Here is a 144179-nt window from a genome sequence, read left to right on the forward strand (position 1 = left end):
AAATTAAAAAACAAAGTTAAGGAGTTGCAGTACATTATTGTTACACTGAAATCAGGACAGTATGGTATTGTCACAAGCATAGATATTAAATATATAAGTTATTGGAACAGAAAGGAGTGTTTGCATGGGCCCACATGGTGACCCACACATATATGGATTCAATTTGATTTTATTAAAGTGACAAGATAATTCAATGGGAAAAGTACGGTCTTTCCAACAAAAGATACTGAAGTACCTGTATACTCATGTGGAAAAAAAAAAAGTAACCTTCGGGCTTCCCTGGTGGCACAGTGGTTGAGAGTCCGCCTGCCTATGCAGGCGACGCGGGTTCGTGCCCCGGTCCGGGAAGATGGCACATGCCGCGGAGCGGCTGGGCCCGTGAGCCATGGCCGCTGAACCTGCGCGTCCGGAGCCTGTGCTCCGCAACGGGAGAGGCCACAACAGTGAGATGACACAGATAAAAAGTAATTTCAAACGGATTATACAGATTTGTATATAAGAGCTAAAGTCAGAAATATCTAAAAGAAAACTTGGGGAAAAAACGTGACCTTAGGTTAGCAAATATTTCTAACAGAAAATACACAAAACTTAAAGGAAAAAAAAGACAAATTAACCTTTGTCAAAATTAACTTTTGGCCATCTGAAGGCACTATTCAGAAAATGAAGAGAGGGACAGACAAGGGACAGGGATTTCCTTGCCTCTGAGACGTCCGGGTTCTCGGTTCGGCGGCGTGACTCGGCGCTCCGCGAGCTGTAGTTCCGCGGGACGTACTGGGCGCGCTCAGCTTGCGCGACGCGCATGCGCTCAGTGCGCCGGGAAACGGCGGCGCCAGCGCGCTTTTCTGTTTTTCCTAGTGGAGCTCTGGGATCGTGGCTTTCCCGCAAATGCAGTCCCTCACTCCCACCCCGCCCGCGTTTGGCTCCCTGCATGGGGGTCGGGGTTCATCTGTGGCCGCCTCATGAGGAAATGGTGACAGTTGGCACCCCAACAACTTGGAGCTTCGCTGGCCACCGGGCCGTATGACTGGCCTCAGCTGTACACCTGGAGCCAGTCGGCCCAGTGGCCCCTGTTCCTCCTCAGCAGCAGCAGTTTGGCTGGGCTCAGCTGCTCCAGCTGCCGCTGCTTCTCGAAGCGCTCCAGTTCTTCATGACCTTTGGACGAGCGGGTTCAAATGCAACAGCATGAGCATGATGGAGAGCTGAGAAGAAGGTGCAGCAGTGAGGTGCGTCCATTAGGCTGTGGCTTCCTCACCACTGGTTGGGGTCTGTGTCCTGCGACCCCTGGGCACCCCGAATCACGGCTGTCCCAGCACGGAAGAAGTGGCAATGGCTTCAGCTGTCCTGCTGCAACCCCGTGAACCCCATGCCCCAAGCGTAGAACACCTCACCAAAGGGTAACCCAGGCCAGATGAGGCAGGCAAAGGGGAGCACCTACCACCTACCCACCCTTGTTCTGTGGCAGCCCCTCCAATTGACATGACACAGATGCACCCCAAGGGGTAGATGCTGCCAGCCCTTGGGTGGTTAGGGGAGGGTTTGGGACCATGGGGGCCCCAGAAAGACCAGGGGTAGGGTGCCATTTTTCTCTGCTGCTTGGCACCCATCTACATCCCAATCCAAGCTTCCTCCTGCAGAAGGTCACTTTTGTAAGCTCTTCCCATGGTAACTACAGGGCTGGATCCTACCCCTCCTCCAGAAGGGCCTGGGGGTCAGGGATAGCACCCATATACTCCCTTCCCCAGTGAGGCTGGCCTCGTGTTCAGCAGGTCCTGCCAGCTTGTCCCCATGAATCCTGGGAACCATCAACCCACTACTGATACTGTTGCACTGAGTTTTTCTTTGACCACAACCTGTTGGTTTGCTTCTTAAAATCTACAACCATCACTTCTCATGTCTCATCCTGAGCATAGGCAGTACCCTGAGGACATGGCATGATCTTCCCATTGGGAGATGGTACAGGAAAGCATGGTCTGGCTGGGAACCTAAGGACCCACAGGATCTTCCTAGTTAGACCTGAAAGCTCTTCTGTGAAGCTGCCCTGGGCGCGGTACAGCTGTCCCCTAGCCTGTGCTGCCTGGCCTTGCCCTACCAGTGTCAGCATTACTGTCCTTTCCTCTGAGACCAGGGCTACAGAAACAGGTCCTGACCATACCCTATTCCTGGGAGTTGAGTAGCCTGCTGGGACCCCAGTTAAATCTGTCTCCAACATTCCCCACATGTACTTTCCCCCATATGCTCAACTGTAAATATTACTCCCTTTCCAGAAACAAATTCCAAGGAAGCAAGACCTAAGTACTTACCAGGGATCCATCTTGGGTCAGAATGCAAGCCTCAACTCCTTCAGGGAGACACACCATGGTCAGCCTGGCCAGGAACTTGACGAGGCGCAGAGACGCTGGCCCAGCTGGCAAGAAGCTGAGTAAGTACAAGGAGTTTGTTATTCAGCACCTAAAACATGCATCTGCTTACGCCACTGGCACTAGGAGGCAGAGGCAGGGCTCTGCACTTTCCTCTTGTAGCACTGTCCAGTTGCCACACTGATCCACACTTCTCTGTGCAGCAGATATGTGTGGAGCCCTGCTTAGTATCAGGTCCAGGGATTCCTACCTCCAATTCTCCAGCCCTTTCCTCAGCCCCACCCATCTGCCACCCAGCTCAGTGACCCCTCTGTAAACCTGGCAAGTCACTCAATCTCTCAAAGCCTCTAAGCCCAGTTTCTTCATCTGTAAAATGGATAAATGTAGGAAACTCACTGAGGTCAGCCCCTGGCTGTGATCACTGTGGTCTCAATCACCACTGCTTACTACAGGAGCTATAGAATGTTGAGGAGATGCCACTAAAACACAAACAGCACAGGGCTCAACACATGACACATAGTGTGAGGTCTTTAGCTTGACTTGTTAAAACACATTGTCACCATAAACCCTAAGAAATGTACACACTCACAAAGAAAAAAAGAGAGAGAAGGAAATCAAAACAGAATACTACCAGAAAATTAGCATGAAAGCAGTGATGGAGAAAATGAGGGACAAAAAGGTGTAAGACATACAGAAAACAAATAGCAAAATGGCAGAAGTACTTCCTTATCAGTAATTACTTCAAAAGTAGATGGATTAATCTTGCCAGTCAAAAAGCAGAGATTGACAGAATGGATAAAAGACATGATCCAACTACACACTGTCTATAAAAGACTCACTTTGGACTCATACAAGTTGAAGGTGAAAGGATAGAAGAAATAGCCCGTGAAAAATAGTAATCTAAAGAGAGCTGGGGTGGCTATACTAATATCAGACAAAATACACTGTAAATAAAAAGTTATAGGAGGACCTTCGAGATGGCAGAGGAGTAAGATGTGGAGATCACCTTTCTCCCCACAAATGCATCAAAAATGCATCTACATGTGGAACAATTCCTACAGAACACCTACTGAATGCTGGAAGAAGACCTCAGACCTCCCAAAAAGGCAAGAAACTCCCCATGTACCTGGGTAGGGCAAAAGAAAAAAAAAAAAAAAACAGAGACAAAAGAATAGGGATGGGACCTACACCTCTGGGAGGGAGCTGTGAAGGAGGAAAAGTTTCCACACAGTAGGAAGCCCCTTCGCGGGTGGAGACGGGGTGTGGGCGGAGGGAAAGCTTCGGAGCCATAGAGGAGAGCACAGCCACAGGGGTGCGGAGGGCAAAGCGGAGAGATTCCCTCACAGAGGATCAGTGCCAACCAGCACTCACCAGCCCGAGAGGCTTGTCTGCTCACCAGCTGGCCAGAACAGGTTGGGGCTGGGAGCTGAGGCTCCGGCTTTGGAGGTCAGATCCCAGGTAGAGGGCTGGGGTGGACTGCGTGAACACAGCCTGAAGGGGGTTACTGCCACAGCTAGCCGGGAGGGGGTCCAGGAAAATGTCTGGAGCTGCCGAAGAGGCAAGAAACCATTGTTTTGGGACACGAGGAGAGGGGATTCAGAGAACCGCCTAAATGAACTCCAGAGATGGGCACGAGCCGTGGCTATCACCAGGGATATCAGAGACGGGCGGGGCATGAAACGCTAAGGCTGCTGCTGCAGCCACCAAGAAGCCTGTGTGCAAGCACAGGGCACTATCCACACCTTCACTCCCCGGGATCCTGTGCAGCCTGCCAGTGCCAGGGTCCTGTGATCCAGGGACAACTTCCCCAGGAGAACACACAGGGTGCCTCAGGCTGTTGCAACATCACGCTGGCCTCTGCTGCGTCAGGCTCGCCCTGCATTCCGTACCCTCCCCCCCGCCCCCCCCCTCCCCCGACCCCGGCCTGAGTGAGCCAGAGCACCCTAATCAGGCACTCCTTTAACTCCATCCTGTCTAGGCGAAGAACAGACGCCCTCAGGTGACCTACACGCAGAGTCAGGGCCAAATCCAACGCTGAACCCCAGGAGCTGTATGAACAAAGAAGAAACAGGGAAGTTTCTCCTAGCAGCTTCAGGAGCTGCAGATTAAATCTTCACAACCAACTTGATGGACCCTGTACCTGTGTAATACCTGAATAGACAAGGAATCATCCTAAAACTGAGGAAGTGGACTAACAACCTGACTTTACACATAAAGCAATTAGAGAAAGAAGAACAAAACCCCCCAAAGTTAGCAGAAGGAGAGAAATCACAAAGATCAGATCAGAAAGAAATGAAAAAGAAATGAAGGAAACAGTAGTAAAGATCAATAAAACTAAAAGCTTGTTCTTTGAGAAGATAAACAAAATTGATAAACCATTACCCAGACTCATCAAGAATAAAAGGGAGAAGACTCAAATCAACAAAATTAGAAATGAAAAAGGAGAAGTAACAACTGACACTGTAGAAATACAAAGCATCATGAGAGATTACTACAAGCAACTATATGCCAATAAAATGGACAGCCTGGAAGAAATGGACAAATTCTTAGAAAAGCAGAACCTTCCAAGAATGACCCAGGAAGAAATACGAAATATAAACAGACCAATCACGAGCACTGACATTGAAACTGTTATTAAAAATCTTCCAACGAACAAAATCCCAGGACCAGGTGGCTTCACAGGCGAATTCTGTGAAACATTTGGAGAACAGCTAACACCTATCCTTCTCAAACTCTTCCAAAATATAGCAGAGGGAGGAACACTCCCAAACTTATTCTGTGAGGCCACCATCACCCTGATACGAAAACCAGACAAGGATGTTGCAAAACAAGAAAACTACAGGCCAACATCACTGATGAACGTAGATGCAAAAATCCTCAACAAAATACTAACAAACAGAATCCAGTAGCACATTAAAATGATCATACACCGTGATCAAGTGGGGTTTATCCCAGGAATGCAAGGATTCTTCAATATATGCAAATCAATCAACGTGATACACCATATTAACAAATTGAAGGATAAAAACCATAGGATCATCTCAGTAGATGCAGAGAAATCTTTCGACAAAATTCAACACTCATTTATGACAAAAACCCTCCAGAAAGTAGGCATAGAGGAAACTTACCTCAACATAATAAAGGCCATATATGACAAACCCACAGCCAACATCATTCTCAATGGTGAAAAAGTGAAACCATTTCCTCTAAGATCAGGAACAAGACAAGGCTGCCCACTCTCACCACTGTTATTCAAAATAGTTTTGGAAGTTTTAGTCACAGCAGTCAGAGAAGAAAAAGAAAAAAGGAATCCAAATGGAAAAGAAGAAGTAAAACTGTCACTGTTTGCAAATGACATGATACTATACATAGAGAATCCCTTAGATGCTACCAGAAAACTACTAGAGCTAATCAATGAATTTGGTAAAGTAGCAGGATACAAAATTAATGCACAGAAATCTCTTGCATTCCTAAACAATAGTGATGAAAAACCTGAAAGAGAAATGAAGGAAACACTCCCATTTACCATTGCAACCAAAAGAATAAAATACCCAGGAATAAACCTACCTAAGGAGACAAAAGACCTGTATGCAGAAAACTATAAGGCACTGATGAAAGAAATTAAAGATGATACAAACAGATGGAGAGATATACCATGTTCTTGGATTGGAAGAATCAACACTGTGATAATTACTACACTGCCCAAAGCAATCTACATTTTCAATGCAATCCCTAACAAACTACTAGTGATAATATGATAGGAATGATAGGAACTAGGATTTTATAAAACTGTCTAGTAATCTACAAAATATTAAGGTAAAAATAATTAAACCACTGGAGAGCCAAACCACACATCTGGGCACTAACATCATTCACTGGATACCTTGTTCCTGGACTCTGTAAACATGATCACCACCAGCTGTATGACAAGATACCCTCTTCATGAACAGCAGTGTCAGGAGACATACATTCAGGCCCCTTTTGTCACATCTGACTCTGATATTACCCTGCACCCTGAAGAATGTTCCATTGTAAAGAAACTCTTAATCTCTGTTTTAGTTGCTCTATGATCCATAGTGATGTCCTCGACCAAGGTAGTTTTAGTTGCTCATGCCATAACCACGTGCCCCGTTCAGTTATCAGTTGAATTCTGAAGGCTAAAATAAACATTGCCAACATCTATTGAGTACTGAGTGCCAAAGACTGTGCTAAGATTTTTAATTTGTATTAGCTGATTCAACAAAAAAATGAATATATGAACTACACATCATTGTTATCTCCATTTTACAGATGAGAGAATGATGCATAAAATTTAAGATTCTTTATAAAGAAAGTGAAGAGTAGAAGTTATAATTCATAATTCAAATCCAAGCAGTTGAATACTTGATCCAGCAATGCTAAGACTTCATAGGCTTTCAATTAATCCCACGGTAACATGAAATGACAATGTCCCAAAATTTTATCCTCAGTGCACTGAATCCCCAGGTCCATTATGCCAGTTCTAAGTTGACACTTTTAGTAAAATAACACATCTAATTATCAAACTGAGGCTCTCTTACAGAAATAAAGATACACTGAAATGTCCTCAAGGACAGCTTCTTAAACAACATCTACAACTGTATCCTTTAGTTTTATTTATTTTTAAATTATTTATTTGTTATTTTGCTGTAACAAACGGGTCTCCATTTATTGATAAAAATACAAATGCTTCCCACTTCTTTTTCACAATTTGACAGATAAACTTATCTGAATTTATGAATCAAGGCCAAGATCACTCTAATGTTTTTTAAAGTCCAATGGGAGAGCAGAGAATGGGCAAAGCTTACGCCTACCCCTCTCTCTCCATAATACATGGTCTCCTTTGTTTCTCTCATCTGTTCTGCTGTACTGGCCTGGTGTGTAGGGGATAGAATTTTTTGCTACTAAGAAAGGAGAAGGGTCAGGAATGGCTACCAGTGCAATCTATTCTAGAAAATCAGTCTTAGACCTGATAGAGAGGAAGTTCCTCACAAAGCAGTGTCATCGTTGAGATCAAGACTTAGTAAGTAACCATATCCAGAGAAGAAGCAGCCTGAATGAAACAGCAGGAACATGTGTAGAGGACTGTTAGACATCCTGAATTCTATCTGAGTCATAAAAATATTTTGGAAGAATTAAGGCAACAGCTTAAGAAGGGACTTGCTAATTCAGATCCAGGTTGTTAAAACAGTCAAACCATAGAACAGAACAGTGTTATTTTGTTCTGTTTTGTTTAAATTTTCTTGTTTTGGACAAAACATGCAAAACAGCTTTGTTTTCAGCATTTTTATAAACACCATCTACCTTTGTTTTTATATTTCCTATGCTACTTTTACAGGTGTGTGAGAATTCTGTCTTATTTGTTCTTCAGTACATTGCCAATCCTTTCATTATTTGTTTATATAACTTAATCGTGAATTTTCAGGAGAGCCACACAAATTGATACATTGTCTCTCAATCCACCTCTCCATCCATTAATTAAGTTAATTGGTAAAAGTTAGACACTTATGTTTCAGACACCTTGATAGGTAAGCCGAGGTAGTGAATAAAAGAGATTCCATCTTTATGCTTAGGAAGTTTACAGTCGAGGGCATCTGATGTTAAACAAATAATCAAACAATAAATAATTACAATTGTGGTGGAAGAACTATGATGGAAAAATCCACTGAATATGAATGTTTATTAAAGGGTTTCCAAGGAAAATCTGTTAAGGAAAAGATTTGAAAAATTATAAGAAAGCATAAGTTTTGAAGGAGAAAAAAAGTATTTCAGGGGTAACATAAAGACCCTAGAGTAAGAACAGGCATGATATGCTCAATAAACTGAGAGATAAATGTGAATAAAGAGTTCATTATTCTCACTAGCCATGTAAAGACTATCTCCACCTAAACCTGCCAGAAATAGCATACAGCCAGCAGAAGAGTAATAGCTCCCTTATCTAAGATGCTTCTGAAAAGAGTCAATATCTCCACTAAGAGTTATGGTCATGAACATTAGAGAGAGAGAGAGGAAGACAGCGAGACAGAGAGAGAGAGAGAGCTCAACCCTCGAAGAGCTCTTTACTGTTCATTGAGGACTGGCCAGTTTAAACACTTATCATTTATGCCTAAGTCCCCAAGACTTGACTTCTCTGCTAGTTTCCCAGACTTCCCTACATATACCCCTATACTAGAAACAAAAAGAGGTGGGGAAAGAGGAAAACTGGAACCTAGAATTGAAAACGAGGTCTATCACATCAGAGGTTAAAATGCACGTCTATCACATCAAATTTCTACTTACTCAATTCCTAAGACTGTATCTTGCCTCTGGTGATTTTACATTCTTTGCACAGGATTTTCATCAGTGCACATTAAAAACAATTTCTGACTAGCATCTCATAACGCTGCAGTTCACCAAACTTTCCTCCTTGATTTGTTAACCCATTTTCTATCATACCTGCAAACTCATGTTATTCCCTGAATCTGATTTTAATTATCATATAATACTTCTATTCTTCTCTTTCCTTTATTCCTCTCTTCATTCCTGTCTCCTTTCCTCCTCATTATTTCTTCTGTCCTTCACTCCTTTTTAACCATAAACATTTATTACATTAAAAATATGTCAAGTCCTTGTGGTATTGAATGTGTACCACCAATTGTCTTTTCAAACTCTGAAGCAGGTACTCTTCTTACTTAAATATTTCCTTCTCCTTAGCCTCCAAAGGCTAATTTCCCCTTTGATAAGAGTCACCAGCATAGGGGGTCTGGGGTCTGTGCTTATATAGTCACAATTTATTTTAGGTATGGCCATATCAATCTGGGATTTTTATTATTCCTGTTTTCCATGTTTGTTTTACTTGTCAGAATAGGGCCAAGAAAATCTGTACTCCTTAAAATTTTTCTATCTGTCAGAGAATCAAATTCTTAGAAAATCTGTAATTAATTAACAGATATAAACTAGCAGAAACCCTGAATTTCAAAACTTTTTACATATATAAAATATTACTATACTAATTACATAATCTATATCCAGTATTGGATAGGTGGTCTGACATCTATTTGCACTATAATATAATTTATTTCTCTTCCTCTTGTCCGCTATCTCTCCCCCCCTCTCTCATTCTCCCTTTCTCTCTCTTACTGACTTCAAAATGTCCTTTATGTTGCCTCTAAGATCCGTCTCTCTTGCTTCAATTACAAGGCTACTTGGCCTCTTCATCTACCTCTTCTTTTATTTCAAATTATGTCTCTTCTTGGCTCTGTTTCAATTGCTAGGTTTTTTTGTTTGTTTGTTTTTCCGGTACGCGGGCCTCTCACTGTTGTGGCCTCTCCCATCGCGGAGCACAGGCTCCAGACGCGCAGGCTCAGCGACCATGGCTCACCGGCCCAGACGCTCTGCGGCATGTGGGATCTTCCCAGACCAGGGCACAAACCCGTGTCCCCTGCATTGGCAGGTGGACTCTCAACCACTGCACCACCAGGGAAGCCCATTTGTTAGGTTTTTGATAATTTTCAAATCATTGATTTCATGGTTTATAACCTGTGGTTAAAAATCTCATTTTTCAGTGTATAAGCTAAGTATTAGCTCATTTTCCTAGTTTTAGGTTCTCTGAACTAGTGGTAAGCATTTCCATTGTCACTCTTTTGTATAAACTCTAGCAAATATCATTTGAATATTATCTCATAGTTGTATGTGAAAATTCTTTGTCATTCATGTGTAGTTTTAGTTAAAAATATAATTCTATTCTTACTAGTCTTAAATGAATATATATTAATAGTATTTATATGATGGAAATTTGATATATAGATAATAAATTAATATTTGTTAGGTTTTTTGAAATGACTAATCACTTCTCTCTTGAAGGGGAAAAACATGTGTCTATAGTAAATAATACTGAGTAAAAGCAGTGACTTGCACATACATTGAAAGAAGTGGAAAGAATTTGTAATAAGGAGATAAGACTATGAATAAAGTAATATAATAACAAAATAAAGAGATAAAGTAATACATGGGTATATTAATTTCCTACTGTAGCTAAAACAAATTGCCACACATTTCCATAGGGAAACACAAATTTATTACCTTTAGTTCTGGAGGTCAGAAGTCCAAAATCAGTCTTACTAGACTAAAATCAAGGTGTCACTAGAGCTGGTTCTTTCTTGAGGCTCTAGGACATTCCTTTTTCTTTGCTTTTTCAAGATTCTAGAGGCTACCAATTTCACTAGCTAGTGGCCACATCACTCTAACCTCTGCTTCCATCAGATTTACTTTTCTTCACTTTGACCTTCTTATAGGGATCCTGTAATTTTACTGGGTCCATCTACATAAATCAGAATAATCTCCTTGTCTCGAGATGCTTAATTAAATCAGATATGCAAAGTATCTTTCAGTATTTAAGGAAAAATATTTATAGGTTCCAGGGATTAGGACATAGGAACACTTGTGGAGCCATTATTCTACAATAATATATGGGAAATATTTTTAAAAATTAAAAGCAAAATTCAAATGTTAAGTTTTAGTATTTTCATGTCAAGTGACCAAAGAATCACAAGTATGATACAGACCCGAAAGAGTAATTTCCATAGTTTTCTTTAACTTGATATTATGTTCACTTCTATTTGACCTTCACAGAAATTCTAGTAATATGTGTGGCAAATACCATGATTTCCACTCTCTAGAAGAGGAAATAGATATAGTGTATTCTCGTCACTTGCTTAAGTAGCATGTATAATTAGAGACAAATTTAGGGCTAAAATCCAAATTTCTAAAACTTAGTCAAGTGTATTTCCTGTTATTGTCCAATATTTTTTCTTAAAAGAAAAAAAAATCAACCACTGTAAGGATAGAAAGAATGTCTAAAGAGTCTAATCCCAATTGCACTAGTTCTTCAAGTCAGAAAATATGTCATTTTCATCCTTGTAACCACAGGAGTACACACAGTGACTAACACATAGTAGGTGCTTAAAGTATGCTAGGGAATAATAACGGACTGAGAATTTAGATTAATAACATGAGTTTATTTGTAATTTTCCCTATATATTTGATTTATTTAGTACAGATATACAATGTTTAGTGCAACTAAAATATTATTTTTAAAGGGAAATATTAATACGTACTCATGGATATTTTACTTTGCTTTTCTGGTTGGACCCCTTCCTATACATTTATTTCCTGCTGACAGCAAAACATGAAAAATCAAAGTCAGAGTAAAACAAGGCAAAAAGTAAATAAACCCTACTATATACTCCAGGTTTAGCTGAGATTCTGTAACATTAGCTGCACCTTCACCCAGTAGTTATCATGGACAGTTCCTTCAAAGATTCTCTATATTCACCTGGTGTAATTGGTTTGTGTTGAAAATAAAATCAATGCAAATCTTGGACTTTCATCATAGAACAAAATGTTCAGTGAACCATTTTCTTCACTTTGCCTGTGATTTTCACTGCAGGTAACAAAGACCCATTTAAGGGTGTGTTATCTGTTTCCCCCATGAAATTCTGTTCCAATCTATAGTATATTGTATGACTTTGTTTCCTAGAGTCCCTATGTTTTGAATAGGGACTCTAGGAAACGCCTTCAACACCTCCTCTCAGTATAGCATAGTGTACTTTCTTATTTCTCTGATTTGGGCGTTGGCCATGAGACTTGGTTTGGCCAGTGGATTAGGAGTGGTTGTTGTATTTTCAGAAGCTGTAAGTGTGCTTGTGTAGTTTGACCTGGCCCTTGCACTACCACTATTCTAGAAGAGAACATGTCTTGGGTAGCCACTAACCAAGGAAGATAAAAAATACATGACAGACGTGAGCTCCACCCACAGGCTGGATCTAAGCTGAATGTAACCACTGCTTGAGGTAGAACTGTCCATTCAAGCCCAGCTGACATTACCCAAGCTTTCTTCCAATCCACACACCTGTGAACATGAGAATAAATGTTTGCTGTAATAAACCACTGAATTTTGAGTGATTTTTAACAGCATTTTTGTTTCAAAAACTGACTTATAACCTTTCCAAATTAAGCTCGAAGTTCACCCAGGCTGGCTAGTTGATTCCTATCCCCATCCCTCTCCCTCTTTTCATAACCTGTGGCTCTCACTTCTGTTATAGCAAAGCCACATATTTGCTTTTAAGTTTCTTCCTTAAAATGTTTAAGGAAAGAGCTGACATTTAGAGATAATTTGAATGTTAACTGTATTGGAAGATCTATTATTTGCACTCCTTTTCTTTAATGAAAGGCTAAACACTACCTAAATAATGAATTAATTTTCAGGCTATGACTGCGTGGTATGCAACATCTTACTGAATATATTACCTTTTTGCTATTGGTTACAAAGTAGAGTGCACTTTTGATTTAGAATGCCTTTCTTCTCCTTATCTTTTGAACTTTATCTTCCTGCTCCATAAGTGAGCTAATGTAGACAAATGAGAAATATTGGTTGAACGTGAATGTTATACTTTTATTTCACCATCTTCTAGTCCTTGCTCAGACTTTGCACTGTGTAAAATAGCCATAATTAAAAATCTCAATCATTTGAAGTTATACATTATTTTATTACATTGATTATTGCTTTTTAATGATTACTATCAAGTTTCCATTAAATTCCTTTATATTCACTGTTATAAGTCTACTGATTATATGTTGACTTCTTCTGTGAAGAGTTTTCTGTTTACCAGAGCAGAATATGCCCATATTTTGCTGGTGATTCTCTAATGAGGACTAGCAAAGTCATATGCAAACCATTTATTTCTCAGACAGCATTTATATTTTTGTCACAAAAATATTAACCCCCTTTCAATATTATAGCTATTACTTTACTCCTAAAGGGCTCATATCTAATGTCCACAAAATGCTAGTTTTGAGGCCATTAATCCTTAACTGTCTGATTCAGAGATACTAATTCTCTCAAATATGTTTGTTAAATCGCAATAATATAACTTATTCATGCAGTAGGTCCTAATTGTTTCTAGAAGATTCGAGGTAAAGGAAGGATCTTATTGTTCGTGTTTCAATTTCACACATAATCTCTGTGAAATGGTTAGATTATCGTATACTGAAAAATCCTCCCACTAATCAAGCATGAGAAGCCAAAAAATATATACTGCACAGATGGGCAGTTAATTTCTTTCCCATTGAGCTTGCAATGTGCTCCATGATTTTGCAACAGCTGTGATGAGAATGGTGGATATCCCCAATCTATGCTTCATTTAACTTCAGGAACTCTAAGAGAGTGCATTGTGTAGGAAATAAAACTGTATTTTTAAGCAATGGAGCTTGTTGTCCTGAAGGAGCATTTCATTTTTAACAACTGAAGTTTTAGCACAAATGTTGATAATTGTATATTTCTTTCTTCTGACAACTTTATCATCAACTTAGATTGTATTTCATCACTAAACACATACTGTCGACTTAGTCCTAGACACACTAGAAAATCAATGGGATCTTGATGCAATAAATGGAAGAATTGTACAGTAAATATTGTGTTTCAATTGTTTACCACTGAAGTTTAGTTTTCAAAGACATCGATAATGCCATATTACATTTGTATAGCACTTTTTGTATTCAAAAGCATTCTCCTGTCAAATGGGAATAAAAATGCCTATCCTACCCTCTTCACAGAGCTGATGATATGATTACATGACATAAAAGAAATAAAATACTTTCTAAAGTATGAGTTTATCATTGTCCTCATGCCTGAGGAAAATTTTAGTCAGTAAAAAGTGCAGAGGCTTGGAAACAAGAACTGGATTTCACTTCTGGTTCCACTACTTACAATATGTATAAAACTTGGTAATTTCCTTACTTTTACACTGAGCCTCAGTCTTTTTGATGTGTAAAAATTTTGAATAATTATAAATTAACAGATAAGGGGTGTGTGTGTGTGTGTGTATATATATATATATACACGCTTGAAAATTACAGGAGTTTATATATGGAAAATGCATAGTTCAGTGTTGAGTTAATGTATGTCATTTAAAATTTTTAGATACCATAAAAGCCATTATTTTAAAAATATCAACTGTGGATAGACTGGTAGAAGACACAATTTAACAACAGATATTAAGGGCCTACATCAAATCCAAGAAAGAAGAGGAAATATAATTATAATGGCTGAAGGAAATCTTGTGTCCCTTGTCCTCCATTTAGTATGCCTAAGTGGTATATTTAGTATTTCTGCTTAGACAGAGCCATTTGATGGTCATATTTCTGGTGGATCTGTAACTGCTAGATTATATATCATAGATCATAATCCCTTTAGGAACAATCCTTGTTAAATTTCTAGAGGTAACTCAAAACTCCTCCATAGCATCCTCTTCCAGTCTCCAAGAATTGGTCAAGTCACTTCATCCCCAGAGAGTAAAAGTGTTATTCAGGTTTTAGAATAATAAAATGAGTAACCATGACAATGGGTAATATTGGTATACTGAGTTAAAATTTCGAATATACATAGTTATGGTCCCTTTTGAGACTTTCTCCAATATAGCTAAAGTAGTAAAAATTAATGGCTATTTTCTGTGATTTCCTTTTTTTTGAGACTTCTTTTGCTGTTGCATTTTTCTTCCTACATAATGGAGTAGAAATAACAGTAAGGTTAATTTTTCCAAAGAAGGTGCTCATTAATTTATTGTGCTCCCTTAATTGGAATCAGTTTCCTTTCCTGCTTTCTCACTTCCACGAGTCTCAAGGGGACATAAACCCAAGGCTCTTTAGAAAGAAAGCCCCACCATCTTTTCTTTCATGTATTTCTCTCTCTCTCTCCCATTCATATGCCATAATATGGATGCTGTTGTATAGGACATCCTTCTTTACCTGATGCCCCAGGCTCAAAGGCTCACAGTTCTGTGGTTCATGAGCTAAACCATCTTCTACTCTGGTGCAGAGGATATGCTTGAATCAATCATTGTATCCTCTCCCTGTTCCCTATTTAACATTCAAGTTTTAGACTTTACTATTTTCTTTTTTTTTACTTAAATTGACAAAAATTTAATAGAAATATTATTCTGGCTGCCACTCCACCCTTATTACAACTCATTATGGTTAGCAAGTTTAGAGAATAGAGTTATTCTGTACAGTATTTCTAATACAATCCCTGGAGGTATTTAAAACTAGCCTAGATGAAGTATTACAAAGTATATTGAAGAAAATAATTTTGCACAGGCAGGGAGATTTATTTAGATTCAATACATCTTTCTTTTTTCCTATCATTGCTCCTAATTTTTAAAGGACCATTGTGCAAATTATAATGTGCCTATTATTTTCTTTTTCTTTTTTAAAAATTTTTATTGGAGTATGGTAGCTTTACAATGTTGTATTAGTAGACTTTATTATTTTTTTACTACCTGATGTACCTTACCTTTTATTTCTTTACCTGTTTAATGTCTATCTCCTCTTCCTCCACTAGAATATAAACTCCATGTAGGCAGGGGTTTTTATGGGGTTTTTTTCCTGTTGCTTGGAGGAAATGGCAGGTGCAAAATAAATACTTGATGTACAAATAAGTCAGTCCATAAATAGAAAGCCTGTTTTGACTTTAAAGAAAAGACGTATTTCCAGACTTTGGCTTTCCTAGTACAGCAGAAAGGTGCCATGTTCATATTCCAGCTTAGCATGATAGAGCTCTACCATAGGAGTAAGCCAAATCTTAGCTAATAATAAATTATTGCTTTGCTTTCTTTGTGATTGTTTTTCTCAGGATCCTCACAGCTTATGCTACTAAGAACAACTAGGCAAGAGATCAAGATAATACTGCCTTGGTATTACTGCCTAAAAGTACATCAATCCATCATTTTCAAAAATAGCATGGTTTTCCTAATAATAAGAGAAACTATAATAATTCTATAAAACAAAAAATATAAAAGTATAGAAAAAGGACACATACTCCTAAAACAGGGGAAAAATACAATAAAATTATAGTACTTTTTATTTTAGGCATTTTTCCTAGGTGTATTTTTATTTTCTATGTTAAATTAGGTTCATTGTCTTTGTTAATGGAATCATTTCTGCCATGATATCAGGAGTGTTGTCCCCTAGTATATGCTATATAAAACATGAATTCTAATGTTTGCATAGGGCACCAGATTATCAACCATATCGCCACATTTAGCTACTTCCCTAACATTGGGAAATTGTTTTGTTTTGTTTTTCTGTCTTGTGCTCTCATTTCCATAGTTTGCTATCGGTGTTTGATTAGAAATTATTTAGTAAAAACCCTTTGATTTTACAGAGAAGACAAATTAGATCCATGGATGTTTAAGTTAATTACCCAAGCATCATACGTTAAGACTCAGAATTTGAACTCAAGCTCTAAATTCTTATTTCAGTACTCTAAAGAAATGCACATGGTTATTAAAAAATAAGTTGCATTACTTATTTTAAGCCTTAAGTTGTGCTCTGGATTTTTGATGTTAAAGAAACCAGATGGAATTATGGTAGAAACCTGTTATAACTGTTAGAGGAGTTGTGAGTCATAATTTTTTTCACACCAAGATCTTAATTTATTTCAATGAAAATTTACAATGAAACAAGTATTTATAAAATTATATCTAAAGTAAATCAATAATAAAAGACTACCCAAAAGTGGTGAAGGGGATGGCTTAAGCATAGGCAAATGGCCCTGGATGTCTGGGAATGGTAGAAGAAGAGGGAAAGAAAGTCTGTGGACACCATATTCATCCCTTTTTGGTTCCTCAGCCTATTTCCTCCAGCAATGTATTCACTAAGGTATTACCCTGTTATATGAAATAGATCAAAACAAAAGGATGGGGAAAAAATAACCACATTCATTAAAAAATGGCCTCAGTTTTCAAGCTCAATGTCATTTATATTAATAGTGTGTGTTTTGGGGCTTCCCTGGTGGCGCAATGGTTGAGAGTCCGCCTGCCGGTGCAGGGGACACGGGTTCGTGCCCCGGTCTGGGAAGTTGCCACGGAGCGGCTAGGCCTGTGAGCCATGGCTGCCAAGCCTGTGCGTCCGGAGCCTGTGCTCAGCAGTGGGAGAGGCCACAGCGGTGAGAGGCCCGCGTACCAAAAAAAAATGAAAAAAAAAAAAAAAATATATGTGTTTTGTAATAATGCATTATATATATACATATTTATGCATGTATGAATGTGTGTGTATATATTTCACAGTGTTAAACTCACACACATATAAATACGTGTTCCCCAAAACAACTTTCTAGGTTTAAAAATACTGATTTAGATTGAATAAAATTTTTGTTTTAATAGCATTAAAATATTTTAATTCCACTGTATATTACTTGATAAAATTTAATAGGAAGTGCTAATGAAAAGAGGGATTCTAGGTAATGTATTATAAATAATAATTTAAAAACACTAAATACTAAGAACACTAAATACTAAGATGTTCTTGTGTTTATTGTGTTTGAAAATGATTACAGTTTAAACTACTAGTTCTTTTAATTAATTTTAAATTCTTATGAAACCCCATAGATATTCTTATGATATCCTTATTACTATCAAGTGAGTATCTCTAGATGGATATTGTAACAGTATTTACCAAAGGAACTAATGCAAATAACATCTTAATTTTTAAATGCTGCTGGTATATTTTTAATTTTACTTAAACCTAAACAAGCCTAAAATTAAATTGAAAGTGGTCTTCAAAGCCAAGCAGGTGTTCTGGTCAATAGCTCAATTTTATTGAAATTCAGTGAAAACTAATTAAACATTTCAAAAAGAAACACTCCCCTATGAGAGCTTCACTTTTCTGTGAAGCCTTTTTGGAACTCCCATATTCAGAGTTGGAAAAACTAAACACCTGCTTTTAAGGGACTCATGAATGTTTAATCCTGGTGAATAGATTACTCCAGTGAGATCCAGGCAAACAGAGCAGATCAAGTAAACATGAAAACAAAATACTCCCTACTCCAGAGACATTTCCTTATGCTGCCTTCCCTCAGTCATTCTATTTTTCTATTTATTAAAATTTGTATTTTCTATTGCTCTTGATTATATATGTATGTATGTATATTCTTGCAAAATTATGGACATGTATATTAGATATAAATAAGAATATTTGATATGACTTTTGATTACTTTCTTAATCTGTTAATAATTTACATATAACATATTAATAAAAATTGTATCCACAGTTAATTTCAAGTTCTTTTAATACTTGGAGTTAATCCTAGGAAAACCATGTTTTCTAAGTATAACATATATTACTTGCTTTAAATAATGAATTCTTAGAATATATCTGAAGTATGCATAAGTTACCTTTGGAAAGGGTAAGAGTCATACACGCAATGTGTTATTCTGTTTATCTGACCACAGATCCCCTTTGCTTTGAACAGAACTAACATGAATCATGTAAAAATTGTAAAAAGTTAATGTAACTTACAGGTTTGGAGGATAAAGAGAATCTGTATGAAATATTAGATAGATGCATACATACATACATAGATAACCGATAAACATTTTACTTAGATATAAACAGTGCAATTTAAATCAATAATATTATTGTGTGCTGTTTTTAATTTACAACCAGTTCTTCAATCCAATAATTCTATAAGCTGCTAAGTTAGGCAGTGCAAATAAAAATTGAAAACAAAAATACAATTGAACAAATACTTAATTCTTCAGTAGTCTGGTATGACATTTACTCTAAGTGTGCACTTGAAGACATTCTGCCAGTTTTTCAATATCTCTTCTACTGTATTTGAGTATTTGAGTGGATTTTAGGTTCTTCATTGGCAAAAACATAAATAAGACATTTAACATTTTTTCCACACCTTAAATATGGTGTCCTATTTGGGTTGTGTAACCGAATCTAATTATACGGTTACTCTGCTCACTCAGTGGAAAACTAGGGCTAGGGAGAGCAAATATAGGATGGAATAAGGTGGTACAGAGTTGTCTAAACCAGAGAAACCTCAAAGCCAACAGAAATTAAGACAGCAAAAAATAATGCCTGATTTTTTTTTCCCTCACACTGCAAATTCTGTCAATCCCAACCTCCAAATATATATTATATTTGTTTCTTTTCACATCTACCATGAATACCTCCAGAATATGTCACCATTTCTCACATTTGATTATAGCTCTAGCCTCCTTACTGTCCTACCTTTCTTCTTTTTTCTACTCTTGCCTATACTCTACTATGCACAGGAGAGCTAGCGTGAACCCCCCCCACCAAAAAAAATATATATATATATAGGTATAATAATCTCTACTGACAGACTTAGCAACATGGATGAATTCAAAGGCATTATGCTGATTGAGAGAAGTCAGTTTCAAAAGATTATATATTATATGATTCCATTTATGTGACATACTGGAGAAGTCAAAACTACAGTGACAAAAAATATTCAGTGTTTGCCAGAGGTTAGCGGTAGAAAGAGGATACAACTTTAAAGGAGCAGGACAAGAGAGTTTTTGGGGCACTGGGATCATTCTATGTCCTGACTGTAGTGGTAATTACACAAATCTATACATGTGCTAAAGTTGTACACCAAGAAGATTCAAATTTGTTAATTTAAAAAATAAAATTAATTAATTATTAGTTCTAGTTTTTCAGTTGGCCAAATATAATTTGGTATTCCTGAATAAATTATTCAACGTCTCCAGCCAGCGTTTCTTCATAAATGAAAAGAGAACAATACTGTTATTTTTAAAGGACTGCTACCTCTAAAATATAAAATGTTGTCTCACTATCATATCCTTCTGTCTTGTTTAGGGTTATTTATTCAGTAAGTATAGAGAGACGCATTATTTATGTTTCTCAGGAGAGTTCAATTGATCTAGTCATTTCTGTTAATGCAGTCTATGCAGTACCTTGTTTTTGTCAGGGAACCAATTTTGTTGGAATCCCCACAGTTTTATATACCACAGTGGGTGTTCTGCAGATGATACATACAAATTACAAGTTAACATAATTGCTAAATCTCTTTCTATAAAAATATAATGATGACAGACTAAAATAATCTAATTGTATTTTTTAACGTGAAGGTGATATGCTTAAATAAGCAATTACAAAATAAGTCAAGGAGCCCTCCTAAAATGTAATAGGCCATACAGAATCATATTTTCCGAATTCAAGTCAAGTATAATAAAATATCCGGACTTTTAAAACAAATTATTGGCAATGCAGACATAAAATCCCTTTTCAAAATAGTGATCCTCAGGTGTCATACATCTGAATTTAGATAGATACCTGACATGTTTATTCAGTCTTCTTGCAATCAAAAGGAACCATGTGCCTCTTACTGATTTAAAATGAGTGTAGAATATCTCTGCAGTGAAGGGTGATTATTCTATTTCTTTTATGAGTATGAAAGTCTCATAACTCATAGACAACACAAAATGCCTAAGGAGTTTGTGAGTTATTAAGCTCAGCCATGGGAATAAAGAAGATAATCACTTTTTACCAGTGAAATATTCAATTTATTTTATGAGAAAACTTTTTTATTGATTACCACTTCAAGAATGGCAGAAACTAATAAAGAACCCAGAGGACTTTTCTGTCCATCTGTCCATATCATTCCCAGACCTATGGGACTGTGTCCTCGTTGTTTTAGAGATGGTCACACACTGAAACAATAGCAGAGCAGAATAATGATTTCTTTCAGTTAATTTTGTAATTTTTTAAAAAATATTTAAACATAAAATAACTGTTCTCTGCCTTACTTAATAATTTATTTTCAGAGAGTAGGAAAAAAAAATTTTGTTTTGGTATGGCCCCAGTCAGTGTGAAATAGGGATGTAGTTTTTCGGCTTTCTAAAATAAGCTTTCTTTGAAAACCAAAGGCCCTAAAACACAAAAATCAAGGACTACTAAGTAATTTTTGACTCCAGTATCTAAAGTGCATTTTTTAAAATGAGAACTTCATTTTGATAAGATATGTTTGCATATTCGCCAAACAAAATTCTAAAGCTATGAATACAGTAAAAATATTGAGCAGGATGAAAGGATCTTAGACCTCCTGAATAGCAAATGATGTAGTATGTGTGAGAAAATGTGTGTGTATGTTTGTCCTCCACGCACTTATAATGTTGAGTATTTAAACTTTATGACAAGAAAGAATGATATGGGGAAATATTTAGGTAATCTCAAAACTCAGTGTCCTTTGTATCTTATTGCTTATGAGGATGACTGTTTTGTTTTTCTTGTGTTCACTCATTAATTGTTGATTCATTCAACTTTTATTCATTAATTTCTTAGAAAGGTCTCAATTTTATTGAGAAAAACTTCTCTCCTATAAGGTTTTACACCCTGGAAACAGTTATATTCTCTGTCAATATTTCAACAACTCTAATTTTATTTCCTCAAATATTTGAAGACAAATATCATTTCCTCAAATTTATCTATTACATAGTCAAAGCCACAAGGTCAAGATTTCCTTATTTAACTTAGCTTGAAGTTCCTTCATTATTCTACTTACGTTTTTCTTTTTTAATTTAGTTTTTCTTGCAATGATATTTAAAAATTGAAGTTTCTGTGTGACATGGACATACAGTAGGTGTAAAATTCACAAACAAAATGTCAGATGCAACATGCACATTGTCAAAAGAATTGGAGAGAGCTTGTTTTGGGAGTCTTGAAGACTCTTAAATGCCTTCCCTTACTTGAAGAATAATAAGAGAAGGTTGTGAAAACATTCATTTGTTAAGAATTAGCCATAAAAAGAATGAAATTTTTCCATTTGTGACAACATGAATGGACTTGGAGAGTATTATGCTTAGTGAAATAAGTCAGACAGAGAAAGATACTGTATGATATTACTTATATCTGGAATCTAAAAAATAAACCAGTGATATCCTAGAAGACCCCAAGACAGATTTTGAGGGTCCTAGTTCAAACAAGAATTCTGCCCTGTTTCACTCCTCCTTTCCCATATTCCTGCTCCAAAGTGGTGAAGCAATATACTTCATACGTTTCATATATTCCCTACTTGTAACTTTATTTTGATAGTTTTCTTTAATTTCAAATTATATTTCCTTTTATGAAGGGATGACATACTTTCAGAATTCTTGACTATTTGTTTTAGTCATTATTTCATTTGTTTGCCATTATAAGTGTTTCTAAATGTTCTCGTTTGCAAAAATCTGGGGGTTCATTATTTTATCTTCCTCTGTCTTCTGTCTTCTGTCTTCTGAAGTCTAATGTTAAGGAAAATAGACCTAGAAATAGCTTACATTTTCTTTTGGTTATGTTCTAGGTCATCTGTTTGCTTTACTTGGTAAATTTTATGGGACTAAAACACATTGAAATTGCATACACAAGCTCTTTTAGCAAAGTTCACTTCTCTTATGTTTTATTTGTTCTCTTCTTAATGGCAGTCTCTTCCTTTCATGGGTCTATCTTATTAGTATCTCCTTATGAGTCCTAAAACTTATACTATGTTCTTTTTATTACAAATAATGCTAATTATCTGTTTTAGGTGTTAATAATTTATTTTTTAAATTCTATGAAATCATTGTTGTTTTCCCCTTAATGTCTATTCTAGGCATTATCAGATATGCTTTTATTTTATTCTACTATGTTATCTTTCATTTTTTAAGCAACAGATTATTCTTTTTAACCGGTGCAATTATTAAATAGTTTCTGCCTAAAATTAAATATGTTCTTCTATCTGTTGTATCTTTCAGCTGTTCTTTCCTATCTCATCCAAATATTTTTCCAAAATATCTGTGTTGTTTTAAATGTTTTGTTTATTTCCCTGTTTATCTTTTCATGATAGCAGTACTATCATGGATCCTTATAAATAAATGTGTGTACAGGGACTTTCTTTTAAAGATTTGATTGCACTGATTAGGAAAAAATAAATAATAAAAATACCAAATATATTTATTTACTAATAGTGCAATTTTGAAAAAGATAAAGCATCTTTTAAATTATCAGAAAATTTGCAGTAATGTGCTGTTGTCTAATATTAATATCATGTAAAATATATAAGAAAATACGCCAGTAAAACATAACAGCATAGTTTTGACCCCAAAATTCAGGTACATATGTTCCTCTTGGAAGAATCTCCTACTCTTGACAACAGAGTAGGAACTGACTGATCTGGGAGACAGTGGCCCAATTGTTCTGTTCCTTTAGGTGATATCTTGAAAATTAGATAACCCCTCAGTTTATCTGGAGTCATCCATTAAGGTGAGCATTTCCTATTAGTAACATTGAATTCCAAGGGGAATTCTGTCTACAACATTCATCACAAGCCACACTTATTTCTAAGTGATATGGCTGGTGTATAAGTGGTTCTCAGGAATGAGAAAATAAAGTGTATAGCTATAGCTGATAATAAGTGCATATTCTTGGCTACTATGGCCCCAGTTAAAAGGTTTTTCATTAAGTACCTGTGGATTTAGGCTTAAAGTAGTTCTTCTCTTCTCTAAAGGCTCAGAAATTACTTAAAATCTTTAATTAAATAGGGCATTTTGATTATTGATTCAGAAGCAAATCTGATACTTATCCTTTTTACAATATGTTTAGAATGGTGACTTTTGAACCTCTTAACTCTGGCACATTAAAAATACACTTTCTACATCATGACACTACACACACACACACACACACACACACACCTGAAATGCATAAAACCTACTCTGTTATTTCTCTTTTAGTCTGTTTCATTTGGAATAATAATAATGGATCTCACAAACTAAATCTATTTTGTGACCCATAATAAGTGACAAACAACAAATTTAGAACAATACTTCAAAAGGCCCACAACCACAATAATTTGAGTTTGGCCAACATCAACTAATCAAAATAAAAGTCTGTGAAGCCAAAGATTCTTATATTCAAATATAGGTTTCATTACTAGATTGGGACAAGACCTCCTCTAACAGAGATAGAGAATGGGGGAAGTATTCGTAAAAGTCCTTTATTGCCAAATCCTAAAATAATCTATAATTAAAACTCAGAGAACAAACTAGATATTCCCTTCAGGGCTACAATTGCAGAGAGATACTTCAAAGTGAATACTTCAGACTTGGTTTAGACTAAAGTTACATTTAACATTGAATAGTAACACTTAAATCTGGTATCAGAAAGGTAACCAGGTATTTGCCTTTTATAAAACTTTACCCACTAATGTATCAATTACTGAAAAATATATGCAAAATCAGTGTTTATTGATTATTTATATTATGAATTTATTAATGATACATTATAGATTAAATTATGTCTTCCCCAAATTCATATGTTGAAGTTCTAACCCTCAGTACCTCAGACTATGACTGAATTTGAAGAGAAGGTATTTAAAATGGTAATTATGGTTAAATAAGGGTGTTATGGTGGGGCCCTAATCCAATCTGACTGGTGTCCTTATAAGAAGAGAACATTTAGGCAAACAGAGAGACACTATAGCTGCACATTAACAGAGGAAATATCACATGAGGACAGCTGGAAGGTGACCATCTACACACCAAGGAGAAAGGCCTCAGAAGAAACTAAACCTCTCAACACCTTAATCTTGGACTTCTGGCCTTCAGAACTGTGAAAAAATAAATCTCTGTGGTTTAAGCCATCCAGTCTGTGGTATTCTAGCAAACTAATACAATATGTTTTTTGGGGAAAAAAAGCAAAATGAACTGTGCTAAGTGTTTTCTCTCTTTTATTGTTTCACACTAGTAGAAAATCGAACATTAGATCTATAAAACCAAAATCTCAGTCACTTTATTTCATTTGATGTCAGGTGCCTAAAATGTCATAGTGGTGCCTAGAAGATAATCAGAAATAAGTAAGTTATGAATAAGTAGTATTGCTAGACAAACTTAAAATGATAGCAGATTTCACAAAGTGCAGATGGGGAGGAAAATAAAACGAAACCATAAAATAAACAACCCAATATTCTTTGTTTTCTAATGGCTTCACCTCAACAATAACAAAAAAATTTGTCTTGTCATTAAATCTCAGAGGTCTTAAGAAAGCATCTGAGATGTCATACAGATGTGGTTTTAGGTAGGTTATTTGACTGCACCATGACCCATTTTTCTCATGTTCAAAACATTCGTGTAACAGAAATACCTACCTCATAACATTGTCTTGTACATGGAATGTTAGTGCACATAAAGCACTTACGTTTGTGTTTGCCGCAAAGTAAATGACAAAAAATGTTAAATGTTGAATGTTGAAAAATCATAAATATTGGTTCTGATTATAAAAATTGTTATTTTTTACACATGCACATAGCAGAATATTTTTCCACAAACTATAATGTTCCCTGAAATCTAAGTAATGAATAAAATTAATAAAAATAATATTAATAAGACCAATAAAATAAAGTAAAATAAAAGCATCAAGAGAAAATGAATCTAGAAACAAATAAAACAAACAAACAAAAAAGAATTAGCAAAAATCTACATATGAAGAAGAATGGGAGAGAAGAAAATGTTTCTTCCTGTGAATAATCTATAAATAATTTACAAATACACAATAATGATTGCTCACCTTTTAGACAGGCAAAAGAAAAGCCATCTTAGACTTATGAATTTTCCGGTAAGATATATGGTTTCAAATATTCAAATTAATTACCACAATATCAAGCAATAGTCACAGTTTACCAGATAAGGCTTTCTTTGCCAACCATATTGAATATTCAAGCTCAGTTTCACAAACAGCCCACATTCAATTCACATGTACTATGTGTTACGTAGGGCTTGGGGGAGAGGAAAGGCATGCCTAATTAGAATGTCAACATTTGTTTTTGATGAAATGACATATATTTCTTTTCTAACTTAATTTGTATTCTTTGACTTTTAAAATTGTTCTTGGCTATAAAAATGTGGCATTTCAGGGGCTATTCCAATTGACATTACATAAGTTCTTATAATAGACGTTTCATAGGTAATTTAGCTTCTTGATCCACCTTCCCCTCTCTTGAATCTTAATAGTGGTTATTTCCAAAATTCAACTCTTGGAACTTTCTCTTCTCTCCTTGCAGAATTACCCAGGCTCACAATCTGAGCTTTATATGGCTGCCTACATAGTTTAAATCTCTGCCTTTTTTGCCAATTGATTTATAAGCTGCATCACTCAGCTTTCTATGTGGTAGCTAACTAACCATCCCTTAAAACTCAATATGTCACAAGTGAAGAGTATTTCTTTCCTCAATAAACACTTCCCTCCTCTTATTTCAGTTTCTGTTGGCTGCATCCCCAGTCTTCCAATCACCTCAGTTTGAAACCAGAAAGTAATCTTTTAGTCATTGTTTTCCTTCAGGTCCTGTATTTGTCCAACTTCTGAAAATCTACGTCTCAGTTCCTTTCTCCTTTGTCTTCACTACTATGATTCTACCCTGGGATATCACCTCTTTACAGTCCGACTACAGAAAGGGTCACTTCACTGATACCTTAGTTTCTAGGCTTTGATCTTTTCAATACATCCTCCTTGCTATTGCCAGAGTAATTAGACTATTTAGTTATGTCACTTACTTCTTCAAAATTTACAAAGCCTCTCTCTTTCTTCTTTTAAAATGTATTTATGTTTAATAAATAAATGATATATATATATATTTAAGGTATACAACATGATGATTTGATATAAAAATACACAGGGAAATGATTACTACAGTCAAGCTAAGTAACATATCCATCTCAGCACATAGTTACCATTTTTGTGTGGGTTGCGAGCACCTGAAACCTACAGTCTTAACAAATTTCTGGTATTCAACACAGTATTATTAACTATAGTCATTCTGTATATTAGATCTCTAGATTTATTCATCCTATGTGACTTTGTACCCTTTGACCAATATCTCCCCATTTTCTGTACCCTCTGGACCCTTGTAATGACCTTTTTATTTTCTGCTTCAATGTTTTCAACCTTCTAGATTTCACATAGAAGTGAGATAATGCACTATTTTTCTTCCTGTGTCTGGCTTTTCACTTAGGATTATGTCCTCCAAGTTTGTATGTACTTTTAGGAAATGAAATCAGTACCTCAAAGAGATACCGGCACTCCTATGTTCATTGCAGCATTGTTCGTAGTAGCCAAGATGTGGGAATAACATAAGTGCCCCTCCATGGATGAATCGATAAGTAAATTGTGGTATAATATAGATATAGATAGATAAATATAAATATTACTCTACCTTAAAAAGAAGAAAATCCTGCCTTTTATGACAACAAAAATATTTCCTCTCTCTGAATTCTAAAGCCTCAAATCGTCTTGACTATCCCACTTGTATTCTTCTATATGCTCCTACTTGCACTCACTCATTCTTGATTCCAGTCTTACGGCTGGCCTTGGCCTGGAATGATTTCCCATTTTATTCTATCCAAATCCTACTAATCCTTTAAGATCTACTTTCTAATATTTCCCCTTGAGAATGTAACACTTGTTGAGTTTTCTTAACTCTCACTTTCACAACACTTCCTGACTGCATCAAGTGCTTAGGCTCTAACCTCTTGAGTTGTTTGTTGCTACTGGCACACTGAACACAGAATATTAAATTGGGAAGAAACTGTGACAAAGACCAGTCCAGATTTTTTATGTTACAATTAAGAATCCTGGACTTTGCTACATTTAATATTTGAAAACTTCTTGAAGGTAGGATGAATGTTGTATCATTCTTCTGTATTCTAACCCCCTCCATCCATGCACTTAGTCCAGTGCCAAGACTCCATTAGGTACTAATTAATTCTGTCATCCAACTGTATTATGTGACTTCAATTCTGTCTTAGAAGCTGAATTTTAAGCTTTTTGATGTTCTATAATTCTTCTGTATTCTAGGACACATCTATTTAAGGCTATATGAGGTACTAATATTTCTGGACATCATGTAATTTTTCTCTGCTATATGTATATATAAATATAATATATATGAATTTATATTATAGACATACATATTCTCCCATATTACTGATGTGGACACTAGTCATTTACATGGCTGGCATGTGGTGAAGCCATGTTTAAGATAGGTCAGATATCAGAGACTCCCCAGATAACTTCCATGTTATATTTCCTCTTAGGTACTTAAAAACAGTGGCTAAATAAATATATGTACTTCAGTTAGGTTGATTATGTAGCTGGTATTTAAGTTCTTTGTGATACCAAAATAATTTCATTGGATCCATTCTATGATGAAAGCTATTCTAGTGTGAATTCCAATAAATAAGGCATGTATTGAGCAAACATTAATTAAGTACTATTTATGAGCCAGGCACTAAGCTTGTACTAAGAAATAAAATGATTCTCAGATGGTGCTTTTATAGGCATGTGACATCTTCCCTCCTTTGACACAAAGCACACAGGATATGTTTGGTAGTGTGGTGACAGCTCTTTGAAGACAGGTACATTAACCAACTGGATTCTAAGACAAAAGTACCTCGATTTTGTATGACAATATGGACAGAGTCTTGATACAAATAGGTGAGTTGGTATAGTGTCAAAATGATAGGAGAGCTCTCTACTGAAAAGAAAAGAATAAAGAAGAGAAGAGAGAAGCAAAAAGAAAAGAAAAAAAAAGAAAAGAAAACCCTTTATCTGCAACTCTGATGTCCTGAATCCTAGTGAGAGACCCATTGTTTATTTTTATGACTTAGCTTTTAGTGTACAAAATTCCAGTATGACTTGCATGTTAATTTGTATATTTTTGTATAATTTAATTTGTATCAGTCATCACTGTATCATTTGCTGGCTGGTACAGTTCTTCAGTTTCCTTGAATGCCAATCCTGCATCCTCTGATTTATGTAGGCAAAATGACTAGATTGGAGTGAGTGAGAGATTAGAATATGATGTTATTTCTTTCACTTTGCAGTTTTGTTCTTTTACTGAAATCCCATATCAAACGCTAAGTAGTTGCACAGATAATTTATAATAATAGCTGTCACTAACATGATGTTTACTCTGTGCCAGGCACTGTTCTACAAAATTTACACCTGTAATTCTTTCAAATAGCATTAAACCCTATGATATGTGTGCTAATATTATTTTTATTTTTTAGATGAGGTTAATTAGCTGATCCAAGACGACATAACCAGGAAATGGCAGTGCCAATATTTGAATACAGTCAGCCTGGCTTTTACATTTTTGTTCCTAATTACCATGTTTTACCCACTCTTAGGAGTTTGACAGAAAGTGACAATATACATGTTTTTGATTACTTATTTTCTACATCATGACATTTGAATTTAATACTAAATACATTCTGACAGTACGGCTCACTAATATTTTTATTTGAGTGATAGAAAAAAATAAATGATTGGAGAATTCTTTAAAGATAGACCAGCACAAATAAGGAGCTAAACAATCGCCAATAAATGTCACAATTAGGATGTCATGTGAGTAAATTTCTGAAAAATAGATTTGATAACTTTGCTTTATGAGGATGGAAAGGGAGACTGAACACAGCATATCTTTCCATCTGTTTGTGCTATCTTCAACTTCTTTCATCAGTGTCTTATAGTTTTCTGAGTACAGGTCTTTTACCTCCTTAGGTGGGTTTTTTCCTAGGTATCTTATTCTATTCAATTTCCTAGGTATCTTATTCTTTCTGATAATATAAATGGGATTGTTTTCTTTACTTCTCTTTCTGATAGTTTATTTTTAGTGTATAGAAACACAGCAGGTTTCTGTATATTAATTTTGTATCCTGCAACTTTACTGAATTAATTGATGAGCTGTATTGCTTTTAAATTGGACTTCCCTGGTGGTGCAGTGGTTAAGAATCCACCTGCCAGGGCTTCCCTGGTGGCTCAGTGGCTGTGGGTCCACCTGCCGATGCAGGGACACGGGTTCGTGCCCCGGTCTGGGAAGATCCCACATGCCATGGAGCGGCTGGGCCCGTGAGCTATGGCCACTGAGCCTGCACGTTCATGTGCTCTGCAACGGGAGAGGCCACAACAGTGAGAGGCCTGCGTACAGCAAAAAAAAAAACCAACAGAATCCACCTGCCAGTGCAGGGCACATGGGTTCGAGCCCTGGTCCAGGAAGATCCCACATGCTGTGGAGCAACTCAGCCTGTGTGCCACAACTACCAAGCCTGCACTCTAGAGCCAATGAGCCAAAACTACTGAGCCCACATACCACAACTGCTGAAGCCTGTGCACCTAGAGCCCATGCTCCACAACAGGAGAAGCCACCACAATGTGGAGCCCATGCACCGCAACAAGGAGTAGACCCCGCTCACCACAACTAGAGAAAGCCCGTTTGCAGCAATAAAAACCCAATGCAGCCAAAATTAAATAAATAAATAAATAATTTTTAAAAATTTTTGTAGGAATTTTTAACTGGTAAGATAAAAATATAGGCAAGTTTAGATCACTGGAATAATCAAAATTACTCCTTCCAAGAGTGGAGAATGGTAATAAAGCATGTTTAATGTTGAAATATTTGAAAAAAGGGACCCAGAATGAGGTTTAGCATCAGACACAGCATATATCAGAGAAATAAACACGGAGAACAAGGTGGAAAACAAGGTGACCTAAAATGGAGAACAAGGTGACCTAAAATGAGGAAAAATTTTTCATTTGATTTTGAAGTTTGGATTGAAAATCATAAAGACCTCTGCAAGAACCCTCAGGAAGATGTTTCTGATCAGTGAAATGTGAAAGAAAAGGAAATATATATGTATACACACATACACATACCCATACATACACACATTTTATACATTTAAGGTAAGGTGACTGTGTTGGATGATTTGATGTGTCAACTTGGCTAGGCCATCAAACACAGCTTTTGGTCAAACACCAGTCTAGATGTTGCTGTCATGGTATTTTTTTGAGATGTGATTATTTAAATCAGTAGGCTTTGAGTTAAGCAGATTACCCTCCATAGTGTGGGTGGGCCTCATCCAATCAGTTGAAGTCTGAGGTCTCCAAGAAAGAATAATTTCTGCCAGAAGACTGTCTTCAGACTTCAGCTGCAACATTAACTCTTCCCTGAGTCTCCAGTCTACCCTACAGATTTTGGTCTTGCCAGTCCCCATGATGGTTTGTGTCAAAATAAAATAAATCTCTTAATATATTATATTTACCCATTCTATTTCTCTTACTATATTATATTTACACATTCTATTGCTTCTGTTTCTCTGAAGAACCTTGACTAATACAAAGACCACTGTGGGGTTTTTTTTTTATAAGAAGACCACCCAAAATATTTTACTACAGTAGGAAAGGTTAGAGTCTCTACAAAAATCAGTCTATGTATTACTCCAGATTCTGATGTGGCTCTAGCAGAAGTTTGTGGTGTTACCTAACTGCCACTGCTGTTCCTACAGATCCCTAGGCCCCATGGGAAGCACAGACTGACAAAGAGGTACACACTGAAGTATTTATGCATTGGCAGACAGTGCATAGCAGAGGCTGGCTTCTGCATCAGTCACCTGGAGGGGACTGGTGACAGGTACTTGTGGAAGTGCAAGGCAGATAATGGCAAATGTAATCAAATGGGATAGGAAGGGGAAGGGGAAAAGAAAATGCGGTTAGAAACAAGACATATGCTTCTCTACCACTTATAGCCCCCGTGGGATTTTGTCAGGCACAATAGTTCAAGGGGCAGCTATGAAGTTGCCCTATGAAATTGAGCTTGTTTGGAAACTGTAGCTAGCTTAGAAAAACATCTCCTTGTACTTGCTCTCCTTTCTCCCTCATTTTATATCCCTTTTATCCCTCACTTTTGCTTCCTTGCAATTATACTACTCAATTAACTGTTAGCACATACACTTTTGCCTCACATCAATTTATTTTGTATGGGACTCAGGCTAAGATAGGGCCTGTGGGAATTGTACAATATTTTGTCTGAGTAAACTCACAATTCCACACTTTAGTAAGAAATAAAGATGTACCTGTGCTGCATCTGAGGTAAATGCCATAAACATTAAAGTGTTTAAATGTTAATTACAGCAGGTTGGTAGGCTCAAATGAATATAATGAATTCAAGAATAAGATGTGTCATTTATTATTAAGAAAATACAAATAAAATGGTGTTGTTTGAACTACGATTCTTTTGAACCAAAAGTATCAATTAATGTGTATGTCTTAGGTGGTGCATTCTTAAAGCTAATATAATATGCAGTTGTGGAAAAATAAATAGATTTCAAAGGGTTTCTCTTTCATGTTGTTCTTATATTTTGATATTCTAGTTGAGAGTTAAATATAAAAATGCAATTCAAATTCCACTATCTCATTCTCCAGAAAAATTAACAGAACTTTTTGTGTGCCTATCGCTTTATAATCTATAGTGATAATAACCTTTTGTTAGCATTCACTCTACTAGAAAACAAGTTTTTGGCAGATATTAGTGACAATTCCCAGAATAATTAGGTTATCCCTGGTGTTGAATAATTCCAATTTTCAGATCCATGCTCTGAAAAGATTTATAAGGGTTACTTATATTAACATATGAAAATGTAGAGAAAAAATTTGATTTTGATGAATAAAGGCAGTTTCAGAATTAAATCTCTAATAATATATATTAGGGTATCCCTGACCTAACCCATTACTAGGTCTCCTCTTTATCTTCCTATTCTACTCTCTCCATCCTTGCATAATGCTTTTCTGAATCATCTTGAGTCTTTTATAACTTTATTTTTAAAAAGCCTACTCTCTAGGAACCCTTTTTTTCCTACCTTTAATCCAGATTGAGGTTTCCCCATTTAGTTCCTCTGTTCAAGGTAGGTAAGTTCTCTGTATAATAACTAAAAGTTCTCAATTTTAAAATTTACTTTCTGAATAAACAGAGGATCAGAGAGGAGGTTATGCCCTCCTCCTGGGCTTTAACCTACCTGAGTGGTAGGATTAAAAACAAATTTAGAATCTTATTTTGGAATTTGAGGGCCAGGAACTTTTTAGGGACAGAAACAAATCTTAGAGCTGTGAAATATTTTATTCTAACGTAACTATGCATCTGCATTGAAACACAATGTATAATTCTACAGAATCCATGTTTGTTATGAAAAGATCATTTTATAGTAGATATAATTAGAAATCATTCTTCTAGTTGTTCACCATTTCTTATATAATTATTTTTCCTTCCCTTTATTATTTCTCTGAACCATATACCACCTTAGCATGATTAGTTTTTTTCCATCAAACAATTACCTCTAAAGATTCTCTTGAAAATATATTTAAAGAGCATGTTCTTTGAGGCTACAGAAAGACACATAATGATACAAGGTGTAAAGAGAAAAAAAGGCATAGGCAGGGTTAGATTGGGAAAACCTTGACTAGCAGTAAGAAATTTTGATTCTTTTCATATATAATAGAAAGAGGGAAAATTTAGGCTTTTGAGAAGAATGTGATATAATTAGATCTGAACTTGAGAAACTAACCTGGTGTCCATGCAATGGACTAGAATAGAGCATAGCAATGGAAGACTGAATGAGGAACTAAGAAATAGTTCAGATAAGGGACAGGGAGTGTTTGAACTGGAAGCAGGAGATAAAGATTTCCTATAGGATATGACCTCCACACTTCCTCCTCACAGAAAATAATTCAGTGTTTGGAGAACCTCTCTGCTGTCATGGCTGTGTTTATTAAACCAAACTGTGAAATTGGCAACATTTGCTTTTTGAGTTTTCCATATGGCTGCCTATCAATCCTCATCCCCTTGGTGATAAGATCTCTTATTTTTCCACACTATTAAATCCTGATCTCAGAAAGCATATGATAAGCTTAATTCATAAAAAATGGGTGAATAACAAATAATGTTTACTATATCACACTTGCCAGGGCTTTGTGAAATTTAAGAAGGAATATTTATGAACTGTTCATGAACTGTGGGGGTTACAGGCATCATCCAGCGTGAGAGGTGATTTTTGAGGGTATAGGGAGTCTCTAATATTTCCCCATAAGATTGCATCACATAGGTGACAGGTTATTATAGGTATGTATAAGGTGTATCATACCAACACAAAGAATACAAAAAAAATAATAAAATAGGAAATGGAAAGCTGGGTTTTCAAGTCACCTTAGGAGTTCAGAAATTTGGTTAACTTCTTTAGGCCCAAATGGCCCTGATCAGCAAAATGTAATTCCTTAATCCCTTCCTACTTTGGAATTCTATGTTTAGATCTCTTCCTACTTTTAAAATTCTAAGTTTGTGAGCTATGATCCAACTATTAGAGATTTAGACTGAAGAATAAAGACTACTAATATTAAGGACACGAATATAAGTTATATATTAAAACAAAACTTGGTAGTTTACAAAAAAAGAACAGCCAAATTAGTCAACCGATTCCTGGGATGAGGGTAGATATTTACATATAAAATTATTGATAATTTAAAATATTTATGATTAGACAGAAATTCCCAAATTATAAAGAATGTCAACTCCCAAATTCTAGGGGTAATTTTCTAGGGGTATCATGTTACTTTGTATCTTATAATAAAATACCCTACCACTTTCCCTTCCTAACTTTTCTTCAGAACACTTATCACTGTTTTAAAATATGTCTTTTTGTCTCGTTATTACTTGCTTCTCCAGCTCTGCCATGATTTCCACAAAAAGGAGAGGATTAGTCCTTATTCTCCAGTGTATCCCTTATGCCTAAAACAAAGTCTGGCATTAATCAGCATTTGATATTTGTTGGATGAGTGTTACAAAATTGGAAACGTGGGGAAACTATTCAAATAGTTTAATTATTGAAAGCTGAAAACTTTTGGAAATTATTATGACAGATATATCAGAAATTAGTGAATTTAAAATGGAAAGTATATTTTAATTCAACTTTTTAAAATATGAAATCTGCAAACATGACATACTCATTATGAGTTAAAACTACCCAGGAGGAAAAGAAAGGACCCCTGCAGGGTTCACAGAGAGCTAAATTACATTCATAAATGAAATCAGAATGAATTTTTATAATGTAAAGCAAGCTTGGTTAAGTCACTAAGGATAGGAAAATCACATTCCTACTATCTCTGGCAGCTACCTGCTATTTGTACTAAAGTTATAATGTAAGATTCCCTGAGTCTCAATTTCTTTATTCTAAAAATTGGATTGAAAGCCCTGTTTTGCCTAACTCACCAGGATCGAGATATTGCAGTATTCAATACAATAATATATTATAAAGATAAAAGGGCTATACAAAATATGTTTGAAAATTTTCACCTTAGAAAATCTAAAAATTATTTCATTCAAATAACCAAAAACAAATATATAACAAAAGTGTTTGAAATGTTAAGTTTTATGGAGGAGATATCGGTAGGTCGGGACGAGAGGAGACTGAAAACACTTGCCTTTAATGGAAACCTTTATAATATAATTTTGCAACTGGACTTGGAATTTTGTACTTTCAGTCCAGTTTCTCCTTAACTTCGTTGGGGAAATTAGAGAGCATTGTATTTAATCGTATGGGGAAATTAGAGAGCATTGTATTTAATCATATTTATCAATCAAGGCACAATAGATATTTAAACAAAAACTAAAAGGGACATATAAAACAATGTTACTTGTACTGAAATTTTTTAGACTTTTTCTACTTACTGAGAGTTAAACCAGGTACTGGCACATGTGTTCAGAATAATTTCCTAAGTTGATTCCCAGGCTTCTTGTTCTTTAGACTTATGGTGAGTTTGCTACCGACCTCTGAACATACTCCAAAATAATTAAAAATTTTGAAAAAAAAATGACACTGAAGTAGACAAATTTTCAAAATAGTTCTTTTCTCTCTCTTTCCTCTTCTTTCTTCTCCCTTTTCTCCTCCTACTTCTTTCTCTTCTTCTTTTGATAAACTACCAATCCAAATTTTAGGTATGCATATCCATAACATTATGTGTCTTAGAGAAAGTATAATATATTATACATGTAGGACAATTTATGTCATAACATTTTCTTAAAACATTTGTGATGTGCTTAGAGCAAGGTCTTGTTGCTTATCTTGTAGATTTAGAAACCTATGATTCCCCAAATTTGTACCTGAAACTTCCCTAACATCTGATAAAACTGAAAATACGTAAACCATTGCTAGTCTTTAATAGTATCTCTCTTCATTGTTTTTATTTGTTTGTTTTATACTAAGACCCATTCATAGCTAATTATGTGCCAGGCACTATTCTAAGCAGAGTAGGTCTCTTAGTTAATATGTATAACAAGCTGTTTTTTTCCCTGATTTTTTGAGATATAAATGAAATATAATACTGTGTGAATTTAATGTATGCAAGCTGTTGATTTGATACACTTATACATTGCAAAATGATTACTACCATAATGTTAGCTAACACAGGTTTTCCGTGCTTTCTGAAAGTAGAGTATTCCTTTGAAACCTTTCCTAAGCCGAAATGGCCTAAAGCAAAGGGTGTTCCCCTGCTTTCCAAAAGTTCCAGTCATGCCAATTTGCTTGTCCAAAATATCTGTATTAGTACAGTAATGGCTTTTTTCTTAAGTGGAAATCCTCTTCAGGTTTCTTTCAGTTAGTGAAAACAGGTACTGATGTAACTACTCTGCTGGCAACTTGCAAGTGTATAATACATTATTATTGACTATAATCACTATGCTGTACATTAGATTCCCCAGAAATTATTCATTTTATAACTTGACATTTGTTCTCTTTGATTAATGTCTCCCATTTTCTCCACCCTCCAGCCCCTGGTAACCACCATTCTAGTCTCCATATCTGTGAGTTCAGCTATTTTAGATTCCACATATAAGGGATATCATACAGTAGTTGTCTTTCTCTTATTTTACTTTTTGCACAACAGTTCTTGATGTAGATATATTACTATCCCATTTTCACAAAACATAAACTGAGTCACAGAGATATGATTATGAATGATCACAACAAAATTTTATCTTAAAATAATGTTAATAATTTATTAATTTTAATATTATTGTTTTATTCTACAAGCAGAAACTCTCTACTAAACCAAGGATGAAATTAATGACCATGCAAAATGGGTGTCAGGATAAGAACTGGTTGATTCGTGATAATTCCTATCCAGTAATTATAGCATTGAGATTACATATTTATGTCTATGTCTCTATATGTCTATATGTCTTTATATATATCTATTTGTCCTTCCATCTATCTGCTTTGGAGTCAGACTGAGTTTATATATTGAATGGTCCAACGGGAAATGTATCTAACTTTTCTAAGTTTCAATTTCTTCATTTGCAAAGATAAAGAGAAGTAGAGGAAAATAAAGAATCAGGAAGAAGTAGAGGAAGAAAAGAAGATGGAAAAGAAGAAGAAAATTATATGCCTTAAAGTGGTCATTCTCAACTGCAGTTGATTTTTTTTCCCCCTAGAGAACACTTGACAATGACTGGAGACATTTTTGGTTATCACAACTAGTGTGGGGGATGTACTAATGGCATGGAGGTAGAAGCCAGGATGATATTAGACATTCAACAACTTGCAGGACAGCACCCTGCAGCAAACAACTATCTTGTTCAAAATGTGAACAGTATCGAGGTTAAGAAACCCTGACTTAGACAGACATGTCATGAGGATTATAAGTTAACACACGTCGAAAAAATTTTAGTGACATATTGGAGCCAACTCACAGCAGCTTGTGAGAGCAGATTTTTCACATCTCTGACCAACTGCTATTGAGTGATATTTTATTGGTAGCTTGAAGTTGGCCATACTGGGGGTATTTACACCAAAACAATGGACAAACTACAAATCAGGGCCCTCCCCTGACCCAGCCCTGGCTCCAGAGAGCTGGTGGTTAAGCACTTACTAGCCACCATTGCTTAGCTACTGTTTATCATATTGCAACCACAATATAAATGTTAGCTATTGTTACTCTTACTCTTAAGCCCTCTCAATTCATCTGGGAAAAGCACTCTAGATTTTATTCTTCCCTTTCCCCATTGTATATCAATTGTTCAGTTTCCATTTCTCCTTAAGACCTGCCATTGACTTCTAAGTGCCCCTACTTTTAACCACTCCCTCCTCTATCTTTCACTCTTCAGTCATATTAATTATTATATAATGCAAATCTAATCCTACTACTCCCATATTTAATATTTTGCAATGCCTTGTCATTCCTTATGGTATAAATCTGAACTCCTTCATATAGCATATGCCTAGACCTTAGCTTTCAAAATCAAAAGCCAACCATTTCACTGTTTTTGTTCTGAGGAGTCACATTTTTTTATATGAAAGAAGAGAGCATAGAATTTTCCAAATACCTCCTAAATAAAAAGGAAGGTCACAACAGTTAATATGTCAAAATTTGGTTGCCTTGTATATAGCAATTTGAACATCTTTACGTTCTAAATTCTACAATGTGAATTATCTCTACTAAATGCTTTATATAATTTATATTTTTCAAACAGTACATTACAAAAGCCCAATAAATATTAAGTATAATAATTGGCATAGACAGAAAAATATTGGACAATGTGTTCATATGAAGCTCAAAATCATTTGGAACAAATTCTATTTAAACTACAGCATTATTATAAAATCTAAATACTTACAGGCATCAGCTAACATACAATTTATTTTGAGCAACATTCAACAGAAAACAAAGGAAAATATTTCCACTATGACTTTTATAAATGTTATGCCTTATGAATTCCCAGCCATATATTTACAGGTATCAGCTAACATACAATTTATTTTGAGCAACATTAAACAGAAAACAAAGGAAAATATTTCCACTATGACTTTTATAAATGTTATGCCTTATGAATTCCCAGCCATATACTTAAGTCTACAAAAATAAAGACAGACTTTTAAAAAGTATTTTCCACTACAGGATTTCACTACTTAAAATTGCTATAATTAAGCTAAGCAGAGGAAGCCATGTGCAGCATTTCTAATAAATGTATCATTCTTCTCCACTAGAATATTTTTTGAATTAACTTTTTTAACCAAGCACATCGAAATTCAAAGCACAATAGGAAACTGTACCCTGACTGGTAACATAAATGTAAGAAATTATGTAGTGGCTATCACATGAGAAAGATACCAAAAGCCTGCACTAGCCCCTATTGGGAACTTATGATTTTCAATCATCAAACATTTAATTGAGCATCATAAAATGCCAGGGTGGAAAAACGAATAATACATGGCCTCTGCCCTTGAGGCTATCACAGGCTACAGAAAAGATGTCTTGTAAACTGGAAGAGAAAAAAAATGAATGGGCAATTTACAGAAGAGAAAACAGTAAATGACCAAGAAGATATGAAGTTAGTGGAAAATAAATTAAAAGCACAGTTAGATACTATGTCACATCCATTAAATTATGAAAAAATAAAATATCTAGCAACACCGAATGATGGCAAACATATGGAGCCATGGGAACTTTTATGCATTGTTAGTTGGATAAAATTGGAACACCACCTTGGAAAACAATTTGGTTTTCCAAAAATTAAGGTAAAATATGCATGTCCTAGATGCTAACAATTCCACTTCTTAGTGTGAGGCCTAGAGAAAGTAATGCACATATATGTACAAAGATATTAGAGCAACAGATTTTGTAACAGAAAAAGAAATTACAGACATCCAAAATGTCTGTTATCAGGATAACAATTAAATAAGTTACATCTATGCCATGCAAAGGTACCACAAGTTTCCTCATAAATATATACACCACAAATTTATTGAACCTCTTTTCCAAAAAAGTCAGTTGTAGAAGAAAGAGCACACAAACACACATGCATACACATATATTACATATATTAATACATACATATTAATACATAGAGAATATTAATTTAAAACTTTAAGACATGCAAATAATATATGTATTATATATTTGTATATCTCTATATAGTTAAGGATATAAAATGTAATAAACACATAAAATATCTATAAAAACAACAAATACCAATATTAAGATAGTGGTTAACTCTGAGAAGGTGGCTTCTATTTTACTGATAATATTTTGTTTCTTACAATAGCTTGTGTGAGCATGATTCTCTCATATTATTGTTTAAGCTTTTTGAATATCAGAAATATTTAATAGTACATGTTAAGTGTGAGTAATACAGTGGGAGCACAGAGAAGGAAATGACAAATTTGTTTGGAAAAGTTAAAGAGGACTTAACAGAGTGCAATTTTGGGCACTCTGTTAAAGAATAAGCAATGATTTTTCTAGACTGGAAGGAAAGGGTGCTGAAAAATAATTGAAGACAAGGAGAGAGAAGAGAATTAGCTAAGACTAAGAAGCATAAAGAATGAAATGTTTAGGAACCAATGAATACAAACTTCATTGGGTTATTTACCTAGAGGCCCTGGAACAGGAAATAGTGGTTAATGGTGAACCTGGACAATTAAGTAGAAAACATATTGATAGACGTCTGGAATAATATTTGACCAGCTATCTGGGTACCTAGCCAAGCTGATGTAAAAAATTTGTCATCACACCCAATAACTCAGCTTTTGGATTAGTCGTTGCAATTTAAATCATGAAAATTCATTTTAGTACCATATAGGTATAGTTGACTACTCAAAAGTTTTCCAGGAAATAACAATGTAGCACTTATCTGTGATGGACTTTAAACATTAATTTCAAAAAATATATAGATGTTTATTTGGGCGTGTTAATATTTCATGTCTGAAATATCTCATTTTGTCTGTAATTTCTATAAAAATCTAATTCATAAAATGAGATGGTAACTATACATATTTTAATTTGTAGCATTTGGAATGCTGTTAAAATATTCAATCTCTGACTCTTAATATTATCCCAACATATAAATAGTCACAATGTAGTGTACTCTATTATGTTGTCAAATTGAGAAGTTCATTTTTCAGAATGCATAACTTTTGTATTTTTTTCTAATATTTGTGCTCCAGTGTCATTGAAATTTAAAAGAAATGGTTGAAATTTAGAAGAAATGGTATGGCCAATTTTTGTTTGCTTATTTATTTATTATACTGCATCAAATAAGTGATTTATATAGTCAGATTTATAGTAGAAAGAAAAATGAATCAGAAAACTAGGTGTGGATTCTAGGTATGACTAAGCAACCAGTATATGTGTGACTTTAGAAGAGTGGTTTAATTTCTTGGAGCCTAAATATCCTTATTTGTCCAACTGTAGAAAAGATTAGCTTAAATATATTGATAAATATATAAATATCAAAACATTATTTAAAGATATAAATACCTTATTATCAATTAAAATGAGATAATAGAAATCAAAGTATTTATAACCATAGTAGTAAATGATACTTTAGTGTATTAACACAATGTCTTTTATGCTTTTGGTAATTTCCTTTTGCCCCATAGCCTTTTCCCCAGCCAATTTATCACTACATGCAGGATGGAATTCCACCCTAAAAAATCAGAAGAGAAAATGATTCTGTGGGAGGCACCACACCACAGCCAGAGGCAGCTGCAGCTGCTGCCCTCTTCCCTGCTGCCAACTCTCTGGTCCCTTCTGTGATTACCTCTCCAGTTGCTGGGAATGGGCGAGAAGGGGAGGAGGGTGAGAAACTCCCACCGACCCAAAGAGGTCCCCAAACTCCACGAGGACAGGAGCTCCTTTGTTCAGGACCTTGCCTTATGTGTCTCTTCATCTGGCTGTTGGAAAACAGCGTCAGGCAAGGAGTCTCCTCCATTCTGCCTTATTGTAATTAACCAAAAATCTATTTCATGCAAGCCATCTAAAGACCAGAATCAAATTGTTCCTGGACCAGCATTTGTATCCGGAGTTCAATTCAATTGGCACTGCTTTAGTTGTTAATTTCCATCACAGCTCTACATAATTGCCTTTCTCAGACTTCAATTCATGATTCCTGGGAGAGCTGTGAAAAAAAGAGAACCTTGTTTTCATATTTACTGCTAATAAAGAAAATTAAGAATATGAATACTTTCTGGTTGGCCTCTCAATATTTTGAGTTTATGAGTTTGAAAACAGAGTCAGGTTAAAGATGTGTTGGGACTTCAGCAGTGCCCCTTGGGTTATTAAGAATTCATCTGATGGAGCATGATGCAGTGAGGCCGGTTCCACAGAGGCACACAAAGCCAGATCACACAGGCCAGAACACCTGCTTCTCAGATGTTATAGGGAAGGACCTTCAAGATGGTGGAGGAATAAGATGTGGAGATCAACTTCCTCCCCACAAATACATCAAAAATACATATATATGTGGAAAATTACAGAACATCTACTGAACACTGAAAGAAGCCCTGAGACTTCCCAGAAGGCAAGAAACTCCCCACGTACCTGGCCATGTGGCTGACAGGGTCTTGGTGCTCCAGCCAGGGGTCAGGCCTGAGGCTCTGAGGTGGGAGAGCTGAGTTCAAGACATTGGACCACCAGAGACCTCCCGGCCCCATATAATATCAATCAGCGAAAGCTCTCCCAGATATCTCCATCTCAAAGTTAAGACCTAACTCCACTCAACTTTGGAGTTGGAAAGAACCCATAAGGTTAACATCTGATCTTTAAGCAGAAACTCTGTAAGCCAGAGGGGAGTGGCTGGACATATTAAAAGTGATGCAAGGGAAAAACCTACAACCAAGATTACCCAGCAAGGATCTTATTCAGATTTGAAAGATAAATTAAAACATTTACAGACAAGCAAAAGCTAAGAGAATTCGGCACCACCAAACCAGCTTTACAACAAATGCTAAAGGAACTTCTCTAGGTAGGAAACACAAAAGAAGGAAAAGACCTACAAAAACAAACCCAAACAATTAAGAAAATGGTAATAGGAGCATAGATATTGATAATTACCTTAACTGTAGATGGATTAAATACTCCAACCAAAAGACATAGACTGGCTGAATGGATACAAAAACAAGACATATATATATATATGTGCTGTCTACAAGAGAGGCACTTCAGACCTAGGGGCACATACAGACTGAAAGTGAGGGGATGGAAAAAGATATTCCATGCAAATTGAAATCAAAAGAAAGCTGGAGAGCCAGTTCTCATATCAAACAAAATAGACTAAAAGAAAGACTATTACAAGAGGCAAAGAAGGACATTACATAATGATCATGGGATCAATCCAAGAAAATATAACTATTGTAAATATTTATGCATACAACATAGGAGCACCTCAATACATAAGGCAAATGCTAACAGCCATAAAAGGGGAAATCAACAGTAACACAATAATAGTAGGGGATTTTAACACCCCATTTTCACCAATGGAGAGATCATCGAAAATGAAAATACATAAGGAAACACAAGCATTAAATGACACATTAAACAAGATGGACTTAATTGATATTTATAGGACATTCCATACAAAAAAACAGAATACACATCCTTCGCAAGTGCTCATGGAACATTCTCCAGGATAGATCATCTCTTGGGTCACAAATCAAGCCGTGGTAAATTAAAGAAAATTGAAATCATATCAAGTATCATTTCTGACCACAGCGCTACAAGACTAGATATCAATTACAGGAAAAAAAAACTGTAAAAAATACAAACACATGGAGGCTAAACAATACACTATGGAATAACCAAGAGATCACTGAAGAAATCAAAGAGGAAATAAAAAAATACCTAGAAACAAATGACAATGAAAACACAACAACCCAAAACCTATGGGATGCAACAAAAGCAGTTCTAAGAGGGAAGTTTACAGCAATACAATCTTACCTCAAAAAACAAGAAACATCTCAAATAAAAAACCTAACCTTACACCTAAAGCAATTAGAGAAAGTAAGACAAAAACACCCCAAAGTTAGCAGAAGGAAAGAAATCATAAAGATCAGATCAGAAATAAATGAAAAAGAAATGAAGGAAATGATAGCAAAGATCAATAAAACTAAAAGCTTGTTCTTTGAGAAGATAAACAAAATTGATAAACCATTAGCCAGACTTATCAAGCAAAAAGGGAAAAGACTCAAATCAATAGAATTAGAAATGAAAAGGAGAAGTAACAACTGACACTGCAGAAATACAAAGGATCATGAGAGATTACTACAAGCAACTATATGCCAGTAAAATGGACAACCTGGGAGAAATGGACAAATTCTTAGAAAAGCAGAACCATCTGAGACTGAACCAAGAAGAAATAGGAAATATAAACAGACCAATCAGAAGCACTGAAACTGAAACTGTGATTAAAAATCTTCCAACAAAAACTGCCAGGACCAGATGGCTTCACAGGCGATTTCTATCAAACATTAGAGAAGAGCTAACACCTATCTCTCTCAAACTCTTCCAAAATATAGCAGAGGGAGGAACACTCCCAAACTGACTCTATGAGGCCACCATCACCCTGATACAAAAACCAGACAAAGATGTCACAAAAAAAGAAAACTACAGGCCAATATCACTGATGAATATAGATGCAAAAATCCTCAACAAAATACTAGCAAACAGAATCCAACAGCACATTAAAAGGATCATACACCATGATCAAGTGGTGTTTATCCCAGCAATGCAAGGATTCTTAAATATACACAAATCAATCCATGTGATAAACCATATTAAAAAATGAAGGAGAAACACCATATGATCATCTCAATGGATGCAGGAAAAGCTTTTGACAAAATTCAACACAAATTTATGATAAAAACCCTCCAGAAAGTGGGCATAGAGGGAACTTACCTCAACATAATAAAGGCCATATATGACAAACCCACAGCCAACATCGTTCTCAATGGTGAAAACTGAAACCATTTCCACTAAGATCAGGAACAAGACAAGGTTCCCCACTCTCACCACTATTACTCAACATAGTTTTGGAAGTTTTAGCCACAAGTATCAGAGAAGAAAAAGGAATAAAAGGAATCCAAATTGGAAAAGAAGAAGTAAAACTGTCTCTGTTTGCAGATGACATGATACTATACATAGAGAATCCTAAAGATGCTACCAGAAAGCTACTAGAGCTAATCAATGAGTTTGGTAAAGTAGCAGGTTACAAAATTAATGCACAGAAATCTCGTGCAGTTGTATATGATAATGATGAAAATTCTGAAAGAGAAATGAAGGAAACACTCCCATTTACCATTACAACAAAAAGATTAAACACCCAGGAATAAACCTACCTAAGGAGACAAAAGACCTGTATGCAGAAAATTATAAGACACTGATGAAAGAAATTAAAGATGATACAAACAGATGGAGAGATATACCATGTTCTTGGATTGGAAGAATCAACATTGTGAATATGACTATACTGCCCAAAGCAATCTACAATTCCAGTGCAATCCCTGTCAAACTACAAATGGCATTTTTCACACAACTAGAACAAAAAATTTCACAGTTTGTATGGAAACACAAAAGACCCCGAACAGCCAAAGCAATCTTGAGAAAGAAATTGGAGCTATAGGAATCAGACTCCCTGGCTTCAGACTATACTACAAAGCTACAGTAATCAGGACAGTATGGTATTGGCACATAAACAGAACTATAGATCATTGGAACAGGATAGAAAGCCCAGAGTTAAACCCATGCAATATGGTCACCTTATCTTTGATAAAGGATGCAAGAATATACAATGGAGAAAAGACAGCCTCTTCAGTAAGTGGTGCTGGGAAAACTGGACAGCTACATGTAAAAGAATGAAATTAGAACACTCCCTAACACCATACACAATAGTAAACTCAAAATGGATTAAAGACCTAAATGTAAGGCCAGACACTATCAAACTCTTAGAGGAAAACATAGGCAGAACACTCTATGACATAAATCACAGCAAGATCCTTTTTGACCCACCTCCTAGAGAAATGGAAATAAAAACAAAAATAAACAAATGGGACCTAAGGAAACTTAATAGCTTTTGCACAGCAAAGGAAACCATAAACAAGACCAAAAGACAACTCTCAGAATGGGAGAAAATATTTGCAAACGAAGCAACTGACAAAAGGTTAATCTCCAAAATATACAAGTAGCTCATGCAGCTCAATATCAAAAAAACAGACAATCCAATCCAAAAACGTACAGAAGACCTCAATGGACATTTCTCCAAGGAAAATATACAGATTGCCAACAAACACATGAATGGCTGCTCAACATCACTAATCATTAGAGAAATGCAAATCAAAACTCACACTGGTCAGAATGGCCATCATCAAAAAATCTACAAACAATAAATGCTAGAGGAGGTGTGGAGCAAAGGGAGCCCTCTTCCACTGTTCGTGGGAATGTATATTGATACAGCCACTATGGAGAACAGTATGGAGGTTCCTTAAAAAACTGAAAATAGAACTACCATATGACAAAGCAATCCCACTGCTGGGCATATACCCTGAGAAAACCATAATTCAAAATGAGTCATGTACCACAATGTTCATTGCAGCTCTATTTACAATAGCCAGGACAGGGAAGCAACCTAAGTGTCTAGCGACAGACAAATGGATAAAGAAGATGTGGCACATATATACAATGGAATATTACCCAGCCATAAAAAGAAATGAAATTGAGTTATTTGTAGTGAGGTGGATGGACCTAGAGTCTGTCATACAGAATGAAGTAAGTCAGAAAGAGAAAAACAAATACTGTATGCTAACACATATATATGGAATCTAAAAAAAAAAAAAAGAAATGGTTATGAAGAACCTAGGGGCAGGACAGGAATAAAGATGCAAACATGGAGAATGGACTTGAGGACACGGGGTGGGGAAGGGTAAGCTGAGACAGAGTGAGAGAGTGGCAAGAACATATATACACTACCAAATGTAAAATAGATAGGTAGTGGGAAGCAGCCACATACAACAGGGAGTTCAGCTCGGTGCTTTGTGACCACCTAGAGGGGTGGGATAGGGAGTGTGGGAGGTAGATGGAAGAGCCAGGGAATATGGGGATATATGTGTACATATAGCTGATTCACTTTGTTATACAGAAGACTCTAACACAACATTAAAAAGCCATTAAACTCCAATAAAGATGTTGATAATTAATAAATAAATAAAATAAATCTCCCCAATTAAAAGAAAAAAAAATGATTCTGAGTATAAAATGCCTATGCTTTCATGTTGTTTTGTCCTGCAGCGTTACTTTTCAATCCTTGAGGGTAGTCGAGCATAAATTATATTCCATAAAATACTATGGATATTCAAGAATGCACCATGACGTAAGAGCCAGGTTTTTACCTTTCCCTGACACCATGATAGATATTCTCCTCTTGCCTCTCCAGATGCATTCTTCATATTCTCCACGTGCTCTGTGTCTCAGACTCTGCACCATATTGAATGTATCAATGACTTCCCCTGCCCTCTGGAAGAATATCAGAGTCAAGGAAGAGAATACAGCGAGGGTATGTATTCTCCATTCCCTAGAGCCATATTGCTATTGATCAACATTGGTTGGCTGCATCCAGTGTCTGAAGTGCACAGCTCTTGGACCTTCCATCAGTTATCCTTTCCATACAGTTACTTTTTCTTATTTCCAAAAGCTATTATTTCCTTGGCTACTCTGAACTAGGGCTGCTAATATTTTACCATTGTTTTCAGTTCTGGGAATAACAGCATCCTGTATTGGTCAAACCAGCCGCCGTTTGAAAATGTCTCTTTATTGAAGGCTCCTTAATTGCTGTATTTGAATGTGCCTTCTTTTCCTGCCAGAACACTGGTGCAGTTCCAAATGATTTAAATATTTATAGACTGTTGTTGGAGGATAAAAGGAGAGAAATAATCTAGGTGTAAATGTATTTTGGAAGACATTGCTCAAATAAATCCAGGCTCTTCCTTTGTGCTGAGTTTAATTCCACCCTGGAATTGGCCTGCTCTGTTTGCTGAATTACCTGCAGGGCACTGAATGCTAATCGAGGCACGAAACATATTGATTAAATAGTGTTGGTTGGTAGCCATAGGTCTATGGAGTTTGGAGATGGTTTGTATCAGCTTGTCAGCATTCTTCTATTGATAACAGTGAGATTGATGATTTGCACCTGATATCTGTGGGGTTTCTGGGACAATTTGCAGTTGGGTCTGATTAGGTAGAATATGCTTACATGACCATCAGAAACCTCAAGGGTGTCCCCATTTGGGGTTCTGTTTCTGAGGTATTTTGTATACATATAAGTGTCCTGATCTGAGAGGGAAAATCTGTTTGATAAACCCTACAGAAGCAGGGCAATTGTGGCTCCCACCTGGCTTCTTCGGACACTTTCCTATGAGGCATCCTTCATCTGTGATACATATCCTTACTTTAATGCTGTCATCATATTGTATCTTTTCCTGCAATAGACTATGAGTATGTAAGTATTTTTATTTTGGGTCATATGATTCTTCTTTATCAATCAAAACTTTCTAACTGACACTGTTAATGTAACCTTGCTTTCTTCATGTTGCCTGAGAAGTTGGCACACCTCATTGCATTTATGGCATCCAGCATAGTTCAGAAGTCATAGGATAGAAACACTAGCAAGAGCCCTTTAGTCAGAGGGGTCTGAGAAAGTTTTGTTAGGTTTTTATGTACCAGTATGAGTAACATTATGTTTCAGTTGTGCCCAAGAAAGGTGTGGACATGGTGTTGACAACCAGGTTTAGAGAAGTCTTGTGACTGGGAGAAGGAGGCCTCAACAACACTTTATATGGTCTGGCTCTGTGAGACTTGCTGAGGATGGAGATGACTCAACATATGCCAGTGGGGTGAGGTGACTGTACCCAAAGAACTTATAATCTCACCCTCCAAGTAGGTTACTACCTAAGCCCCAGATCATAGAACTCACTATGGGGTGAAAGAGACCTGTTTTGACGGGAAACACATAATGGGTTGAGATTTTCATTACTGATTGAATAATGTTTCTCTATCATGTAATGTAATAAAGCTCATTTATAAATTAAGTTCTTTAATAGAAAAGTGAAGTTACATTTGTAATACCTGAGGTTATAGCCTGAGATTGATATCCGTTTAGAATACTGACTTTTTTCCCCAGGCCACACAGAACACTCATAAATTAACAGCCTCCAGAGAATCTTACCCAGTACACCATATTTAACAAATATTTATTGAATATGTGGTAGGAAATGAATAATATTATGAACAAAATCCAAAAAGAGTCTTGTTGAAAATAACATGACAATCAAATCATTACAAATAAATGTATAATTTATTACTTAATAAATCTTCTGAATTATGAATACAAAGGACATGGTCCTAGGTATCTGTTTAAAGCATGGTCCTAGTATTGGAGGGGTGGGCCAATGAAGCTGTCTCTGCTGAAAAGACATTCGTGTTAAAGTGTGAAAGATCAAAAGAAGATAAATAGGCAAGTTTGAATGTACTAAGACAGGAAGGATATCTGCGAACGAAAAACATTAAATATACAATAAGGTAATAGATGGGTGTTCCCAAATACCTCTGAAAAGAAATCCTGATACTATCTCACCTGCAACTGAGAATCTCTACACTGAGGATGTGTATGGGTGTGTGTGTATGTATTTGTGTGTGTGTAAATGTGTGTTTCAAAAACAACTGCAATTACAATTTAATTTCTTAACAAGAGTGGAAGAGGCTGTTTTTTTTAAACTTTGACTTTAGCCAAATGTTATAACTTAAGTCATACTAGAAAATGGTAAACTGCAGAGCTCATGCTCATCTAGAATGGAGAGTTACTAATAATAGCACTGTTGAATAATCAACCCAGGCTTAGGACGATACCAAGTATGATGTGCTAATAATGGTGCTAAAAACCACAACCGCGCAGGGAGGCGATTAACATCATGTCCCTTCTTTAATGATGAGGAAGCCAAATCTAATAAAGTTAACTCCTTAATATTCATCCAGTTTTTGAAAGTATTGATCTTCCACAATGAAACATATGATACCCATATGCATATTTATATTTATTGTGCTGTGTAAGTCTGAGATAGGAGCATTTATTTACTTTTACTAAACAGGGTAAGGAGTGAGTCTGTGTGGTATCCATGTTGTTTCTTCTCAGTGTGCAAATGCTGCTTTCTCCTTTTGTAAGAGGAACCTGATTGATGCACGTATGCTTCCTCGAGATCTCAACCCATGTGTTTCAAGGGAAACTGATTGATGTGTTCAAAACAGTCTAATCTAATCCTGGTAAATGCATTCCCCCTTGCAAGTATCTGACATACAAAAGGGCAGGCCTAAGCAAATTTGGTCAGTTAACCTGAGAAGAATTTGATACAGGCTTCATGGAAAGAAGCTTCCTTACCATTAAAATGCAACCTGAGGAAGACAGGCTCCCTCGCTCACAACTATGCATGAGCAAGCATAGCCCAAATAGCTGCTGCAGTTATGAAGGGTCCAGTCTTAGGATGTAGCAAACATGTTGGGGGCAGAGCAAAGCCAGGATTTTAGCAAAACAATTTGTCCTTGCTTTAATCATCTACCTGCCTTCTCTTTAAGACTCTGTAAATTAACGAGTGTATATGTGTATGTGTGTGTGTGTGTGTGTGTGTTTTAAGTCAATTTAAGTTTTAATTTACTTCATTTATTTAACTAACTTACTAATAATGCAGGCAATGTCAAAAGTTAAAGAAACAGTATTTGGAAGAGAGTTTTCAAGCACACAGGAAAGGAAAAGGGATTTTAGGAAGATGAAAAGGATGGAAAGGAAAGAAAAGCATGGCAAGTGGCCTGGGACCAAAGGAGTTTCAGTATGATTAAAGCAGAAGTTAAAATTAGGATGGAGATATGTTAAAATTTAGAAAAATAGGAATAAAGTAGAAAAAAATACAAAAATATCAAATTGCTGCTTGGTTAGGGAATTCTAAGGAAAAGCATTTACAAATGCAAATATACATGTACTTTAATAACTATGTACATTTAAAGAGCAAGGAATAGAATAAAATCTAAAGAGTTATAGCAGTTATGAAAATAAAAAGGGAAATATGCATAAATTCCTATAAATAAACACAACACTAAATATTTTATGAGGGTGGATATATACCCAAGGACAGAATTGAAATATATTAGAGTGTGTGCCTTTGGTGAGAGAGGAAAATGACACTGGAGGTCAGGGATAATGTGGAAAAGAATATCTCTTTAGGATAGTGATTTTATTTCATTGGATATATACCCAGAATTGGAATTGTTGAATCATTTGATAGTCCTATCTTTAAATTTTTGAGGAAACTCCATACTGTTTTCCATATGGCTGTACCAACTTACATTGCCACCAATGGAGTACAAAAGTTCCTTTTTTTCACATCATCACCAATACTTTTTTTTTTTTCACTTTTTGAAAATGACTGTCTACCAGGTGTGAGGTGATATCTCAATGTGGTTCTGATTTGCATTTCTCTGAAATACTAGTATGTTGAGCATCTTTTCATATACCTGTTGGCCGTTTGTATGTGTTTTGAAAAATGTCTATTTAGGTTCTTGCTGAATTTTTAAGCAGATTGCATTCTTTTTTTTTTTTTTTTTGCTGTTGAGTAAATGTGTTCCTTATATATTTTGGATATTAACCCCTTATCTGATATATGGTTTGAAAATATTGTCTCCCATACCATAGGTTGCCTCTTCATTTTGTTGATTGCTTCTTTTGCTGTGCAGAAGCTTTATAGTTTGATGCTGTCGCATTTGTCTATTTTCACTTTTGTTGCCTGTGCTTTCAGTATCAAATTTTAAAAAAATTACCAAGACCAATGTCAAGGAGTTTGTCCCCTATGTTTCCTTCTAAAAGTTTTATAGTTTCAGGTCTTACGTTTAAGTCTTTACTTCATTTTAGGTTGGTTTTTGTGTATGATGTAAGATAAGGGTACAATGTAATTCTTTTCCATGTTGATATCCAGTTTTCCCAGCATCATTTTTGAAGATACTATTCTTTCTTCCCTCGGTATTCTTGGTTATCTTTGTTGAAGTTTAGTTGGCTGTATATGTGTGGGTTTATTTCTGGGCTCTCTATTCTGCTCCATTGATCCACGTGTCTGTTTTTCGCCAATACCGTACGCTTTTGATTACTATAGCTTTGTAATATAGTTTGAAATCATGAAGTGTGCTACCTCCAACTTTGTTCATCTTTCTCAAGATTCTCAAGATTAATTCTCAAGATTAATCTGGATATTCAGGGTATTTTGTGATTCTATATGAATTTTAGGATTGTTTTTTGTACTTCTATGAAATATACCATTGGAATATTGATAGGGATTGCTTTGACTTTACAGATCACTTTGGGTAGTATGGGTAATTTCAAATAATTTGTCTTTGAGTTTACAGATTCTTTCTTGTGCTTCATCAAGTCTGCTGTTGACACTCTACATTGCAATTTTAAAAATTTTCATTCATTTTATTCTTCAACCCCATAATTTCTGTTTGGTTCTTTGTTATGGTTTTAATTATACTTCTTTTAACAATTGTAAATGACTTACGTCTCTCCCTCTTTAAAATAGAATTATCTCAATGTTTTTCAATAGGCATTTATCCAGATGAGTTATGCATGTTTATCTACATTAATATACCCCAATTGAAAATATCATTTTTGAAATAATTGTTGAGCTTTCTTAAACTAAAAATAAGATAGTGCTCATAAAATAGATGCATTTGGTTCAGAGTCATACAAGTGCATTTTTTTCTGTAGGAAATATGACAATACTTGTGCTTTCATAGTAAAGGTTATTCTCTGAATTTAACAAGGCATTATTAAATATAAATCAACTTTACACTTTTTCAGAAGATGAAAATATGGCAAAGTATTTTGTCCTATTAATCTAAAGAATGGAAAGATGTGGAACTTCATTCAGAACAGACTGAATTTGGGGGGAGAAACAAACATGTAAAATAAATAATTCAAATACAGTTCTCTAAATGATATATTAAAAGCAGGTACAAAATGCTGAGAGATGATATAGGAGATAAGAGTTAATAAATATGCTCATGTATATACATGTTCTTTCATAGGTTCAATTTCTTTCCAAGTTTAATTCTTCCTTAGAATGTGGTGAGTTGTAATCATCAAATCAGATTATTCCCAGTGTCCAAGCAGTTTCATTCATAACAACTCTCAATAGGTCATAAAGGTAATTTTGAAATTTAGAATTGGCTTACTATTTTATAATAAGATAACCTAAAATGTGTATAAAGCACATTATATATTATAGAATCTATAATTTTAGTCAATTACTATATTTAGTTGTCGACTTTAGTATTTTCAGAAGGAAGGGAAAGAAGTAAAGAAGTTGTAGTGGTGGTGGTAGTGAGGGTATTATCATTGTATCTTACAACAAACACAAATCCTAGACATATACCATCTCGGGAAAGCAAAACTATGTTCTGTCCATGTTTGCAGTTTTCAGTCTAATGTTTCTCAACTTCAGTGCCTTTGCTTAAAATCTTTTATCTCCCCTTTCTTGTCCCCATATCTATGTATTCAAGTTTTACTTATTTGTCAAGGCCTATTTCTCCTACAAGGCTTGCTAGATTGTACAAGTTAAAATTAATTACTCCTTTATAGCATTTTTAAATCCCAAGTGTGTATTAATACTATTAATTATAATCTGCAATGTGTTTTTTAGGGATCTTATCACATTCATCTTTGTAGTGCCCCATGGCCAACATGAGTCACAAATGTTCACTATAAATGGCTGTGACTAGTTTCAAGAATTCATTTTGCCGATGGTAAGAGATAATGACAAATTGTGATTAGATTTCAGATAGATTGCAAAAATATTTAAAAATAGAAATCAAATTAAATCAATCTCAGGTAGCATGATATAATGTGTAAAATAACATGGCTTTGGAACCATAGACCTTTACATTATAGACCTAGCTCACTAACTTATTTCTGTTATATAGGTCAAGCTATTACCCTTGAACTGTAGTGCCCTTCTTATTTGTATAATAGGGATAATATTATACAAATAACATTACGTAATATTACATAACATTCACAGTAGATCTCATAATTATAAATCATAAATGTGAATACCTGGAATAGCATCTCTTACAAATGCTCAAAAATTGGTGGCTAGTACCAGGAGAAGTAATCACAGTCAGTATTATCGGTCATCTAAAGACTGGCTAGACGAAAGCACCAATAAGTCTATCATATTGAAATTAAGATAACTATCAATCTGGTTAAGTCATCAACACAAGATATTTGTGGTAGTGTACTTATAAATCTAAATTAAGTGTCTGATAGAGCTTATGAAAAAGCTGCAAATAATAGACAGGTATAGCTCGATCAGATGTTTTGTGGTTTTAAGGTAATGAAATCGTTAAAATATGTAATCACAGTTGATATGAAGATGTATGCTATTAACTGACAATATGAGCTTGTTTCTCTTAATTGATAGAGCTAAAGTACTTAATTGTTTGGAAGCTACCCATGTTGCTTTGTATAACTGGAAATGCAATTATATAAATATCCCAAATATCAGATACATGAATATATGTATCCACCTCTTTGAGTTCTACCTTATTTCTTTATTTGGGAAAAATTGTTTTATATCTCTGTGGGGGGTGTGTGTGTGTGTGTGTGTGTGTGTGAAAGAGAGAGCGAGAGAAAAGAAAGGAGAGAATGAGAAAGTGTACCAGGTAGAAATAATTTTTTAAAATAATGAAATAAAATAAAATGAATTGCAGAGACTACATCAAAAAGTTATCACTAAGAAATAGAATATAATACTAATGGAAAACAACTGTTGTCTTTCCCTGAGATTTACATTTTGGGGGAACTTTTATAAAATATTCTCATAGGAATAGTTCTCAAAACATAATGTATACTTACTTAAAAACTACATAAGTATACTTAAAAATGCTCTGATTTTCAGAACTCATTTCTAAAGTAGTTGTTTTCTAAAAGCTCCTCTTGTGCTGTCAGAATGGAGTTAGCATTCACACTCTTACATTCAATTCCTCGGAAGCATAAATCCTTCCAAATGCAAGAGGATCCTAAAAATAGTCACTGGCCAGTAAGGATTAATCAGACTCTGCTCACGTTATCGTTATTTATATACCATTTTCCCAACTGAGCATCCCTACTGCCATAATGACCTGAACGCATGCAGTGCTCAGCTGCCAGAGGAGAGCTTACAAGCGGATTTTATTGCTTTAGACACAGTGAACAAAACAAGAGCCCATCAGCACAGGAACATTAGGATGCCAGAAGTCTGTTCCAATCATTTGCAATAGGAAATCACTCTACAGTATGAATATATATCAAACCTTGTGTATCTTTTTTCAAAGTCTATAACACCCAATAAACTATACCTTAGCAGCAGTGATAAATGCATTCTCCTGAATTGCAAATGATATTTCTTTTTTTTAATTGAAGTATAGTTGATGTACAATGTTGTGTTAGTTTTGTAAATGGTATCTTAATTTTATATTTAAGTTAAATTATCATCATTCCCCACAAATGGTTTTATAGTTAACCTCTTTGCCTTTTGGCACCACTGAAATTTGGGGGCATATTGAATTATCTTCTACCAAATAAAAACAATAACCTTCATATCTATGATACAGAATAGTACTTTTATTTTTTGGGTTGGGTTCCAGACCTTGTATAGAGTATTCCTATTCATATACCATAGTAATTTAATTTGTGTTCACTGTGAGTCATTGAATTAGACAGTTATTTATATCTTATTCATCTGTCCTTGAAAAATAAAAGGGTTTTTAAGTATGTATCTGTAGTATATCCATTCTAGAAGTCAAAGTAAAGATGGGATAATTATCTCTACTTCACAGATTTACATCTAAAGATTTTCCTCTTAGAAATTTCACATATGCCAATTTATAGTCAATATGGTTGATGATTTCATATTGTGAGACCCTTATCTTATGTAAAATATAACATATGTTTAATTCCATACCATACTAGGAGGCTGACAGAATTAGAAACTGTCAAAAAAAATGTCATTGTAAGCAATTATTTTGATATCACTATGTATTTTCTTACAACATAAAATCTCAGATTGGCAAAATCTAAAATTCTTATTCATTGTCATAGCTTCATTGTAGATAATGAAACTATAATGAAATTTTAGTTATTTTGAATCAAACAGAACACCTATTGTGTTTAATTTTATGTTGATGACCAGCAAGAATCAAAAGCTTTCAATTTTTTTTTTTTTTTTGCGGTACGCGGTCCTCTCACTGTTGTGGCCTCTCCCATTGCGGAGCACAGGCTGCAGACGCGCAGGCTCAGCGGCCATGGCCCACGGGCCCAGCCGCTCCACGGCATGTAGGATCTTCCCGGACCGGGGCACGAACCCGCATCCCCTGCATCGGCAGGTGGACTCTCAACCACTGCACCACCAGGGAAACCCAAAAGCTTTCAAATATTTGACAAAGCAATTGCAAATGAGTAAATCAAAAAATAAATTTTAAAAAGTCAACTTTCTTCCATTTTTGCATTGTCATGATTATAAACACCTCTATATATTTAATTCATGAAATTTGTCATTGTTCATAGCTTTTTTTTAGATAATAATGTGAAGTTGTTTACGTGAGCCTATTACCATAACTTGATCAATTTACTAATACAAATGCAAATAGTCTCATTTCTATCTTAATTATTTAATATTAAATTGCAAGAAATAACTGATAGAAATAAATATGGTGAATGGTATGGTCTGTTCAAATGCTTGTCTTCCTAATAAGGAGTGCAGCTTAAATAAACACATTGAGCATAAATCTGAGCGGTTGCAAATGATAGAGCAATACCTAATTGAGAAATACTCTGAGTCATGAATTGTCAGAGCATCTAGCAGAGTTCATGGCTTATAGCACGTGCTTAATAAAATATTCTTGCTGAATTAACAGTAAATTATAAACTGATGTTTAGAACACATTAGAGAAAATACTACATAAATACATTTAAGGGTCTTATGGACTTGTTGAATCAATTATAATACTGGAATTCTTTATAATTAATTAACATTTAAATATGTAAGTGTGTTTTGTTTTACCTTGGACTTTTTTTTTTTTTTTTTTTTGCGGTACGTGGGCCTCTCACTGTTGCGGCCTCTCCCACTGCGGAGCACAAGCTCCGGATGCGCAGGCTCAGCGGCCTTGGCTTACGGGCCTAGCTGCTCCGCGGGACGTGGGATCTTCCCGGACCGGGGCACGAACCCGTGTCCCCTGCATTGACAGGCGGACTCTCAACCACTGCATCACCAGGGAAGCCCTTACCTTGGACTTTTAATAGCATTAAACCAATTTAAAACAGTTCAAAATAATTTAGAGTAAAATAATATTTGGAAGTATTCTCTTAGGCAACAAAATTGTACTGTACTAGATGCAGAGATGAAAGTGATGGTGTGATTTAGGGAATGGGCAACGAATGTCAGGCAAAGTGAAGTTTGGGTGGAGGGTGCCCAAATCAATAGAATTAAAGGGCCAAAGAATAAAATCATTTGTAAAACCCAATATGCAATTGATTTTAACATTCAGTTTAGAAGATGGTGTGACCACAGGTAGATGATAGTTAAATACATTTTCTCACTGTGATCTTGTGTCATGTTGACCAGGACTCTTGGGCATTTCTCTTTTAAAAATCTTGGGTGATCCAGGAGAAAGACCTGAATAGCCTATCATTGCAGAAAATATCAGATGTTAATTGGATAAATAACAGAGTAGCTATAGTTTAAAAACAGATTAATGATTTTGTCTAAAAAAATAAGATGAACTATTGTATGCAAAACCCCTAATGGAAAAAAATGGTGAAACGATTATATAATCTGTAGGAACTATAAAACAGAGATATTCTCCTGTGGAAACATTAATGAATGTCATTTTGCCATCAGTGTTTGGTGAGTGATAGGTAAAAGAGATAGAATGAAATTATAAAAAATATTAAATTAATCCAAAGAGGTTAGAAAAAAGAGGAAAAAGGAACTAAAGCATATGGGATTAATACAAAGGAAATGTCAAAAGAACAGACCTAAACTGAAAACTATAACATATACATAATAACGTTAAATATAGAGTATCCAAACACCCCAATAAATGGCAGAAATTGTCAGATTGGAGCAAAAAGGAAGGCACGACTCTATGCTACCTACTAGAAACCTACTTTAAATATAAATAACCAAGTAGATTAAAAGTAAAAGGATACAAAATGACACATGCTCACACTAATTGAAAGAAAAAGTTGGAGTGACTACATTAATATCAAACAAACTAGGTTTCAGATTATAAAATAATGACAAAAGCACTAAAGAATCTTATTTCATAATGTTAAAGTATTCAATTTATCAAAAATTATCTTCCTGAATGTATTCTATATACATAATGGAAATTAACCATAAATAACTTGAATGCATACCTTGCCTCATATATAAATTCAAATGGAAATTCAAAATGGATCATAGACATAAGTCTATACCTAAAAGTATAGAGCTCCAACAATAAAATGAGAAAATATCTATTACTTTCAGTGACCAAGATTTTTTAGTTTCAGTACCAAAAACACAATCCAAAATAGGAAAAAATTATAAATTTTGAATTTCATCATTGAAAGACATTTTTGATTTTAAATGATGTCAAATGAAAGAAAAGACAAATAATATTCATAGAATGATAGAAAATATTCATAGAATGATAGAAAGTATCATTCATAGAATGATAGAAACTTTGATCCATAATATACAAAATTTCTGAAAAAAATCAGTAAAGGAACCAGAAAGCTCAAAAATGAGAAAAGTATTTGATATTTAGATGTCAAATGATATCCTATTTGGATGTCAAGTGATATTTGGGTCTCATAAAAGCTCTTTCAGAGATGCTCTACAAATTCTTGTTAGGATAATGTAAAATAAAGCCACAATAGGATACACAAAAACACCTATTAGAATATTTATAATTAAACGGATTGACCATATTAAGTAATGGTTGAGAATTGGAGAAACTGCTCCAATTGGAGAATAAGCTCCATGCTTATAAAATGGTGGTAGGAAATGTAAAATTACACACTTTGGAAAATAGTTTGTAGTTTCTTTAAAAGTCCATTATTGTCCACACAAAAAACTGCTCAAGGGTGTTTATAGCAGTTTTATTCATAATTGCCCAAACTTGGAAGCAACCAAATGCCATTCAGTAAGTAGGTAAAGAGATAGCCTGTGGAATATCCATAAAATGGAATATTATTAAGCAGTAAAACGGAATGAGCTATAAAGCATGAAATGACGTGGAGGAAATTTAAATGCACACATGCTAAGTAAAATAAGCCCATCTGAATATGCTACATACTGTGTCATTCCAACACTGTGACATTCTGGAAAAGGCAAATCTATGGAGACAGTAAAAAGATCAATGGTTACCAGGGATTAGGGGGAGAGAGAGATGAAGAAGTGGAGCACAGAGGATTTTTAGGGCAGTGAAAATACTCTGTATGATTCTATAATGGTGGGTATATGTCATTATACATTTGTCCAAATCTATAGAATGTGCAACACTAAGAGTGAACCCGAATGTAAACTAAAGGCTTTGGGTGAAAAAGATATGTCAATGTAGATTCGTCAGTTGTAACAAATGTACTGCTTTGGTGGCGACTCTTGATAACAGGAAAGGCTATGTTTGTTTGGGGGCGGGAAGTATACGGGAAATCTCTGTACTTTCTACTCAGTTTTGCTGTGAACGTAAAATTGCTCTAAATATTAAAAAAAAAAAACACTTTTGCATGTTTTCCTGCCTAAAAAGGCTGACTGAAAAAAAATTTAAAGCCAATGTTAGTGGTAAAATAAATAGATCAGCAATTATCTTTGGAAATTGTCCTGCTTCTCTGTAACCTTGGGCAAGTCACTTACTCTTCTCAGATATTGAGGTTTTGTTTTTTTAGTTTTTTTCCCTTTGTAAAATGAGGGCTTAGGAATCTGTGATCATCAAGAGTTGTTCTTGCTTTAAATTCTAGGACCCCATGGTCTTGTCTCTTTTTGTAATGTTTCCCTTGCTCATCTGATTCATAACAGATGATAATTCCTATGAAAGCAAGCAGGCATAAAGCTGACTCCTCATTTTAAATCTAAGATTAAAACACGACTAGACACTGAAAAAGAAAGTCAGTCACTGATCTGCTATTAGACCTAGCCATTCCATTTCTAGATATTTATTTATCTGGAAAAATGAAAGCTTCTATCTACGCAAAGACTTTTGCACAGATGTTTATAGAAGCCTATTTTTCTGTTATAGCCCCAAACTGGAAACAACTCAAATAGCCATAAGTAGTATGACAGATAAACAAATTGTGGCAAATCTGACAGATGAATTATACTGTTTGGCAATATAGAGGAGGAGACTGTTAATACAACAGTATGGATGAAGCTCAAAACAATTACGGTGAGTGAAAGAATCCAGATGAAAAGAATGTATATTATAGGATTGCATTTATATAAAATCTTATACATGCAATCTAATGTATATTAACAGAAAGCAGACCACTGACTACAAGAGGTCAACTGTGGAAAAGGGCAGGAAGGAAGGATTAAAATAAGGCATGAGGAACCTTTTGGGGGTGATGGATATGTTTATTATCTTGATTGAGGTGATAGTTCACAGTTATATGCATATGTCAAAACATCAAATTTTACACTTTTTCCATGTGGACTTTATAGTATGTCAGTTTTACATCAATAAAGCTGTTACAAAGTAAGTGTAATTCATTCCAAAAGAAAGAAAGCTGAGATAATTCATTACAACAAATATATTTCTGAGGGTTGAACTACTGGCTAACGCATGGCATAAAAATGAGTAATTTAAATTGGAAGAATCAGTGAAACTCCTGAATAATAAATTATGAGAAGATATAAAAGTCAAAGAAATGTGCTACTGATAAAAAATAGAGCCAACAACTTAGTGGAATTCATAGCCCCAAATAATCCTTAATATACTTACTATGCATATAAACTTAATTTATGACAAGATGATTTACAAATCAATGAAGAAAGGAAGAATTATCCAACAAATGATGTTCAGATAAGATGCTAACACTTGGAAAAATAAATCAATATAGATGCTCAGATCAATTTCAAATTTTATGTAATTAAAATATAATAAATATCAAAAACTGCCTAAAAGTAGAAGAAAATAACTTTTATCAAATATACGAAATCATTAGAAATTGTTGAAGGAAAGAGAAAAGAGGTAAAGAGAAATTCTCTTGTCTACATGAAAATAAAAAACTATTCATCAAAGAAGAAATACCTAAAAAAATGGCTAAAAATGAAACAGGAAAATATATTTGTAATAAATGATTTAAAAGGATATTTCAGTGAATTTGTCTGTATTTTGTGATAGAGCTTAACCAATGACTTAGGCCTAAGATTGAGGGCATGAGGGCAATCCATCTTCCAGGCCATATGTATCCATTCACAGATGAATATATTTCTCCAGCCAACCCAAGGAATCATCTTCAGGAAGTATGCTACAACGACTTTCTAAGAAATGGTCTGAGTTTGATGGTATAATTGACTCTGTGGATCATGGAATCCAGAGCTGCTGAGGGCCATTTTTAGTACCACAAAGAGAGAGGCTGGTTGAAAATGAACAACATAAAAATAAGACTACATTTGAAAGATAAAATGGAAGATTCTTAAAATATTGTTTGAACATTTGAATCTTTGTCTGGAATTTTTAAATGCCTGGCCCTTCTGGCTCTATGAATTGGTAAGTTCTATTTTAGCTTCAGTCGAGAAACTTTTTGTCATTTGAAAATAACAGTTATGAATCATACTAATACCATATTTTAAAAATGAAGAACTCATACAAATCGATGAGTAGAAATCCCCTTAATGAATATATGATGAACAGATAATACATGCACACTCATATACACTTCTATTTATCAATCAATTGAAAAACTGTTGAAATTCATTTGCAATTGAATCTAGAAAACTACACCAAATTTCTTAATTGAGGTATAAATGAAATACAACATTATATAACTTTCAAGTGTACAAGATACTGATTTGATATTTGTATACACTGCGAAATGATCACCGAAATAAGTCTAGTTAACATCCATTACCATTCATAGTTATAAATTTTCTATTTTTGTTTTGATGAGGACTTTTAAGATCTATTCTCTTAGTAACTTTCAAATATGCAGTGCAGAATTATTAACTATAATCACCATGCTGCACATTACATTGCCATGACTTATTTATAACTGGAAGTTTGTACATTTGACCTCATTTTGTATATCAAATCTTAACTGATTAAAATAATATTTGTTTTAGTCATGATTTGGACTGCAATTTGGAAAGTCCTTGAAAAGGAAAGCTAGGCTCTGCTGCCCCTGGAGCAGATGGAAGGCTGCTGCTTGCTGTAATCATCTGATGAGTTGCTTACTCATATGTCTGGGACCTGGACTAGGAAGCTTTAGAGTTGGGCCTCCTTGACCATTTCTTTCTGTCTCTGTGCAGTCTTTCCTTGCGTCTGTCCAACACGGAATCTTTAAGGTAGCAGGGGTTTTTTGTTTTGTTTTGTTTCGTTTTGTTTTTTATGCATTAGCTCATCTATCCTGAGGTGAAACTGCATTGTCTTTTAGGATCTAAAACTCAGCAGCTATGCAGTATCGCTTCTGCTGCATTCTATTCATTGTCAGTTTCAAATACAATAGCAGGTTCAAGGGAGAGGAAATGGACTCTACCTTTTTAGAGAGTGACAAGTTTCTGAAAGATCATGTGAGACTACAAATGCTCTTATGGTCATTTTTGGAAAATATAATGTACCACAAGTAGATCAGTGCTAGAAGCTTTCACTATAAAATCCTCCCAGAGATTCTCTCCTCCCAAAACACTTTGATACATTTCCTTTATGACATGGTCTTATCACTGAATGAATGTGATTTTAATAATTTTACATGTATCTGTCTCTCCAGATAGACCCTATGTTTCTTGACAATAAAGATCATATCTCATTCATTTATATGTGCACATGTATGACAATAGTTGGTGATTATATCTGTATCTATCTGCCATATTGTGGCACTCAGTAAATGTACCTTGTGATGGATTAACTATAATTGAACTAAGGTACTACTAGTGCTATGGGTCTTATTTCATTTCCTCTGGGTGCAAGAGTTAGTAGATTGGTAGAGTTAGTGTGCCATGCTGGGTCCTATAAGAAGTAGAAGCATGGAGAGAATTAAACATGAATGGGATTTATTAAGGTTAATATCTAGGAAAGGTGAAGAGGAGAGGGATCAGGGGTTGGCAAGAAAACTTTCAACGAACACCTGATAGCTGTGAAACAAGAAGGGGAAGAAAGGGAGAGTAGATAGTAGGAAGCACTTTAGACTACAGCTATAGTACTTCTAGTACCTTTGCCATGCTTAGACATTGGCAGCCCAGAGAGAATGTGGCTACAATGAATTCAAAAGAAATATATAGAAGCTGGAGGCTGTTGTCTATAGTTCTCAGATCAGTTTCTCACTTGAAGGGAGATCTGGGTGGCACACTTATTAGCCTGTATAGCTGACTTCTTACACCTCTTGAGCTGCATCAATCGTCCACATTTTTTTTAGCAGAGATTTCTCCAGGTTTTCTGTAGCCTGTCATCTGAGGAGAAACTTAGAAGAAGGAAGTTAGCTGGACAACTTATGGCTAATGTCACTAGTGATGGTCTCAAGGCTGCAAATGTTAATTATCTTCTTCCCCACACTATTCATTCTAAATCCCCCTTATTCAGAGCCATCACCTCTGTAGGTCTTTATTAATACTTTCCTGGTAATGTGACCCAAACTTTTATTCACTAACCCTCTGAGCCTTAGATAATATTATGCTTCTAAAGGCCAGGGTTGCTGTATTTGTTTACTCACCGTAGCTATTAGGCAAGAGAGAATCAAATGGCAAACAGGTAAATCACTGGGGTTCTATACTTTCTGGCTCCAACTGTGTCAAAACAGTAGGCTTCTCCTGTTGATCAGAGTCAATTATTCCTGCCAAAGTGGTGACTCTTCCCACCCACTCATCAATGGATTCAAAGAATTCAAAGTGCCCAGGTAGCAGCTATAATATACATTTCAATAGGACACTTGCTATGTCCCCTGACAAGAGTGTGGCCTTTATGGAAACCAGCACTCCTAATCATTCAGAGCTTAGAGTTTCAGGGACAGGAGACTAAAGTTCTCTAGTAGGAGGTCATGGGTAGGGAAAACCCTGAATGCCCCTGTAATGTAGCTGCCATCCATTTTTCAGCTTCATGCACCCACTGAGCAGACTTATCAACATAGCTCAAGATTTTCTTCCTCATTCAGCTAGTTAAATGGGAACCACCCCTCTTCTTTGTAGCCATATATGTAAGCTAAGGACCCTTTTTTATACCATGGAGTTTCATGCAAGTCTGAGCTACTTGCTTGTATTGTTTACTCATGCTCTTTGGTCTTCTTTGGGCTTGGTACTATATGTACCATTTCCATCATATGATGGACTAATGCTGAGTTGGTCCATATTTATATCTTGGTACGTCCAACAGAATTTAGCTCATAATGAGCAGTTCCAAATGAATGGTCACTTAGTAACCCAGAGTCAAACATTTGTCTCTATCAGAACTACTAACATACTAAAACCTATTTCTTGAAAGGTGTAATACTCCAGTACAGGTGGCATGGCTTTGTTCCAAAGGTCCAGTGGCTCACATTGTGATTCTGCCACTGGGTCTGGCCATACATTCCATACTGGGTCATATCCCACCAATGATACCTCTAACAACATAAGGTCTCCAATTGTGTAGCCCAAAGGGGTAAGGCTATTTGCATTGTACCCTAACTTAGAGAAGAGCCCTTTCTTACATTTGACCCCACTGAAATCAGGCAGACTTCCATGTCACAGAGAACAGGGGCAGTTGCAGTATCCCTAGCTGTAAAATGTATTACCTCCAAAATGTAAAGAGGCTTATCATTCACTGTGGCTCCTTTGCAGTAGGTGATGCAAAATGCAGCAAAGTGACTTTTACTTTGGAGGGAATTTCTTGCTGTATTCTGTCTGATGTATCCTTAAATATTTTACAGAGGTTGCAGATCCTTCAGTCTTCAAAAGGGTTATCTGTCCCTGTATAGAGTGCATGTAGCTTAAAAAAGCCTTCAGCAGGCTAGCTATCTCATGTTTATCCGGCTTGATCAACATGATGCTATTGATATAATGATTCAGAGTGATATTCTATGGGATTTCCAGATGGTCTAGAGCACTTTGAACAGAGGACAGGAGATATAACATAGGCCTGGGGCAAAACTGTAAATGAATATTGTTGTACAGTCCAAGTGGGTATGGAATGATTTGGAACTTCTTCTCTGTTGAGATAAAAATAAATGTATTTTCCAAATCAACAGCTGTATACCATGCATCTGAGGTCTTATTAATCTATGACAACAATAAATATGTCCAGAATGGCAGCTGCAACAGTGCCTACTATTTGTTTGGGTTGCAATGGCCACCAAGATCTATCAGATTTTGGCAGAGGACACACTGATGAATTGAATGGAATTACATTGGGACCACCGAGTTTGAATACTTTAGAACCTCAAGGATTGCACCGTTATTTACCATTACTCACTCTCTACCCCCATTCCTTCATGAGATGCATTGTTGTTTTGACTTACTCTCTTGCTTGATAGTGAACAATTTCAGAGGTTTTTATTTGGTCTTTCCCTCTATTACAGCTTTACCCTGTAGGTGAAGGACTTAAATTGCTAAGGATGTCAGTTCCAATTATAACACTCAGGGGCTGGGGAAATAATCACACAAGTTTAGTTAATATTTCACTTAATACCTGGCCCCTGCATACCTCCACTTAAATATGGGGCCTTTATGCACTTCAGGTTTCTAGGTATAAATATCAATTATGACCCTATATCCAACAGTCCTCAAATATCTGCGTGTTTGCTTTCATGTGGTTTTCAGTCACCTGAGTAAATATCCATAGGCTCTTTGGGGGAAGAACTGGAGGAATCATTTCAGTACATACTGACTTAAGTCAACAAGTTCTAGGTATGAAAATTGGTTCATGTCTGGGAACTGAGAAAGGGATCATAAGTATTTTTGGGGAAACCACCTTCAAATTCCTACTGTTCCATTCATGCTTTCTTCTGAGTATAGATATTGAAGAGCATCTTCATTCCCTGCTTGATTTACCCCAGTAATGTTGTGTTCTATTAACTAACTTAACTCCTTCTCAGTAAAGGTCTCTTTACCATTCTCCAACCTTGTTGATCTTTTCAGCAATTTGTGGCTCTCTGGCATCAGGTGGTTAAGGAACAACACCTGGCCTCTATTATTCTGAAGACCCATTCTTTCCTTTATATTAACACACAAGCTCTGTGGCTACATCTACCATTAGCTCCAGCCTGTGGAGGACAGCCTCCTCTCAGCGATGCTAGTGTCCCTTTCACCACTGCAGTTATTAAATCTTTGACTAAATGTGAGTTCTCTGGGCCTTCCTGTGGCACATGCTCTTTTGTGGGTCCTCTGGTCTTACATTACATAATTATTTTATATGCATGCCCCTTAAGCCTTTTTATTCCTTTATCTAGCATCTGCCAAGGTAACTCAGGTACTTCAACCTCACTAGGGGTCATCACTTTTTCTAGGTTTTATAAGTGCCACCCTAGCAGCTCATTTGCATAATCCCTAGGGTCCTTGCCAGGGAGTTAAATATTCTGTTCCATAAAAGTGCCCCTAAGTCAATGAATTTTTGCTTATTTAGTTCCTATTCCAGGTCCCTTGAAATACAGCAGTAGAGGCCAGTGGTGCTACTTAACCACTGTAAAAATCAGCAAGGTCAGAGGAACAGCCAAGAGGGCTTTACTGACAGGAATTTGATGAGTTAGTTAATAAAACATAGTGTTGCTAGGGACAAAATCCAATACCGGGAATACTCCCTTGGCTCCTGTTGTTACATGCTAGCTAATTTTTACAGCTCCTTTGGGTTGTAATCTCTTTTCTCTATATTGAAGTTAGCATATTGCCAGCTTGGTTATGCCGAGATTTAACTGTAATTATCCGCCTGGGACAGCTCCTGAGGGGAATGCCTATTAGTCCACAGTATTTCCTCAAGCAAGGGAAGTGCAAGTTCTTAATACATTAGATGGGCCACCTCTACAAGCACCGAGTGTTCAGAGAAGTTTGAGGAGCCCCGGTGATCAGGGGAACCCATCTTGATGTCTTCATTCCTTGTTTCCATGTCTTAGGTAAGAGACCTTCCTTGGCTAGGAATTCAGTCATCTCTGGATCTCTATGGAGACAACTAAAGATCTGAGTATAATATCTGCATGGCTACCATACTGGATAATAGTATAATAAAAGATTTTTTTCTTGGTTCAGGTGCATTAATGTTGAAGAACCAATATCATTTACCTTACAAATTTATATGCCCTCAAAAAAATGCACTGATCCATGTTTCTAGGGTTTATGCAAAAAATCAGAATTGGTAAGCATTGGTGAATTTAAATTTGCAAATTATTTGCCCCAGTAATTTTTTCCCCTTCTCCCCAGAGAAGATCAAGATTCCCCAAGACATATGTTTAATTTATCTACTGACATTTGACTAGAGGGAAAACAGAATTTAGACTAAAAGTTTAATTTTTCAGAAGACCACATTAAATAGATGAAGTGAAATAATACCTTCATATTAGAGTTTCATTTTAAAAATTATGTTTTGTCTTCATTCTCCAGTGACGTAAGTTTAATTTATTAGAAATGATTTATATGAACTGGTTAACCACTTCTTGGTAGAAATTAGGAGTATTTTGAGATTGAAACTTGGAATGCTTACTGATATTTTGTATGCCAAACTTTCTGAGAGATTGAAGTTTCTATAATTTTCTCCTTTCTTTGGAAGAAAATAAGCTCCCTTTAATTACAGAAGTTCCCATTGGTTTATTCTTTAATTGTCTATAATATTAATAAATAAACTATATAAATTATTAATATAATTGGATGATACATTTTAAAAGTAGAAAATAAACAAATTTGAAATACTATAGCTAGCAAACTGTATTCTTAAATGAACTATTTGATACTAACTATAAATATAATTCAATTTTAAAGATTCAAAAACTGAACATTTCTTAAACAGAATGGTGTACAATGAAAAATATAGGAACTAAGAGAAAAAACGAATCAGAAAACCTGAATGAATTGGGCTCCATTAATCCATCAATTTGATAGCTTTCTCTGGGAGCCTTGGATTTCATTCCCTTATTCTATCACACTAGAGATGGCTAATTAGATTTTAGTAGAGAAAACCTATACCTTATTCTATTATAAAACAAATATAATATACATATATATTCTTTTATTTCTAAAAATATTTATCTAAAAATTGATCCTATATCTAGTACAAGACGTGATAGGGCATGGGAAAACCAGATTTTTACTAATTAAGCAATAACAATTTCCTCCAATAATATGAAGTATAAAATAAATTTCTATTTATTCAGTGAAACATGAAATCAAACCTCCCCACCTCATCCACATATAGATAACATTTCTTTGTTTAAGATGATTTTCTGTAATGTCAATCACATTCTGGATAAAGTGAAAAAGACAAGATTTAGATGGATGAAAAACATGACTTTTACATATATTCATCTCTAAGATTGCTTTGTGTTCGTGTATTATAGTGTTCATTTCTATTCTATATTGACATAGTTCTATAAGTTTATGAAAACTATGTTACAATCAAAATACAAATTGTGTTATATTTTTGAAATTTTAAGTTAATTTCCATGATAACACAGGTGAAAACAGAATTTGGTTTGCTGTTACATTGTTCAGCTAATATCAATCTCTGATCCAAAGAAAAAAAGGATCATAAGAAATAATGGTTGTTGTCATTATAAAAATGTCAAATGCATGTGGGATTACTTGACTTTTTAGAACCTTCTAAATTATTTGCAGAATCTCCCATTTACAAGCCATTTTGTGTATATATATATATATATATATATACACACACACACACATACATATGTATGTGTATACATATATTTCTCTCTTCATGCAAATGTTTCAAGGCTGATGGCTTACCAGAAGAGTCATAGAAAATGAAATGGTAAAACAAAAATAGAAAATGATAGTCAAAGAAGAAAAAGCAAAGGTACCAAGCATGCATCTTAATGCCCTTTTTATACATGAGCTTCAGATGTCCCAGAGTTTCATAGAAAACAAGGCACAACAGGAAAACATAAGCAGTTATCTAGTTGTCATTGTTGGAAAAGATGATGAATGCCAATTCTTTAGGAGAAAAGCTCTCTATCACTAAAATTATGAACAATATCTCTCATCTGCAGCATTATAAAAAGGAAAATTGTATAAGAATATAATATATTCTTAATATTTCCAGAAATTTTAAGTCCTTTTCACTTAGTATTTTTGTCTTCTATCAATATTAGATCAATGTTGAGGGAATGACATCAGTATGTAAATGAATAAGGACATGCCTTCTATTAATCTTTATTAATCTATTGTTGGAGCTTACAGAAACTTAAGGCCCAGAAAACTTGTATTTCCATAAATACCAGTTATGTAATTTTATTGAGTGAAGGACCTAGAATACTAAGATGAATTATTTCAGGCTACATAGAAAGTCAGTGATGGACCATAGTGTCTGCTAGAAAGACACATATGATACACACCTTTCTTACAATCACAGACCTGTAGGAAATTTACTTGATTCACTTTGAAATTCTGTAATTTGTCCTTAAATCACAGATATAGACATATGAAAGGAGGTGATGGTCCTAATGAAGAGATAGGTACAGCATGAGGGATGAGAAGGATGGAAGGAGTGAAGGATTAAAAATAGGGAAAAAATAGTCAACAAAATAAAGGAAGGGTCAAAATGAATGAAGGTCAAGAAAAAAGAAGTAGATCTTGACAGGAAGAAAAGAGACAAACCTAGTAACATCAAAGAAAGGGACAATATGATACAGATTTTACTCACCACTGCACTTATAGCATGGGACAAACTCTGAGTAAATTTTGTATCCTGAACTTTCTAATATACCTAATTCACTGAAACAGCAGAAACAGATCCAAAATAACTTCAGCTATTGCAATTACCTGAATTAAGTATAAAATAAATATGTTTGGTACATTTGATGCATTAGAAGATAAGACTAAAATTGTAAGCTTGGGAGAAGAATATTTGAAGAAAAGCTTAATGAAATGAAAATATAATAGGGTAGTTCAAATTTCAACCTCAATGATGGATCAGCTAGCAGATTAAACACAGCTAAAGAAACAAAAACTGAAAAACATAAATTGTATAAAATGTAGTCTAGGTAGACAGATGGAAAATATGAGAGGTTAAATAGTATGAAGGATAGTATGAGATAGCTGAACACATACCTGATTAAGCAGGAATATAGAGAATGGGAAAGAAGAGATGCTCAAAAGTGGCTGATTTTTTTCATTTTTGTTAAAAGACAATAACCCCCAAATCCAGAGGCAACCCAAGGATTTAAGGCATACCATGTTGGCATCTAGGGACAAAAGAAGGTGTATATATCCTCATGGTGGAAAGAGTGATTGATCATTTGTACAGTCTTTTTCTGTTGCCTGCTCAATCCACTGTGAGTCCATTTCCTGGATTCATTTCAATGCTTTCTATCGCTGCTTCTCCTAATAAAAACTATTTACAGTTAATGTATGGTCTCTTATCTGGATGTAGTCAGGGCCCACTATCTTCCAGTCTGTCCCCTGCACTTCTCCCTGGTTCTGCAAATACCAGATTCTTAGCTATGTCCTCTATATGGTCTTTGCCTAAACTATACATTCCACAGATTCTAATTCAAGGTCTCTTCACTCAACTACACCACCCTTTGAAGGTCAGGGCTGTCTCCCAAATCTCAGCTATGTTTGACCTTCCTCCCTAGAACCTTTGGATCCCTTCCGTGCCACATAGGACTCGAAGAAAGGTGAGGTACCATAATCTCTGAACCAATCCCTGCCTACTTGTATTCTGCTTCTATTTCTACAATGCCAAAATTACACTATATTCATGTGGGTTCCCAGGATTCCAACAGAAAATACCTCCTGAGTCTCCTGATTCCAACAGAAAATACCTCCTCAGTCTCCTCTGCTTGCCTTTGCACTCATTCTATTTGGCTTCCATTCTCTCATAGACCACCTTCGGCATCGCTCAAGGTCTAGAGTGGCAGAGAATGTGCATACATGAGGTAATGGGTTAAAGCTCCATGATTTAGTCCTATTGTTAAAGGTTGCAAAGAAGGGGAAAAGAAGCTGATTTCCAAAAGAGGAAAGAAACATAAAGAGGAATGTGACAACTACTTTCCCTATGAGAAAAAAAAATTCCATGAGCACACACTTCTTTCTTTCTTATTTAAATGTGTATTTTACAAAGCTTGCTTTTAATTTAAAGCCAATAAAAATAACTTTCAAATTATCAGAATTTTCATAAAGTGTATGTACAATAATTGTTTCCTTATGACTTACTCATTAATATGGTATAAATTAAGACAAATATTTTGTAAGGGAAAGAAGAAAAAGAGATACTTTAATTAATTCAAAAAATTTTACTATGTAATCATTACATTTGATTGGGTTCTTAATAAGTAACAAGCAATGTTCATATATTTATGATGTTTTCACTAATTTATGAAATGGCATCTTATTTATATGATATAAAATTTAATGGCAATCCATTATTGATCTCAAAAAGGGCAGGACAATAATATTTTATGTTATCTAAAGACTACAATATTTTAATAATAGATGCATAATAATTTACATATTATTAAATAAAATATAAGGTCTATCTGTTATTATAAAGAATCAAGTTGAATTAAATCCTATTACATCATTTTATCAGAAAACTAAGATATAATTATTAAGAAAAACTTGTGACATAATGATTCAAAGATATTAGAAATTAGCCCCTTGGAAAATCTATGAAATTTATAATTATTTTAAATGCTATCTATTAACCTTCATAAGCAGCAACTATTTTGCATATATCAAAATATCTTCATTTTTCAAACATGTTAAGGTCATTATTAGGCAAAAGATATTCCAAACCCAAACAACTTCATCAGTCTCATGAAAATCACATATTTTTGTTATTAAAGCTATAATCCCAGAATCCTGACTTGGCTTTGAGGTAAATATTCATCATTTTCCCATTTAATATTTTATTTTAATGAAAAATTCCTGTGATGTGGGAAATATATCAAATTCCAGATAGTGTGAAGGGGATATAATACAAATCATATATATTTAGAACTTATTTAGAACTTGTCACTGAAAAGAAATAATAAAACCTGATCAGATTTTCAGCAAATTTATGACAATGTTGGAGAGTCCTACAATTTCAGATATGATCCCCTTCTAACAGCATTAGCAACAAATCTCAGTAATGTTTTATCAATTCTCAATAAATGGATACTTTACAAAAAGGCCTCTCCCTACTACAAATTATGGTTACTTTTAATTGGGAGTGGGCCATTGTGAGCAAGAATGTGGAAAGGGGAAGGGGGACTGGATAAGAGGATACAGAAGAGAATTAAGTACAATTTTGTGTTATCCCAGAAGCCTTGGAGAAGAAGCGCGTTCACACCTTCTGCTTGTAGTGCAGTGTGGAACGTTTAGGCAACGTGGGCTGGTTCTTTGCGGGAAGGTGGGCGCCCTGGTGCTTGGCCAGCCACGGCGTTGCAAGCCTTGGGGAGCTGCAGATTTGGTCTTTTTTCACTGATATAAGAGCTCGGGGGCGGGCCGCGCAGCGCCCTGACCCATCCTCACCATGTTGGTGCTGTTTGAAACGTCTGTCGGCTACGTCATCTTTAAGGTAGGTGGTAGATTGAGCCGTTGCAGGTGGAAGGTGGGTGTTGGGTAGGAGAGGAGAGGGAAAGACGTAAGGAGAGGAAGACGGTGCTCAGGATCGCGTGGGTGCCTTTTCTGTCCCCCTGCTCTGAAAGGAACGGGGAGGCTTTGGGCCTGGGAGGCGCATGTTTCGGTGAACACGTGGCCTCGCCGTTTGGGGCACTGGGTTCAGTAAGAGGATTTGGCCCATTTAGAGAGGTAGGCAGGAGACGTTTTAGAATTTTACAGGTTCTGATAGAAGTTTGGGTTTTGTTCTGAGAGTTTTGAGGAATGATTGAAAGGTTTTAACAGAGGAGTGACCTGATCTAACTCTGTCTTTTTCACCTCTGTGGCCTCTCCTGTTGCGGAGCACAGGCTCCGGACGTGCAGGCTCAGCGGCCATGGCTCACGGGCCCAGCCGCTCCGCGGCATGTGGGATCTTCCCGGACCGGGGCACGAACCTGTGTCCCCTGCATCAGCAGGCGGACTCTCAACCACTGCACCACCAGGGAAGCCCTAACTCTGTCTTTTAATGAAGTTGTTTTGCTCTGTGCAGAATAGATTACGGGGAATGGGGTGCAAGAAGGGAAGAAGGATATTTTTGCATTAATCTAAACGAGATGAAGTTGCTTGGGTTAAGGCTGGCATGGAGGGAAAGAAATATCCGGAGAAAATTAGAAGGTAGAACTGACAGGATTGGCTGGTTGATGAATGCGAGGTTCTGGTTTAAGTAAGTGGATTTGTGGTGGTAGGGAAGGGAAGAGAACGTTTAGGGATTTGGGGGCTGGGAATGGGGAGGATACTAAAGAATTGCAGTTTGGGCTGTGTGAAGCTTTCGATGTCTGTTAGACGTGGAAATACAGTGGTCATTTCAAATTTGAAGCCCAGGGGAGAAATCTGAGCTGGATATAACCAATTTGAGTTTGTTTTTTTTTAATCGGGAAAGTTTGAAATTAAGTTCAAGTTCATCAGCAAGGAAATAATTGAGCAATGGGACATTTGTGTAATAGGGTGCTGTTGAGATGTTAGGAAGCATGAGGTAAATTGAGTTCTATCTACGTGTCAGGGACTCTTGCGTTCAACGAATATAGCAACGAAAAACAAATTTTTCATATGTACTGACAAGTCAAAAAATTCTAGATAAACTATATATAGTGTGATTCTAGTTATAAATCAAAAACCTATGTGGTATGGGTGCAGAGAGTCAGGAAGGATATGTACCAAAATGTTTATTTGGGAAAGTTTTTCATTTTATTTTCCAAGTTTCTCTTTTGACGTTTGAAAATATACTTCTATTTGCATGTTACATTAAATACTTGTTATTTTTAAGAAAACCAATAAGATAATTAAAAACCAAAAGGTGATTTTGCTCATTTTTCCTCTCATTAGAGTTGTCTGAGATTGTAGTATTAGCAATTTTAAGGGAATAAAAGGGTTTAGAGCCAGGGAATGGGTCTATTAGATTGTCCACAACTTTTTGCAGTCTTTTCTAAATTTTTTTTCTAATATTTATTTATTTATTTGGTTGCGGCAGGTCTTAGTTACAGCAGGCAAGCTCCTTAGTTGTGGCTCTCAGGCTCCTTAGTTGTGGCATGTGAACTCTTGGTTGCGGAATGCATGTGGGATCTAGTTCCCTGACGAACGATTGAACTCGGGCCCCCTGCATTGGGAGTGCAGAGCCTTAACTACTGCGCCACCAGGGAGGCCCCTCTAAATTCTTAAATAGAATTCTGCACATTCTCTTAGCCAGCGAAGTCTGTCATATTTTGAATCAGTGTCTGTGGATGAATTTCATCCAAATTGATGTTATGTATACTGTTCTGACCTGGATGCTAAGAGGAGAGGGGTAACTTTGCACTGTCCAGTGATTACTTCTAATAGTGGGGAGGAGTTAGTTTAGCAATTGTATGGTTTCTAGACCTGGGTCATAAAGTATAAAGTCATATGATGAATTATTGATTTCTACTAATAAAGAGTTTCTCCATTAAAAAAAAAGAAAATACAATTTTGTGACTGATATTTTATTATTAACATCTCCATAAATGAAAAGATCATGTATTTTTTTTCTTTATAGTAACTAAATGACAGACTGGAGTTCTATCTGTTACAGAGTTTCACAGCAGTTGTGATTCAATCTGAGGAGATACTTGCTTGTATATGAGAAAGGACCTTTTGTAACCTGAGTAATTCCATTAGGTGACTGTACTTTGAGACTAACGTATATGTAATAGCCTCGGTTTCTTTCTATTCTTTTCACTCACAAAAACACTGAAAATATTCTACATAAAAAAAAATAATTAAAAGTCGATTTCTCAGCCTGTAAATCTAGAGGCTCATATCAATTAGCTCATATATTTGAAAATTCAAAGCATGATTTATGGCCATAAATTCTCATGAGAGTCTTTATGTGATCTTATTATTTAATACTTAAGCTATTTCTTTTTATTAAAAGATATAAAAATAGCCATAATTACATATTTATATGCTATGGAAATATTTAAATTTGACATATCTATGTAGCTATATTGAGAAATATGCAGACAAAAGAAATAGCTTGAAAATTAAAGAGTTTTTTTAAGTCAAATTGTGTATTAAATCAGTAGAATGTAAGCACTAAAGTAAACAACAACAGAAAAATAATAGCATTTATATTGCATGAAGACCCATGTGGATAAAATGGTGACACTGAGGATGAAATGCCTATTTTCTCTAATACCATCATCTCTTCCCTTTCGGCTCTCCTCTCTCCCCTTCCCTTCTCTCTCTCTCTCTCTTTCTACCTGTGGAAATAGAGATTTATGTTAAACACATCTACTTTAAATTTCAGTTCTAATTTTTAATTTAAAACATTATGAATGGGCTTTCCTGGTGGCGCAGTGGTTGAGAGTCCTCCTGCCGATGCAGGGGACACGGGTTCGTGCCCCGGTTTGGGAAGATCCCACATGCCGCGGAGTGGCTGGGCCCGTGAGTCATGGCCGCTGAGCCTGCGCGTCCAGAGCCTGTGCTCCGCAACGGGAGAGGCCACAACGGTGAGAGGCCCACGTACCGCAAAAAAACAAACAAAAAAAACCATTATGAATTAATTGTATGTGTAGCCTCAAATGAAGCATATTTAATATACAGCTTGTTGGTGTTTGTATGCTCAGATTTCCAATAGATAGGTAGATGGTATTATAGGTTTAATTGATTGTGTGCTCTGTGACTGGTGCTTTACATTCTCAAAGTCTGGAAACTAATACTCAGAACTGAAGCTTTGTTACCATTCACCTTACACTTATACAGTCACACGAAGACTTCCCCTCCAGGAATATATCTGCTCTGACTACATAACAAATACCTGGATCTAATGTTTAAATCACAATATTTAATTCCTTCCTCCGGGAAATTCTGACTTAATAAATCTGAGAGTTTCTCTAAATTTGTTTTCATTTTGTTCCTCACACCCAAGAAATTCTGTTAAAAGTTTCAGGTTTGGGAACTCAAACAAATGTCAACCAACCAGAGTTGGTACTTCCTGCCCCTCCTTCAGAATCTACGAAACTAGTTCACCCTCACCTTGCTGACAATGATACCGTATCATTTAGATTTCTTTGCTTCCAAGCCACGAGACTGATTCTTGATAACTGAATCAAAAACCATAACTATACATTTTTTTGCCTGACGAGTATTGGCTGCAAATATGTGTGTGTACATCTGTACATGCACATAAGCATACTGTTCATAGTATTTCCTTATAGTCCTTTTTATTTCTGGAAGGTCAGTAATAGTGTTCCCTCTTTCATCCCTGAGTTTAAGAATTTAAGGCTTCTCTTTTTCCTGGTTAGTCTAGCTAAAGGTTTGTCCTTTTTTATGTCTTCAAATAACTACATATAGAGAGATAAAGACTGATATACATTTGTTAAATATAAATACATAATATCTATCTGTCATCTATCTTCTATGTATGTATGTATCTATCTATCTATCTAAAAGATTGGGGATTTGCAATCATTCACAGAGTCTACTAGAAGGATAAAGAGCAAGGCTCAGAGAGTTTATGAACTGTGATAATACTTGGTATCAATGTTATTTGGACAAAGAATACATGTTGATTTTTTAATCTCCCAAACTTGGACTGAAACCATCACTGAAACTAAAAAAATGTTTAGGCGACTGTATGGTAGTCTGTGAAAAGCATCATTAATGAATCCTTTTGAAACTTAGATGAAATAATAGCAACAGCATCATATTGTCAAAACATTTAACTTATGCATTAAAACGATTTAGAAAAACATTTTGATTAGTGTAAACTTTTACTTGACAAGGCTTGACTACAAATCGCACAGACCACTTTAGCAAAGTTAACTGAATTAAGCTATGAACTTTTTTGAAATCCAACATACTAATTTAATCTTTCTCTAACAGACTCCATCTTTTTTGACATTTGAAGCTTCCTGTAGGAAATAAAATGTTCTCCACTGGGAGTCATTAATTGGAGGATTTGAACAATAACCTATTTTATTAATATACTCTGCAGTATCATTTAAAATTATGTTTGGAAAATTTTTATTAGTGTTATTGGTGCATATATTGATTGTATAAAACTCCCATTTTGAAAACAGCTTAATTTTAACCTATGTAAATACAATTTCACATTCTACTTATTTGTGACAGGAAATAACTCCTGGCAGTAGTGGTCTTCATTAATGTCAATGGCCAAAAGACAAATACAGCCTACTGCCCTCTAAATCTCTTAGGCACACAGGCACGAAAAATAAATAAATAAATAAAATAAAGCAAAAACAAAGAAACGAAAAACTAGGGAAAATGTGAGTATATAAGTTAATAATAATTTAAAGGAAATTAATAAGTAACATTATTTCCTTTTACATTCCTCAAAGGACCTAAAAACATTTATTAGAATAACCTATTTTTTCTCTGTTTTAAATAATGCCTGTCATATTCTTTAATTCTTTTTAATCCTTAAATCATGGTATGCCTTTTTATTGGATTGCCTTCTTTTTTTCTTTTCTTGAATTGTAGGAGTTCTAACATTAACCAGTATAAGATCTCAAATGAATCTTATTAATACTAGATTTAATAGAGAATAATGGCTCATTGAAAAGATTAATTTTGTTTTCTGTGTTCAAATAAATTCTTTTTGGAGTCAAATTATTTTATTTAGAAAAATCTTATCACTTTTTATAAAGCTAAATTTAAGTGGTTAAGTGAAATGTTTAAATATATCAGGGAAAGTTGATGAAGATAGTTTTAATTTTTTTAAATGGAGCAATTTTTCCCCTAATTACCTTAGAAGTATTTCTTTTGTTCCTTAGCTTGATATCTCAAACCTTAAAATCTTTAAAACATGCTTATAGTTGGATTAAGATATCTAACTCCAAGACGTGCAAAATTACTATTTTGGGACTAATACTTCTATTCCCTTTCACCCACCCCAGAAAGTCATTAGTGATGAAAGTTGCTGTATTTATCTTTAACACATATTATAAAGGTTATTAATTTGCTTTCCCACCTGTTATATACATATGTGGTAATACAGAATAATATATATAGTCAAAAAAAAATCCTTGCTTTTTGATCCAATACTGAACACTCACTGGGGTGATTAATATGCACTGACAAAGACTTCTTATTTTGTAATGAATATATGTATTTCTAAATTAAATTTTCTATCACACATGGAAAACTTTTGATAATTATGTTACACACATAGCCATATAAAAGCTACTGTGTTATTCCTATTTATATATTTAGTTCTCACTATTTCTTAGGCACAGATTAACTAGCAAATTCATAAAAAACAGTTTCCCTTTTCTCCCTGTCTCCCTCGAGCTTAGTTATGACCAAATGACTAAGCCTTGGCCAGTGAATTATGAAGAGCAGTGATGCACGCCTCTTCCATGCCATTTCTATACGAAACTTGCCGCATGACTTCAACAGTCTCTTTGTCCTTCTCAGTCCTTGCTGAATTGAGGGTGACTCTCAAGGAAATTTTAGTAGCCAAATGTAAAAGCGTATTTTCTAACTCCTAAGTCACTAAACACCTAAAGGACTATGAAGCACAGTGACAGTTCTTACCATCAACAATCATAACAGTGAAAAAGAAATAAACTTATATTGCATTAAACTATTATTTTGGGGTTATCTGTATAGGAACTTCTATTACCATAACTAATACAAATTCTAAATTATCATTAACTTATTTGCATCTACATTCCTTTGGTATCTTATGGTTTCCATGGACATTATTTTATTAGCCAATTAATCTAAAAATAAAGGTAAGTCATTTATGTTATGGCCTTATCTAAAAATAGAGATAGAAAGGACAGAATTGATTGTGAATATAATCATTGTTGAAATGGTGGGTGTAACCATTATTTTTCATTTACTCATACTTTGGAAAAATGGATTATAATAGAGGAAAACAAGAAAAACAAACCCGTATTTATCGAACATCTATCATGGGAAGCTACAGTGTGCCATTTGGTTTGCCTATTATCGTACATTGATTACCTCATTTCATTATCATAGGAGTCCACTTATATATGATAAACCTGAGGTTTAGAAACATAAAATAAATTGTAAATGGATGTGTTAGAACTAGAATTACAACCAAGTCCTAGTTATGTTATTATTGTTCTAAAATCTAAAAAGACAAAAGTTAAGGGTTCATAATACTCTTTTACTGTTATTTTATAAAATTTAAAATGTATTCTGGTGCTTTTACTTGTAAAATTTTCTTTTCTTTTATTTCCCTATTCTAAAAACACAAAAGAGTCATAGACATTTTTCCTTTTTTCATAATATTTGTAAAGTACCTTTCCTTTAAATATCTTGCTGCTTTCTGCAAAGCTTGACTATTCTTAATTGCTGACTGCCATCATTCAGCTGATAAACTGTTTCAGCATCATCATTTGGTTTGGTAAGCATTTTTTATCTTTTCCGGATTGCAGAAAACATGGAATTTGTAAAGCTCATTTTGCAAAATGATACGTTCATGGGAATTTTAATTCACATTACTCATATTTATTTTGTATCTAGCACAAGGACCTGAGAACATACATTTCATATATTCTATAGATCAGGAGATATATTTTCAGTGATTATTTTAATAGTTATAATTAATATGCACATAGATAAAATATTCCATGTATGGAATATATATCATGGGAGATTCACTAAAGAGAATATTGGAATTCAGTTTCAGTATCTGATTGCAGCTTAGCACTTAATTTTTAGTCAACCACCTATATCTATAGTTATTGTCTACATACAAGAGAAAGGACACTAGTAAATATTTATTTGACAGTAATTCTGAAATTCAGGTGGGTGCCCTAAGGACCTTCTTATTAGAGTCTATCCTTATCTTCCTACTCCAGCCTCTCCCCATTACCACTTAGAAACATTAGGTCATTCAGTAAATAAGGTAAATGCTTAAAAGCTTGACACGATCCATACTAATGACTTCAATTGCATATTGGAATCCACTTGAATTGATGTTTCCTTAGTGTTGATATTGCTCTACAAAACTTAGAGGCCCGGCTGCTGAATTTCCAAGTAGGTCATGTTTCTTCTCCATCTGTTTCAGATTCTCTGTCATAATTAGAAAACGAAGAGAGAAGAGCAGGCTCAGCAAATTGAATGAGCTAATTGAAAAGCAGATGTAGAGATGATTTTCCTTCATACATGTTACATGACCAAATTCTTTTAAAAAGTGCAATTGCTTGAATGAGAGTAAGAGTATAAGACAACAGATTGTTCAAACACATGATCTTGGATTTTTAGTTGTCTTTGACTATTTTGGAGAAAGTTTAAGGCAGTTTCATTCTCAGGAAGAATTTGCTTCCTATGTATTTAGACATAACTAAAAGTTATTACAGTGTCCAGAGATTACAACTACTTAAAAGTTGAGAAAAATTTAGCACAGGTTACACACCTTGAGAAAATGCTGTTTCGGAATAAACCAGTTTTCATAAATGTGGACTCATTCCATGTATGAAGAGACCAGCAACTAGATTAGAAACTTTCATTGAATCAAATAATTCAAGAAATATTTAATGAATAGAGTTTCATAGTGTACCTTTCAATATATAGATATACATCTCCTTTTATTTCAGGAAAGTTTTCTTCTATTAACTAATTACCTGCCCTGAACTCTTGAGTTGGCTTTCCTTTGCAAAGATCCCAACTATACATGTTGCACCCTCTTTAATTATGCTTTGCATTTATTGCTTCCTTTCAGATCATTTATTTCTTTTAAATTTTAATAACACAATTTTCCTTTTCCATTTTCTAGTTTATTTATTGTGCTTTTTGTGGTGTATATTTTGATCTTATTTTTCTCCTGATTTAAACTTCATTTCTAAAATGAGTCTTATTTTTTAATACTTCTTGATTTTTATCAGTTCTCAAATTTTTCAACATCTGATCGAGATGTCTCAATCCCAAGACATCCTATTTCTGACTTTTTAAATTATTTTGAGGCCTATATAGGTTTTTGGGGTTTTTTTTTAAGTTTATTTCTAGTTTACAATTCTGGCCTGATGCATCTTTTTTTTTTAACATCTTTATTGGAGTATAATTGCTTTACAATGATGTATTAGCTTCTGCTTTATAACAAAGTGAATCAGCTGTACATATACCCCCATATCTCCTCCCTCTTGCGTCTCCCTCCCCCCTTACTAATTTATTTTATTTCATTTAAACATATTAGATAATGGTTTCATATTGTCTGTAGTCCCTATTTTCCTAATGACTTTATTTTATCATAAACAAAATTTGATTCACCTTCATTTATTCTCATAATAACCTTTTTGTTCCCCATATGTGAATAACTATAGTTCTCTGTGAAGAGGGTGGTAAAGCCAGGGTACTTTACAAAGTTTCACAATTTATTATTTCCTCATCTGTTATCATCATGAAGTAGTCAAAATGTGACCTGTGTAGCCACTTCATAGCTTTACATCCACTCAGAATATTTTTATTGTTTTATATATGCTTTCTTGTTTCCAGATATTCCTAAATCTCTATAGGTATTGCCTTTCAAGAAAGTGCTCTCAAATTTATAGGTTGTATTTTACTGTCACTGTACTTTCTTTCTGCCCCTTCTGCCTTCTAAATTAGCTTCCCTTTTCATTTTTCCCAGACTTTCTGCCTTGCTATATTTGAATTTTGCGTGCAGGGTGGATTTCTTTGCAAAAGAAATTTGTTGGATATTTCTGAGATTCTTTACATCTCTGACCACCACATCCCTGTTTGATCACTTGCTGACTCTGCAAGCATTTTTTTTTGTTTTGGTTTGTTTTGTTTTGCCCTTACCCACAACTCCAGAACTATAATTTCTTTTTCTGGTACTTAAAATAATTCACGTACTCAATTTCTGCTTTTCTCACTCAGAGAATCCTCTCCTTTGGGGCATGAGTTACTTGTTGGAGGGTTCATTATTCCAAGCTCTTAACACTTGGTAGCATCTTCTCACCAGCTCTTGCACAAAGCTGCTGATGCTGCCCATATTCTGCTTTTTGGGATGGTAGTTTGGGCAAACACCGCTAGATATAAGTAGTATTTTGTGTTGAGTAATTGTATAATAAAGGAGTCCCCATCTCATAACTTCTATTGTCTCTATAAATCGGAAAGCAGAGTAATCTTCTGAGAATGAGGGGAAGAGTTAGAAGTTTCAGACTGAAAAGAAAAAAATTGATTTAGTCACTGTAGAGAGAATGATCAGAGAGATGGTAACACTGCTTAGTCTTTCTAATGGCTTATTATTATTTGTTTTTCCACAAATTTATGGAAGAAACAATTTGTCTCTTAGTATGATTTTTTTCCTAGAAGTACTAGTTTGCTTAGATGCCAGTGTAGAGAATATCCAGAATTAGGCTCATCCAATATTGGGATTTTTTTAAACAAAGTTCGAAAAAATTTAGGCCAGCAAAGAATCTTTGTGAATTAGCAATCTAAGCTGGATAATGAGAAAATTAAAAATAAGAGGATAATTATAAATAATGTTAATGAAGTGGGAAAAAGTAGAGAAATGGATTGCACATCTTGACAAGGTTGAAAAGAAGTCCCAGAGAAATGAGCAAACTGGGAGTAGCCAAGGGTTGGTTCAGAGTGGGATGACTGAATCATACTTGGAATTGGGTTGACTTAATTTGTTGACAGGGTTCCAGGTGTGAGCGTGGTAATGACTGATTGAACTGGAAAAGATTAGAAGGTCAGTGGTTATGAATAGGCTAAGGACTTCACCAAATAGAGGGATTGATGGAATATTCAGCTGCTCATAGAAGTTGCACAGAAACATAGCAGGACTTGGAATTCAAGGAGAATAAACCTCATGCCAGTTGATGAACTGTTTGTAGCAGGAATACATGAGGGCAATCACAAGGATGTGAGAAGAACATGGGAGGTGTCTTAGTCCATTTGGGCTGCTATAACAAAACACCACAAACTGGGGAGCTCATATACAGCAGAAATTCATTTCTCATGGTTTTGGAGGCTGGAAGTCTAAGAAAAGCATACCAGCATGGTTAGGTTCTGGTGAAGGCCCGCTGTTGCATTGCAGACTTCTAATTGTGTCCTCCACATAGTGAAAGTGGCTACGGAGTTCTGTGGGATCACTTTTATAAAAGCATTAATCCCATTCATGAGAGTACCACCCTCATGACTTAATCACCTCCTAAAGGCCCCACCTACTAATACCATCACACATCACTTTTGGAGGTTAGGATTTCAACATGGAAATTTTAGGGGGACACAAACATTCAGACCATGGCAGCAGGGTTTCTTTAAAACTTTGGAATTAACAATAATCTCTGAATACTATCTGCAGAGATAACAGAGAACACTGAAACAAACCCCAAAATCTCCAAAAAATCAGTCACTCAAGAAAATTATTGAACAGCCACCAGTCCAGTGATATTCTCAATAATGAGTCATTGAAAGAAAGAATGGAAGTAGAGAGAACTTTTAGATGAGAGATTAAAGTTATTAGAGGATTTCTTAGTTATGGTGCACAATTCTTGAGAGTACAATGAAAAAGTTTAGGATTCAGGTAATAAGAAAGATCAGAACACTTAGGGTGATAGAAGATAGGTGGTCAGGGCCATGCACACTTTAATATTAACTGGTACAGGCAGGAATAAGTGGCGTGGAGGACTTAGTCTGTTTTAGAAGAGTGGACCCTGAGCCATGTATCCAGAGGTTCTGCCCCAGTATAGAGTGATGAGTAATGATGTATTTTGAAATACATAGAGCATTTTACTAGTGCAGAGAACTATGTAAGCTTCAACAAGTTACTCAAAAGATGAGTTTTAGTGTCTTCATCTAAAAACATGACTATAATATCTATCATGAATAAAATCATATTAAAGCTTAATAATAAGTATTTATACTATTATTACCTGGTACTTAGAATGTGCTTAGTCTTTTTTAATTATGCCATCAGTTCTTTTTTGTCAATATTTCATATCTTTAGTTTAAGACTTAACTCAAATTATATGGAAATAGTAGGTTCTTTATGTGAAAAGGGATAGCGTTTTATTTTTTATGCAACTATTTGTTTTCAATATTGTACCCTTCAGAGATTATAAATCTTGTTCATTATATATTTTAAAGGGGAAATCTATGTTGTAGCCTGAAAGACAGATCAAGGTGAACTTTCTGGATCATGAACTTAAGGTATTAATCAAAGTATATACTCAGAAACATGATAATTTAATTGCTCAAGACATTAAGTGTATGTATTGTCAAAACATTTGTGAGAGTGATTTTTAGGTCATGATACAATCAAACGATTCAAGGAAATTTTACTGATCTACTAATAAATATTAAACAGTATAGTCATGAGGCTGCATATAAAAAATAACAAATTTGTTTTCTAACTCAAATTTATTAACCCCCTTTGGCAGCTTAGTTAGGAATTTTCCAAGCAGAAATGCTAATATAAAATGTATTCGCTTTCGTACTGAAAACCACTCAGGGCCCTCTTGTAATGCCAGCATTAATTTTTAACAATACATTGGGGCTTCCCTGGTGGCGCGGTGGTTGAGAGTCCGCCTGCCGATGCGTGGGACACGGATTCGTGCCCCGGTCCGGGAGGATCCCGCGTGCCGCGGAGCGGCTGGGCCCGTGAGCCGTGGCCGCTGGGCCTGCGCGTCTGGAGCCTGTTCTCTGCAACGGGAGGGGCTACAACAGTGAGAGGCCCGCATACCGCAAAAAAAAAAATCCCAAAAAAACCCAATGTATTGGCAGAATTTTCCACTATTGTGAGATGTGTAACAAATGATCCACAAATATTTTCCAACTTTAGCATACCTAGAGAAGTTTCAATACATTGATTCATAGATAATACAGATGCATATGTTACTTCACATTTCTTTGCATGATAACAGCATTTATTCACATGGCTTTGGAACAAAGGTACTATGAGTGAGAGGACGCTGTGGGAATACTGTTAGTATGAGAAACTGACCTTGATTTTACAATAACTCGTTTATTAGGGTGGAGGGCCAGAGCAAATAATGCAGAAAAAATTTTACATGCCATAGCACAGATTTTCTCTTTAATTACCAGTTTTTCTCCCATGTTCATTGAGGCATTTCTCCCTCCAGAAAATTATAGTTTCTTTTATGCCTCAGTCGTCAGCAGATTTTAAAAATTCAGTTAATATCTAGTTGTTTGAAATATAACTGTTAACTTCCAATTTATTTTACTTCTTTGATATATTTTCTTCAAAAAAATCTCCATTGACTAAATCTTGAATGGACAGCTTTGTATTTGCCACCTTTAGATTACGGGAAACTTTCTATATTTGCATTTAGGCCTTATATACACACATGCGCGCGTGTGTGCACACACACACTTTTGAAGTCTAAGTTCATATTTATGAAGAATGGTTAGTCAATGTTGTGTCTGTTTAGATTAAAAAAACTTATTGACAGACTAATTTGAGATACACTAAATTGCCAACACTACATAATAGCACCTACAATGGCTAAAACCATACAACAAAAGCACATAATATTGTAAAAATTCTAGGTGAGAAATCAGGAGAACATAGATCTTGATCTCGTTTTGCCAATTAACCATATGATCCTGAACAGTTTTTCATTCGTTTTGTTTGGGACCTCAGTTTTCAAATTGGCAAATGAGAAAGGTGGAATAGATGACCTCCAAGAGTGACTCAGTCCCTGAAATATTTTAATCTTTATTGGGAAGTTGGCTTGACATATTGCACAGTCTCATCACTTCTTATTATAAGTTCCTCTGATTGTAAAAGACTTGGGTTACAAAATAAAAATCACTTTAAGATGTAAATGTATAAATATAAGTACATAGTATTATCCACTTCTTCAGGGAGGGAAAACTCAGTATACAGAAGTTAAAGTTGTTTAAAATTCTGGTTATTTTCATATGGATAAATAGTTACGTATTAAAATTTTTATTCCCAAGTAATCTTGAAAGAGCCCACATGGACTTAGTCTAATAAAATTCTAGTCTCGCTCTCGGCCTTCAAGGTGGTGGAGAAGTAAAATGTGGAGATCACCTTCCTCCCCACAAATACATCAAAACTACATCTACATGTGGAACAACTCCTACAGAACACCTACTGAACGCTGGCAGAAGACCTCAGACTTCCCAAAAGGCAAGAAACTTCCCACATACGTGGGTAGGGCTAAAGAAAAAAGAATAAACAGAGACAAAAGAATAGGGACAGGACCTGCACGTTGGGGAGGGAGCTGTGAAGGAGGAAAAATTTCCACACACTAGGAAGCCCCTTCACTGGTGGAGACTGGGGTTGGGGGGGAAGCTTTGGAGCCATGGAGGAGAGTGCAGAAACGGGTTCAGAGAGCAAAGCAGAGAGATTCCCACAGAGAGGATCCATGCTGAGCAAAACTCACCAGGCTGAGAGGCTTGTCTGCTCACCCCCTGGGGGGGTGGCGGGGGCTGGGAGCTGAGGCTTGGGCTTCAGAGGTCAGATCCCAGGGAGAAGACTGGGGTTGGCTGTGTGAACACAGCCTGAAGGGGGCTAGTGCACAACAGCTAGCTGAGAGGGAGTCTGGGAAAAAGTCTGGACCTGCCTAAAAGGGAAGAGACCATTGTTTTGGGGTGTGTGAGGAGAGGGGATTCAGAGTACCACCTAAACGAGCTCCAGAGATGGGCACAAGCCGCAGCTATCAGCACGGACACCAGAGACAGGCATGAGACACTAAGGCTGCTGCTATAGCCACCAAGAAGCCTGTGTGGAAGCACAGGTCATTATCCACACCTCCCCTCCCGGGAGTCTGTGCAGCCCACCACTGACAGAGTCCCATGATCCAGGGACAACTTCCCCGGGAGAACACATGGCGCACCTCAGGCTGTTGCAACGTCATGCCAGCCTCTGCCGCCACAGGCTTGCCCTGCATTTCATACCCCTCCCTCCCCCCCGACCTGAGTGAGCCAGAGCCCCCTAACCAGCCGTTCCTTTAACCCCCTCCTGTCTGGGAGGGGGCCAGACGCGCTCAGGCAACTTATACACAGAGGCGGGGCCAAATCAAAATTTGAACCCCAGGAGGTATGCGAGCAAAGAAGAGAAAGGGAAGTTTCCCCAGCAGCCTCAGGAGCAGCAGATTAAATCTCCACAATCAACTTGATGTACGCTGCATCTGTGGAATGCCTGAATAGACAACGAATCATCCCAAAATTGAGGCGGTGCACTTTGGGAGCAACTGTAGACTTGGGGTTTGCTTTCTGCATCTAATTTGTTTCTGGTTTTATGTTCATCGTAGTTTAGTAGTAGAGCTTATTATCATTGGTAGATTTGTTTATTGATTTGGTTGCTCTCTTTTATATATATATATATATTTCCTTTTTCTCTTTTTGTGAGTGTATGCTTCTTAGTGTGATTTTGTCTATATAGCTTTGTTTTTGCCATTTGTCCTAGGGTTCTGACTGTCCCTTTTTTTTTTTCTTAGTATAGTTTTTAGCGCTTCTTATCATTGGTGGATTTGTTTTACGGTTTGGTTGCTCTCTTCTTTCTTTCTCTCTTCCTTTTTTATTCCTTTTTTATTTTTAATAACTTTTTTCTATTTTAATAATTTTATTTTATTTATGTACTTTTTCTTTCTTTTTTTTTCCTCCCATTCTTCTGAGCCGTGTGGCTGACAGGGTCTTGGTGCTGTGGCCAGGTGCCAGGCCTGAGCCTCTGAGGTAGGAGAGCCAAGTTCAGGACACTGGACCACCAGAGACCTCCCAGCCCCACATGATATCAAATGGCAAAAGCTCTCCCATAAAGCTCCATCTCAATGCTAAGACCCAGCTCTACTCAATGACTGGGCAAGCTACAGTGCTGGACACCCTATGCCAAACAACTAGTAAGACAGGAACACAACCCCACCCATTAGCAGAGAGGCTCCCTAAAATCATTATACCTTCACAGACACCCCAAAACATACCATACGACGTGGTTCTGCCCACCAGAAAGACAAGATCCAGACTCATACACCAGAATACAGGCACCAGTCCCCTCCACCAGGAAGCCTACACAACCCACTGAACCAACCTTACCCACTGGGAGCAGACACCAAAAACAACGGGAACTATGAACCTGCAGCCTGCGAAAAGGAGACCGCAAATGCAGTAAGTTAAGCAAAATGAGAAAACAGAGAAATACACAGCAGATGAAGGAGCAAGGTAAAAACCCACCAGACCAAACAAATGAAGAGGAAATAGGCAGTCTACCTGAAAAAGAATTCAGAGTAATGATAGTAAAGATGATCCAAAATCTTGGAAATAGAATGGAGAAAATACAAGAAACGTTTAACAAAGACCTAGAAGAACTAAAGAGCAAAAAAAACCAATGATGAACAATACAATAAATGAAATTAAACATTCTCCAGAAACAATCAATAGAAGAATAACTGAGGGAGAAGAACGGAGAAGTGACCTGGAATGTAAACTAGTGGAAATAACTACCACAGAGCAGAATAAAGAAAAAAGAATGAAAAGAACTGAGGACAATCTCAGAGACTTCTGGGACAATATTAAACACACCAAAATTTGAATTATAGGGGTCCCAGAAGAAGAAGAGAAAAAAAAAAAAAAAAGACTGAGAAAATATGTGAAGAGATTATAGTTGAAAACTTCCCTAATAAGGATAAGGAAATAGTCAATCAAGTCCAGGAAGGGCAGAGAGTCCCATACAGAATAAATCCAAGGAGAAACATGCCTAGACACATAGTAGTCAAAATATCAAAAATTAAATAAAAAATGTTAAAAGCAGCAAGGGAAAAACAACAATTAATACAAGGGAATTCCCTTGTATTCCCATACAAAGGAATACTCATAAAGTTAACCTCTGATCTTTCAGCACAAACTCTGCAAGCCAGAAGGGAGTGGCAGGACATATTTAAAGTGATGAAAGTGAGAAAACTACAACCTAGATTACTCTACCCAGCAAGGATCTCATTCAGATTTGACAGAGAAATTAAAACCTTTACAGACAAGGAAAAGCTAAGAGAATTCAGCACCACCAAACCAACTTTACAACAAATGCTAAAGGAACTTCTCTAGGCAGGAAACACAAGAGAAGGAAGAGACTTACTATAACAAACCCAAAACAATTAAGAAAATTGTAATAGGAACAAATGTATCGATAACTCCCTTAAATGTAAATGGATTACATGCTCCAACCAAAGGACATAGACTGGCTGAATGGATACAAAAACAAGACGTGTATATATGCTGTCTACAAGAGACCCACTTCAGATCTAGAACACATACAGACTGAAAGGGAGGGGATGGAAAAAGATATTCCATGCAAATGGAAATCAAAAGAAAGCTGGAGTAGCAATTCTCATATCAAACAAAATAGAGTCTAAAATAAAGACTATTAAAAGAGAAAAAGAAGGACACTCCATAATGATCAAGGGATCAATCCAAGAAGAAGATATAACAAATGTAAATATATATGAACCCAACATAGTAGCACCTCAATACATAAGGCAAATGCTAACAGCCATAACAGGAGAAATCAACAGTAACACATTCATAGTAGGGGACTTTATCACCCCACTTTCACCAATGTACAGATCATCAAAAATGGAAATAAATAAGGAAACACAAGCTTTAAATGATACATTAAACAAGATGGACTTAACTAATATTTATAGGGCATTCCATCCAAAAACAGCAGATTACAATTTCTTCTCAAGTGCTCATGGGATATTCTCCAGGATATATCATATCTTGGGTCACAAATCAAGCCTTGGCAAATTTAAGAAAATTGAAATTGTATCAAGTATCTTTTCAGACCACAACGCTATGAGACTAGATATTAATTACAGGAAAAAATCTATAAAAAATACAAACACATAGAGGCTAAACAATACACTACTAAATAACCAAGAGATGACTGAAGAAATCACAGAGGAAATCAAAAAATACGAGGAAATCAAAAAATACCTAGAAACAAATGACAATGAAAACACGATGACCAAAATCTATAGGATGCAGCAAAAGCAGTTCTAAGAGGGAAGTTTATAGCAATACATCCTACCTCAAGAAACAAGAAACATCTGAAATAAACAACCTAACCTTACACATAAAGCAATTAGAGAAAGAAGAACAAAAAAAACCCCAAAGTTAGCAGGAGAGAAATCATAAAGATCATATCAGAAAGAAATGAGAAAGAAATGAAGGAAACAGTAGCAAAGATCAATAAAACTAAAAGCTGGTTCTTTGAGAAAAAAAACAAAATTGATAAACCACTAGCCAGACTCATCAAGAAAAAAAGGGAGAAGACTCAAATTAATAGAGTCAGAAATGAAAAAAACAAAAGAAGTAACAACTGACCCTGCAGAAATACAAAGGATCATGAGAGATTACTATAAGTTATTCTATGCCAATATAATGGACAACCTGGAAGAAATGGACAAATTCTTAGAAAACCACCACCTTCTGAGACTGAACCAGGAAGAAATAGAAAATATAAACAGACCAATCACAAGCACTGAAATTGAAACTGTGAATAAAAATCTTCCAGCAAACAAAATCTCAGGGCCAGATGGCCTGACAGGCTAATTCTATTAAACATTAAGAGAAGAGCCAACACCTATTCTTCTCAAACTCTTCCAAAATATAGCAGAGGGAGGAACACTCCCAAGCTCATTCTATGAGGCCACCACCACCCTGATACAAAAGCAGACAAAGATGCCACAAAAAAAGAAAACTCCAGGCCAATATCACTGATAAAAATAGATGCAAAAATCCTCAACAAAATACTAGCAAACACAATCCAACAGCACATTAAAAGGGTCATACACCATGATAAAGTGGGGTTTATCCCAGGAATGCAAAGATTCTTCAGTATACACAAATCAATCAATGTGATAAACCATATTAACAAATTGAAGGAGAAAAACCATATGATCATCTCAATAGACGCAGAAAAAGCTTTCAACAAAATTCAACACCCATTTATGATAAAAACCTTCCAGAATGTTGGCATAGAGGGAACTTACCTCAACATAATAAAGGCCATACATGACAAACCCACAGCCAATATCATTGTCAATGGTGAAAAACTGAAGCCATTTCCACTAAGATTGGGAACAAGACAAGGTTACCCACTCTCACCGTTATTATTCAACATAGTTTTGGTAGTTTTAGCCACAGCAATAAGAGAAGAAAACGAAATAAAAGGACTCCAAATCGGAAAAGAAGTAAAAATGTTACTGTTGGCAGATGACATGATGCTATATATAGAGAATCCTAAAGATGCTACCAGAACACTACTAGAGCTAATCAATGAATTTAGTAAAGTAGCAGGATACAAAATTAATGCACAGAAATCTCTTGCATTCCTATACACTAATGATAAAAAATCTGCAAGTGAAATCAAGAAAACACTCCCATTTACCATTGCAACCAAAAGAATAAAATACCCAGGAATAAACCTACCTAAGGAGACAAAAGACCTGTATGCAGAAAACTATAAGACACTGATGAAAGATGTTAAAGATGATACAAAGAGATCGAGATATATACCATGTTCTTGGATTGGAAGAATTAACATTGTGAAAATGACTCTACTACCCAAAGCAATCTACAGATTCAGTGCAATCCGTATCAAACTACCAAAGGCATTTTTCACAGAACTAGAACAAAAAATTTCACAATTTGTATGGAAACACAAAAGACCCCGAATAGGCAAAGCAATCTTGTGGGGGAAAAAAGCAGAGCTGAAGAATCAGACTCCCTGACCCCAGACTACAGTAATCAGGATAAAGCTACAGTAATCAAGACAATATGGTACTGGCACAAAACCAGAAATATAGATCAATGGAACAGGATAGAAAGCCCAGAGATAAACCAATGCACCTATGATCAACTAATCTATGACAAAGGAGGCAAGGATATACTATGGAGAAAATACAGCCTTTTCAGTAAGTGGTGCTGGGTAAACTGGACAGCTACATGTAAAAGTATGAAAGTAAAACACTCCCTAACACCATACACAAAAATAAGTTCCAAATGGATTAAAGACGTAAATGTAAGGCCAGACACTATAAAACTCTTAGAGGAAAATATAGGAAGGACACTCTGACATAAATCACAGCAAGATCTTTTTTGAGCCACCTCCTAGAGTAATGGAAATAAAAACAAAAATAAACAAATGGGACCTAATGAAACTTAAAAGCTTTTGCACAGTGAAGGAAACTACAAATAAGATGGAAAGACAACCCTCAGAATGGGAGAAAATATTTGCAAATGAATAAATGGACAAAGGATTAATGTCCAAAATATATAAATAGCACATGCAGCTCAATATTAAAAACAATAAACTGCCCAATCTAAACATGGGCAGAAGACCTAAATAGACATTTCTCCAATGAAGACATACAGATGGCCAAGAGACAGATGAAAAGGTGCTCAATATCACTAATCATTAGAGAAATGCAAATCAAAACTACAATGAGGTGCTGAGAACTACAATCAAAACTACCTTACACCAGTTAGAATGGGCATAATCATAAAAATTACAAACAACAAATGCTGGAGAGGATGTGGAGAAAAGGGAACCCTCTTACACTGTTGTTAGGAATGTAAATTGATAGAGCCACTATGGAGAACAGTATGGAGGTTCCTTAAAAAACTAAAAATAGAGATATCATATGACCCAGCAATCCCACTACTGGGCATATACCCAGAGGAAACCATAATTCAAAAAGACACATGTACCCCAATGTTCATTGCAGCACAATTTACAATAGCCAGGTCATGGAAGCAACTTAAATGCCCATTGACAGACGAATGGACAAAGAAGATGTGGTACATATATACAATGGAATATTACTCAGCCATAAAAAGGAATGAAATTGGGTCATTTGTAGAGATGTGAATGGACCTAGAGGATGTCTTTCAGAATGAAGTAAGTCAGAAAGAGAAAAACAAATGTCATATATTAATGCATATATGTGGAATGTAGAAAAATGGTACAGATGAGCTGCTTTGCAAGGCAGAAATAGAGACACATGTAGAGAACAAATGTTTGGATGCCAAGGTGGAAAGCAGGGGTGGGGGTGGGGATGAATTTGGAGATTGGGATTGACATATATACACCAATATGTATAAAATATATAACTAATAAGAACCTTCTGTATACAAAAATAAAATTCAGACAAGAAGCCAACGGAAATGCACATGTACTATTCGTAAGAGTTAGTTTGGTGCACCCAATCTGAAGACAAATCTGTGAGTACTTAACCAAATATAATAAATTGTAATCTATGATCCAGAATTCCTATAACAGAAAAAAAGCATATGTATGTTCATAGGAGAGCATGTGTGAGGCTATTCATCTTAGCACTGTTGTGGTTATGAGGATTCTGAGGCAATTTAGAAACATTAAACATCTATCTTGAAAGCTCAATATATTTTTCATTTTCTTTTTATTTACTTTTCTTCTATTTTTTAAAACACTGTAAAACAAATAATCTGTAGCCTGTGGACACCTTTGGTAACCTACTCTAGTAATTTTTCATTTTCCTTCAAAACCTTATTTGTATTTAACTTTATATATGCTCTTGTATTCAAAACCATGTTCACCTATACTAACATATGTGAGTTGAGGCAGAGATCAGAGAAATACATTACAATAATATTTTATATAATATAAATCAACTATACTTCTATAAAAAGATTAAATAGATCACTGCTTTACTCTCTTTTTATACATATTTGTTTATTATACTATTACATATTATTTGTGGTATTGAATATGTAAATATTTTATCTTTTATTTTCTCAACTGTTAGCCACAAAGAACTTAAATTTCTTTCCTTTCTTCCTTTCCCATACTTTTCTTGCTTCATCTCCTCACTTTCATCTCTCCTGCACTTCTTGATCATTGTATTCTTTGAAAGTATCACTTCTTAAGGGGATACAAATCTATTACAATTTAGAAGGCGTTATTCAATGCCTTTATTGAAGTTACTAAAACAAACCCACAAAAAACAAACAACAAAAAAGAGACCCAGTTATATAATAGCCACTTTTGGAACCCTAGCAAAGAGAACTTTTGCTGAGGTGCAAGAAATGAACACAATTTGTTTACAGAACCTTCCCAGTATATCACATTCACTGTTACTTAAGTAAATAGATATTTCACAATAAATCAATTGTGAACTGGAATTAGATTGGTAAACTCTCTGCATATAAATGTATGAATTAAATAGAAGTTGCCCTACATGTAAGGTAACAACACAAGTATTTCCAAAGAGAAATAGAGAAAAAAGATTTTGCAAACATCTAGTTAATATAAAGGTCATTTTTTCTCCCTTTAAAAAAAATAAACTATACAAATCATCTAACACCTAATGCAATATAATGTAATTTTAAAATAGCTTAGGGGAGTAAATTATGTGTCAGAACTTTCTAAAAGTAACTAATCAAATTAGCTTTTAAAAATACCATAGGAATGATGATTATAATTCTGAATATCTCCAGAAGGTGAAAAATCAATATCATAAAATTTAAAAATTAATTTTCTTACTAAATTCAAGGAAATAATTTTTATTATATAACAGGAAATTATCACACACATACACATAAACCTACAGGAGACTGAGTGGAAATTAGTTCAGTTTATTGTATCAGCCAATCTTATCCATATGACCCCAAGTAATAGACTTTACTAATTGCACATTAGTTTATAGAAACCAGGAGAAACAAATCAAACCAATATTTTCATTTATGGATGGTTTTGTCTTATTTGTATATATCAATTAACAGAGGCTTTATACAAGTTGTCATTGGAAGGTAAATCAATTAAACATTTCCATAATCTACCAATTAGATCATGAAATTGATCATTATAATGATAATGCGATTTTGAGCATTTAGTTTGTTTCCAAAGACTATATTTTATACTTCATGTTTATTATTACACATAATAATTTTTGCTCATAGCAACCCTTAAATAGGGTTATGTTTTTATCCCCATGTTACAGATGGGAGAAATGGGATACAGCCCTTGCCTTGCTCATCATTATAGAAGGTCCATACGAATAGCCAATGTTTGAATCCTGGCCATATAAAAATACTATCTTGTGCTGTAATATAGGCCAATACACACTGGAAACCAATTTGGAAACAAGGTTGGCAATTCAATACCATGAAAATTGAAAACACATGTTCAACAGAGTTATATGCACATATACATAGAAACTTTATTTATAGTAACCAAATATTGGAAAAAATACATGTCCTCAACAGAAGAATGGAAAAACAAATATGGTATATCTACACAGTTAAATACTACTCAGCAATAGTAGGAACAAACTACTGCTACATTCAATATCATTTTACTGAATAAAAGAAGACAGAGAAAAGATTGTTCATCATATTATTACATTTCATAAAATTCTAGAATATGAAATCAATTCAATGGTGGCACAAATCTGATCAGATTTTGCCTGGGGTTGGAATAAAGAGAAGGATGCATTAATAGGGCCACAGGAACCTGCAGAGTTTGATAGAAATGTTTCGTACTTTGAATGTGATGGTGATTTAATATTTTATGAATATATTTAAAAAACACCAAGATGTATAATTTAAATATAGGCAGTTTATTGTACATAAATTAAACCTTATTAAATCTGTAAAAGGATTAAAGGGTTTAAGATTATATGCCATCTGACATCTGTGACACATTAAAAGTTTCAAATTTTCTCTTTATTTTCTTGAAACTTTTCATTTATTGGGAACAAGAGGTAATGGAGACACTGTGCATTTCATGGCTATTATAGTAAAATAACTAGGCCTTTGAATCACAAAGACTTGATTAAGTGTTTAATTCCAAGTGCCATGTTTCCCCAACAGAGGGGTTACACAAATCCACCAATAATTTGTCCTGCCACAGAAACATGGATGATATGAAAACAGGACTCACAGTGAGGATCTCTAATGGTCTGCTACAATGTAGCTCAGAGCCTAGGCTGGTTATGCAAGGTATCACATACAGTGACAATAGATGAGTATAGACCCTGAAAAAATGCCAGCTTATTTAAGGGAAAGGAGAGTGAAAGAAATGTCTGTAATCAAATGGGTGTAAATAGAATGCCTGGGATGAGAAATCGGAGTTAGTTCTAACTGGTAAGAAATAAGGTGGTACTTCAGTGGAATTAGTAGCGAAGAATAATCACACTATGAGTAAGAGCATCTAAGTCATTGACTTCATATGGATCTGGCAAAAACAACAAAGATATAAAATTTAAGTGAGCCGCCCCCAAACGGTGTACGAGGTTATCCTGGGTTAGTTATACAGTGAACATTTTACTCTAGAATAATTTAACTGAATCCTGATAGAAGTGTAGGATATACAGAGGAAAGGCATCTTCCAGGCAGATGAAAACATGGCTATCGACCTGAAGGCATAATACAGTGTAGTATATTTTGGAAGTTGATGTAGCCAGATAGTACTATATTTTGAGAAGGGAGAAAGAAAACAATGGGGTAAAGATCGCAAAAGAAGGAGTAAATCATAAGGAATCTTTTATTCCATTTCTAACTTAAGATCTATTTTGTGGTTAACAGAAACCGTTGATTGATTTTAAGCAGGGAAATAAAATAACTCAGTTTGCATTTTAGAGCACCTAGTTTTCAGTTGGGAAGAGACATTTGATGGGGCATTCCTGACCATGTGACTTTACATTATATTATACACTATGATACTAGATACTAATATCCAAGACACTGTGAGACCAGAAACTGCAGAGGTGGGGATAGTCTTTATATTAAGTTGAATATACAGAACCTGATGACAGATACATTTGAAAGAGGGGATAAAAGGTATAAGAGTAGTGTAAATTGCTTCAATAATTTCTGGTTTGAGCAACTTTTTAGTTTATGGTGTTGTATGTTAATATTGGAAATAGTGTGGACAAGCATTTTTCACATTCGGCATGTTTAGTTTCACATGTCTATGGGAGGGCTCAGATAAGATGTACAGTACTTAGGTATATATTTGTCTGGAACCCAGGATAGTTACCTGGACTAGAGATACAGATTTAGGAGGCTTCAGAGTATGACTAGTAAACCAAGGAATGGATGAAATCTTTGAGACAGGCATTTTAAATTGAGGAGACTGAGAGAGAGACAGAGAGACAAAGACAGAGAAAGAGACAGAGATACACAAAGAGGGAAAACAACAGGAGAGGGAAAGAGGAGAAGAGGAAACAGATGTGTGAATTGAAACGGAATGTTCATAATTAAACAATAAAAACTGTACAAAACTGGTTTTTCATAAGCAAAGTAGGAGAAAATTTCCATGAAGGTATGAATAATTGTTTACAATGTACAAAGAGCAAGTAAAACATAAAGATTGAAATAATTCACTAAAATGGGCAAATTTCAATGGTGAAAGATGCCAGATTAAAGTAGGCCGGATACTAACTAGAAAGTATGAGGCCATGATTTTCAGTTTGGCTTAGTCCTGTTTGATGTTGAGATATGAAGATGAAAAGAGGGGAGGGAAAATAAAACATAATCAGAAACTGGCACAGAGTAGAGACCAGAAATTTTACTTATTTAGTAGTTTAATTTTAAGTTCATAAGCATCCAATATTTACTCACTACTAGGCATTTATCTTCACTGAAGACACAAATCAACTGACCACATTTTTCATCCTATTCAGTAGGAACTGCTTGAATAGAATCTGAATTAGTTTATCCAGTTTCAGGATCAAAAGTTCTCTGTTCAGGGAGGTGCTATAGAATGACAAAAAAACAAGAACTGAATTGGAAATGAGTAGGTAAGTTAAAAACAAGTCTCAGAAAACAGGTTTTATTATTTCTGTTGAAAATAAAATAAAAAATACTCTAACTCATTATACTATCCTAGCCTTTCCTTATTTATCAACTTTATATTACAATTCTAGAACCAAAAACACATCATGAAAATAGGAAGAAAACTATATACAGAACCTCTAACATTTGATAAGAATTTATTAATATGATTTGCATCAATATATTGCTCTCTATTTCAAAAATTTTTTCCTTTTATAAGGGTCTTTCTTGTACTATCTCTTTGATCCTAAAGAAAAGTAGGTAATTAGAATACCATTTTGGGGGGGATTTTGTTTTAGGTGAAGTAATTGAAGTTTCAGGGGCCCCAGGGAGGTGATTAAGATCTTTTATTCTGGAGCTTGATGCTTGAAGATTATATAAGAACAATAAGGCTACAGACATTACTCATATAGACTCCTAATTTATTCAAGTTTGAGGGAAAAAAGAATGTAAGCAAAAACTATATTGGTATTCATCTTATCATGAATTTCCCAGTACACTCTCTTATTGATTTAATGATTCTTTGAAAATGGACATTTAAAGCAGGAAACAGAAAAGATACACTGTAAGAAGACTATGGAGGAGTTATATATGGGGGTGGGCATGAATCATGCTCACCATGTAGAAAAGTGCTTGCTGAGCCTTTGAAATACTCTGTGCAATTTGTTTATAAGAGGCATTTGCAAAATTATTATTTGCCTTGCTCTTGTGTCTACATTTGTGCTTGTGCCCTCCAAGTTATGATTTGCTATTAAAGATATTTTGATATATATTTTGTCTTAGAAAAATATGAATTTAAGTTTAGAATCAGTCCTCAGTATAGCCTATTTTTCTTCTGATATATTCCAACCTGTTAATTTAAGATGATGTTGAAAGAGGACTGGAATTATATTTAGGTTTTTCCCTTTCTGAATGTCACTTGTACCTCTTATTACATAAGCTTGGATAAGGCACTTGAGTGCTTTGATTATTTTTTTCTGTAATTTTGAGAATACAGTAGCTTTTTTAACTTTTTCTTTTATATTGGAATATATATAATATAGTTGATTAACAATGTTGTGTTAGTTTCAGGTGTACAACAAAGTGATTCACTTATACAGGTATCTATTCTTTTTTTGTAGCTTATAAACAACATAAATTTATTTTTCACAGTTCTGAAGGCTAGAAGTCCAAGGTCAGGGTGCCAGCATGGTTGGATTTTAGTGAAGGCCCTTTTCTGGGTTGCAGGCTGCCTATTTCTTGCCGTGTTCTCACCTGGTAGAAGGGGCTGGGGATCCCTATGGAGCCTCTTTTACAAGGCACTAATCCCATTCAGGAGGGCTCCACCCTCATGACTTAGACACTTCACACAGGCTATACCTCCTAATACCATCACCTTTGGGGATTAGAATTTCAACATATAATTCAAAATTGTGTGTGACATAAACATTCAGACCATAGCATCTTCTCATTGGTTCTGTGACATCAACATGTATCTATTCTTTTTCAAATTATTTTCCCAATTAGATTATTACAGAATATTGAGCAGAGTTCTAAATACTTCACTGGGCTATACTAAAAATCAGCTAATGAATGCATAATTAATGGAACATATAGCTGAAGCAACATGGTACAATGGTAAAGAATGCTGAAGAACCAAATTCTGTGTTTAAATACTGATTTTGCCACTTTTCAGCTGTGTATGCTTATCAAGTAACTTAGCCTCTCTCTGCCTCAGTTTCCTTATCTGTAAAATCAGTATGATAATAATAGTTCTGACCTCATGTGACTGTGAGAATAGAAGGAAATAATCTATCCAATGCTCTTAGAACTGTGTCTAGAGCATAGTAAGAATTATTCAAATATTTAATGATGATGATGGTGATGGTGATGATGATGATGATGATGACAATGTGCCAGGCACCAGGATACAGTGCTTAAGAAATCACAATCATTTTTTTCAGTAGGAAAGTTGAAGAGACACAGAATCTTAAAATTATAGTGCCGAAACTCTATTAATAAAACCTATGATATTTCTGAAATTTAACTCATAAAGCCTACTAATAAATTTAAACTTCCTCAAATGATTTGCATGCTAAATCATGTTGAGCCACTTTTAGGTGTTTTCTTTTGACAGAATCCCTAGGAGACTATGGGATGTGATGCAAAGGTCCAGGATCTGTCTCATCCAACCTTGTGCTGAGATCTCCTCATTTATAAAATGAACTTGCTGAATAACATGTTTTCTTAGGTTTATTACAGGCTGAAATTTAATGCTCTAGTGATTCCTTTATGTATAATTCTACAATTGAGAATGCAATAATGATAATTATTGCTTTGCAAGCTACTAGTTTCATTGCAAATGTCATTACTTATAATAAATACAGGATAGCCAAAAGAAGTACTTTCTAAAATATTATGTAAAATTAAAATGAGCATATAATTCTTTTAAAATAATTAATCTTGAAATAGTAACATGTTTTATAAAAAAAGTTCCAAAATGAAAATTTTGGAATTATCTCTACATACATATTCCAAGAGGCAAACAAGTTCTCAAGGACCATTATTGAATGCTTATAGAATATTAAAAAATAAAAAGGAATATAAGTCAAAACAATATTTAACACAGTATTCTAAAAAATCATTTGTAGATTATGATATTATAAAGAAGAAAAAGAAAAAAGTTAACTATATCTCTTCTGGGGTATGTGTGACTCCCAGCTTGAATTTTTAAAAATTCTACTGAATACTCCAATTTTGTCAAAAACAAAACAACAGCAAGAAACGCACACACAAAACTACCACAGCACTCCCAAAGCTGTGCAGTGCTCCAGTGGCATATATTCTCACAGTTCACAAAGCATTTCCACAAACATTTCCTGGGACCCTCACAAAAAAACCCTGTGATTTAGGCAAAATATGTCTCTCAATATCTTTCCATACTCCTACATTTTCTCCAAATAGATTATGTGACAATTAGTGTCACTTCCATATCAGAAAAATAAACACATACAGCTACTTTGTGTTACATCTAAAGAATGGCTTAATTATAATATTGTGGGTCAAAGACTGAGTTTTCCTTTTTCTACAGAAAAGCAGTGTTCACTCTGCCAAACATTTAGAGTATAAAGCTTCAGCATCTATAAAATATGAACAAAAAATAATTACCTCAATTGTTGCAAAAATTCAATAACGTGCTTAGAAATTTTCACATAATAATCTGCAGACAATAAATGCCTCTACATCTTAGTGCTTTTCTTCTTTTCTGAAAAAACACTAAGAGATTTCATTTGTACAGTAGAAATGGCTTCATGATCAGGAAATTGGAATTAATATTCTACCACAGACTATCAGAATATGTTATTGAGTTTTTATTGCAAGTAAAATTCAAATAATACTACCTTCAGTGTTACTAACACTACTAGTAGTAAATATAATATTATCAGCAGAAATAATACTAATAATTATAATAATGACTAGATTTTATATAGTGCTTTTTTGTGTCTGATATTAGTCATTTCTATCTTCACGATAACCCTATATTATTATCCTATTTTAAATACAAAAAAACTAAGGGACTTGACTTGCCTAAGAGCAAAGTTCTGGTTACTAGTGAAGTTGAGATTTGAACCTATGAAATTTTCACCTTCAGGGCTCATGCTCTTTATAATTGTTCTATAGGTTATTTGTAATTTATAGAAGCTCTATAATAGAGTTATGATTATATTTTTAGAAAAATTGACTGCTTGGCTAAACATATGGAATTGCGTGCCAGTTTAAGCATTTTTCAGGCAGACGCAATGTGAAATAAACAAATACATTAAATAACATTCATGTGAGCTTCTTTTTTGTTGTTGTTGTTTCCTATTTCCATGTAGTAGAAGTAGGATCTTATTTTTTGAAGAACAGAAATGTTAAAATTGACAAATAATTTGGAATAGATAATAGTGTGCCTTTTGAGTGCCTTAATTATGTAATGAACATTTGCTGTTTGTGCATATTCTACTTCATTTTACCACTTGAAAAAGCCAGTAGATACAAATAATGTAATAATTGTGAGGAGTTTTGCATTTCTGGAGAGGACATTACAAATAAAATGATCAACACAATAATTCAAAATTGTGTGAGGCATAATATTTTCCAAATTTTTCATATTCTATTATGTAACTATTTCCAGTGTCTTTCAAGATAAGGAGAATCAATTTTTCTTGAAGATACAGATTAGGCAACTGCAAAGAAAAATTCAAGTGACCTTAAGGATTTTCTCCCCTTAGTCATTCTTACGCTGATTGTTCTAGCTTTCCACAGAAGGTAATAATATCTTTTGAATTACTGAACCATTAGTTCACTCTTAACCTTGATGAAAACTTCAAGAAATGTCTTATTACAAGAATAATTGTGAGGGAACATAAGGTGTTATTTTGGTTTGTACTTCATATTTTATATTATAACAGATATAGCATTAACATTAACAAATATGGCATTATTGATGTTGGAATTTTTTTATTTAAGCTCTCGGCAAGTTTCCATATTTTTATTATAAAAAGTACAAGCTTTTCTGAGAAAAACAAAAACATAAAGAAGCAGAAGAATTTTAAAATATGTTCTAACCAAGGTGGCTATCATGTAACACACAAGATAAAATAATGAACTTTACTGATTTTATTCTTATTTCTAATTATTTATTCTAATATTTTCCAAGATGTTCATTTTATATTTTGAATACCGAATTTTAAATTTATAGAAATATATGTTTAAGTTATGAGTTTATGAATTTTTATGCAACTTGCATTTTTACTTAATTAATCCTGTAAATTTTTCCATATCAGTAAATATTCCTAAAAATAAAATTGATAGAGCTTGTTATTTCCAAAATTTAAGTGTCAAGCTACAGTTGCCCTTTAGATCTTCTAATTTTCACTCCCAGCTGCAGCTGTAAGGAGTCCCTCTCTTTACCTTGGTTAACGATGTGCTTCATCATCAATCTAAATATCTTAGTGTAGAAGAAAAAAATAATGAATTTGCCCCACTTCTTCATAGTTATTTTTGAATCATAATATAAAGCAAAAGTTACAAAATAAAGGTAATTATATTTCAGGTATTAGAAGTTCTTTAAATGAATATCTACAAAGTATTAATTTGGTATATACACCTTGCATTAAGAATTATTATAAATATTGTAACTATAATTTTAATACCAAGGATATTATAAATAAAACATTTAAGTGTATGCATATGTGTATATATGTATTTGCACATATGTATAGGATGAATATAGAGGCTATGTTTATTCCTAGTTGCATTAGATATGAACTCTCCCTTAATTTTACAAAAACTTATGTATAGATTTTTATGTGTATTCCTTTTTTATTGGGATTTGACTTTTATAAACTATTGAAAAAACAAATAATTTGTTGATGAAGCAGAAATCTTGCTCTTTGTGGTGGAAATGGCCCTTTATCATATGTCATCATCTGATGAAGACAATTCTGTTAGATCTACTGTAATGGGAATTTCTCTTTAGTATGTGGTATGTTGAAGATCGAAAAAAAAAAAGTCTTGTCTAAGGTTCAACACTCATATGTGCTAGAACTTTGTCTGGATTCTATAAGTTTCAACCCAACATTTTATTTGCCATGTTCCACCAGAGTGAGAGTAGAGATGGTTTTTTTTTTCACCACTCTATTCCATAAGCTCTTGAAGCTCATGATAGAGACAGAGACAGACAGACAGAGAGAGACAGAGAGAGAGATAGAGGTAGAGATATAAGTAGAGAGATATATTAAATATTTAGTTTAAAATCCACAAAGGAAACCATAAAATCCCTAACAAACTTATCATTTGATTTTGTTTGATAATTAAGCTTTGCTGGAGCTCTATATGGAGTTAATTTTGAGGCTGTGAATTTTCCTTTGGTGATAGCCCATAAGAGGACAAACTGTGGAATGGAGTATGAAATGAGGGAGGAGGACCACAGGGATGAGACCTAAGCACTCCAAAGCCTCAGAGGACTGCTTGCCAACTCCAAGAAACAGGAGAACTTGAGGGACCTTGACCTGCAGATTCTAGCGAGAAGCCTTTCTTTTCACTTTGGGCAGACCTTATGATTCTGTTTTAACTTCATGAACTAAAAAAGAATAGCATAGGTATGCAATCACATCTCTGTAAGAAAAATATTTTAAAAAGTAACATCAAGGTAGCAACATAATCACACTTAAAATTAACAGTAGGGCTTCCCTGGTGGTGCAGTGGTTGAGAGTCCGCCTGCCCATGCAGGGGACACGGGTTCGTGCCCCGGTCTGGGAAAATCCCACGTGCCTTGGAGCGGCTGGGCCTGTGAGCCATGGCCGCTGAGCCTGCGTGTCCGGAGCCTGTGCTCCGCAACGGGAGAGGCCTGCATACCGCAAAAAAAAAAAAAAATTAACAGTAGTTACTTACTACCATCACATATTCACTCAGTATTCAAATTTTCAATTGGCTGATAATGTTTCTGAATCATAATCCAAATAAGATCCTCACATTAGTTGCTATGTCTCTTAAAGTCTGTTTTTAGCTATAGCCTCCACTTCTCTCTCTCTCCCTGCCTCCTCTTATAATTCATTTGTTGAGGACACAGATTTACCTGTCCTTAGAGTTTTCTACTGTCTGGATAATGCTGATTGCATCCCCATGGTATGATTTAACATACCCCTCTGCCTTCTTTACATCCTGTAAATTCTTAGTTAGATCTAGAAGGCTTTTCCCTTTTGGACTATTATGCCATAAGGGCAGCTGTGTTCTTCCACAAAGAAAGTCATGAAGCACTACTGTCTCTTATTTTATCATAATAGTAGTCATTGCTGATTAATATTAGGTATAGAAAAATAATATTTTAATTCTATAATTCTTTTTCATTTATTAAGTAGAATATTTCTATAAAAATTCATCTAATTTGCTGTATGTCTTGAATACACACACACACAACTTCTTTCTCATGACTTTTACCTTTTTAGACATTTTTGGGCTTTTTTACACTTTTATTTTCTAAATCCCATTTGTTGTTGTTGTTGTTGTTGTTGTTGTTTTGTGGTTCGCGGGCCTCTCATTGTTGTGGCCTCTCCCGTTGCAGAGCACAGGCCCCGGACGCGCAGGCTCAGTGGCCATGGCTCACGGGCCTAGCCGCTCCGCGGCATGTGGGATCTTCCCGGACCGGGGCAGGAACCCGTGCCCCCTGCACCGGCAGGCGGACTCTCAACTACTGTGCCTCCAGGGAAGCCCTATGTTATGTTTTTGATTGCATATATTCTCCATTGGAAACCTTTGTCATTTAGCCTTCATTCCAGAGATTCTACTCTTTAATTCTCATTTCTTTAATTCATTCAATTCTGATTTTATATTCTTTTATTTGTCCATTTGTAGTCAGATTCTTTGTATTTCTGATTTGTGGTATTATTTCATTTCTGCAAATGCTTGTTTAATTACATTTAATTCAGGTCAGAATGTTGTCTTACACTTTTCTTTTTTGTTCTTAGCTTAGTTTAGAGAAATTTTTGCCTAAAAATATTATGTTTATGCTTTCTTTTATTATGGTAGCTCTGATGGGATCAGTGTTCATATTTATTTGATGTTTTTAATTATTGTTTGATTTTTCTGGGACTAACAGCAGAAAAATTATATAAAGGTGAGGTTTGGTGGCATACTTCAATTCTTAGTTCAAGAGAAACCTTTCCTGCTGCTACAGTTTTCTTTCTTCAACTAATGGAAAGTAATAGAATCTCTTCTGTTCTAACACATTTTGATTCTTTGCTGTTTTCTAATTCTAGTAAGGTTTTGATTTTCAGCCATCTTTTTATTTCTGTTCACCACCAAGCCTCCAAAGAGTCCCTTCCTGAGGATCCTCCATTGCCTTCAGAGTTGTTGCTTGTATGACACTGCTGTCTTTGGTATCACATAATTTAAAGTCATTCTGTTTAATTCCCTATTAAATGTTCTCTGTGTTATCTTACCATGGTTAGGATCCTCTGCTTCTAAATATAAATATTATTTATATTTAATAAAATATAAATGCACCATTAAAGTAAACTGAAGGAGTATTCTCTGTGTCCTAGTTATGCTGTTAATATTAACTATGCAAGATTTTCTTATCTAACTTTGTTGATCAGAAGTTTTTCCCTTGGAGGATGTGTAGAGATTCAAATTTAAAATGCTCCCATTATCCTTGAGGTACTTGGAAATTCTACAATAATATTTTGAATGGAACAAAGGTGCCAGAGTTTAGAAAGAATTCTAAATCACAAAGTCCTCCCAAGAAGGAAGACGATTGTAATTTATAAAAGCAAAGCGTTTATTCTTAGAATAATTCTTTCTCTCCTTCAGAGACCTTTGAATAGGCAGAATATGAAAAAGAGTATTCTAAGTGAATAGTGCACTGGAATCTAAGCATGATGAAACTAAAGAAGATAAAGGAGAACTGGGAATACTTTATTTCATCAAAAAGCAGAACTTGCATGAGTTAAAATGCCTTTAAAACATAGATAGCTTAAGTTTAAATAGCTTTAAAACATTTTTTAATATGTTGTTGAGAATAGGTATTATATTAGAATTAAAGAAATAAGAAAATATTGAGTTAGTTTATAACAATCTTTCTATAATTCTTCTTAACTAATATACTTCAGAAAGCTTTTCAACAACTGGAAAAATTGGCCCCAAAATATCCCATATTTGCCAAAGTGCTCTGCTGGACTAGAATTACTTAGCAGGTATGAAGATACATGGGCTGCACTTCACAGAAGAACCAAAGAATGTGCCGGTGCTAGAGAGCTGGTGGATAGCAAGGTGGTTATGCTTTCAGCACACTGGGAGAAAAAGAAGACAGAGCTAAGAGTTACAGGTGCATCCTCAGCAACTTCCAGGTTTAATACCAGATTTAGAATTTATGACAGCAAACCTGACATATTTAATGGCTAGTTTTTAGGAGATAAAAACCAGCTGCTGGGGCTTCCCTGGTGGTGCAGTGGTTAAGAATCCACCTGCCAAAGTAGGGGACACGGATTCGACCCCTGGTCCGGGAAGATCCCACATGCCGCGGGGCAACTAAGCCCATGCACCACAACTACTGAGCCTGTGCTCTAGTACCACAACTACTGAAGCCCGTGGGCTTAGAGCCCGGGCTCTGCAACAAGAGAAGCCACCGTGGTGAGAAGCCCATGCACCGCAATGAAAACCCCGTGCAACCAAAAATAAATAAATTAAATTAAAAATAAAAGAAAAAAACAGATAAGTTAACTGGGTAGGAAACACTTGTATTCTCTCAAGGATACCCCTTCCTCAGGCTCTCCAGATTTAAGGACTTTCATCTGAATTCCTCTCCAGTTTAAAAAAAAAAAAACACAAAAAAAACCCCACCTGCTGAATCTGGACGTTTTATATGGGCAATAGAAAAATAAAATATAAGCAGTCCCAATAACTGGAAAATTACAGGAAAAATAAGAGGAATGAACTTGAAATCTTCAAAGTTGAACTAGATGTAGAGCACACCCAGAAGGTCTTGGAAATGGAGCATACCCAGCAAATGAGGCTGAAGGAGCAGCAGAAGGTTTTTGAGGAGGCCGTCTCGCAGGACGTGGAATAGTACCTTTCCACAGGTTACCTGCAGATAGCTGAGAGGTGCGGCAGTTGGGGAGAAGGCCCCCTGGCAGCAGGGACTCTCCCTGGGTGTGCAGAGATAGTGTAATGCCATGCTCCCTAGAATGGAGGGGGCATGGAATAAAGTCCTCATAAGTCCTGTTCTATTGTTAGACCCCCAAAATCAAAGACGATGCATCATGCCATATTTGTCTTGACATTGTTTTGCCTCATTCTATAGTTCTAGGCTTTAGTTGAAGATATTTAGAAAATGCAGAATATGTTAAAAAAAAGTTAAAAAGGCAAAGGAAATATACACATAATCCTACAGCACAGAATAATCCTTAATACTATTTTAGTGTAGCTCTTACCAGTTTGTGCATGTGAAAGAGTCAGTCTATTTGAGATTTTCTATTTCTGTAATTGGTATAAAAATGTATGTATACATCTGGCTTTGTATCTAAGTTTTCTTAACATTATATGGGAATCTTTCCTCCTATATTATTAACATTCTTGAAATGCTAAAAAAAACATTATATCATTTCCATCTCTGTGTAAAAATTTTTATTTTTCATTTTGTAATAATTTTGGATTAATTTTATTTATTAATAAATATATTAAAATAATCATACATATTCAGCATTTTTCTTTAAATTATTCTTTAATTTTTAATCACATATGTTCAGCATTTTTCTTTATCATGTTTCTAATTTTTGAAATATTAAAATATTTATCTTCATTTTAATTAATTTAATTGTTTATTATTATTTTATTTATTTTATGAATTCCAAATAACATGCAGCATAGCACTATTATTGTTTTGGTATTCTGAGAAACATATATCTAAAACTTGCTTTATTATTTTCTTTCAGTATTTAAATCAATAAATAGGACATATGCTTTCTAACTTTAAATAGTAAAAAACAAATTTAAATAATCCAACAAAATTTTAAAAGAAAAATTAGACTACATGGGTGAGTTTCAAACATACAATAAACACTTGGAATAAATATAAGGACAAAAGAAACCACAATAAACGTGCAAGTGTTAAATAACAAGATTCAAAATAGACATACCTACAGTTTTATATAAAGCATATAAATGATGAATAATCAAAATATCCATGTATGTATACTTAAATTATACATACCTAAAGCTATCCCCAAAAGAACAAAAATAATGAAATTCATAGAAGTCACCAGGTAAATATTATTCAAAAGCAAGGAAGTGTAATAAAAAAAATGTAAGTTTAAAATTTATAGTGTAGCTCATATGCAGAAAATTTAACTTTCTTCCCAGACATATAATAAACTTAACTTAGTTAACAACTTCCATTTCTACCTGTGGTAGAAAAATTAATCTTGCCAAATTCATTCTATTTTTTAAACAGTCTAATTTTGGATAAATATTCTTCCAAGTTTAGGGTTCAGTTCTCTAACCTTTTACCAGTCCAATTATTTGCAGTAGTTTATGTATTGTCCCAAGGGAGTACTGGAGAGTCACTCATCCACGTGCTTTACTCTTTCCTCTGGCCTCTACCTCTGTGTCACGGTTCCTGCCTGATCTCAGAGTTTTATGACCTGGAATAATGTCCACATGCATCAATACGAGCTCCATGCATGAAGTTCACGCTGTCTGCAAACTGTCTTTAGTCTTTTCCAGTTAGTCAAACCTCCTAGAATTTCTACTATCATTATAGTATTTTGGTCATTGAAATTTTGTTCTAAGATTCACATGTAGAGAAAGCCCTCAGCAATCACTATTCTGTGTTTCAGCAAACATTTCCAACATGGATATCTCCTAAGTGATTCAAAATCCTTTCTCCACATCATAAAAGTAAAACAAAATTCTCTTCTGCTTTCAGGTTTTCCTACAACTTCTCTGGACTTCTATTAAATTATCCTAATAATTTCCATCATTGGGTATAAATTCAGGGAGGTAATGTTTCTGGGCCCCTTTAAAGGACCTATCAGTTTTAAAACCCAAGTCATAATGACTTAGATTATCTTCTGCCATCTGGTTTTCAAAAGCACACTTATATTTGTGTGGAAAAATGCTTCTTCTGTCATCACATAGTTGTCCCTATTCTATAGACCCAGGAATAAACTATGGTGGTCCAGGTGCTTAAATCTCTAGCTCCTTGGAATCTAAAATTTATCTCTTTCTCCATCAATTATTGGTCTTGCAAATGGAAACCTTGCTTTCATGGATATTGTTCCTGCAAGGTGCTTAAACTATTATTAAAGATTTAATTGTCTGAGATTATATGTGTATGTCTGCAGGACATGTATCTCCACCACCATTCAGTGACTAAATACTATCATTTAGTCTGCTGGAATTTGCTGTTTATCCTCTTTATCATATATGCAGATTGGGAAAAAAGGAAATAGAGAATGCTCTGTGAGAAGTACTTACAGCTCAGTCATAGAAGTAGTATATATCACTTTCTTCTACATTCCATTGGCCATAACCTAGTTCTATGTATGGTTCAACTTCACTCCAAAAGGCACAGAAAATATATCCTGACTGTATTCCCAGGAAAAAGAGTACATTGGGTTTTATGCACATCGATTAATCTCTAGCAAAATCTAACATTTTGCTTACCAAATATGTATTTTACTCCCACTCTCTTATTTAGAATATATTTAACCACTTGCCAATGAAGAAAAACCAGTTTCATCCAATTCCTACATATAATTTACATTCAAGGATTTCTAGAGGATATACAGTCTTCTCTGTCAGATGGCAACATGGATCCTTGTGGTTGGCCAACATAAGAACTAGAAACTTTTCTTCACACCACCACTCCTCAACAATCAAATAACAGTAATGAGGCAGGGAGAGATAACTATAGAGAAATTAATGTAATGGAAGAGTAAAAACTAGATTAGAGCAGTAAAGGTCACTAGCAATTCTTAAATCTTGCTGTCATGTATGAGTTTCATTTTAGGCTCTGATTCTACTCTCTGGAAGGAACTGCTGTGTCTGTTTTTCTCTGTTGCTCTTGATTCTGCTCATTTGGAGGTTACTACTCATGTACTGGCTTCTCTGGCTATATCTGAAATGAACATAGGCCAGTAGCCTCTCATTACTTATTGGGCAGCCTCCACATGCTTCTCCACAATTGCTTAAGATGAACCGAAGAGTCACAGAATGTTTTAGACCAGTCTTATACTCTCCTTGACAATATGATTCTCTCCAAATTGAAGTCTTAAAAACAAAAACAAAAACAGCAAAAAAAAAACAACAAAAAAACTAATCTGATTTTTGCTGCAGGGTATTAATAAGTTTTAGTGTGCCTCTACCACTCAAAAACTTCTTCAAGCTTATCTCTTTTAGTTCTAGAAATGTCAAAATTTCCAAACTTTTATGCCCCAAACTGTAGGTCTTCTTCTATTCCCTTTCTTTTAAGTGACCAATTTTTCCTGAATTTATATATATTTTGTAATGCTTTATGAACGGCAGTCTGTAGTAACCAGTGCACAAATCCTTATGTTGATTAGTTTTCAAACGTTTAAAAAATTCTAGAAAACCCTGTTGATTTTTAGTGCAATTTAATTCTACTCAGAAAAAAAAATCTTTATTTCAAAGCTTTTAAATGTTTGAGACTTACTTTATGACCTAGAATATGTTATATTTTTGGAATGTGGACCATATTTACTCAAAAAAAGTGGTTTGGTAGTTGTGTTTAAAAGTATAAATTATGTCAAGTTGATTAATGTTGTTTGCTAATTTATATATATTTATGACTATTTTGTCTACTTGCTCTATTATTTATTGAGAAAATAGTGTGTTAAAAATATCCAACTATAATTTTGAATCTGTTTATTTCTCCTTTTATATATTTAAACTCTTGCTTTATGTATTTCAAAGATGTCTCATTCGGCTCATACAAATTTAGGATTCTTATGTTCTTTTGAATAATCCCCTTTTCACTATGAAGTTTTCCTCTTTTATCACTGATAACATTCTCTCATTGAAGTATATTTTGCTATTAATATATTTTTTACCATTTTTGGCTAGTGTTTTCAATTTTTTTTTCTTATCCATCTTATTACTTTCAAAATTTCTGTATTTTTACATATAATGTATGTCCACTGCAAATGCACCACATTTATTTTTAATGCAGTGTGGTGATATTTATCTTTTACTTGGAGTGTTGAGTTCAGTTATATTTAGTATGAGAGCTGATATAATTGAGTACTTTTGTATTCAATTTATATTTGGGGGACTTCCCTGGTGGTCCAGTGGTAAAGAATCTGCCTTGCAATTCAGGGGACGTGGGTTCGATCCCTGATCAGGGACCTAAGATCCCACATGCCACGGGGTAACTAAGCCAGGGTGCCACAACTACTGAGCTCATGCGCCTCAATGAGAGAGCACACGTGCTGCAAACTACAGAGCCCACATGCTCTGGAGACTGTGCGCCACAACTAGAGAAGAGAAAGCCAGCAGGCAGAAAACTAGAGAGAAACCCCATGCCACAACGAAGAGCCCATGCCACAATGAAAGATCCTACATGCTGCAACTAAGACCCAATGCAGCCAAAAATAATAAAATTTTTAAAAAATTTATATTTGGTATCATGATCCTGAAGCCAAAACTGGGCATGGAAAATAAATGCATTTACACTAAATTTTAAACATGAATACAATTATACAAAAAAACATACCAAAATTGTACATTAAACATCATGAGCAAGTAGACTTTATTTCATGAATTCAAGAATGGTACATTGGGAAATTCCCCCAAATTAAAGGATGATTAGCATAATAAAATCTCAGTAAATAAAGAAAAGGCATATGATAACATTAAAAACATTTCTGATGCTTTCTTTGTAATTGCAAAATGGGAATATAAATGACTTAATATCTTTTAAAGAACCACAACAATATCATATTTAATAAAGAATTAATTTAAAGCATTCACACTAAAGTAAAAAATAAGAAAAGATGCTCCTATTTCCAATTAATGTTAACAGTTGGAAGCTCTATGAATTATCAGACAAAAAAACAAAAATTATACACATTTGAAAGAAAAAAATTATTATTTAAATAGACACGTTTAATGATAAGAATCTAATACGTTTTTCTGTAATAAAAGAGTTTAATGAGTATGACAGATGCGAAACACACATAAAATCAATGTTTTTGATACACTAGTAATAAAAAAATTTAAATACAATGAGAGCAGTATCTACTTTAATGTGTATGTTTTAAAACTAAAATTGGTCACTGTGTACTTGCATGGAAAAATTTCCTGTACATATTGTTAATTTAAGCAAACAAAGTGAAAATTTAAAAATGTTTAAATGCAAAATAATCTAAATTGCTTTAAAATTTCATTTTACTATTATCCTGTTTATTTAAAACACAAACAGTCAAAACAAAACTATATATATGTACATGTTTATAGAAAACAGAAAAATGATAAAAACAGTTAATTGTGTTTCCACTTGGGGATGAGAGTAGAATTTGGGGGAGGAAGTAGATCAAAAGATATATTTTTTAATGTTTATGAGAAATCATTGTGAAATTAAAATTATTTTAAGACATATTTCAGTATAGCAGCTTTGGTAAAATCTTCAATAAAAGGAGGAGATTTTCATAAGAGTTTTGAAAGCATTCTGATCTTTTAACAACTGGGTATTTTTACTGGCCAAATTTATCCTCAATTACCTGCATTATAATACATTTCTCTAGCAGCCAATAAAGTCTCACTACTCTCCTTTTCTTCTTCTGCCAAATTTTTGTTCTTTATACAGAATATTTTAGTTTTTCTTGATTCCTCCTCTGGCTTTCATGGTGTTCCGTCTACTAATGGTTGGATGACATGAATTTGTAGCATATGCAAGTAGATTTTTTTTTTTTAGTGTATCCAATTCAGCAATATTCTCTATGGATAGAAATCACTCAAGCGAAAATTTTATGGTCCTTTTCAGCAAAAAAGCCCACTTCACATTCAGGCATAAAAGGTATTTTTCTTCTGATTATATAATTAAATAGGAAATTATAAACAGAGATATACTGATATAATAACCTAGTTTACCTTGTCCCTAATGGACAATCCTAAAATATGATCAATAAAGAAATTCACTAGTAAAATCTTTATCACCTGTTGAATACCCATGAATTCCTATAAGTTAAACCATCACAAAGAGTCTATTTCTTTTGTTGGTGCCACACTTACCAAGTTGTTTTATTGTGATTTATTTTTCTTTACACATATTCACAATGTTTTGAAATTGATAGGTTTTTTGGAATGTATTTAATTCAATATTTTAATTTTTCACAAAGGGAAATGAAAGATTACATAGGATAAGCAACTTATCGATGATTAAATTGGCAGTTAATGATATGCATATATTTGAATTTAGTTCACATGCTTGGTACTGGTAAAATACCTCCATTTTATTTCTTTTTTTTTTTTGTGGCTGGGTGTATGTTCTTGTTAAAATGAAAATATCTTAATTAAATAAGAATTACAATATAACCTACATAAATCAGTCATGATCAAGGAATCACACTTGAAATTCATCTTGAAAGTCTATGCATTGAAAAAATTTATGAATCAAATTTATCTAAATATGAATCTTCCCAAAAGAGCATTACAGCAAAACATTTACAGGTTCACAGATCATTTCCACGAAAGCCTGTGAAGTCTGTAACTTGTTTAGTTCTGAATTTTAAAGCCTTTAGAAAGTTAGTCTGGGTAAAACATACAGTCCAGTGAAATCTGTTAGTGGTTTAGAGCAACAAATAAACTCATGGTCTTGAGAAACATAATTTACCGAGCCTCCAGGGAGACCACGCTCCTTCCAGTAAGTAACTCATTATTGTTCTCATGGCTCGTGGGAAAGAGTTTAAAAGCTTATCTAATGCTACAACATGTTACTTACCCTTCAGATCTTCATCTGAACTTATAAATGAGCAAATGCACAGCATTAAAGACCCTGAGAAACCTGAAGGATTAAATAGATTAAACAGTGCTATTTTGGGCATATATTCTAGTCTTATTTTTCTGTAACAAATCATAAGTATCTGTTACTTTTCAATGTAAGAGTATTTTCAATTAATACATCAGTAGATATAATTAATTTTCAGTGTTATGGCAAACTAGCACACACATTTACATCTATATATTTATATATTAAAAAATATATATGATGCTAAAAGCCTGCAACCCTTTAGGTATTGTTTTCTTCCCTCAAATAGCACAAAAGTCATAAGTAGTCATTTTGCCAATGTGCCGTTTCTTACTTTTGAGTCACTGACTTTCATTAATGCTTCTCCCAGGTTTTCCAACAACTGTATTTATTTTGGTGTTTTATAACATGAAATGAGTTCAAAACTAAAGATTGTATTCTTGGAAATAATGTAACTGGATGTGTATCAAACTGTAGTTTCATCTTTTTGTGATTAATGTTTTCACTTGGGGCTATTAAACTCTTTTGGGGTTCGAGGTTGTTGAAATAATTTTTAACTGTAGCATGAACTAGTGTAGCTCAGCTTAGGAATTCTACAAAGTGCATTTCTTCCCTTCCCTCTACTGCCAGATTCTGGGCATGGTATTTAATAACTATTAGACAGAATTGAATGGCAAGTTGCTTCCTACATTCTCACTCTACATTTCTGAAATCAAATTATGGTCTAAGTAAATATACCAATCTGAATATTCAGACTAGGTAATGGTCAGTCAAGTCATAGTCTTATAAATGAGGCATTATTTATGAAGGCAGATAATATATATTTGAAGTTAATATTTTCATGTACTACTCTGGTTTATAGCAGAAATAAAAACAAAATAGGAGTACACCAGACTGAAAATATATCACACTGCCCTTCAGTTGTGGAGAAAATGACAAAATTTAACTACCCGATCTTTTAGGGGGCTAAAAGATTCCGTAACACCTGTTGTTTAAAAATCACTAAGGTTGGACCAATGTACTGTGTGACAATGAATAATGAAAAGTAACCAATTAGGGGCCAATGGAGAAAATATACTGAGAACAGAAAACACTGATTCACTGAGGAAACTCAGAGAGGAACAGAAAGAACCTCTGAAAAAAAGATCTTGCAAGACCCAGAAGAAAAGTTCAGAAAGCTGACATTCTCGGTAGGGTTCATGATTTCAATCTTTATGAAGCAGAAGCCAACACAACTAAAGAGTGGGGTGGGATGAAATAGGATATGGTGTAGTAAGGTAGTACTGACAGGCAACTAAATATTTAACACCAGGAATGAGAAAGACACATAATTTTAAAAATCAGAATCCATACCACAGTAAATGGAATAACCATTGTGGAAGTCACACATCTAAAGCTTTTCCCAAAACAAAAGCAAAAGTATAAAAACGCAAAATTCTTAGAGCAAATATAAAATAAATTTAATTATCAACTATGAAGGGAACAAAGCTAAAACAGTAGTAATCAAAGGCTTTGTACTAGTTTCTTATTGCTACCAATTACCAGAAACTTAGTGGCTTAAAACAACACAAATTTATTATCTTGCAGTCTGGATGTAAGAAATCCAAAATGGGATTTTATGTGGCTAAAATGAAGGTATTGGTAGGGCTGCATTCCTTCTGAAGGCTGTAGGGTAGAAGTCATCTCTTGCCTATTCCAGCTTCTAGAGGCCATCTACATCCCTTGGCTCATGGGCCCTTCTTACATCTTCAATGACAATAGTGTAACTTCTTCAAATCTCTCTCCTCTCTGAGCTCTGCTTTTGTCATCACATCTTCTCTAATTCTAACCCTTCTTTCTTCCTCTTATAAAGATTATTGAGATTATATTGTGTCAGCCTGGATAATTCATGATAATCTTCCCATTTTAAGACCCTTGACTTAATCACATCTTTAAGTCCACTTTGCCATGTAAGGTAACATATTTACAAATTTGGGGGATTAGGATATGGACATCTTTGGGAAGTAATTTTTCTACCTTCCACAAGGCAGAAGAAAAATTTCCAGTTTGGATTAATATAACTTCTGTGCATATTATAAGAGCTCACAAAATTCCAGGCAACATAATTGAAAAGATATCCACAAATAGACATATAGTGGTGAAATGTTTGGGCTATAAGAATAATGATAAAAAAATTTTAAGCATTTTAAATTTGAAGGAAGAGAAAATAATGCACATTAGCTAAAAACATACCTGGCCTCTTAATTCTGTTTTATGTGAAAAAACAGAAGACAGTACAACTTTATCAAGCTGTCTATATTATTCTGTTACCAAAAGTAATGATTAATAGTGGCACTAGCTTAAATTATATCATTATCTATTACGAACCAATATTTCTAAAATACACCACTCAGGACATTTATTAATTTAGTGTCTTTCTTTGGTTTACTACCAACCTATGAATGTGATTGTCTTTTTCTCCATACCTTTCCATTCCCAGCTAGGACATATTGCTGAGAACTGTATAACCAGAAATAGATTCTGAACTGATAAAAAATACATAAAAAGTTATCTGAAACATGATTGGTAAGACTACCTTTGAAATAACTTTCACATTTATTTTGATATTTCATTTCTATATTTCTATTGCTTGTATCTTAAATCAATTGAAAAACAATAAATTTTAGATAGTACTTCAAGCAGAAAAAAATGAGGGAAGGCAAAGACAAAAGTTAAATTCCGTTTTCCATGTTACATTATTCTGTGGTTCCAAAGAATTATAGGGATACAGAGTCCAGACATCATCTTAGCTTCTAAGAGAGACAAACTCAGATGCTTAATACACCTTTGGACTCCATTCAGATGGAGTAGAGTGTCCAAAGCCCTCTCTATTCTTTTACTTCAATTGTGAGTCATCATGTTCTGTAATAAACTTTATGCCTATTAATGTGTTTTAATCACCTCATGGGTTTTTTTTCCACATTAACAAATTGATTCTACCATCCTTTTCAAAAACATCCGTGATCCAAAATAGACAGAGTGGTTGGAATAGCTAAGGTAGGAAATCGTTTCCATTCTCAGTACTTGTGTTTAATCTCATTTTGCTTAACTTGTATTTTGAGGTACAAAAAATAGAATAATTATATAAAAATATTAATGATTTTAACACTTGTAATGTTTTAAAAGTAACTGTGATCAATTATTTAAATTTGAAGATATATTTAGGATACTTGAGTTTCAATTAGACATAATTAAAGAAAAATTATAAACGCCAATTTCAGTGAGAAAAAAATTATTTTCTCACCTCAAAATCATCGTCTGAGAACTATGTAATAGAAATTTTACAAAGGATTAGTGGGGATCAAGCAATACATTTTGTGATTGTTCTAAAAGACAGTAAGTTTACAGTGTATCTTACTGCCTTTTAGGTATTTGTGTGACATGTGACCATGTGATTTGTTGTTTGTGCCACATACTTTTTGGGAACAAAAGTAATGTTAACTAGACAGGATGTTAGGACAATGAAAACGAGCCCAGATTTTCCCAGGAAAACTAACAGTTATGATTTTGTTACTTTTAACCCACCTAATTTTTAACCCTACCTAATATAGACCACGTATATGTGACTATATATAATATACACACATATATATGTGTGTGTGTATATATATTTCTTCAATCTCCTTTCCTTTCTTAGATTTAATCATTCTAATTAAAACATATTTTTATTAATTTTCCTTCCCTTCCATTCCCTTTCCTCCCTCCCTCCCTCCCTTCCTTCCTCCTTCCCTCCCCCTTTTCCTTCTTTAAAAAAAAAAATCCTAAAGTAAAAATCTGTTCCTGAAATATGGAGAGTGTCCAATTTTTCTTGTGATATTTTTCCTATTTAATCTCATTCAACAGTTAACAATATGAGTTTTTGTAAAAGTTTAGCATATTGAGTATTTCACATTCTTTAGAAATACAAGCAATGCTACAAATAGCCTATTCATTTTACATATTTTTATATTAATATATAATATTTGTATCTTGAAAATTAAACAATAGTTTAGACTTGCATATTGTTATCACTAAGGTCTTAAGTTTACCCAAAGGATAAGTCCTGAATAAAGATACAAGAGTGGGAATGTTAACATATTCATTTAATGTACACTAAAAGGCAAAAGTACTTAATTAATTGTTTTGCCTTCTCCACAAATCCATATTAGTAATTTTCTATGTTACTTGTATATCTTATAAATTTGCTCTTATACAGAAGTAAAAAATATTAGTAAACAAAATCAGCTATGAGGAGCCAAAGGCAGTTTGATGAAATTATGGACTTTAGTCATAGAGAATATTTTCATCTCTTAATCCCATTTGATTCTCCACGCATCTCTACCCTACCACACACAGTTTTCATGAGGCTTATGGTCTATTTTCCAAGATTACAAACAAGATAGATATTTATAAGATTACAACCTACCAAAAGAAGAAGTGATGACTTTTAGCCTAGGAGCATATAGAAGTCTGTTAATTCTTTGGAGCAGGTGAACGGCATGTCCATTTGTATTTTTAAAAGTCCTTCTACCACTCATTTGAGCACTGATGGTTATGGAGTCAGATGAAGCCAGGTAGCACAGATAGCTGGCAATTACAGTTATCCAGGAAAAGTCAGGATGATCTGCAGTGGGGTGATGATGCTGGGAATGGAGAGAAGTATCTAATATTAAAACTGTAACATTGATACAACTGCTGAATTTTTCATTCAGGAATGAGCAAACCGGTTCCTAGATTTCTGGCTTGGGATACTGAGTAACATCTAGCATCTAGATACTGTTTCTAAAATAAATAATTTGGGGGATGAATCCATTTTTGGAATATTTGCATTGATTTCCCTCTCCTATTATAATTAATTCACAATCAATTATTTTTTCTCAGAATGACCTTTTTCTAACATTTGAATTATGTATATGTTTAAAAATTTAAAAATGAAATTAAAATATATAGAAAACATGACCCCTAAATTAAAAAACAACAACAGAAATAAATGAATAAACTTTATATAAAGTTGGTGACATAACCACTTAGTGAAGAATACTTTAATTCTTTAAGATACAGTATTTTGACTATATTTCCCAGGAGGGATAAATTCTGAGAACCAAAAAAACAAAACAAACAAAAACCTGCAAAGAAATCTTAAACCAAAATTAACAACGTTATTATTATAATGTGAATTGTCAAATAAATAAAACTAATAATAAGTTATAGCAATGTTTTTAGAAACCAAAATTTAAAAAAATTCAAGTATAAAAATCAAAGTAGTTAAGCATACCATGTATTATAACCTCTGGACTGTAAATGTAATATGAACTCATAATTTATCTTTTATTTCTAAAAAACAAATAACACGAAAAATCTCTGTTTACTGAAAAACCTTGAAGCAATAACAAAACCACTCCTAAATGCCCAATCTGTGGTCTCTAAAAGCCCCAAAGAAACAAGAGAGTCTTGGGGGGCATGTAGAGTGCAATGTACAGGGCATAAAATGCACAAGATAAACTTTGTATAATCTGCAGTGTCAGAAAGTAATAATGCTATCATAGAATAATGGAGTTTTGACAAAAAAATACAGGGTCCATCTTGAAGGGGTTTGCATTGTCCACACATGAGACTATTTAAGTGCAATGAAGAAATTGACAGTAATGTGGTTGAAACACATAAATATATAACAATCCTTGACTTTATGATGATACAAAAAAAACTACTTGATTGCCTTAGATAGGCAAAATCAATCTTAGTATTCTGAAAACTAATAAAGAAGAAAAAAATTAGGCATTTAGTCTGTGTTTCATGTACAAAATTTATTTTAGGATAGCTAAATTATTGATAAAGTTCTTCTTTAGAGAAGAATTCCAGCTAATAAATGCAGAAGAAATGATTGAATTGGGAAAATCACCGTTTTGTAAACCCTAATGACAATAGATGTAAGCAACAACCATCAATGGTCCCTACCTGTAGGTGAGAGACTTATAGGGAACTTTGTTGTAGATGGATCTGGCTGACAATACCTTTATCCACTTGTACTAGTTTTGTATCTATGCCATAACAAATACCATAAGTTTAGCAACTTAAAACAACACAAATTTAACATCTCACAATTCAATAGGTGAAAAGACTGGGTTAACTTGACAGGTTGCTCTGCTCCAGATTTCAGGTCAAAATGAAGGTTTCAGCCAACCTGAGCTCTTAACTGGTAGGCTCTGGGAAGAATTTGCTCCCATACTCACTCAGGTTTTGACAGAAAGAAGTTCCTTGTAGCTGTAGTATTGAGGTCCCTTTCCCTTACTGGCTGTCAGCAAAGACTGCCCTTAGCTCCAGAAGACCCCAATTCACCAACAGTTATTAAGCACCTGCTGCAAACAGCTTTAGGCCTACAGTGAGAGAAGACGCTGTTTTCTGTTTATTGGGGGGATAAAATGAATATCAAAATAATAAAGAATAAAATGTTAATTGTAGTAAATGTCAGTTTAAAGGGAATATAACATCTTTAACGCCCTATTTCCAAACACATTGGGAGTTAGTGCTTCAACATACGAATTTGGGGGGGGACACAATTCAGTACATAACAGCAACCATAATAATTGAGTAAAACTTCTGTAATACAGGTCTATTAATGAGAAGAATGGGAATACTTTTGCTTAATTAGTGTTTAAGTTTAGTGTTATCTACATCAATATCGACTGCAAACGTTCATCTGTTAGTGCTAGTCTGTAATGAGATTTCTTTTTTTTCATCTTTAAAAATATCTTTTCACACAGGTGATACATGTGACATTTGAAATGTTATTAAATTATTACTGTATCACTGAGATTTGTAAGGAAGGAAGAAAGGGAGGGAGAGATAAAGAAGGGAGGGGAGGAAGAAGGGAGGAAGCAGGCACAGAAGCAGAGCAGAACACTGTGTTTTTATCAAGCGATTTTCCTCCTGTCTGCTTTGCAAGCACCATTGAGTCTGCGTTGTTAGAACCACTAGCAGAGTAATGAAAAGTGAACACGTTATCTAATATAATTAAATTACTACAAGTTAAATAGATGCTCTGGCTCCAAATGTATCATAAGTATAAATTAAGGCAGGTAATATGCAATAAATTTGATTAGAATTAGAATCTGAATTAATAAAAAGATATATTTCTAGTCAGATCCCAAATGTATATCTATGCATTGTCTCTGCCAGGTGATCATCCCAATGAATACACCTGGTTAAATGAATGTTTAAACAGTCTTCTACTTTTTTCTTTTTATCCCATTCCCTTTTATTTCTATGCTTTAAAAACTCACTTGTTTTTTAGTCTTATTTCTTTTTTATTTTTTTATCCACATTAGGTGAAGTGTCTTTATTCAACAGTTTATTTTTTGAGTCTAACCCCACTTTTCAACCTCCACAATTGAAAAGCTACAATAAGCTACAATATTTATCACAAGCACACTTAAAGTAGGGGTGATGAGAAAATGCAGGAAGTAATGTGGCTAAATATTTCATGAACTGATCATTTAGCCTTGAGTTTTATTGAAAGAAAATCCATCAAGAAAGGGAAGCACAGAAAATGTGCAGCTTTAGGACCCATTACCAACAGTTTATACTTTTAGTCAAACCAATATGTATCATACTACAAATGTTTTAATGGGTAATAATTCAAAAATTGTATGAAAAAAGTAATAAAAAATGCATGTGATTAAAATTTTTTCAAGTACACTGTTTTTGTTTTCAAAATTACAGTCAGTTTTTCAAGAACCAAATACATTTTATGGAAATTTGTGATTGTCCATCAACATAATCAATGAAATTCTTTTTAGCTTATTGTACTACACCAATAAAAAAGCTGAATTTATTTAATCAATATTTCAACGTTTGGGTTTCTTTTAGATGCTATTTTGAAAGAAATTATATTTTAGAGTTTTTAGAACATTTTAAAAAGTATTCTCACCTATTTAAATATGTAATATTTAAATCTTGATGTATAAAAGAAATGATTTCTTAAAGTAATTCTACTGAAGTTAAGTTATCATGTATTTTACAATTCAGTACAACACATAGATTTCCCTGCAGGTTTATTTTATGACTTATAATAAAATTGTGAAACTATTTAGAGACAGAATTGGAAGAAACAACTACAAGTCATACTTTTTCATTTCAACAAGGGACATATAAAAACTTCCCACCATTGTCAGCATTTCTCTTTTCATGATATTTCATGGAGAAACTCATCTTCAGAGATGAAAATAAACTATCGCTGAGAATTATATTGATGAAAATTAAATGTAGACATTAGTTGCTTCATAAAAATATGATGCAAGATATTGTATAAGAGCATAATCCTTTGAAACATCAAACATAGCAATTTCTATTTCCACAGAAGAAAAATAATACAATAGGAAAATAGAAAACAGTTTGGCAGAATTTTAGATTTCTGAAACATAAAACATATCTTAATTAAATTTTAAAGTTATATTTATGATCTATCTATGTTGTGAACCATATTTAAAGCCATTCAGTCTAGATGTGACACAATGTTAATATCTCCTATACATTGTTTTTGCCAAGTGATCATCCCAGTGAATATATTGAGTGATTAAAAACTCAACATCTGTTAATACATTGCATTCTATCTTTTAAAAACATATTTTTACATAGTTACTATCATTAGAAAAAAATAAAGAAAATATTAGTTGGAAAATCTGAGAAATAATACACGTTTTCTATCTATAATAACAATCTGAAATCATAAATGCATGACTTTTTCTTTTATTCAGTCTTACAAAATCAATGAAGGATATAAAAATGGAAATAATATTCTATATCACAGCATTTTAGCATATTTATTTATTATCTACTAGCATTGTTCCTCTGATGGCTGATTCAGTTGCCAATATTAAGCTTATGAGACTGGAATTTCCATGAGAATTGCTGATATTCACATCTACATATTCAAGGGGAGTCAAATAAAATGAATTACTATTCAATGAAAGGAGAAGACACTGAGTTAGACATTTATGACAATTTTGAGATCGAAAGTAATAGCGAAATAGGTAAGTGACACTGTAGTGTCTTGTCTATTTTTAAAAAGAGTCAAAAAAAAGGTCAAAAAATACATGTGGTAGGCAGAATCATGACCCCCTCAAAGATATCCACAACCTAATCATCAGAACCTGTAGATATGTTAAGTTTCATTGAAAAGGGGAATTACAGTCACAGATGGAATTAAAGTTACAAATCAGCTTACTCTAAAAAGATAAATAACACTGAATTAGCCAGATGGGCACACTGAAATTGTAAGCATGCTTAGAATTGGAAGAGCGAGGTAGAAAGGGAAGTTAGTGATGAGATGTGAGGATTCAACCCTTTATTGATGATGATTTTGAAGACAGAGGAATAGGTTCATGAGCCAAGAAATGTGTATATCCTTTAAAAATTGAAAAAAAAAAAAAAAAAGGATGGAAACAAATTCTCACATAGAGCATCCAGTAAGGAATATAGTTCTTCAACCATCTTGGTTTTAGTCCTGTGAGACTCATGTTGGACTTTTGACCTACAGACCTGTAAGGTACTAAATTTGTATTGTTTTAAGCCAATAAATATGTAGTATGTATATTTTTACAGCAGCACAACTAACACAATACTCTAGAGAAATTGTATGTTCTATTGTAATTAAGATTTGGGGCATTTTCAAAATAATATACTTTATTTCAAAATAATTTTTGAAAATATTAGTGGAAGAAGCTATTTTAATCCAAAATATTCAACTTATTTCACAAAAATAAACTAATTGATTATAACAGCCATCTAATTTTAAGTTTACATATTACCTGCATTTTCCTAGTAGATACATAGGTTAAGAAACTATGTCTACATTGCCTTTTTGAAAATACTCTGGTTTTCTAGATAACTTTATAATATTCTATTTATCTTTGTTTTTTCTACATTTTGATATTAATTTCTTAATAGTCATCATGATTAAACTTTATTGTTTTTCTTGAATGTGTAGAATGAAGTATTGCATCAATTTTAGAAAACAAATACATATTAATTGGAAATCCAATTAGACATGTTTCAGATTCTGACTGCTTCCTAGATGTGCTAGTCTTGCACATATATTTTCCCTCATTTTGCCTCTCCAAATTATTTCTGGGATTTTTTTTAACCTGATTATCAATTCAGTAATCTTTAGTTGTTTTTAATCTGTGTTTAATCTGCAGTTAATGTCCAATAATTTACTAACTTCAATTTTTCTATTTTTTTAGTTTTACAATTATATTTGACTAGTTTTCTCCTTAGTCTGCTATAGTTCCTCCTGCTTTGCTAATGTTTTTAATCTTTCCTTTTATCACCTTGAACATAATGACAGTCTTTTAAAAACCTGTATCTAATAATAGCAATATAAGGACTCCATTGTTATTCTATTTTCTGATGTTTCTGTTGCTTCTCCTTTATGATAATGCTGTCCCAGTGTGTCTGATTGCCTTTGTTGTGTGCTTGTTTTTGTTTATTGTTTTGTGGAAATAAACTGAAAGGTAGTTTCATTATATCGTACTCCTGATAATTCTTCCCTGATTCCCATCTGCAACTGACACTCACCTGCTGACATATGCAGTCCCATTACTCCACACACACACAAACACATACACACACACACACACACACACACACACACACACACATGGGACTGAATTTCTTAGGGCCACTTACATATGTTTAAGCTAAATCACTGTCCATATAAAAAAATACCAAATGATTAAAAGTTTTGAAAAATATAAGGCCTTTGAGAAAAATCAAAAGTGTTGCAATTATGTAGCTCGGAAGGGTTAATCCTAAAGAAAATTTAATGAGATTTCTAATGTATTTATAAAATCAAATATTTATGCCCACCTATTAACCTTCTTCTATAAAATATAGGACAATAAAGTACAATAAAATCATTTAGGCAAAAAAATATGATTAAAAAATTGAGACATTTAAACAATTAAAAAAAGATAATATTCAATGTGCCTTTATTCAGAGTAGACAGGCACTTGTGTATATGTTTTAGTCCACAGAGAATTGTTGTAGAAAATTTTTCTCTGTGTCTATAGTGGACTCCAAGGAACCATTTTTAAGTTGATTAAAAAGGTGTTATTTTATTAACAATTACTATATTATTATATTAGTCATTAATCAATTGTTTTTTGTGAATTTTATAGACAAAGCTTTGTCTATCTTGGACTATAACAACCCATTAATCAAGATGTAGTAAAACAGCTATTTTGAAATTATTTTTTTAAAAATCACCTTACTTCATAAAACTAATTGAACATTTTCGAGTGCATTTTATAGGCACAGATTTATAATCAGTGCAATGAAAAAAATGTGCAAATAAAAATAAGATATGATTGTCTCTCTGCATCTGAGGGTTTGGCATCCATGGATTCAACCAATGGCGGATCAAATTGCCACAGTTACAAAGATAATCATATTTAAACTGAAAATGCCTATAATCAGAAGAAATTGATCGTCGAAATAACTGAAGATTATATTAAAATGCTATTTAGCTGTTTTGACCATTTAGAGAATTGTTAACTGATACACTTTGTTATAGAAATATTGTGAATACCTATAGCTAATTGTCCTAATGTCAATTTATATGTTTGTGTGGTTTGCACTGATGAATTTCTTTGAATTGAGTGAGTTCGTACTCAGGTGGTCAAAAAATTGGACAGAATTTCACTATAGTGTTGAAGGTGAAGAAGAAAATCAGACCTGTGGCATTATTAGCTCACTGGTAAACAACAAACAGATCTGAAAATGTGTAAAGGAAAATAAGGAAAAGATAAGGAATATTAAATTTATATTTTATTTTTCATCAAGAGAGAGAATTGCAGCAACCAAATCCTCCCCCTACTCCTCCCTAGCTCAAAACTTTTGCTGAAAATCAAGGTCAAACCTTAAAAACACTTCACGGCTGGGAAACATTGTTTTTGCTTTGTGTATTGACATATGCTGTGCTAAGTCTTTTGTACCATATTTTAATTAAACATTTTAGTTGATGTCTTGCAGTGTTCAAAGCATTGTATTGGGTGACAATGAGAATATAAAGCTAAATATGACACAGTCCCTGACTTCAGGGTTTAAAATGTGAAAAAAATAAGACATAAGGACAAGTAGCATTGTATGCATTTTAAAAGAGATACCGACTAAAGTATAAAGTATATACAAAGTATAAAGATATGTGCCACAATCAGAATGTGGTAAGTCAATTATATAAATCCAGAAGACCTTAGTAAATCATAAGAGGTAAAATTGTTATTTTCAAATGTTTCAGATATATTTATATCTTTGGACTTTGAAAAGTAGCTTTTCTATGACTGACAACTTCACATAATGGATATTTGTTATTTTGTTTTTAATGTTGTAGTAGTTTCCAACAAAATAATTTGCCTATACTTGTTTACTATGCATTCTATTTTTATCTTTCCCAAGATTTACTCTTTGATCTTCCAAATTGCATTAATTTAGCCCTTTATACCTAAACCAATGCAAAAATCATATTTTGGAAAACTTTAAGCATCTAATAATTCATTTGAAATGGAGTTGAAAAAGAAGAGTTTACTTTCAGGAGAGATGAGAATAAGCATAAATAAATCTATTATGATACCACACCCATATAGTCACCTTATTTTTGATAAAGGAGGCAAAATATTCATAGAGAAAAGACAGACTCTTCAATAAGTGGTACTGGGAAAAATGGATAGCTACATGTAAAAGAATGAAAATAGAACACACCCTAACACCATATACAAAAATAAACTCAAAATGGATTAAAGACCTAGATGTAAGGCCAGACACTATAAAACTCTTAGAGGAAAACATAGGCAGAACACTCTTTGACATAAATCACAGCAAGATCCTTTTTGACCCACCTGCTAGAGTAAGGGAAATAAAAACAAAAATAAACAAATGGGACCTAATGAAACTTAAAAGCTTTTGCAAAGCAAAGGAAGCCATAAACAAGACAAAAAGACAACCCTCAGAATGGGAGAAAATATTTGCAAATGAAGCAACTGACAGGATTAGTCTCCAAAATATACAAGCAGCTCATGCAGCTCAGTATCACAAAAACAAACAACCCAATCCAAAAATGGGCAGAAGACCTCAATAGACATTTCTCCAAAGAAGATATACCAATTGCCAACAAATACAAGAAAGAATGCTCAACATCACTAATTATTAGAGAAATGCAAATCAAAACTACAATGAGGTATCACCTCACACTGGTCAGAATGGCTATCATCAAAAAATCTACAAACAATAAATGCTGGAGAAGGTGTGGAGAAAAGGGAACCCTCTTGCACTGTTGGTGGGAATGTAAATTGATACAGCCACTATGGAGAACAGCATGGAGGTTCCTTACAAAAACTAAAAATAGAACTACCATACGACCCAGCGATCCCACTACTGGGCATATACCCTGAGAAAACCATAATTCAAAAAGAGTCATGTACGAAAATGTTCATTGCAGCTCTATTTACAATAGCCAGGACATGGAAGCAACCTAAGTGTCCATCAACAGATGACTGGATAAAGAAGATGTGGCACGTATATACAATGGAATATTACTCAGCCTTAAAACGGAACGAATTGAGTTATTTGTAGTGAAGTGGATGGATCTAGAATCTGTCATACAGAGTGAAGTTAAGTCAGAAAGAGAAAAACAAATACGATATGCTAACGCATATATATGGAATTTTAAAAAGCAGTACTGATGAACCTAGTGGCAGGGCAGGAGTAAAGACACAGACGTAGAGAACAGACTTGAGGACACAGGAGGGGAAGGGGAAGCTGGGATGAAGTGAGAGAGTAGCATTGACGTATATACACTACCAAATGTAAAATGGATGGCTAGTGGGAAGCTGCTGCATAGCACAGGGAGATCAGCTCGGTGCTTTGTGATGACCTAGGGGGATGGGATAGGGAGGATGGGAGGGAAGCTCTGGAGGGCAGGGATATAGGGATATATGTATATGTATAGCTGATTCACTTTGTTGTGCAGCAGAAACTAACACAACATTGTACAGCATTTATACTCCATTAAAAATGTGAAAAAAAAAAGAATTTTATTCCTTAACATTATACACTAGGTCTTTTCCAATTTTCTCCTTGAGCTCTCTTCTTGGATTAATCTACTCCCACTATTTCAGGTACCATGTTTATGAATCACTTCTGAATGTTGGCTCTGACTTATTGAATTTCAAACCTTTATTTCAGGCTGGGCTGAACATATATGATGGGTGTTTCGACAACAGTACACACTCAGTATATCAAAAATCAAATGTTATTGGCTATCAAAAGCTGGTCTCCTTGGGTTCTCTTTCATGTTTAAAGTATCACCATCCTTTTAATTTCCCTAAATAGAAATATTGGACAATTGTAAACATTTCCCTTTCCTCAATAGAGACTTTGTCAGTTCTTGCCATCTCTTTGCTTTGAGCTGGTTTTCTGCCTTTCCAGTCTCTAAAAATTAATAAACAGAAACCTTAAGTAGACTTAGGAGACCAGAAGAGGACGCTCTCATGCCTTGTGAGGATAGCCGACCCCAACAACAAGAAAAGACTCCTCTCCTTGCAAGAATTCAGGAAAAGAAAAGCCATGGACTCTGTTTACCATAGCCCCACCAACTTCCTTTCTTCCCTCTATATAAGTGTTCTTATTCCCTTGCTGTGTGGGGACTTGCGTGTGGCCCGCCATTGCCGCAGATCCCGTTTCAGTTCTCTGCTGATCCCAAATAAACCCATCTTTGCTGGAGAAATATCCAGCAGTCTATTTGTTTTGGGTCAACAAGTCTATCACACTGTTCTTCAGAAAAAGCTTGAGCTATTCAGCATGCTCAAAAGGGAATTACCCAAATAAAACTCTTCACTGAGACTTCAAATGTAATGTCTTCTATGTCTGATTTTGACAGTCTCGTGTGCAAAATTTTATCCAGACATCCTGTGTCCCAGTTATACAGAAATAATGCCCATTCCCCAACCAATCCATCTATTTTTTTTTTACCTCCATTCCCTTCTCTCGTACTTTTACCACTACTTGCAATGTTTGCTCTTCCTTTTCATTCTCCAGCTATTACAATATAAATTGGCCTCCAGATGTCATTCAGGGAATTGCTCAGCTTTCATAAAATATTTTTTAAGTAGTCAATAGGCATGTTGGTGTTTTAATTCATTTGTGTTTTTTGTTTCAATGTACATGGTACTTTATTTATTTGTGACTCTCCTCTACTAGACCATAAAGTCAGATAATTTTATTCCACACTTTTCCTCAATACACCATGCAATGCTTGCACATCATAAACATCGAACAAATGTTTAATGAAGTGAAATAAAATTAGAAAAAAAGCAGTAGACCTAATTATAAACTTTAATCGAAATAAATATAACCCTCCTAATTCAGGAAAGGCACACATGGAGCTGTGAGGGAGGAGGAGGACATCTGCTTTGGGAGTCAGACAACTTAAATAATATTTGGTAATCAGCGGGGTGACGTATGTTGCAACATGATTGCCCTCTCATTTTGGAACAAGTCTATATCTGTGATACCTTTCTAATATTAAAAAGATAAGTCAATGAGACTCTATCAAAGCTATGCAGAAGTTGTTATGAGCACAGATTCTAATACATTTTGTATGTTTCAGTTGTGAAGGAATCCAATATCAGTATTTAAATATCTTTAACTGATACATAAAAATGGTAGCTACTCTTTTGGAATGTGTGGCTATGGATGCTTATAATAAAATTTTACCTTGATTTAAAAGAAGAAAGATCAGTGTATGCGACTGAAATGCTGACGCTCCAATGTGTACAATTTTTGGAAGTTAAGGTTCACAAAGCCTTATTTAGAAGTTTAGAGATTAAAAAATCTTTCACGTTTATTCTGTTAGAAATAACAATATAATGCTATTAATATTCTATTTCCTTTCAGCATAAATAATAAAATCTTTAATATATAAACATCCCCAGGTAAAAATTTGTTAAAATGAATAAAAATAATAGTATTTTTTTTAATTCCCATGTCTTTTTACTCTTAGTTAACTCTCTTTATTCTTTTCTTCATTTTCAAAACACTAATAAGAGAGGCTGCCCTCCATTTTCTTAAAGGTATATTATTCTTTATCCCCTTAATATATAGATCTCCGCAATCTGAGATTGACAAGAATCCTTCACTTGCTCAGGAAAACAGAAAAATGTGCTTATTCCATGGGTATTATCAACATTACTTTTGCTTCTTCTGACGCACAATGGACCCTGGAGTCCTTGTTATGTCTTCTGATCACTTTTCCTTTAAGCTCACAAGTGGACTTATAGACGTCAGGGTATCAGGCCCTCTGATTATGTTTCAAGTTTCTATTTTAGTTACTTACTTTCCTTCTGTCTCTATAATGAACCCTTAATGTTAAGATTAGAGTTTAGCAAGACTCCCATGTTAGTTAGCAGATTAAAATGGTGGTTCCATCATAAATTTACATGTCCCTACTTACTGGTGGCAATCATTATTTTAATACTTTTTCAGACTCTATCTCTCCCTCTTTCTCTGTCCCACTTATGTTTTGCAAGGGCAAGAGGGTACAGGTAAGTCTAGTTAGTTGTAGCATTGGGGTTTCTTTGCTCTTCAAACCTTTCCAAAATCCAGTTTGCACGCCTAAGCTTTTGAATAGATTCTGTCGGATTTTTATTTAGGTAATGTCTGCTAGAAATACCCCTTTTCTTAATTAGCCACCCTAATGGGAAGGGATAGTAGCTGGGTTTTGTCTCAGTTGTATCTGATGAATTGCTTCACCCTCCCCAATTGAGCCATGTTTTTCTCATTTTCATTATGAGTCTGAGCTCCCTCTAGTACTCAAAAGATTTTCTGTAGGTGCCCAGCCTCATCATATCAATGGCACATTAAGGTAGGATGCTGGATTCTTCTTGCCTCAGCAGTTCCCTTTTAAGGAGCCAAAGGAAAGATAAGCTTAGTGAAGGTCTTGAAAGTCTGTGAATAGAAGTTGGGGCATTAACCACCTTGATAAGTCCCCATTTGCCCTACATGTCAGCGACATCATCCTTTCAAGTATTGTGTTTCCCTCCTTGTGAAGGTGAGCAGCTATTTCTTCTTACTCTACCTTTTTCCAACTTAATACCTAGAAGATTATAGTGGTGGGGTATTGAGAGTGAGGTAGTGTTTGTACTTAGTTCTGCTCGGGCAAACTTGGAGTCAAATACTGCCCTTAAATCAGCCACTGCTCACCTTGCTCTGAATGATACACCAGCTGAAACTAGGAATCCCTTTCCCATACTCTTGTAATCATCCTTTATATTTTAAGCATGCATCAACACACTTTCAGTTGTCCTCTGATGAGTATTGAGAAAGCTGACCCTCACATCTCAGGAGTTCGTTCTCACTTTGCCAAATCCCTGGTTTAAGGCGCTTAGGTATTCAGACAAATCTATTAGTCATCAAATAAATTTGGAAAACATCAAATACACAATATCACCCTTTGGAGATTTACAATGCACATTAGCATCATAAATCCTCTAAACAAAACTGTGGTAGGGAGTTCTGCCTGTGTTTAACACAGCCTTTCTCAAAGTTATTAACCCTAGAATATTTTAGTTTCTAGGTAATATTCCATAAAACTAAGTTTCTATAGATCAAATTCTAAGAAATGCTGCTTTCTATTAGTAAACTGGGAGGCTCCTTATAATGGAAAGAAAAACTTGGAACACATAGGGAATAATTAAGACTATGGAAAGACAACACCACCAGCCCAATTCTTCTAGCCTGTCCTTTTTTTATTTTTATTTTTATTTTTATTTTGGTGGGTATTGCCCTTGTTACTGCCCAGTAGACATCAAAATGATCAGAAAAATAAAAGAATTGATAACCATGAGGCCCCAAATGGCAGTATCTTTGCTTCCCCAAGCCCAGATTGGGGTTATTAAGAACAAAAGAGACATTTAAAGGTTTGTTTTTAATTTTGTTTGTTTGTTTGTTTGTTTTTGGTTTTTTTGTTTTTGCGGTACGCGGACCTCTCACTGTTGTCGCCTCTCCCGTTGTGGAGCACAGGCTCCGGACGCGCAGGCTCAGCTGCCATGGCTCACGGGCCCAGCCACTCCGCAGCATGTGGGATCTTTCCAGAACCCACGTCCCCTGCATTGGCAGGCGGACTCTCAACCACTGCGCCACCAGGGAAGCCCAATTTTTTTTGTTTTTAAATACATCTAGTTTACTTCAAAATTCTTGCTATCCTTATGCAAACCATACAATATAAATACAGAATCTATAAAATATGGCAGTGTTGTCAGAGGTCATCTTGTCTTTTTATTACAACTTTATTTTTTTGGGACAGTTTAAATTTTCACAGCAAAATTGAGGAGAAGGTATAGAAATTTCTCTTTATCCCTTGCCCCCATACATGCATAGCGCCTCCAATTATCAACATTCCCCACCATAGTGGTATATTTGTCACAACTGATGAACCTCCATTGACGGATCATAATTACCCAAAGTTCACAGTTTACATTATGATTCACTCTTGGCGTTGTACATTCTATGGGTTTGGACAAATGCATAATGGCACATATCCATCATTATGGTATCATATAGAGTATTTTCACTGCCCTAAAATTCCTCTGTGCTCTGTCTTTTCATCCCCTTCCACACTCCCTGTTTTGTCTTTTTAGTAGAAACTCAAAGTAAAAAAAATTGACTTGACCCTATCTATTTATCCAATACAGTACTGCCATGGTTGCTCATCAATGAAAGCATGATATTTTATTAATCAAATTACACCACAAAAATATAAAATGCATGAGCTAGACATTAAAATTTCCAAGACAAAAGGACAAGCAATTTATCACTTTTAATATAATAATTTGTATGCTTTATAAACTCCCTTATCTCACATAGTAAAGTTACTCTTATCGAGTTTCTAAACAATTGATCTGTAGCCTTCAGGTTTTATCCCATTATGTTATCTTAAACATCTCACATTAAGGTATTATCCTCTCTGGTGGTGGCTATTAGGTTCATCCCTTTATGGAATAATCCATTATAATGAACTACTGCTATCTTTTCACCTCCAACCCATAGACTTTCTGCTTTATGAACTCTACTTTGAAGCTAACACCTTCATTTTCTTTTCAGTTTTTTTTTTCCATGATCAAATTCTAAACTTCATTTAAGGTAGCAAGAAAGGACTAAGCTATTTTCATTTTCATTAATATTTTCATTTTTCAGAATTGTTACTATTTCAAAGCAACTGAAATTTTGGGCTATGACAATCTTGGAGGGGGTGGAGTGATAATTCTCCATTAATTTTGAGTTTTAATTCCTGTCTTTTCAGATTTATGCCACATCTGTTTGCTGTTTCATCTTTGCAAAGTCTGGCTGGCCATGCTATAGATAGCATGCAATAAAGTGTGTATTATGAAAGACTAATGAAAAAGCGACCTTTGATTTAAGTAGTTATTAAAACAATACAGTTATATAAGAGTTAAGGAGCTCCAAAAGTATGCTTTGCAAGTTTTTCTGAAGTCATTACATGCCAATTTTGCCTTTTCAGATAAATTATCTCCCCCTATACATTTCAATTCAATTTAATCTATTAGACATTTGATTAAAAACATCACTGAGTATTTTCATACATGTCATGCACTTTAATAGATGCTGGGATATCAGAAATAATTGAGTCTCTTTGCTGCTTCTAAGGTCCTCTAGGTTATGAAAAATAGATAGATGTGTAAATAAATACTTGTATTTTTTTTTCTAAAACAGATACATAAATTTTATATGGGATCACTGAATAGGAAAGTCCAGTACCACTTTTCCACAGAAATAGTTACTAGAAGAGGTCACAGTAGACCTAAGCCTTGAAGAAAACTTCTTCTTATTTGCAGTCTTCTACTTCATTTGAAAGATTTTGCAGAGTGTGGTCCCACCATAATATTACTTGTGTTGTATAGACACAGATGACATTCAGTAGAGACCTTAGATTATGTTTCAGAACATCTACAGATAATAAAAGACTACTCATTAGCAGCACAAAAGCAAACAACTTATGAAGCCAGTAAGAGGAGAAAAAACATTGGTTTCCTCTGAGTGTTTAAAATAAAAATCCCAGTTTTATACTTCACATTTTAAAATAACAACTGTATCCCTTCATTATTTTCAGACATTAAGCCCAAGAGTTAGTTTACTTTTCACTTAGAGAAGAAATTTTAATTTTCTATCAACATTATAATCTCAAGTATTAATACCTTCCATTGTTTAGTTTATATTTGGATGATGATTCAATTTTGATATTATGGCAGCTTCATCAATACACACAATACTTTTAAAAATAATATTCTATTCTTAAAGAATATTACTGTTTTATTGGTAAAATTAGATCTATCTTATTATAAGTTTAACTAAAAAGACATAAACACAGCATATGCCTCATAATGTTGGTCTTTGGAAACAATATCTTTGAAGTAAATTCATGGACTTTTGTTCAGTGCTGAATTAGGTATTGTTCCTGAACACATTATGCTCATACATGGGTCTTTAGTTATCTGTAGGTGTGCTCTTACATCTTTTGGAAAGTTCTCACCGTCAATCCATCAGCTAAAGCCCTGTCTATCTTTCAGGTTTCTGCTGAATAAAACTTCATTTGGAAGACCATGCACTTGGGCTGCTACTCTTTCCAGTGTTAATCACTGTCTCCATAATGCTGACTCTAAATCTTATTCATATTTCATATTTCTCTCTTCTTCCACTTTGTACTGAAATTTGCCTACATAACTACTTCACCTTGGTTTGTATTTCTACTCCTTTCACTGGCACATATTGTTACATAACAGGAGCACCAAAAAGGGAGTCACTATGAACAACCTAATTCAAAGTATATTTGAAACTACATCCCGCCTGTGTAATAACATGGATCTCTTGTATTGGGAGAAATGAGTGTGTTCCAACATTTCTCCCTCTCAATCTTCACGGCTATATATCAGTGCACTATCCTTCAGTATTCTGGGAGGTACTCAACCTGTGTCAGTGTTGGTGGGGAATAAATATGAAGCTTTGTATTTGGAGGGGTGGGAGAAGGATGAAGTACAGAGTACAAAGAAAAAAGTCAAATATTAGAAGTATTGACCTGAGGATTGTTTAGAGTAGAGGCTCCTCTAACTAAATAACCAGACTTTGGTAAATAGCAGTCACCAATGTCTGTCTGTTTTTAATGTGATATTTGACTGTCCTAGCTTTATGCTTTCTGGTTGTTGAATCACAGAACTTAATTTTCTTGTTCTAATTTCATGCTTACAAAGCATCCTATTGATTCCAATTTGGCTTCTCGTGTCTTTTGTGTATAATGAAAAATATACGCGAGCCCGACAAACTGAATCTAGTTACATTAACAGTTACAGATTTTATAGTTAATTAATGTCTGCATTCTGTTTTATTATAAATGAAACAGAATTCTTGCTTGTGTAGTATGTGTGCATTGAAAACATGCAGTTGCTCTTATATACTTTGAGAAAGAGTTGCTGTTTATAGATGCTGTATAGAAAAACTTAATATAACTGAATTTACCAGAGTTTTAGTTCCCCATTGTTTAGGGACATTTGATCTCCTTATGTTTTTTCATCTCTTACTCTCACCTAAGATTAATGCCAAATTGTCAACAGAGCAAGATCCAGAAAATCAAGGGCTTTGGAGGATAGCCCCACTTAGCTGTACCCTAGTGTTGCCCTATTCACTCATTCACTCATTTATTTATTCATTCATCTATCAAGCAATGATTTATTAGGATGTTCCAATGCTAATGGAAGAGATACAAAGAAAAATAAGATACCATCACAATATGTCAAGGGGGTTACAATCTAGTCAAATAAGGAACCAAAATGTGTTGGATGCCACATTAGAAGTCTACGTGAGGCATAGTGTGGGCACAGGGAGAGTTTGATCATTTATATTTGTTGAAGGTGGAGTAGATGTGAGTAAATATTAATAGCAATGACAGTTTGATAATTGTTTAGGAAGGAGGTTAACGAACAAACTCAGGAGCCCCATCACGGGGTTAAGCTGTAATCATGATGCTATAACTACTCCACTTTAGGAAACTCATTGTAAAATGAATCATGTTTTCCACAATATATTTCAAGATAATGTAATCATTGCAACCATAATCACTGCTCTCCAGAGGTGCTCTAACATTCTTGGCTCTTCAGGTCTAAATGTGGAAAGAAACTTTCCTTCTCATTGCCTTTCTTTCCTCTTAAGTAATGATGAAATAAAATTTTCAAAATGAAATTTACTTAGAAATTAGAAACTAAGGAAGAATAGAATAAAACTAACACACACACAGTAAGTAAAAGATCCCTCATATTGGTGTCTGTAACTACTTAACAATTCTATTTGTTTGTTTAATAATAATTTTAAACCACAAATATCCAAAGCAGAGATGTTAATTTCTGAAGAAAACTTGTCCTTTGTAACTAGAAAATCTAGAAATCATCCATGATTCTCCCTTTTCCAGAGCTTACATGTAATTCATCAAATGCACCAGGACTCCTCCAGAATGTATCTCAAATTCCCTTTACTTCTCTCTACCTCCATGGCCCTTGGTGCATGTCATCTGGACATCACAACAGCCTCCTAAATGGGTCCTGTTGATTCATCTTCCATTCACCAATCCCTAAAGTGTGTTCTCCACACAAAGGCTAAAGATTATTTTAAAAATATAAAACTAGGTCAAGTTTGAAAAAAAAAGAGAGACAGAGAAAGAAGGAAAGAGAGAAAGAGAAAGAAGGAAAGAGAGAAAGAGAAAGCAAGAAAGTGAAAAAAGAAAGAAAGAAAAAGGAAGGAAGGAAGAAAGAAAGGGAAGGAGGAAGGCAGGAAGAAGGAAGGAAGGAAATACAACATTCTGAGCTTTCTCTATCCCTCTTCAAATTAAATCTAAACTTGTTCCGGGAGCTTGTAAGAGCCTCTTACCTCTGGTCCCTGCTAGTCTCTCCAGCCCAGTTCTGGACAGTACCCAGTATCCACTTCCGATGCTCCAGCCACACCAACTCCTCCAGCTTCCTCCCCTAGCTCAGCACCTTCATAGCTGTGTCTCTGGAACTTGTTCTTTTTGTCTTCCTTGGATGTTCTCCCTTCAGTGTTCACCATGGCTGGTTTATTCTCTATTAACACTATTAACTCTCTATTTACTCTCACAGAACTTAAAGTATTCTGTTTATATATTTAATTGTGTCCCTCACCAGAATATAAGCCTCTTAAGGAAAGGGCAGCATCTCTTTTGCTTACCACTGGGTCTCCAGCAGTCACCATACTCTCCAATACACAGTAGGCGTAAAGCAAATATTTGTTGTGTATTAAAGATCTTAAGATAATTCAATCTGAGCTGTATACTAACTGGCTTGTCTTATTAAATATAGTTTTTTTGTTTCTTTTCTCCACCGATGCCTGTGGTTTTTAAGATTCACCAACCTAGGCAGCTGACATAAGATGGTTTTAGGTGGAAAATGTTGATTCCACTGGTAAGAGTGTTGGTTTCTTGGAGAATCTTTTTCATGTCTACTTCTTAGATGTGGTCACCAGCCTGTCTCCTCCAGTGTCAGGCTTTGCTTCACTGCTTCTCTGACTTGGCTCCTGGGGCTACTCAGGGAGAGAAGCATGTATCACTGGCACCCAAGATTTCTGCTACATCCTGTGCACAGCTCCACCTTGACTCCTCTTCTCAGGGCTTTTACCTGAGAGTTTCTAGATGTGTCACTTTTATCTTTGAATTGTTCAAGGTCAGACAAAGACTGAAGTTTCCCTTTGTGCTTTATCTTCCAGAATGAAGACGTTTGACACCCACACAATGGTCATTATCTTTTCAAATCTAATTTTCAATCCCACTGAATTCTCAAACATTCTACATAACTTTTCCTCAGATGAATAATTTAACACTGATTTAAAAGTAAAATAAACACATTTTCATTGTAGGTAAAGACATGTTATGGAATCATCTTTCATCAAAATTCTGGCCTAGCTTTTGAGCAATAACAAAGCATTGGAAGAAATGCTATCAAATAAAGATTGTTGACAAAGGTCACTTGCAGTAAAACCTAACTCTGAGAAATGCTGGCTCCTTTAAGAGGAGTTGCCAGATCATCTGGAATGAAAATTAATTCTCCTTCTCCTTTCCTTGTAGGTGGCATTTGAAATGTTCAACAAAAAATTATTTTCTATAAATAGAATTTATTTCTTATTTAGGAATTGCAGCATTAGTGTATATCTTAGGAATTCGATCACTACCAACTTTCGCAATATTTGTAGGCACTACTTTTCTGTAATAATTTAATAAAAAATCTTAGAGTGACCTAGATTTTGTTCTGAACCTGGTAATAATCCTAAGTAAGGAAATCAGGTTTGGATGCAGTTTCAAAACATGCAGTTATATTCAATTACAGTCCTTTTTTTTTGAAGATTTATGGTTGTAAAACCTTTAGACTCATCATACTCTTTTTTTTTTTTCTAAACTTTGTGGGACTTTTTTTGTGAAGCAGATGTTGGAGAAGTGATTGTCTGAAAATAAAGTCTTTGCCTTACATAAGAAAAGGAGTAGAGAATCTCATTTTCAAAAACTTTGAACTCTTCAGATTGATATGAATTGATTACATTTCAAATAGTATTTCATTGTTTTCTTTTTTCTCACTTTAACTGTGGAGGTCTGTCCTTAAAAACTATAATTTAAATATATATGTACATATATACATTTTAATAGTGAAGATAGATATATATATTTATATATATTTTTAATACTCAGAATAAAAATGTAGAAAGTCTTTCAAAATGAAAGTCTTTCCAGTATGTCATATATCACTACTTTTCTAAAATTAAAAAAAAGATATATTGTCTACATCTGCAACAACAATAAGTATTAATGAAGATCCTCCCAGCCTCACTCCAGTCAACACATTAGGCATTTATGTAGGAAAAAGCATACATCAGCACAAGGGAGAAGTGTTTGGTTTCTCGCTCATTTTGTTTAAATCTCTTGTCATCTGTCTTTTAGCTCTTGAATCGGTGTATAAATATAAAGAACAGATTTAAACACTCAAGTATGCCAGAGGCAATAAGTAATAAGCATATTTAAAAGTAAAAACTACAATCAACTGACTTTATGGAATTAGCTCTTCACTCTCTCAATTTTCATTTAATCTCTAAATAGAGAGTCATTTGTATATCTTTTCCTGCTGAGAGAAAACATACTGCTATGCATTGGCAAATACAGAGAATAAACACTGACACTGATCTTTTCTTCTGTAGGGATTACAATTACTTGCAACAAGTTCATAAATAAATGCATTTAATGGCTAAATTTTCTTGAGCATTTACTAAATGACTGCCAGCAAACTTAGATATATTTAGATTCAATCACACAATTATATCAAAAATCTCTGAGGTGAATATTATCACCACATTTTATAAAGGAAATTGAATCTTGAGTATATTAAGTAACTTTAACATCATTTAGTTTATTCAGTTACAAACTCCCCATTAGCCATCATTAAAATCATCAACTGGACATGTACCACAATTTTTTTTCATATTTTTGCATAATTTTAATTTAGACACTTCCCCTGGCTGGTGTGTTTAGTAAGTTCATACTACTCAACAAATATTTCCACAAGTATTTACTGAATATTTATCATATGCTAGGTATATTCTGATGATAGAACAGCTATAAACAAATTCAGTATTTACCATCTTGTATGTTTCCATGCCCCTAAGCAATTACTCTTCTCCCAAATTACTGGTAAACACTCCCACCTTCTGTTAATTTAACTTAATTGTAATCCATAAGAATTTATTTTAACTATAATATCTTCTCCTGCTATCTATTCCTCTTAAATTCTGAGCTATTGAGAACAATGAGTATTTGTCTATCCATATGTCTCTACTCCAGATCTTCTTGTTTTCAAACTTGCAAACTCCCCTTCCAGGCCTTGACCAGTCAGCCAAGACATTCCCCAGTCCCTACAATTCAATGCTTATTCTAAAGCAAGTTTTCTTTCCATTCAAACTAGATGAGCAGTCAATATTCAATGTCCCCTTCATTGGGAAGATTTCCTCTTTCACAGTATTTCAAGACTACCTCATATTCCAAACCAATCCATTCTTGAACCAGGCTCTGAATTTGTCCATCTTCATTAGCTGATCACAAGGGAAGCTCCATGAGACATAAATGTGAGCACTCTCAGAGATTAACTTTAGAGGCGCTAGTGCAACGGTGGTGGTTTACATAAAAGTTCTGAGCTACCTGCACAGGCAGTGCTCTTATGTCCTTTGGTACTGCTTAGGTGATCTCCAGGATATACCACTTCATCTTACAATGGATTATTCCATATTTTCTGGGCCTACATGACCTGTGAGTTGGTGGTCTGACATTAACCATGACAGGCAGTTCTGGCTACATTTGATATACTGTGGTTAAGCTTTCTGTCTCTAGCAGGGTCCAGTAGAATTTCAGAAGTTTTTTGAAAGTTGTATAATTCTCTGATACATATAACATGGCTTTCCTCCAGAACTCTAGTGAGCTTAATGGTAATTCATTCAGTGATACTCTAGTACCCCAAGACATGTTGGATCATATTTCTCAAAGTAGGAAAGTCTTTTGTACCATAGTCTGGATACACTGCAGAGCCTGTTCTTGTTCTAGACTCCACTCAAAGCTGGCAGTCCTCCAGTCTATGGATCAGAGCAGCATTCCTGGTGAGGAGCATACTGCTTCCTGAATCCGAAGATGCTTACTAGACATTTTGTGACCTGCCTCATGGTGGACAGAACAAGATACAATACTGTATCTTTTACTGTAGATGAGACTGTGATTTATTTCTCACACTTTGGAGGGCACGTGTCCAAAATGGTCTCTAATGCACTAGATCTCATTTGGCATTATTAGCTTAGTGCCCTTAATATATTGGCCTAAGATATTGGCGGAGCTGCATTCCTTCTGGAAGCTCTAGTAGAAAATCTATTTCAGTGGCTTTTCCAGATTCCATAGGCTGCTAGCATTTGGCTCACAGCCCTTTTCATTCTCAAAGCCAGCAACATTACTCAGGTTCTCATGTTGTCATCTCTCTGGTTCTCCCTTCCAAGTCCCTCCTTCACTTCTAAGATTATGTTGGGTCTACCACGATAATCTAGGATAACCTCTCTATTTTAACATCAGTCAGCTGATTAGCAACCTTAATTCCATCTGCAATCTTAATTCACCTTTTCCATGTAACCAATATGTTACAGGTTCTGGGGGTTGGGACATCTTGGCAGCTATTATTCTGCCTACTATAGTTAATGTGGGTTATTACTTTCCCATGCTTCTAGTAGCCACCCTACCAGTTTTTCTGCATCATCTCCAGAATTCCTGTCTGGTTGCTAAATCATGTCAATTTCTTTGGATCTCAGCTATTCTTACAATCAAGCATTGGGACCTGGTTTTCAATTTTCCCCTTCCTCCCACTGGAGGAAATGAGAGGCTCTTTGTATGATACTAAGCAGACCTTCTGGCTTTCACATTTACAGTTACCATTCATTGCCAATTAATCACTTTCCATCTTTTGCTCTCTTTTTCCAAAGCAATCAAGCTTAGCAATTCTACTGTACTTAATGTTATTATTTTTCTCACAATTCTTCAAGCCCTTATGCATTTTGAAATTTGTGTATTCCCACCAATTAAGGCATCCCAATTCATCACTGAAAGCTGCACTGCAAACTTGGGCCAGGAGCTCTCCATTCTCCACTCCACAGTGATGGGATCCTCATTTCCAGCTGGATGGTGGGCAATCCAGCTCCAAATCCCATCTAAGTGACTTCTTTTAGGGAACAATCTGAAGTAACGTTTCCAGGTTGAATTCCCTAGAAGGCAGAATCTAAAATGCAGATTAGCATACAGGAGGTATATTACAGCGCATTCTTGGATTAATTCCTCTGAAAGGGAAGGGGAGAAAGAATGAGTGGGCCATGAAACAAATAAAGCAATCTCAATGGAAACCTCATACTATGCTATGAGGGTCTCTCAAAATGGTATAGAAGAAAGATGGCCTTGAGCCTGATGGCTCCCTTTACCTGGAGCAATACCTGAAGGGTGCTATTAGTAGAGGCTAATAAATCTCTCATTTCTGTAGGCTATCTATGAGAATCATAGCACCACCCACATTATTATAGCTCTGATTTCTCTCTCTCTCTCCCTCTCTCTTTCCTTTTTTCTTCAAAACTTGCCCATCCTCATTTAGATTTTGTTTTTAGAAGTGAAAAGCCATGAAACACTGTCAAAAACCACCTCAAAGCAAGTGAGCACAGACACTATTAATTGCTTGAACATGAGAAGGAAATGAAGAATATGTACATAGCATACATAAATCAGTGTCTACTAAGTCATATGCCATATTTATGTTCCCAGTCCAGATTTTATTGAAAGTAGAAAACTGAAATTCTGGTAAAATTATTCTCTTATACTAATCAAAGGGTCAAATTACTTTCCTATACTTTTCAGCTAGCCTGTACTCAGGGAATTGTACATAATCAATTTAGTCATTAATTATTTAAGCTAAAATTTGACCACCTTTATATGCCTGGCCCTGAACTAGGTGCAAAGGATCAAAAGAGTGTAAATGAAAAAGAAATCTGCATGATGCCAATTTATTTCCCATGTGAAGATAAACAGTAAGCACAAAATAATTTAAAGAAAAAACTAACAAATCTCAGATTATAATAAATCTTTTGATGTAAATAAACTGGGTGACATGATAAAGTATAATTTGGAAAGATATTTTAAATAAGAATTATTTAATATTAGTCAGGTTACCAATAATCATTATAATTTTAATGGATTAAAAATTACTTGAGGTCAAGTATCCAGTTTGATCTCTGATCTTTCACATTTCCTTCATTCCATTTATAATCTCTTACCTACCTCTCCCCTTTCTGTGAGTTCTGACAAGTTTCTAAGGCAGTAGTGGCATAGCTTGAGGTTTGCATAAACACTTAGGTTTTACTTAGGTTTTAGACTATCCTATCTAAATTAATAGCTCAGTTGCTCTTTTTCTAGGGTATGAATATCTAATATAAATGCTATGTTTTTGCTTTATTTCTGAAGTTCATTTTGACTCCACTTTCAATATTAATGGAAATAATTTATATATTATTATTATTTAAAGGATTATAAACAATGGTCATTACTAAAAAAGGAAGTAGATTCATATTTTTAATATAAAAATTGTTTTGTAGGTTTTTGTGTGTTTATCATTCTTGCTGTGTTTGTTGTGTCTTAGTGGCCATCCCCGAGTCATTTTTATTATGCTCCATATAATTTATCCAACCTGTCACGGTTTGACTGTAATCCCGTTATTACTAGGTAGTAAAATGAAAGGAATCTTTCAATGTAGGCAACAGAAGTAATCTTGAAATAAATGGATGACATAAATACCAAGATATGAAAAGCAGTGTTGGTGGTCACTACTTTCATGCTTAAAC

The 144179-nt window shown here is 34.7% G+C and overlaps 1 pseudogene; it reads left to right on the top strand.

The window, feature by feature from the left end:
• The first annotated feature begins 6262 nt into the window (after positions 1–6262).
• Positions 6263–107834, top strand: LOC137224257 (dysbindin-like; annotated as a pseudogene).
• Positions 107835–144179: the final 36345 nt, after the last annotated feature.

The sequence above is a fragment of the Pseudorca crassidens genome, chromosome 5, assembly GCF_039906515.1.
Source record: "Pseudorca crassidens isolate mPseCra1 chromosome 5, mPseCra1.hap1, whole genome shotgun sequence".
Classification (NCBI taxonomy): domain Eukaryota; kingdom Metazoa; phylum Chordata; class Mammalia; order Artiodactyla; family Delphinidae; genus Pseudorca; species Pseudorca crassidens.